Genomic DNA, 144,179 nt, shown 5'->3' with positions numbered 1-144,179 from the left:
AACAAACAATTAAATAAGCTTAACTCGATTTTTGCCGTTTCTTGTAGATAGCAAACCTTGTAAAAGATGAGGCACCTCATACAATTGCATTGGAAAGAATTTCGGCATTTTGTACCGAGAAAAGAACAAATTTAATAGAAATAAAATTTAGAAAAACTCAATTAGTCTTTTCAGATCTAGTCTATTTTATTATCGTCTAAGGATGCCGACAAATTAGTAAAAACTTTAAAGAATCTGCAGAGAGTTTTGTTTTGCAACTCCCGGGATTTAAAATAGTAAAATTATCTCGGCGTTAATTAAAGTCGTAAAGTCAGTTAAGAGCAGAAGAGTTGCTAAGACTCTTCCTTAGTCTTCAATCACTTGTAATTTAAACCATTAGAGAAGCTTGTTCGGTGGTTTGTATAAAAATCCAGCTTGTTTAATTCTGTCAAGCTCATGAGACATGCACGACATTCTGTGTTGTACAAGTCAACGTTTACTCGATCGATGCTTGCGCTTCTTCACTATTCCTTTGGAATGTGAGAATGAAAACACCTGTACACAGATGCGTGAGGTCCTGACTGATCAAATTATGTCATGTTTGTCAGTAAAACTGTTAAATATAGATAACTTGAATTAATGTGCAGTAACCAAGTAACGCTCTATTGTTTTGCTTACTTATTAAGGGCTTTTCTTTTCGCCATTAATAAATATTCATTATGTTTGTTTTCATAAATTTTGCATCACGATTATCGAATTTTGATTTAAAACTCTTCCTAATAAATTTTCCATGCCTTCATTTGTTTTCGTTTCGCTGCACGCTTACATATTGAATATATCGGAAGAGTTGTTCATCATAAATAATAATGAACATGTACAAGTTGCCAACAAGATCACGAAACGAGTGAACATTCCGTATTGACTATGCATAGATTATGCCATATTCAATATATTTATTCCGGTAAAATGTCTTAGCGAAATAGTTTCATGCGGATCGAGCAAATTATCTATCTCCAAGATTATCCGAAAAGTATTTAAAACGGGTAATTTCGTATTCATCACTCGCCTCCGTGAGTAATCAGATAACTTTATATTGATCGATATATATTCGATAGTTTGCCGGAGACTAATAGTTGCATTTGCAGTTATTAATAAATCGAAACTGTATTAGATATCTCCATCATCCACTCGCTTCTTCATTAGAGCTATGAATAAAGGCGGAGAAAAAAGCAGAGATATATATCCGACCATTCATCGTACGGATTGAATTTCTTCTCACCTGGGAATCAGATGATATAGTACACCTTGCACAATTCATCGTTTCTCCGCCATAATCACGCAATTATGATACATCATCATTAAGTTGAAGTTTCATCAAGAGGCAACTAAATTGCACGCGCAATTAACTGCCTCTTTGGCGTGAAGTCAAACAGTTATTAGTTTTTCTTCGTCAATATTTTGATCTAAGCATGTCCAAGACAATGCTTTAATATGACGCCTTGTATGGGATCCCTGCTGACCCCAACGGCATCTCATATTTTTGTCACGCTACCTGAATGAATTTTTCACATGGCGTGCGCCACTCTCTACATTCGAATTTCAATTGTTGGTTAACTTTTGCTTTCTTTCTAGACTGACGTTTCTCTTGTCAAGACAGAATTGTGAAATAAGGTTTGTTTTTATTCTGTTTTCTTTCTCTATTCCTTTTTTCTTCTTTTTTTTCAATTGATTTCGATGATGTTGCTATGCGATTTCTTATGTTTATCTTACTGCAAGAAGTTAAAAGCAAAGTCCGATGTTGCTTTCTATCGGAAGAAAACTTATTTTGTGAGAATTGATTTTTATTATTTTTTATCCTCTCTATCCAATAAGAAAATAGACTTACAGCGCTTTTCTTTGTACGCTTGTAGTTTACTTGAAGTACAACTCGTTTTATGGCAATAACTATGTCTCTAATGAATATTTTTATATAATACTTCTTTATATAATTCGTCTAGCACTTTATAAAGTATTATAGTTTATATAAGGTGATGTTTTATATAGTTTTCGATCTATAGGGTATCGATATCTACAATGTTCAATAATCGAACTTTTCCAGGTTCTTATTCAGTTGCGGGCGAGCTTAGCCTTGTTGTGGCCCTAAGCTATAACATATAAAAGATCCTTTCCCTCCGTCAATAACGATACACGTGAAAATGTGAGGCCCTAAGCTATAGACACAACGCGAGGCCCTAAGCCGCAATTTCTTTAGCTTGTGCGAAAATCCGGACCTAGTTCCACACAGACGAAAACGTACTGTACTGTACATACTTTGGTTTTAATCTACAAAATCATATTAGGCGACGTTTAATTAAAATATTCCATTATAGAACTTAGTCAAAATTCGATTTAATTTACAGAAAAAAATCAATTTTGTCGGGATTAATTTAGATCTTATCATTTATTTCCTTGATTACTTTTTATAATTACTTCGAAAATTTGTCGTCAATTAATCACAATTAAAAGTAATTTCAACAAATTCTATTTTTCTCGACTTCGTACAATAAGAATTGGCAGAAAGGCGTTAAAAATTTTCTTTATTATAAAATTCAGCAAATTATTTTCTAAACTGCTTTTATTAGCAGAATGTCAGATTGTCGAAGGAGATAAGGGAATCAATTCTCATTCTGTGTCAAGAAGAAAGATTATAAAAAAGGAAAACTTTTTCGGTAAAGAAAGCTAAAAAGAATCGAAGAAGAACAAAATGTCGAACGAACAATCTCTTTAGGAAGTTGGTTCTGGACAGAGATAATAGACTTCCTACTCGGTTCTGGCGGAACAAACAGCACATAGATCTGCAGAGCAATGAAAAGAGATTAAGTCCAGTTATGTGACACCTTCTGAATTGCAGCTTATATACAGAGTCTATTGAAGATTCTTCGTCCCCCGATCCCCTTCTGACTGTCTTCATTAGTTTCAGTGAGAATGGAGAAGACAATGATTGGACAACTGATCTTTATTACTCGCCTGACATTACACAAATGATACACTACCCCTTTCTCCACTCGTCGACATTAATAAATAATTAGTACTTTTATTAAAATTAGTATTTCTGTTTATGTTTATATCTGGGAGAAAAAAAATGAAAAACGAAATATCGTGTGACAATTTCGCTAAAATATCATAAATTAAATAAATAATATTCACACTTGCATAAATAAGTCAAGCGTGCGAAAAGAAGAATAGCTTATGAATTGTATCAAAATATATTTTTCTTAATTAACTTAATATTGAGGAGTAAACACAAGGCTTTGTATGAACCGAGAAATAAATTAAATAAGTGAGAACAGATAAAGACCATTCGAAGATAAACAAGTTGTAAAACTAATAGGGTAAACAAATAAGAGAGTAAAATCGAAGGAGGAAAGTTAACCCGTTAAAAAAAGAAAACAGTAAAGACGGAAGTAAAAAAGGAAAAAAAGAGTAAAGCATAACAAGAAGTTGAAAGTTATAAAAATATCTTCACGTAACTTATAACATTTTTGCAAATTGAAGAGATCGGCTAACGTTATACAAGCATTTATTAATTTATGAGGATTTATTCCAAACACAAATCCTTTTTTTCCCCTTTTCCTTCGTTGTTCGGCAAATTTCAGAGGTAAAAATAAAAAAAGGCGATTATAGGAGAATTCTGTTAATGCAATCAGAAGTGGAAACTTTCGGAATAACAATTTCCCAACTACTTTTGATCTCAATCGGCTGCTGGCAGGCCAGAAGAAAATTTTGATAGTATGCAGAAAGCAAAAGCAAGAGAACAGTGATTTAAATTGTATATGAGGAGGACGGTGGCTCAAAACATTCTCAATATCGACCTTTCTCCGCAGTTATCATTGAAGAGAATGCTAATGAAGAGGTTATTGATCAATCCTTAAACACTTGATATGAGTTGCTGTCAAGAAAGCATCGTAAATCGCCGATTTATTCAACGCTACTTGTACTTCTTAATAATCTATCAACCGCACCAGTAATTTGACTCCTTTTAATTATAACTTTCCCACTCAATTCATCTAACCGATTGCAGAACGCTTTTCTAATAATTAATGGAAATATATCGCTTATTGTCGCCTCGTAAACATCGGGGTGGCCGTGTGTCAGCAGGCTCCATCTTGCGGCCGTCGTTGTCTCTAACGAAGAGGACCGAATTGCCAAAAAAACAATAAATAAATAAATAAACCCGACTTCCTTTAAACGTTTCGGATTTATGAATGCCGCACGTGTTTGTAAGTACGTCCGTCTGTTTAACCCACTAAATTAAGAACATAAACTTTTTTCCACGTTTCGTTCGGAAGCAACGGTTCCTAATTCGTGTCCGACCGAAATCAAAGATGGTTCCCGTTAGTTAAGCTCTACCTCGTCAAATCACGATCCGGAATGAAAGGAGAAGTTTAGGCTCTTTAGATAAAAGATGGATTCTTCTCGACTTTTATAAAGTTACTTTATGAATTTGTGAAGAATAGAAATTGCCATTATTTTTTTATTATTATTTTACTTCGAAAGAATAATCCGGTCTTGTTTAAAAGAAATGGTTAAAAAAAGTAGTGGAATGCGCAAAGGCCATTTTACAAGGAAAATGGCAAAATCAATATGACTATCAATCAGTATTTAATTTTCTAAGGCAGACAATAATGAGAAAACAATTGTTTCTTCGGATAAATCACAATCTGCTAAAAAGTTAAGATTTATGGACAGAAGATTTTTAATAAAATATATATTTATTTTTATAGCAATATGTTAGAAAATTACTTATTTAATAAAAGCGATTCTGTTTTATTTCACGTCCATTTATCATTTCTGACTTTTAAAGAGAATATTTACAATTTTATGAATGAACCGATATCGATTTTGTGTTGTAACTTATCAATAAATTCCCTTGCCTCGACCGCCCTGTGAATATCCAAATTTTGCCAGAGTATGTTCATAAGATTCGAAATTTGAAATTATATAAATTATTTGGAAAATTGCCGTTGGAAATTTCTCGAAAATGGTTACAGAATTGAGAGAAAGACGGAAATTATACAAAGCTAGGTCGTGTGATGCTAGAGAAAAGTTAAATTTTCAAGACGTTACGTGTTTGTATAAGTAACTTTCTCTTATTGTTTGGGTGGCAATGATTCATATCTTGGAGAGTGAGTGTCAGAAATATCAATATTTACACGATCTAATAAGATTAAGCAGAGAACTCTTTGTGTAGAAAGTCAAGCAAACCGTTAATAACGAAGTTAAATAGATGGAAACTGGTTAGTTTATAGTTGAGAATGAAATTTAAAGGAGGAAAGAGAAAGATGTGCCTGGCAATAACCATTTAATTCGATAGTCAACATTGAACAGTACATCTTCAACGTTCCATTTATCAAAATTTAACCGAAATTTTTGGATTGTAATCTATAAATGGCCAGTAATTCGGTTTAGAGTTACAAGTGGTCCCGAGCTCTGCTTGCATCCGTCAGGAGTTGTTACGACTCTTTTTGAAGCTGTAGAATGACTTTCTGAGAAACAGGCGGGAGAGAGAAAGAGAAAATAATTCTCAGAATTATCTACCTGCTATAAAATTCCAGACAGATTATAATAGCTTTTTCTCGGAAATACGCGAACAATAAATTACACCTGACAATATTCAGATTCGAATTAGGTGAAGTTTCTTCCACAATAATGTTTCCTTCCCTGCAGCTCTATCTAGTCTCTTTCTTCTTAATTCCGCTTGAAATTAATTGAAAATGGAAACTTGAGATAATTTTTTTTTTACTCGATGCTCTCATAAATCTTTCATTTTTTCCCGAATAATTCTTTCGTTCGATGCAATTAAGTCATATAATTTTCCTTTTCTTCCCCCATTTCCTCCAAAGAAAATGTATTATTTTAAGTAATTTTTTTTTCTTTTTGTTTCGAAATAAGTTAAAATTTTAAAAATTCGGTTTTTACGTGTAAAATAATTGAAGAAAATAAGTTACTTCCTAATAAGACAAAAGGTTTACGTTCGGCAAAGACTAGCTTGTTATGCTTATAACTAGGATTTTTTTCCCCTAGAAAATAGCTAAACTTTCCAAAAAAATAGCACGTTATTACATTACTCACGTGACAGCATGTATCTACATAATTTTTTCATTGGCCCTCGGCCAATATTCAACTGTTTGGGACGTTTAATAGCTACTGAGAGTGCAGATTCTTAGGCAAGCTTCGGGAACAATAGCAATGGATTATCTAGGATTACTCGTTAGATTTAAAATAATTGCTTGTAATATCTTCACATTTAAGGATTTTGAAAGAAAATTTAATACTCGAACTAATAGAATTCCTACGGATTCTATTCAAAACTCGACTTTCGAGTATGCAAAACAGAATTGGCATGACGCGAATAAAAATATGCACATTTCTAGATTTAAATAATAATAAAAAAAAAAACCATACTTTACACGCCAGAAGATAATTTTTTCTGCGATTTTTTTGAAAGATAATTAGCATTAATTTCCATACTGATAAATATTATTAATTGTAAAAATATGAAATAATTCGTGTCATATTTATTATCAAACGAAGCATCTACATAGAAAGCTTTAAAGTAAAATTAATGAACAATTTGTTTCAACAAATTACGTTTTTCTGGATCTTTTTGACATGTTAAGACTTTCTTGCAGGTTCATTTATCATCATTATCTCTCTGCTGTGAAGCATAACATCAATGAGGTGGATGGAACTGCTCCCATATCTACATTAACTTAACAAAATTGAATTTTAAGATCTTTTATTATAGAAGTGCTAAAAGTATTTTTCTATGTAATTGATACAAATCCTTGCCTATATCAAAATTAAATAACGATTATGGCACACGAAATATCGAACCGTTTTTTCCCCTTTTTTTTTTTTTTTAGTTTCGACTTTCTTAAGCGACCGTATCGAGTTTAAATCGAATCAGATGTAAAACATTATTTTTTAGGTGGAATTTCCGGGCTAAATTAAGCCAAAAAAACAGTAGAAAGTTCCGAAATTTTATAGGTCTGTTAGTTTTATATCAAACTAACGAGCTGATTACGGTTGTCGACAGGCATTACACTAACCAAGAAAATAATTATCTGCGGCTTCTTCAATCTTAATATTAGATTTTTCATCCTCGCCATCACTACCTTTTTTGATTGATGAACTCTACTTTCTACCTCAAAAATTCGCTTTGCACCTTAGTAATATTGTTTAATATTTAGAAAAGATTCTCTTTTAGTTGAATTTTTCTAGAAATAAATACAATTTTCGAGTGAAATTTTTTTCCTTGGTAAATTATTAATCAGTTGATAAGAAGCGCTGTATCACAGGCAGACAAGGATAGTAGGATAATCAGGAGGACTAAAGAGGAAGCACGCACATTCAGCCTCAAAATTAGGTATAAACAAAGCTTTCCGGGAAGTAATTGGAAGAGGTATTAAGTGGTATTATGTTGTTATTAAAGTTGAGAATTTTGTGCAAATATCAAATATTCTACTTCGCACATTTGAAAATTAGAAAAAGTCGATCGATGTTAGATCGATTAGCGAGTGTTTGATGCTGTTTGTGGATCCTGTTTCTCTTTGTTTAATATACAGTCGCTGAAATGTTCACTTCTTTGACTTTGTTTAGTAACTTAATCTGTAGGAGGAGATGCCATAATTTAAAAGCAATCTACTTAAAGACAAACAAATTTTAATTTCTTCCGCTACAATTCTTATTTTTGATTCATTTTATTTCGATTTAGTAATTTATAAACAAAAACTTTCTTGATTCATTTATGAGGATTTTAAACTACTTTAAAAAAAATAAGATTTTTGAGATGAATTAAAGCTTAGATAACGTACGAATATTTATTGCCGCTTATGCTGAACGCATGATTCACACTTATATATAAAAAGTAAACTTTCCAACTGGTGTTTGAAGAGTTGTAATAATACTAAAAATTATTACCACAATAAAAAGTGTTTTTTAAAATAAAAAATTAATTTTTAAAGATTTATATTTTTGGTTTTTTTTATTCGTCTTTTAACTTCTCACATTAAATTTCTCTCTTCTACTTTATGTTGATTCACCTTAACATTACAGCTACCAAATTTGACTTGGTCATAAAATGAGTTCGTGACGTCAAGTAAATGAGTTTCTGCTCTCATCTCGGAGCAACTCATCAAAGACAGAGCAGGAGCAGTAATGTGATTATAGTTTCCTCAAATGATTATGATTTGCAAGAGTAGCAGTTAGTTTATCAAATTTTATCTTTGAATATTTACAAGTTAAAGAATGACATCAAAACTCGAAAAATATTTTTAAAAAAAGAAAAAAACAATAAAATTCTCTGCGTTGATTGAAACTATTTTAAACACTCCTTTTTTTTTTCATTTTATAAAGACAAAGATTGAAATTAATTCGCACGCCTAAGAGAAGTTAGACGATATATTTAAATATTCAGCATTTTTATATAAACTTTCGCTATCTTCCGATTCGTTTTGGGAATTAATTACATTAAACATGGCGAGAGAAAGTCGTAAGTTCAAAAGTTCAGAAACTACTTGGTTAATTAAACAGGCTACAGCTTTTCTCCTCGAACTTGTTGGCTGATAATAGAATCAGAAAGTAGCTTAAAGGCAGAGATTTTTAATAGCTAAAGCGATTTTTAACAATGTTAACAAATTCTATGCTCCATTTATCTATAATAAAACTTACTTTTCGGTGACAGGGAAGGTCGAGAAATGAATTAAAATGATTGCTCTCCTGGAATCAATTTTTCAACAAAAACCGTTCCTAGCTATGATTTTGTTTGAAAAATTGACAGAAGCGCTCATCTGACAATGGCTTGTGATATCTTCCAAACTGATATAAGGCCCTACTTGGAAACAGTTTTAGAAAAAAACTCCGGTAAAGTGAATCACAAATTCCTTTTTAGATAAATCAACTTAATATTAACAAAGAGAAGCGACAATTTTCAACTCGAATCAATCATTATCAAGTATCGAATGTTGCACTCTAGTGTCAAATTGGTCAAATAACAAGGGTGTTTATGTGATCCCAGATTTTTCGGATCTAAGTAAGGATTTTCCAGAACATTTCTCTCAGATTTGGCAACTTTACAATTTCTTGACAGAATAACTAACTCCGACCACGTAGTTTTCTCTGATAAGATTTTAAAGATAGTTTATTTTGATTCCATGATCCCTACATCTGCTAGATTGTATCTTTTTAGGATAGAACGGCGATAAAAAATTATATTATATATATATATATTCTCTTTTAGAAAACATTTTATAAGCCTTTTTATGTTGACAATTAGGTAACGCCAACGATCAACTTAAAAAGTTATAACAAGTAAAATTATCCAAACGTCTTTATGTTCCAATGATAATATCTTAGATAAATTTTCTATAGCTCCGTATCCTTACTTACGACTGCGATAAATGAGAATATTCCCAAATCGCAAATAATTCGCAATTTTGATTAGTTTTTACATCATTTTCTAAGAAAAATAAAAGAAAAAATTACAATTTAATGACTCAACTCGTTTTTTCTTCCTCCCTCGGAATGCAAATTTTTACCTACAAGTTTTACTCTAGATTTTTTATTACGACTTAAATTTGTAAGGATCGGAGAAATCTTCAAAGTATAGAAACATAAATATTTTTATAGATTGACATTTTCGAGTTAAACCAAGTCCGAGGGTCAGAATGGAAGAATATAGTTTTTATATAGATGCGAAACACGTTCGACATAAATCTGATTCTTGGCTTATTTTAAGATATCTTTCACATCGTATATATCATTTAAAAGTAGATTTTCATATAAAAAAAAAAGAAGAACTGAATTTTCTCTCCTTTTAGAAGGGTTGCCTGCCGTCCAGAGATATTTATGAAATTTTGGAGAAATTATAAACGATACAGTTGAATGATTAACTTTGATTACTTGCAGTTTAATAATGACGAGAGAGAAGATAAATTTGAAGAATTTTATTGCAGAAATTATAATATTTTAAATAATAATAAATTTAAAAAATGATTTCTCTCTAATCGTTACAGTTCGAACGATTTTAGGTATTATCCGGAGTGAAATTTTGTATTTAAAATGCAAAAAATCTCAGCAAGGAGCAGAATAAATGAAAGTCAAACAATTAAGATTCTAATGTGAAAATCAATAAAAGACAGATGTGACAAGAACATGCATAAAAGACAATTAGCTAAACAACTGATTTTTTTTTTCCTCTGATTTTTTCCTAGTTTCATACAGTGTGCAGTTGTATTTAATCTGTGGAGAGTTGACTCTTAGATAAAAGAATTTATTACTTATGATTTTTTGAGTAAAAAAAATCTCGTTAAGGAGAAAAAGTTTTGAACGCTGATATCAAAGTAAAAATGTTCTTTGATGCTGTGCCGGATCTTTCGAGATGATAGATTTTTAGTAGTAGTTTTGTAAAATTTTAATTGTATTTTCTGAGATATTGGGGTGGTTTCTCTGAAAATGCCTTTCAGAATGTTTTATTTTTATTAGAGAAAACTCTTTATCCTACGCGCACTTTTCTAGAGGAAAATAAATCTCTTTTACAGGACGAAACAAATTATTTTCAGGAAGAAATTTTCCTAGAAAGGCGATTTCTCGAATTTCTTTAAAAATTTGAATTATTTTAGAAATTTTATTTGTTTTTTTAGAAACGTTAAGGCAGACTTTTCCAAAAAGTATATTTTTATTTAAAAAAAATTTTAATGAGTAAAATTATCGAAGGAGTTTTTGGTCTTTAAAATATTCTCTCTCGTTTTTTAAATCATTTATTTCCATTAGAAAGAAGGAAGTTTATATTTAATTAATTAAATTTATGATTTTTATATTTGTTCAATTCAATTGTAAAAATTTTCTATCCGAAAGAATTGGCAAAAATGTTCAAAAAATAGCACTTTTGTCACAACAGCTATGATGGATTTGCAGCACATCCAAGCAGATAAAGTCAAAAAACTTGTGTCTGGAATGTATTTTATCTTCTTATATAGGGTGTCTATCTATAATAATTTGATTTAAAAATTTTCTTTAGAACATCTTTCAAGCAGTCGGATTTTTCTTATTTTTGTCCTCCAGCAAATATTCCGAAGCAAACGTATAATGTCAGACATCCATATTATTAATTTTTTCCATGTTTCGATAGAATAAATTAAATTTTCTTTTCTTCACTGTTTATTATCAGACTGCTTTCCCTATTGATATGATCTTGATAAATCGAAAATTTGCATGAGACTTTGACGTACGTATGTATCTAACTAAATCCTAAACGTATTTCCTGTAAGGAATACAGTATTAAGGTTATTATGGAATACGGCAGTACTCCAAGGATATGGGTTTTTTTTTAAAAAGGCCACTATCAACTATAATTATCAATTACCGAATAATTTCTAGATTAATATAATTTATACTTATGTAATCTGTTCTTTGACCTAACAAACTTGTTTATTTGCAAACTGATATGTGGTAACGTTCACTTTTTTTTGCAGTTATCACCCTACAGTTTTAAGGGGGGTTTTGCTAGTCTGAAGCTGCAATTTCCGAGAAATGGCAATCGATCTGGAGCAGCAGCTGCCTTGGTAAACGCAGCCATTTAATCATACAAACCTTAAACCCATTTTAGTTTAAATCTCACTCTTTTCTCTATCTGTTAACCCATATTACAGCAGGTTTTACGCCATTGAAAACATAAATATTGTTTATTTACAAGTAAATCTCTTTGTGTTGATTGAAGATATCTTGTTATCGAGAAAGAACGTTTTTATTTGTGTTGAAAAGGAAAAGAAAAATGCCCAAAATCGGATGTGCAAAGAAACCTTAAAATGGTTTTGTCGGGAGCGAGATAAACACGATGCCAAATCGAAGGCCTGAATGGACACATTGTTAAGTTAAATATTGGAGTCCGACAAGATCATATATCAACGACAACTGCTGAACTACATCAGAATATTCTAAATATATCCTTCATGAATAAATCAAACTTTATAATGATTTATATACTGTCGTCGGACTTTGGATGAGCAACATCTTAAAGGTGACCGACTCTTGGCACGCTAACACAAAATGGCACGCATTCTATTTATATCGATACGCTAAATATTTTACTTTTGTTTTTTTTCTTCTTTAAACATCAGGCGAATTTAAATAGTCTAATTTTTAATATAAACTATATTTGATGTTTGACATAGTAGCAAGTAATGTCGTATCGGTTTCCGATAAACCAGATAGCACCGATTCCGTGTAAAATGACTAGAATCCTCGATAAACGTTAATTGGAAAGTTACAGAAACTATAATAACTTAAGACCAAGTAACAGATTAAAAATTATCGAGTAAAATATTTAATAGGCTAATTATTCCGTTTTTTTCCAGTTAGGAAGTCTGCACCGTCGTCCTATTTTTTCCAGTTTCATAACTTTTATCGGGAAGATGTGGCAAGCGTAGCAGTGACATGTGGCAAGTTAGAGATAAGGATAGCCACTTCTACGACACATCATTTTACACGCAAGCGCAATAGTTAAAAGCACCATCTTCATTTTCAAAATGGACTCAATTATAAAGTTTTTTTCCCCATGGAGACGTATTAGTCTATAAAGGAAAAATCATGTCTTATCTCACTAATACGAGAACACGGGAAAGTCTATTTTTTTTTAAGGAAAAAAAAAATGTACTTGGCCTCTTAGAGGTATAGGGAATAAGATAAGGAGCAACAGAGATTTTTGAGTTTATTGTACCTTGATTGATTCTTATTTAGAGAATTGGAAAAAAAGAAAGAAGGATAAATGGAAATAAATTTTTCCATCTCGGTTCAATTTGGAATTGTAATGATATTTACCGTATAAATAGGTAGCATTTGAAACTTTTATTATTTTATTTTTTTTTACGAATGCTTTTTCTCAGGAATTTTTCGACTTTGCTGTTCAGGAAGAAAAAAAATAATCGCGGTTTTTTTCTGGATATTTCGAATAATTATATTGCAGATACAGATCTTTTCTAATGAATTCTGCCGGGAATTTTATTTATTTTTTATTTTTTCCTTTGCTTCTTAATTTTTCAAAAAAGAACACAAGAAAAAAAATCGAAATTTCTATAAAATATCCTGGTTGAATATCAAAAAAATTTTTTTTTCCTAGAAATTAAAAATTAAAATAAATTAAATTTTTGAAAAATGTGACTAAAAAAAAAGAAATGAAATATTAAATTTTTGTTTTTCTTAATATTAAATACGCTTAATAATCAGATTTATTTGTTATTTTCCCAAAGAACATTCTTTTAAAATAATAAATTATTCTTTAACTTTTCAAATATAAAACTTGCTAAATTAGTTTCAATGATATTTTAAATAAAACAGATTATGTAGATTTATTTTATTTATAAATAATACAAATACAGTCGAACCTCTGAACAACGGCCACTGACGAGAACTAAAGTAAACAATGTGACCGTCGTACGAAGGTGGTCGTTATTAGGAGGTTATTTTGTATACATTAAAAACGTGTCCGCTGTTTACGGAGGGCCGTTATTAGAGGTTCGACTGTATATTGAAAAATAAAGAAAAAGATTATTTTATTATGACAGTGAACAACTTAAGAACACAAGTTGATTGCTGACAGTTTGTATTGAAGTCGAGTGTTCCTTCAAGATGGATAAAGAGAAGGAAGAAGAAAAAAATAAAAAATAAACAGATAGGAACTGTCAATTGCTTAATTTTTAATTTTGTTAACTTCTTTAATTTTAAATTTGGGGAATAAACAAATATTTATTAATTTAAATTTCGAAGCTTTAACGATTACCGGACAAACAAATGTAAAAAATTAATTTTCAACCAACTCCTTACATTTTCTTAAAATGATAATAACCAGAATATAAAAAAGAGGGTGAGATATAATTTATAAAAATGAAAACTTGTTAAAAATCCAAATTAAAAAGAGAGGAAAAAAAACTTAAATTAAATTTTCCGAAGGCTAAAATAGGATTAATTGATAAGATGAGACCAACTCCGACTGCTTCATCAAATTTTTAATCAGCAACCCAATGCTTTTGCCATAATTTCTTATATGTGTAGAGGGATATTATATATGTTATAACCGAGAGAAACGAAGAAAAACAAGGCGTTTAGACCCTTCGTACAATTTTTTTTCTTGAATATATGCGTGACTAGATACATTGGACTCATCATTCATAAAGACTTTGCAACGATGCTACAGAAAATGCACGTACAAAAATCCACCTGCACAATATTAAACTCTATCGATTTCTCTAATTAATTTTATTCTAGTTATTTATATATTAAACAGAAGAGTTTACTTTAATCTGGTGTTTATTTAATTTTAACTAGGATTTTACAAAATTAATTATTTAAAATAAAAATCTATAGAGGTGTATGATTAATCACATCACTGTTTGATACAATCTCCTTATTAATTTAAAAATTTTTAAATTAAATTTTTAAAAATAGATAACCTATTAATTAATTTATTTTTTTCACTTTTATTATCATCAGTATATTGTATAGGTAAAAATGTTATATTTATATAAATTGTAGCTGAGATTTACACATATATGAGGATCAAATGTCAGAACAGTTGTTGCAGATTGGGCTGATACCAACGGCACTATTTTGATAAATTTGATGGATGTCAAGATTATTGTTAACCTGTTGATATAAAAGGTTAACCTCATTCAAGTATAGAGAAAACATAATTTTCGATAAAATATTCACATTGCCGTAATTGAATCATCTAAAAAGATTTTTTTGCAAGGGTAAAACAGAGCAATAGTTTACATTTTAAATAAATAATATAACATTTTTGAGCCTGCGGCAATTGATTTTTTTTCTTAAAAGAATGCCGGAATTTCAAGAGAACAATAAAATTGGCAATAAAATATTTTAAAGTTTTGTCTGGTTATCAAAATGTACTACTCATAAATCAGCAGATGCCGATCGATTTCCCGACCGGATCTTTAATAAATCCTTTTACTATTTTAACAATGATAAATTGGTAAGTAACAATTATTTAATTTTTTATTGCTAGCGAGAGAACAATATTTTTGAAGATTTGCCAAATGTAAATTTCGCTGTATCGTTTCAGAATATTCTTTTAATTAGAAGACGAAGCCGAGGATGAAGGAAATGGTACGGTTACTACTTAACTTAGTCAATATACGCTATCCTTGATTGCAGTAGAAGCTCGGGATGTAACAATATTTCTGTAATATAAATTTTCGTTTGCAGAGAAATGAATAATTAAAATTTCTGTAATTATTTTTCAGTCTTAATAATCAAGCGACCAATAAAACACGAACAAGCAATTAACTAAGTAAGGCGCTCGAGCATCCCCAGCAATTGCATCCACTGCTGATAACAATGTTATGATATTAAACATTAACTATTATATGTGCAGTTTGGTTTATCTTGTTAAATGAAGCCCACTATCATTAATTACTGGCGCAATTTCCTCCATTGCGAATACTGCACATGTTATGAATGTTCATTTATAAACAGGAATCTATTATGCACCATCTGATCGTTATAGTTTGGCTATCTGTTATTTGTAATTTAATAGAAAGCCGCTAAATTCATTCATACACGAATAACGCAGTTAGATTTCCAGTGAATAATTTGTGCAGTGAAGGATTGCGCTCACTCGAACGGGAATTCACTCATTCCGGAAAGTTTAATGTGCCACGTCATGGATGAAATTCGGAAATATAACAATTGATGAAAAATTCTTTAAAAACGTTTTTACTTTTTTAAAATAAATTTTCCGTTTTCTCCGCAGGAAGAACGTTATAAAAGGGAAAATTTACACGCTAAATCTAAAATATTAATTCTAAAAAAACATACTTAAAGATAGCGTGATGCTGAGCATTCTTCACTTTCTCGACTAGACATTATCCGCTATTAATAAAAAGAGCCGATTGTCTAATTATCATTGTGTCGAAAAGTAGTGGCTCTTCTTTCTGTAAGATGGCCTCTTATCAGTCGGACGGATGCATAGAAGCCGACGGCTGGCAGACAGCACAGCGAACATGAACAGCCATGTAATAGAGTTAGCGAGGAGGAGAAGAGCGTGGGTCATGGCGCGATATTCTACTATTCGGCAGAAGCGGGAAATTGGCTGCTATCAACTGACGCAAAACGGTAACTCGGGCCACTCAACCATCCAAGCGGCCAGCCCTGCAGGAGGCGAATTTCCATAAGCAGCACCGCTGCAACTTTTCTAACAAGTTTTGATATCTTTCAATTCTTGGTAGCTAGGTGGACGCCTTTCGAAAGGGAAATACGGTGTATAAAAAAGAGAATCGTTTACAAAACTGGGCAATTCTTCTACATTTTTGGAATATTTTCGAAAAATACCCATACCGTTGCAAAGGTCAACGCGCTTTCGCTCGTTATACGGTCTATTGTAGACTTTGGACGTCTCCCGTTCGTTTGTTTAGTGCACGTTCTTTATTAATAGAAACTGCGAGTCGAAAATTATAACTGGAAATTCTGGCTCGAGCGCGAGATTACTATTACAGACGACTTTGCACCGGTTTGTTAATTTGTAACTGTTAACACATTCAATTTTCTTATCGATGACACGTGTCGTCGCCGTGACGTCATCAATCTGACCTCCCGGAGAGCATCCAATAGTTGTGTCGGTGTGCATCTCCGCACAGAGTTGCTATAATTCGGTCAAAATGTTATTACTTCGAAATTCGGCGGAGAAACAAACAATGCCAATATGAAAGAGACACAGCATTACGCAATCTGCATTATATAACTCTCAGACTTTGCGTAATTAATTTTAATGCAATTTATCATTCGATTTACTGGAACGAAATTATTTTTCGCTCGGTTTTCTCTTACAAACCGAGCAGAATTCCGCGAATCTTTATACATTCTGTACATGAATACGATTAAAAAAGTGTAAAGATAAATATCCGGGAAGCATTTTAGAAATGTAAATGATATTTTCCGGGCAATAAAGAACTTTTAAATGTTAGCTCGCGGCAAAAGGTGGAGGAGATCCTATTTAGCATTGTGTACTATACATTTTGTTTGTATTTTATTTTTATTCACGTTCGGATCTTCAGTCTTTTACATATGAAAAGCGAAGACTGCAGCTCTCTTCTCTAGAGGCAAGTAATAGGTAGATTAATGAAAAGAATTAAATTGCGTGTATCCTAATGCTTCTAAATTTGTTTTACGACTCGATCTACCGATACTAATTTCATCCGAAAGCTTTTATCTCAAAGTCTCCGACTCGAGAATTCTTACAACTATTTGGAATTCCACCCGTTCGCTCGGCTATAAATTGCCGCCATAAAGAAAACCTATTTTCTATTAACGCCCCTTCTTAAAATTTCTTTTTCCCGTGAAAATTAATGCCAACGGATAAACAAAGCCGAGCCAATGTCACTAATGACGGTTTACAAACGTAAATGGAGCATCTTGGTCGCTACCAATCAACGAAAGGCCCACCATACAATTATGGAAAGATTAGAATGGAAAATTGCCCATTATTCACCATTGTTTGTTATAAAAGTTGCAGATGTAATAATGATGTGACGAGAGAATCGCCAGATAGCGAGTGTAAGGGTACGACTCTATAGCCTACATGTCTAAAATCACGTGTTCTAAAGTCAACCCGGCCACCAAGTATAACGTGTTATCTTGCCCGGCCAAGTTGCACTACGGCAGTCGGACCGAAACGGCAATGGCGACTGCTTTTCTGCAGGAAAGTTTAAGTGTGAGTATAGACATTCCTAGTCACATACCGTGGCAGAGTTTGTCTGCCGATTTGGCCAGTAGACTGAAGCAGAGGTCTCTGAGAATCTCCAGAAGTACCAGGTTAGATTATAAACCCACCCCAATCAGGGAAGAAGGAGAAAAGTTGCCCTTAATCAACGGACGTCATGGAGAGAAAGTCGAAAACGAGGAAGAGGCCCAGCCTATAGGTAATCTTGCTTTTTATAGCATATTGAGATCGGTATTCGCGTGGCCAATTTTTGCCACTTCTATCGTTTCTAAGTGTGAGTGGGTGGATGTAGCGATAAAATCGTTCAAACTGAATATTTTTTTCATTTCAAAGTCTGCAGCAAATTTTATGTAAACTTTAAAGTTAACAGGTAGTTTTATCCTTAGTTGTCTAGAGATATAAACTTTACAGGAGGAATTTGTAGTTTTATTAGAGAATAAACCTCCTGAGGCACCGAAATATCGATCACGGTGATGTATTGTGTCGGCTAATTTACAATTCAGATGTTAGATCTCAATAAAGTTGACGTGTTCTACACTTTATTAAAAGTGTGTATAACACAAGAGAACGGTCAAAAATAACATTTTCTTTTTGATAAAAGTCGGTTCTTTATTGTCCTATATCGAAACAAGAACATCTGCTAGATATCCCACTTTGATTAATGGCCTTATTTTGAGTCTTGGGTGAACATTTGACGTAATATGTCTCATTTTCAATCGACTGCAATTACAAGAAATGGTCTCTTCAGTTGGGAGAGGTTCTTAGCATCTAGGTCAGTTCACCCAAGTCTGGACCAAACTGGTCTTTCCAATTAGATAAAACAAACAGGATGAGATATTTGAGCATCTCTTTCCTCGACGTCATCCCGTCTTAAACTTTAAAAAAAGAAAGTCGAATATTGAAGGTTTAACTCGATAAAATGAGTTTGAAAGGTGATCCGCTCTGACAGATGAGTTGGATGTCGGATGTCGTCGCCACCTCTTCTGAGGACATTTTGGCGCTAGTCTGTCTGCACTCGATTGTTGCAGTTAGTTGGACTTGACCTATGACTAGAGCTTGTTGCTTTCGTTTGATTTTACTTGTTGCCTAGTTTAAAAGTTCAATTTTATTCTACCTTATTTCATTTTCTGCATATTTTATAATAGCAATAAAATATTCCGGTTCGTTTCGAGTTATAAACATTTAAAAAAAAGGTTGCATTAAAGTGGCGCCGTAATTAAATTTGAGTAGATTTTATGCCGATCGATGCACATAATTTAAATACATTATTAATGAAAAATATTTAGTTAGATTTACTCATTCATTAGCAATTCCGCATCCTCTTTTCAATTCTCCGATGGTAAGACCTAATTGATAAAGTCTCGTGCCGACCATTATCATCCAAGATATTCAGATGCGTATCAATTATCTACATCCTCCGTACAGACCCTTGAAAATACCAAGATAATTTCATAACTTCTGAAAAGTCGAGTGGCTAAATTTTTTTAAAGGAAAATTAATTATGTTTTTATTTGTTTAAGAAAAAACGCGGCTGTTAAAGAGAAAGTAATTACTATCTCTCAATAAAATATATTTAAAATGACTTGGGTGACCGGGATGATAATGGCATTTATTCTCTGATCGATTGATTGTTATATGATAAGCCAACAAAAATCCAATTCTGCTTCTTTATTATTATCATTTTTTTTTTTTTTTTCGACTTTTCCGAAAAAGTTTTCCCAGCAGCAATTACATTACCACATCTTACAAGGATTATGAACAACTTTCTTAGATTCGGACGTGCGCTGAATGCATTTACATGAGTAATATCGAATGAATGAAAGTTCTTTTATGTAGGTTAGAATAAAGTAGAACAAAGCCCCGAGGCTAAACTATGTGCTCCTAATTTCTGTATCATTTAACCACCATTGATCATTTTTTAAACGCGATATTAATATTTTTACACTACTTAAACGGATAATTTTTCGTTAAGCCAGCAATTTTCTTCTTGTCTTATATTTTAAAATAATTGAAATATATTTTTAAGGTCTGTCAGTAGAATTACAAATCTACTTTTTTTTCTGTTTTTACTGGATGTTAAAAAGAATTTTTGACTTATTTAAAAGAATAATTCAAAAAAAGAAGGTCATTCAAACGTCTTGCCAAATTGGTCTGGTGTAGATTTATGGCCCACGAAAGAATTAATTTGATCTTTTTTTTTTAATGCGAGTATCGCACCTGTTATTCTACTCGCCGCTAAGTTCTAAAAATATGTTATTTAGAATGAATGAAGTAAAGAAAATAAATAAATTTTACTTTAGATTGATTCTGTAGCTTAGAATAAATTTATCGATGCGAAGAGGACGAACTTTACCATTGTTGTCTGTCCGTGTAGAGTTTGAAGATAAGGATATTTATCTTAAGATAATTGGCAGTTTGTTCTTCGGTTAATCGATACAATAGAAACAAGTGACGAGTTGTAAAACGCAAATATTTAAATAAACCAAATGCATGACATTCTTTGGAAAAATATCGATTTGAACTCACTTAAATGAAAAACTTTGCCGGATTTAATTACGAAGTTTCTTTATTCCAAATAGAAAATTTTCTGCCCCACTTTTTTTTTTTTTTTTATAGGAATTGAAACAAAGAAAAAAGAAATCGTTTCTGCATCCGAACATCGGGTATTAAAATATGTATAATTTTCTGTTTTGTATACTTGTCACGAGCCGCCTATCGCGATAAAGAACGGCGAGGAAAAAATAAATAATAATAATAATAATATTAACATGGGCAATACGGAAAATGACGACCTTCTCCAAGGTTTAGAAATGTCGGAATTTTGGTAAGATGCCAAAAGACGCCCGAAACAATGTGCATATCGAACCGAAAACTTTTATAGTGTGCATACTTCTCATCCAAAATGTATTTTTGTTTTCAGGAGTCCACTGGACCGTCATTTCCTTCCTATTGCTGAACAGTGCCCTGGGTTGTGGTATTCTCAATTTTCCTAACGCCTTCAACAGAGCGGGAGGTGTGTATGTGGCATTCGTTCTACAACTGGTGAGTATTATGTAGGACACACTTATTCATTTATTAAAAATCAGGTTTGCAACACGCATTGACTCGGATTTTCGGCCCCAAAAAACGTTAATCGGAATCAATCGAATAGCGAAACTAATACAAAAATCTGTGTCTAGACAACGCGCTTTCATTCTGTTTTTTCTTTCTTTTGTTGTTGTTTCATCCTCTGCGCCGTTTCTTTTTAATAAACAAAAGTTGTCGTTCATAAATTAAAAATTGTTCTCGCTAGATTTAATTATGTATGGCAAAGGAATTAAACTCGATTAAAAAAGTTTGAACATAATTATTAGTTATTTCTTAAAATGAAAACTGTTTGAGCAGAAAAGTTAAATTCTGTAAATGTTAACGTTAATCTCTTTGTACTCTTATTTTAATCGGATTATTTTCTTAACATTTACTTGATAATTTTCATGCGATTAATTTGGATTCCTTTATCTACGACTTTTAGAAGTTTCTCTAATTTATTACCGATGTCTTAGAAAATTTTCTATAATTTATTGATCTATTTATCTTAAACAAAGTGCCAAACCATCCGAAGCAGAAAGCATCAATATTCTAGTCTCTCACGTGTACTTATTCCACATCCTTTGCCATTAATGGATCCACTAAGATCCAACATTAGCTTCTTTTTAGGGATAATTCTTGCAAAATTTTCTTGTATTGCCACCTTGGTTTCTATAGGGAATTTCTTTCAATTTCACCAACAAAAATTATGACTCTCTCGTGTATAGTTTATATCTGATATCCTATAAGCTTGTATTCTTTCCACAATTTCATTTGTTAAATAGATAAAATGTAGTTTTAAGCCTTTAAAACATCTCCCTTTTATTTTCTAATAGTTAACAAAATGATTTTTTCCTATTGCCTGGATGAGCACTCGATTTGAGGATTTCTTGGACAGTAGTAAAGTAGATCTAACTGCAATTTTCTCAGTAAATAAAGATTCTAACCGATAGCAACTGTAACAATAACCAAAATTAACATCGATTTTAGCATTTACATGCAACTGACACTAGCCTGTTTATCAGCAAATGACTGTAAAATTCAGAAATAAACTGGTGAAATAACAAACTTTTCAGGAATGATAAATGTGCTAATCTCAGTTAATGAATTGTCGCTTTTTCTTTTTGGTAATTAATTTTTACCAGAAAAATTAGTCCCTTGTATCCATCTCGTATCCTCTTGGAATATCCAAAGTATCTTAGAGATATGCATTATTCATCAGCTGAGGTGAAATGATAAACACACAATTTTTCAAGTCGACTTTTTTTTGTTCAGAAGTATGAATTACGACTTTGTCTCCTATAATTTTACCAATGACCAGCATTATCTGGTTTCTCCTGGTACCCAATACGTTTCTTCTCTATGTTTACAATATTTTTCACTTGGAAATAGCAGCAGTTTCGCATTACTCTATGATCATTCAAATATCCTACAAAATATTCCTACCGCGAATCGAGGAATAGAATTCGTACCAAACGGAAGCAGACAGGCGCCAGATGATGACCATTTCTGCCATCTTTTTTCCTAATAACTCAGAGAACTAATCTAAATTAAAGTTACCAAAACTTCGGTGATGATATAATGAGTGGCTTCACCTCTCTATTTGCCTTTTTTACGAGTTCTTAATTAATTATAGTGCGGAACCAGAAAGTGCACTCGGGTAAAAGCGGCACTTGTTTATGAACGTTCTTTTAGAGTCCGATCGATTAATTGGCTACATATCCCATTCCAAATTAACGTAATAAGTGAAAAACAAACGTCGACTCGTTAGGAAAAAAAAAAAAGAAAAAAATCGCTGAATCCGTGACATCTTGTGACCCATTTGCCGTGACAGTATCTGTATACCACGTGCCCTTTCGTATCAAAATACAAGATAAATAACCTTCATCGTTTACGTAAAAAATTGCGAAATTGTGTTTTCTGTTTAAAGCTTACATTTTCTGATGTAAACATTTCCTCGCTTAGAAAAAAAATAAAATAAAATGGTAGAGTTTACAATTGAGAGCGAATCGAATTTATCGTGTTTTTCAGATTATTTCGTGCTATTTTGGATCGGACAAATTTCGTGAATTTCGAATTCTCGAGTGTTTTCGGCCGTGATGCTTCCAACAAAGAAACTTTATCTTTGGAAAAGCGAGTCGCTCGATCGGAAATTAAATTGGAAAGAAAAGACTTTAGTCTGGAAGTGGTAGAATTTCCTTTCTGTAGGGCTCCGCTCAAATTTTACTGACGAGAGGAAGATATACAGTATGTAAATGTCCACCCCCTTTCCTTCTAGACAATCGATTGATTCTACTGCCGAATCTACACAATTACTAACGTTATAAATTTGATGATCACGTAAAGAGAGGAAGGAAGAAAAAAAATAAAACGAACTAGAATTCCAAATTCTCATTAAAATATATTTTAAGTCCTCGAATTAGATTTGTTTTCATTTTCGGCACGAAGTAGATCGGACAGAAATTGAAAAGAGCGTAGTGCAGATAACAAAAATCAATTTCCTACTTACAAATTTCGATTTTATTAGCTTAAAAAAAAGCCTGTAATAAGTGTAATTTAGTACTATTTCTTTTTTTATTTCCCAGATAATGCTATGTTTAATGATTAGCACGATGGTGGTCTTAGCCTATTGCGCCGATATCAAAGGAGATAATACTTACCATGACGTGCTATTATCCATGTGTGGCAGAAGGGCTCAGCAATGTGCGGCCATCTCTATTCTCTGTTCATGTTTTGGAGTCTGTATAGCCTTCCTTGTCATCATAGGAGACCAATATGATAGATGTGAGTACTCTAAATGATTGAATTCTGGAAATTTCAAGGCATCTAATAAATTGCTTAAATCGGAATAAAACAATTGTACTTTTTCTCTTTTTTAATACTTTGTAACTGTAAAATGATTCGGGATTAAGAAGCTTAAATGCATTTGTAACATTTCTTTTTTAACCGGTTGAAAAAAATGCGCCTGGCTATTACGGAGTAACAAATAACATTGTCTTATCTTTAATTAAAATTTCTTTTTCGAGACAATTAACGACGGTGAAAAAGTAATAATTTCATATCCTTCTTCCAAATAAATAATTCTAAAAGTGAATAAAATTGCGTGTTTATCGATTGAAGAGGAAGATAATCGAAAGGTTTCGCTGAATGGAGTTTTTGTTGTCGCTATTGTTACTATAACAGTAGTAATTTTTTTTTTTTTAATATTTATCTTTATCGATTTTCTTTTTCAGTGTTAGCGTCGTTGATGGGGCAGGAATTCTGCGAACATTGGTTTTACGATCGTAAATTTACCATCGCCATAACAACGGCCATATGTATTCTGCCAATGTGCTACTTCCAGAGGCTTGACTTCCTCCGTTACGCTAGGTCAGATTTTTAACACTAGATGGCGGCACGTAACGAAGAGGATGAATTTATTAATTTCCAGTTTACTTGCAGCGCTTTGGGTATCTTCGCTATGCTCTATCCCGTTTTCTTGACAGTTTACGAATATTTTATGCTAGACATTCCAAAACCCGAATTGAAAACTATGTAAGTGGAAAGAGGGAGAGAAAAAGCAGATGATTGTGATCTTTTATGTTATAATATGCCGAGTAGGTATATATTATAATAATTTATGTGTCATATTAATTTGCTATGTCTGCGATAGTCAATCTCGCGTGGTATCGTTTCAGTGTGGACCATTGTATACTGACAGATATATAAGCATCCCATTTAAATCAAGTAAGAGAGCTATTGCGATATCCTTTGCTCACTTATTCGGTGCCTTATGATGATATTTTTGTTCTCTTATCTGTAGATGCGCGTGTAATAAAGAAATATAGGATAATTCGCTTGGTAGCATGATGAGCAGAAGCAGCACTAATGTATATTGTCCGCAACTTATGATATAGAACTAGTGAGAGAGAATTTCGTTTTATACTACTACGCTGTCCATTCCTACTCCGACATTCCCAATGTCTATTCCATAATGAGGTCGAATGGTGGATAAAACAGAATGGGAACCAAAGTCATCATGGAAGGCGAGAGTTCGGAAATAACGAGAATATATAGGATTAAAAGTGAGCATATCCAAGATTGTATATTTGTATTGAAGCTGTTAAGAGTTGGCGCTCCGATCGCCAATCTGTGTATGCATACCATTCTCGGACGTCCAGAGTACTATAAATATATTTTAAATAAGGATTTTAAATAACTCATTATTTTATCTTTATTTCAAATATATCGGAATTAAATTTTAGAGTATTGTCTTTTTTTGGATCAGACAGAGTAATACAATTGCAATTCTGACTGAGTTGGGGCAGTGGTGCTGATTTGTAGATTAGAGAGCCTTTTATACTATTTTTTAAATTCGATATTTTATTTATCCGTGCGAAGTGCCAGCTGTAATAAAGAAATGCTTAAACGCGAGCATGGGGCATTTTTTAATACAGTATATACACCTCGAGACAGGAGCCTCCACTACGGATAGTCGACTCTATATCACGATGAATAGTACTTATACAAGAGCGCCACTTACTCTTAATATTAGAGGGAATGGTATCTCTTGGATACAAATGTGAGCGAATTTGCACTCGGAAGGGTCAATAGTGGTCATTTCATAATACCTGATCTGAAATGTCTCACGTATATAACTAAGCGGTTAAATATGTGCGTATTATCTTCTATACGGTGGAGTTCAAAGGTTAGAGGATACGAGGTTGTTAGCTGCACGTTAGATATTAATTGAGGCACATTTTAAGGGAGCACATCTACTCAATTCGATGATTTGATGATACTTTCGGATGACTTTATTATAAACACGCGTACAGTGAAGTTGCATAAAATGATGCTATAATATAGTGAATTTCATTTCACGACTCAGAAGGTGGTGATACCTGAACTCGTGCTTCGAGATGTAGTATGGAAATATCTAGTGAAAAAATCTTGTAACCCGTTAAAAGATTGCGTTATGAGCTGATGGCCAAATCGGCCTATTATTGAGACATCTTTCCATGTACATATCTCAATACACCGATTGTGAGAGATGGTGAAAAAGTGTAATTCGAAAAATTTATTTCATCTCATATCTTTAATCCTGTGAGCACTATCTCGAAATATTCTACCAAAACGTTCATGGGTCTGCGTACGATGTCCATAGCACCCAGTAGTTGAGCAGAGTTTGCTCTATTAAATTTTGGCTCACTAGACGTATTTCAGATGCTTTAGAGATAAGTCGTACTCTGTATTGTCTAACACTATTATTTAGCATTAACGATCTTATGGCTATATCTGCTATTTGGCAGAGATACCGTTACATATTGTGCTAGCATTAGAATACTTTAAGCGGTGAGCAGAGCAGAGAAGTAAAATATTTCGTAGAGTTACGATATTATTTATATGTCTTGATACTATTACTACTAATAAACAATTCCATTATCGAGTAAATCAATGATGTCGAACGGGGACGACGGGGAGATCAGTTTAAGATTAACTGTATTGTTAGCAATTATAAGGTTAACGATTATACGCAGAGAAAGATGCTTAATTAGTTAATTTAAAGAGTATACAGTACTGGACAGCCAAACACGTTCGTTTTCAGACCCGACAAGTTAATAACACATCTTTTCACACGATCTATCCTGAATGGAATAATACTCAGGTTAACACTAGATGACAAGTACGTTTTTAAGTTTATATCTCTTAAGTTATTACTTAGTTTATATATGAATATATATTTTTTATTTTGTCTCTAATTAACATATAGTCGTACATTATTAAGGATGCTAAACATTTTGTCTTTTCCTTATTTCTTATTTGTATTTTTTGGAGTCGAGAGGAGAAGGTTTAAGGGTGATTCGAATTGATACCCGTGACGTTAGCGGGGGAACATCCGTCACCATTACTGCTTTCCTGTCCGACTGATCTGTGTCATTCTAATTTCTATACACGCTCGACTCTCGTTTAATTCTTAGATTGATTCATATTTTTTGTGTCTTGTATGCACAGTTGTAAGTGGTAAGGTGATACATAAATGGAGAAGTATGTTCTTTCTGTGAAAATTCGTTTTAAGCTGTTAAGGTCTATAAAGAAATTGCCTAGAGCCTGGCCAATACTAAGCAATAACGGAATCTGCAGGAAAGGGATGATGGAGAGGAAACAAAGAAGAAACATATACAGTGTGAAACTAAAGGTTTTATTTAAAGCTCAAGTTTCTGTCATAACATGTCCTGTACCGCCTCGGGATAAGGAGCCGCGTAGTGTATTAATCTCCCTCTGTTATGTGCTTCGTCCTTTATATGCCTTCGCCTGTAATCCAATCACCGAGCCGCCTGATTGAAGTCACTTTCTAAATCTGGTGGGGTATTAAGTCAGTTTTGTTGTATAATATGCAGGTTGTGTAATCAGGTTAGTCTATAAATATATATCTATTTACGTAACTTAATTACGACAGAGATATAAATGAGGAAACTCTATTGGTATTTGCACTCTTTGTCTAATCCCCAAATATTGCTCTCTTTTTCCTGTAGTTTATAGATGAGAATAAAAGGTCAAAAGTCCTACCGAGTTAATTAATATGAGCCTTGGATTTTATTTCATTTCGTGTAACTATATAGTATAAAGGTTTCTCTCCCATAGTGTATATAGATGAGTGTTAAAAACCTAGAGCAATAATACGGAGAGATACTAATTTTTGATTTGATCGGTATAAGCGACAAGATGATGCTAAACTCTCGATTTTGATGGATTGTTCGTATACTGAGGCATCTCTGATAGAAAAAAGACTTAGATATGCTCTAGTGTCTTCTATTTTATAGTTACACGTCCAATGTATATAAACGTAGAGAGTTAGTTTATATGGATATTATAGAAAGACAATCTATGGAAACACAATTTGATCTTTACTATTGGACATCTATCATTGTCTATCTGACGCTAAGATTCGGGGCATCTCTCAGTAGATTTCCACGCCTCTCGGAAAATGCTTTTCTGAGGCGTCTTTGTGAACAATTATGGGGGTATTACCTTCTGGAGACCAGAGATTTATCTTTCCTTCGAGCTCCTGTCTGTGAATTTAGACTTTATAGTACTCTTACTCCTAGCACTAAACTGTGTACGAGTCACATAACAAGTCCAATAAGAAAGTAATTAATGACTATTTTTAGAAATAAGAAAGGCACACAACGACACTATAAGGGTACAAACCTAATCTTCGATAGTTTGGCGTGACTATAAGATTTATCAAGAGAGTGTGTAAGTATTTTTTTTTGTACGTAGCACTCAGAGATGCAGCTTACACTACAGTATCTCACGTATGCGCACCGCACCAGTAGGATATACACAAACCTCGCCACGTTTGTGGATGAATGTTTTTGAGAGCACGTATGATAACATATATTGACACTATAGCATTTCTTCATATATGTCGGAGTGTCGGGCGCCTTCAAAGGTTGTGGAATTCTAATGACTGAGCGCTTATTATAGCACATTCGGACTTGCCTGCCTACATTCTATGGGCTCGTCTTAGTCGGAGATTTGGACATGTACCGTCCAAATGTGTCCAGGTAATGGATTTAGCCTTGCTTCTGTGACACCTACGTGGGAAGGAGGATGAGTAACCTACAACGGTCTATTGTAGTAGCCTACCTTGAGGGATAAGTGATATTGTGTGTATATCGCGCGCAATGATAAGGATTATTAATAATTTTTCTTAGTTATTTCACTCTCCCTCCTGACTTCAAAAAATTTGATCTAGATTGTCCCTAGCGTTATAAGTGATATACATTGGTACGTTGTAAGAGATGAGATGAAAGGTTATATATTATTACATAGCAGAATATAAGCGTTGATATCGATTTTTCCCGAGGATTGTATGACGAGCAGTCATGAGAGGGTTGATTAGTCTTCAACCAGACATAAATAGAAAAACTTAGTTTTATCTCATATTTATCATCATACGTATACGAAACATTGAACAGATTTGGAAGAGAGAGACTCTTCATGTTCGAGTACTAAATATTTTAACTCAAAAGAGTTACCTGTATGAGAACAAGACGACCTAGCGACTGCTATTTATTACTTTGTGATAAATGATATAACAGAATAGAATAGAAAAAATTGAATAACGCAATAATATATGAGCTTTAAGAGAATTTTGTGCACCACTCTAGATTTTATCTACGCCTCTGCATCTTTCTGTTCATGTAAAAGATTACTTGGTAGATGTTTGACTTTTAAGAAATTATATTGATGATGAGAGAGAAGAAGGAGTATTTTAATATTGAATTAAGTATATATATTGTTACAAACGTTAATAAATTAAAAGATGGAAAAAATTCTTTAATTTTTCAACATTCTCCGATCTTCTTATTCTATACGTGAATAAACAAGGCGATAATGATCCCATTTACTCACGGAATTCTATGAGGCCAAAGTATAGGATTGATTAAAATATAATAATGAGTCTTTCCGTCTTCATACATTCAATTAATGCTTGTGCGAAGAGCACATCAACCTATATATGTCGCATATATTTTTCCTACAGACTTTACTCAAGAATAAATTCAAAAAGAAAAGAATATGAAAAGATGTAAAAAAAATTTTACCTAAAATTTTAATCATCAAGATGGCGCCAAACGGAAACGATCGCACAGATATATTATTGCTAGAACTATACCACGTAGGATATTATTCCGCGAGAGTCACCACATATCCTCAGGTTTAGTAAGGAAATATTATCTGAAGGTCTAACATAGAGTTATGGAGTTAAGAATAATAGAAGAGATAATTTTAGATATTTCAGATAGGGCAGGTGAGAAACTATGTTAAGCGTTTTGCTTTTTCTCTCATCATTTCTCTTTTACATCGATAATTATAGATGGACACATCATATTCTCACCTCTGAAAGTTCATAGATATAAGAATTACTTCGCCTTGAGTGTCGGAGTTGTGTCAGTCAGCGAGTGACAGATTCTACTCTTATCGATTTGAATGATAAAAGTGAGGCAAAGTCGACCTAATATATCATTATATGAAACAATTCATAGGTTTAATTATGTGGGCTTAACTCTCGTATTTCACTTACATTTTGAAAATTGATTATACAGATCGTGTTAAAAAGAAGTGAAATTAATAAGAGTGTGAACATCTTTTATCACGAAGTGTTATAGCATGGATATATAGATAGGCAAAAATCCAGTTTTTTCAACATTTAGCACATAAATAAGCATAGTTTTATTTCTTTTGCCTTATTGGCAAGTGCTTACGGACCAAAGGCCCGGTCGTGATGAACAGAAAAGGACGAGACGAAAGTCGTCTAGAAGTGGGATTTGCTGGAGTATACAGTATTGAGGATGAGATTATATATGTCGTAAACTCAGAATACCAGCTGCGAAATTGTTGTCGAGAGTGATTGTCAATAATATACATCTGAATAAGATTGAAATATCGCTAGCTAAATATAATACATTAATGTAACATCGAGAGATGACAGAAGCATAGATTAAAATTTCAGAAATATAAAGATACATAATAAAAGCTATACACCATCCGTCATTTATTTAATGAGTTCCTGAGTAAGAAGGAGTAGCATAAGTTATTACCTGCCTCTCTGCACGTAACAGCTTTATGTTTCTATAAATTATGTATTATCGCTTCATAATTACCTACTATCTATTTCCCGAATCGGAAATGCGGAAAATATCGGATCCGCTGCTGTGTGCACAAATGTAAAGTTAATATATTTAGCTTTACCTAAGAAAAATTATGATTAAATCTATTTTTATAAAGGTTGCTAGAGTAGGCTATTTATTTAAGTACATCATTTATATGGAAAGTATCAAATTAATTACAGTAATTTTTTTTCCTAGGCATTTGCTTGTTGCAAGTGATTTTGAAGCATAATCAGCAGCTGCGGGGATGGAGAAGGAAATGTTTGATGACTTTATCCTGTACAATGTTGTTATTCGGAGCGTACATATTCGGTGTAGTTTTTACTCAAGTGGCGGTCTTCGATATTCCCAGAGGAGGAGGTGGAGGAAAGCACAATTTCTGCTAAGAAATGACTCCGCCCAATACAAAGGAGTTCCTAATATATGTGCGCGTTATTAACCGGTCTGTACATATACTAATGAATTATAGATTTTTTCCTATAACACTGTAAACGTTCCGAGCGGGATATTATAATAAATTTATTTATATAAAAATTTTCTTTATATTTTTTTAAAATTCTTTTTTTTCCGTTTTCAATTTTCGCTAATGGCTTTTGGAAACAAACTAATTTGCGAAATTTTGAGTGAGATTTTCGAGATAAAGAGGTTAGCGCAGTCTTATCTTCTTTGCAATCGATTTGTCCTGTAAAAGTAGAAATCCGAGGCTTGATATATAAAAAAAAGTAAATAAATAAATAAAAAAACGAGATATTTTTGAATGGGAAATTCAACAAATTTATCTAAAAATGCAAAAAAACCGCTTTGCAATTTGCATTTAAATTTCGGAATGACAATACTAAAGATGCAACATATACAACTATAGTCTTTTTTTCTTTACGATAAAGTAAATTACTTTATCAAAATATTGAGATTTTTATTTTATTTTTCTCAAACCAAATTCGTATATTATAAGATACACAGAATATAAAACTCGATATTCGAAATTAAACTAGTTTTTCGAATAATAATAATAACATATTTTGTTATTTTACAGGAAAAAAAAACAGTTTTGTTTCTAAAAATACGATCGTCTTTCATCCAAAAATTAAGGGTAAAAAAAAATAAACAATAAAAACTGGACTCTGAACAAAAGAGATAATTAACTTCAATTATCCGGATAACAAATATGTTTAAAAATAGAATCACAAGTCAAATAAAGATAAAATTTCTTGGAACAGTTAACGTTATTTACAATCAACATGACATAAAATTTTCATATAACAAACACAGATTTAACATCTTTTTCTTCTTAACGTTTTCTGTTAGTGCCGATCCCAATTGTTAATATTGTAATAGCTAAATAATAGTGAAGCTAAACACAATCTTTACCCGATTAAATTAGTAAATAATTAATTTATATACGAATAAGAAAATTCGAAATTATAGAGATAGGGCCTATATAATAATGGCAGTGATATAATTCAAACACTGCAAATACAGACCACATTCCATGTATCCAGTAACACATTATGTGTATACAATAGTAATACATCTATTATTTGATTTTATATTTTTATAACATTATTATTACTATATATACATATACTGTGTATATATATATAGATCATATACTGTATATTATACATAAATAATTTCTAGCGTGCCTACTATTTTTGCATAAGTCGTATAGTTATCTGTCTACACATAATCTTAAATATTGACAGTTTATTTTAAGATATCGAATTGTTATCACCGTTATCGATTCATTGTTTGATAGGCTCTTTCACATGAAAGCTCTTGGAGAAAATATTTCAAACTTTGTATTATAATATATCTAGCAAATATTGGTCCGAATAAATAGGCATAAACTTTGTGCTTTTGTAAATTTTTCTGAAAAATTATATAGCAAATTTAATTTAATTTAAGTTAATTTCCCACCCTCTGTTTAGCTATAAGAGGTGTCTGTCTTGGTAAATACTATATCGGTATTTGTTTGGATTACAAGAATGCAATGCGATAGGTAAACAGATTAAAGCTGTAGGCCTATTCGGATTGTTCGGAAAAAATCACAGCGGCTCAATGAAATTCATTAAGGCAAATTGTATTAGTGTGTCTTATCGTAAGATCCTTCGGCAGCGTATCCATGAACGTATCCTGAATCGCTTTGAACTTCTTCTCTTCCTTCGCGTCCCTTTCCTCGACCAGTTTCGTCAAATCTTTGTTTGTGAGTTCCCGTGAATTTTGTATGGTCGGTCAGTCTTCCCACTGCACCCCCTCTGGCCGAAGTCTGAATATTTAATGATTCTCATCAGTATCTACAAGCCGGGAATATATACATCTACCCTAAACTTACCGTGGTCCTACTGGTTCCGGGAAGGCCGCAGCTGGTCAATTTTTCTTTCATCTCGTCCAAAGACAATTTTTTATTTTTAGCCACCGTCTCCAGAAATTGGTTATATTCGTTCAGATTCAAAGCCTTCTTCGCCCTTCGGTAATAAATCACGCCAGTTAAATAGATTTACAGATAAAAATAGGGAGAATTAACAAATTCTTTTAGATTCATAGAATCGACTCACTTGGAAATCTGCTTGAAGTAAATTCCGGTGTCTGTAGTGGTGATAGTTTTGCCGTCGATAACTTTCGATTGTTTGAACCATTTGTCGCTGTTACTCAGAGTTATTGTCTCGCCGGTACTTTTTGCATCACCGAATTTGGCAAAATTCCGAAACTGCTCTTCGAAATTAACATCTTCGCTTGCCATTTTCAAACCAATTCTTAAAATAAGTAAAGAACATCTGTCATTTTTTAGTTTTCTATATTAAAGTTATAATGTTTAACATTTATAAGATATATCCAGCGGTGGATCAAGACCTTTCGGGATCCTAGGCGGATTTGGGGATCACTCAGGCTGCAACTTTCCAAAAGGGGCAAACGAATATACTGGCACCATTATAATTATTGCTTAAAATTGCACCTGGGTCCTCACGCGGTGGTGGGGTCAGAAGACCCGATCCGGTGGGGGAAAATGACCCGTTCTCTTCCACATAGCACCTCTACAATTTTACATCATAAATTAATAAAGTCTAATTGTAACTATAGGATTATTTATAAAATTATGATATACAATTTCAAATAGTTAAAATTTCTTGCTTTTTCCAATTTCGGAGCCTGAACTTATGTGTCTGGTGTGTCCAGTGGGCAATTCTGCACTGGATATATCCCGTTAAAAATATTTAGCAATTTTTAATGTCGAAGAATAATAGCACATCGGCTTATGTAGAAGCTACAATTGATCAAGTTACGTTGGGAAAGAAAGGAAAAAAAAAAAAAAACATTTTGGAGAGCAAACATTTATATAGAGAGGGATGGGAAACGTCGGATAAAGCCGAGTTATCCATCTCCTCCAATAAACGTTTGCACCGCAGTAACAATAGGAATATATTCCAGTGGCGAACAGCGGGATTCCGTATTTCCGCATTCCGATTCGGGAAATAGGTTAGGGTAATATGGAAGCATAATAGCACTTAATTATAGAAACATAAGCTGTACGTGCAGATAGGCAGTTAAATATCCCGCTAATCAGCAAAGTGTTGTGAATAGAGCAAATTTCAGTTAAATGCTCTCCTCTCCGCTACACAATAGCTAATTATGAGCTATTTGTTATCTGAGATAATTAGATAACCCAACCCATTCGCCATTCGGATGACCTTTGACCCAATCGAACAAAAGCTATAACCTTCTCGCTTTCGTCTTCGCCACTTTCCAGCATCGTGATTAATAAACATACTTTTTTCTATTATTTTATAATTTTAAATTTTACTTACATTTTAATTGTTAAAATTTAAAAATTTAAATAACCGACCACTTTTCATAAATATGTTGTATAATGAAATTATCTGCCTATTTTTTAATAGTATTTTCGCTGACATAACTCGAAGCGGCAAGTTTAATTAGAACTCGGATTGTTTTATTTTTTTACTTTGTAAAAATTAAAAAAAAACAACCTTTCTTATGAAATTAAATTTGTTTCTTTATTAAAATTTTTAATTAAGCGAACGGGACGGAAAATCCCGAGTTAGAAATGCGACGTTTCCGTGGCGCCATCTGAATGATTAAATTTAGTAAAATTTTTTTTACATCTTTTTCATATCTTTACCATCTTTGAATTATTCTCTTTGATAAAGCAGAGAAAAATATTTTATGCGGACATTTAAATATTATGTACTCGACTAAAATTTTATTTAAAGATAATAAATTTAAAATTACTGGAAATTGAGGTCAGAGTAAGATAACCTTATTTCCTAAAAAAGGCTGAATATTTTAAATAAATTTAAAATATTCTGACAGAAAAAAGTCGAATAAATTTAAAAAAAGATGAATTCAGACTGATATCTAGCCGACAATATTTTTAAAAGCATTAGAATCTTCCAATAATTTAAAATTTTGAAGTAAAAGCATCGAGTCTCTTGCCTAAGGCTACCTTATAAATATAGTAATGCAGTTTTTTTGATCAAAGAATTCGACGTGATGTTAGTAAAATGGATAGTTAAGCTGTAAACTTTAACCTTTACGAACAACCCGGAAAAATCGATATCAAACGCAGTTATTTTTATTAAAAGTTATCATAGCAAACAGCTTGAGATAAAAATCTCGGATATAATCAAATTCCGAATGTTTAAAAAAAATAATAATAATATGTTCGGCGTTAAAAATCTCCAAGGAGCATAAGGAGCTGTAGAATCGCGGCAATTTTAGGTGGCACAGAGGGGATCCTTATCGACATGTGACGTTGTTTGTCACACGTCATCTAACAGCGTAGTGCAGGCAAGTATCGCATCGCTGCTACAAGGAAATCGCCTGGATATGTCAGTTATATATAACTGTGATATCAGTCGGTCACATGATCGTCCAAAGTAGAACCGTTGCTTCATACGTCACCCGAAAACTCCCCGTAGCCTGCACATTTTAAATGTCCCTAAGGTTTGGTATGACAATATTTATTGCCGGATAGCTAAAGCTTTTCAAATGTAGCGAAAGAGTAATCTTGTCTCCAGAAGCAACCCGATATATTTTACAATCTCCAGAAACTGCTTCTTTTATAGCGACACAAGATGGATACCAGAATTGTAATAAAAATGGGCTGTTTTCACTTTAAAATACACACGAAAATGGAACTTAAAAGACACAAAAGTGTCTTTTTACAGGACCTTTGATACATCAAACAGTTTCTATTCATCTTTTGTGTATACCGAAATAGTCGGTGATAGGCCTATATAACGGATCAATTTTATTCAGAAAAAAAACCAGCAATAAATTGAAAACTGTCCTTTACTATCTATAAATGTCAGGGCATTTTTAAATATAAAATTTATTCTATTTTTCTAAGATATAAGCTCATTTTCTAGAAGAAAACGAAATCACGATTATGAAATTGACTCACGCGATGATATGCTAATATAACGAAGCATATACACAGAAGAAGACGGCATTTTTCTGCGTACAGTACATGTTTATGACAGAAACTGAGCTAAATAAAACCTTTTCCGTTTATTGCCAAACCGGAATTCCGTTATATGCTAAATGCGTCGATATTATAGACCTTATACAGCTTAAAATTTTAGAAAATCTTCATTTTTTTTACATTAAAACGGAAGGCAAAAAATATCAACTAGACAACAGGAAGAATGTTTGTGTACATCGCAACGAAGGGGAGTGGTCCTGTCACCGCCGCATCGGGAATCAATCGATCATCCCTCTCCTCTTCGACAATAAAAAAAAAAAAAGAAAAGGAAAGTGCTCGTAGCGCTTTTAACTAAATAAAGACATACTTACTATTTAGGATCTACGAATCTTCTGTCCTATTCCTTATATTTGCAGATAGTCGTTTTTTTGAAGTGGCTGACGAACGGGATGTAGTACGGACCGTCGTTTCGAAGACGTACGATAGATGGTGCTCTAATCGAATTCTCCCCGCCCACTCGACATACCGATAACGGAATGTAGAAAAGAAAATAAATCGTGACTTTGCTGAAATTCTCTTCTTCTCCACGCAATTTCTTTAAAGAGATGATTCAAGAGTTTTAAAACCGGTTAATTAATAGTGGGCTAAATACATATAAAGCATCTGAAATACGTCAGCGAAATTAATAGAGCAACTCTCACGCTAACGTCATTAAAAATTTTAATAGAGAAATATTTCATTAAATTTTAAATTGAAATTTCTCTAATAAGTTATTGTGTTTATTAAGTTACAAAAATTTTAACGTCCATTTTATAATTATTCAAATTACTCGAGGAATCTAATTATCCATTCTTTAACGGTAGCGTTATATATTTAGCATTGTAAATGGATTGCTGGTTGCAATATACTGGGACTTCACAATTTGTGGTATCTTAACTAGTAGCAAAGTTTCCCCATGTATTTATATAAATTTGACAAAACTTCGGCTTATTCCAAAATATTCTCAAGAGCAATGAACTAACGTTTAAGTCACACCATTAGCGCGAATTATAGCATTTTCGGGTCACACGAAAAATCGATTAACTCCGCGGCGGCTCTTCCGTACGTGCAATTTTCTTCACCAAAAGCAATCGGTTTTTCCTTTAAATTGGAAGAAGCTTAAGATAAATGATAGAATTTTGTATTCGATCAATTATCACGGTTTGATGGACAAACTAATTTTTTTTTTATTTAATTTTTCCCGACAGTCCATGATGACTCTTGTTTCCCATTCTGTTTATCCACCAATCGATCCTTCATAGTGAATAGAATTGGAATTGTCCGAGCGTAATATTGGTCGAGTTAGTATCTTTCCATCATACGTTTCAATTAATTCTGGCCTATCAAATTCTTAAAAACAGTCACGTAAATAAATTTCGTAAAGAAAATAAAGACGCAATAGCTCTTTTGCATAGTTATATCTTGTTATTACAAATTCTATACATGTCGAGATTACTGTTTCAAAATATTTATTAGCAATTTATATATTTTTTCCATCGTAAAATATTTAAAATATTGTAAACACAGCTTTACGAGGATCGTATTTTTCAAATCTTCATTGGCCAATATACTGCCTTTATCTAATGGACATTTATGTGCCTGGTCTTATGTATGGGATCTATCCTACGTATTAAACTGAAAATAGGAAAACTGAAATAAATCTTTACTGAATTATCTTATATACTGTATATATATATATATATCACTAATTTATCTAGTACAGTACTTTAATTCACTACAGGGACCATTCAAGTATTAGGCTATGTCAGTAGTTTATGGGGAAAGAAGTTTCGTTTGTCTCTGACAATGGGGAAAGTTTGAAGGACGTAAGATTGCACCGTCGTGTTTCTTTACAGTCATCACAAAGTTATCTGAAAATAATTCCTGTGTGTTTGTGAATGGTTTTAACTTCTGGCCTGATTGCATAATTAGGGAAGGAAGTCCTTTGATTTCCGATGACTGGTGACGACTGAGGAAGTCAAAAAAAAGGGCAAATTTTTGCTGATGCAATACTTGAACGGGCCCATAATAGCTGATAAAATAGCTTAATTAATTAGGTCTATACTTTTTTAAAATGTGGTACGTAGGATTTGTAACAGCATATATTTACACTTGCAGAAAACCCATAAATTCTAATTTTATTAAACTTGCTCCTTTGGGAAAGATTATACTGTATTTATAAATTACTACTACAACTATAATACATAGTGTATCACACTGGAAATTTCTGGCTTAGTGGAAGAGTACGCGCGAAATTATAATGTAGGTACACTGTAATTAACATTTTCTATAAATTATGAACGCCGATTAGATAAAGCATTTGAATAAATAAATGTCTTGATATATTGATTTCTCTTTGATCACTTTCTTTACCAAAATTCTATTATGCAATACGAAGCCAAATTTCTTAATACTAGACACCTCACTTTTTTTATTTTTCGTTAAAAATGTGCGTGTATATATATATATATGCTAAAAATAAGTATCCGGTTAACGCCCTATTCAATATTGTAATGGCCACACTCACAAAAAATATATTATAAGATTTATATATCACTTGTTTTATTCTTAGTAATTTAATCAGTTATTATACTAAAGTATGAAGGATTTAGAAAATGAATCTCTAATGTTTCATTGACTATATCTGAACGAAATTACAGTCATTGAATTCAGAAGGATATTGCTTAGAAAGTCTGGCACAAATTTTGATTAAGATTGATAAACTGTTCACCAATATTTCCATTGTATAATATTTTTAAATGTATTATGTTCTTCAAATCAATATGATATAAATATATAATGAAGGAAGTATCATAAACTCTAGCTTTTATAAAATTTAAAATGATCAATCATAGAACATAATTATAAATATAAAGCATAAAAATAATTTAAAATAAATTTATCAGTGTCTTTAATTCAAGTATACCCAGTTTTGAGTGGTGGTATTATAATTTATCAAAATATCAACATTTTTAATTTTACAGAAATCTATTTTTGACAATAATATATTCAAAAATATTTCATTTTTTATAAAATAAAACAGAATAAACTAATGCAAACATATCCTGAATAATAACTAGATTCATCTATTGTGTTCCCATATGAAAGTAGTAAGCTGTCTTTCCACAAATCAAAGTTTCCTAATAAAGATTCATAAAAATATAATGCAAATTCAATTTGTTAATTAATAGCTTATAATTTTGAAGACTTGTAAAATCAGATAAACCAAGTATGAGTTTTTATTAAAGATTTTTTAAAATTGGTACCATTTTCATTCCAATTAGAATAAATTCATTAGATGGAGTAAAGTGAACAGTCATATTTCAAGATATATTTCAAAATATTTTATCGTCTAAGCAATAAATATTACAAAACTTCAATTATTACTTAAGATAAAAGTGTTTCTAAATTTTTTTTCTGGACAAAATACTTCCATTCTAATTACTGAATTCCTCTTTTATTTGATTAAAATTCATAGAGTATGACAGTAGACTTCGACTTATTAATTTATTCCAATTAGTTTTAAATAAATTTCATTTATATTTGACATAAAAATTTAATAAATATTTACAACTTTTTTCCTACAAATTTAAAGTTTTATATTAAAACGTATTAAATACAGAAATAATTTCTCTCTATTCACTTTAAATATAGTAATTTATACTTCAAAATGTACTCATTAAAAAATTCTCATTTTTAAAAATAAAAAAATAACTTTTTAACAAAACATTTATATACCAGATGTACAAAACAAATTTTTATACACTTCGTCCTATAATCTATAATCTATCAACTTATAAAAGTTAAAATATAAAAATTCTTATTTTGGCACAAAACTTGATTGCCAAAGAGTATGTTCTTATATTCAACATATTAATATATCACAATAAAATGGTTTTCTAATGCGGATGCTTGGAATCAAAGACGATGTCGTCGTCGTCGTCATCGTCGTCGTCTTTTGCTAACAACTGCTGCCAAATTTCTGGCTCTTGAGACGATAACTTCTTCTCCTCATCTATTAAAAATATTTAATATCAATTTTTTATCACATTTATTTTATAATTAAAATTTATAATAATTTTTTCTTCATAAAATTTGTAAAGATCTTACTATATATGTTTACAGGTTTAGATTTTCTTTAAACCACAATTGGTTTAAACAAAAAAATAATAATGAAATATTACAGATTAACTAAATGATATCACAAATACAATTAATGAATATCATAGCATCAAAGCTATGTTACTGATAACGTAACAGGCACGAAATGCTTGGCTATAGTAATAAATTGATATCAATTGAAATATAGCAATATTAGAATGCGCACTGAAAAACTTTTAAAAAGCGTTCCAAAACAAATTTATCATTAGTACAAATCTGTCAGTATTCGATTTAGTTTTTTCTTGAAAAAGGTCATTAAAGATGACCGAAAATGTTTGAATAGTAATAAAAACGACTGCAGTTTAAAAAGGTCTTATGAGTAGTTTATATAGCAATATATTTAAACTATATTAAGAGTCAGCAGATTCTTAAATTACACTCAATGTTTATTTATACTGAATAAAATATGAATTAGCCCCTTTTAATATTCCATTCATGTATAACACACTCTTCATAACCTGGCTCTTGATAATACCTCTCAATTATCTGGCATACCCCTAGTGTAATTGTCTATATGCTTATGTTTCCATGAAAGTGTTAGTCATGTCACACATCCTAATTTCCTGTTTACTCAGGTTCTATTTCTGCGCACAGTACTGCCTATCAATGTGTCATATTTTTTCTACCTGCCTTCAAAAAGAATCAGTATCAAAGGGGGACAGGTCATGTCATTTCAATGCCTTTAAGGAAGCTTTAGGCCTATACACTCTCAGTAATCGAGCAGCTCTCTGTGCAAGAAACGGTCAGATTACAAAGTGTCTAGTGTAATTTATACAAGAAATTTTTAAATTTTTTAACAGTTTTGTAATATGTGGAGATGTTTTATTATTATTAAATATATATATATATATATATAAACTGAAAGGTTTTTATTTAAATATTTCAGTTTCTACATTTTGATTTTCATATCATTTATCAAAATGTATTTATCTCCATCTTGTAATAGAACTCTTGCACAATACTTTTAACCATGTCACAGTTTTCAAATAGAACTTTATTGTCTCCCATTTATAATTTTTTTCTCAGTATGCAAGTTTAATTAACATTACAAAAGTTCTAACTTGTGTTTAATAGATAGATCACAATAATAATACAAAATAGAAAGACTGAATATTTATTATTCAACTAAATAAAAACAGGGTTGCACAATCACAATCATCTCACTAAACATATTCACATACATTTCACATTTAGTTTTGAAAACAATTAACCTCCTTTTTTCTTTATTTACTTTAATGCAGACTAATTATTATATATGTACAGTTAATTTCACAATCAACTTTATAATACGTTGGTAAAATTACACTAATGCCAAAACAACAACATGCAATAATCTGATAATGCAAGAAACCTACAAAAATCAATTGATGAAACTTGATCTGATGATATGTAAAGAATAATTTAAAGTTAAATAATAGTGGCAAATTAAAACACAAGTAACTTACATAAATGTAAATACAAATATATTATATGAGTGATACAAATAAATAAACACAAAGTATTATAAAAATAAGGTAAGTATATAGAAATGCAATTTAGATATAAGAATGTAGTATGTCAGAGGATAAACTAAGTTAGATGGTATTTACAACATTTTATTTGTCCTCTAACTCATTTGTTATGCAGTTACATAGAATATCCTTGCTAGAATTTCATGGAGGAGTTTATATTAGAAACAATTTTGTATGCAAACCTTCCAAAAGTCAAACAGGATCTTATACAATGGAATCAAAGACAAAAATAGTGTTAAATTTTGATAATATATATATATATATATATATATTATAATAATAATATTTATATTGTAATTTCTCCTTATATATTTTTTGAATAATTAAGTTTTTTACCATGTAGTTATTTCCTGTACATTTCAAGTAAAAATTTTTGCTGATAAAACAATTCATGTTTATTTCCAAATAATAATTATTGTAAGGATCTAAAACTCATTTTATATTTTAGAGCATTAATTATCTTAAAAATAAATACTTCACATTAAATATCACAAATATAGACAATGTAAATATTCTAAAATAATGAATCAAAAATTTTAAGAGAAAACTCACAAAACATTTTTTTAATTAAAAACTCTCAATATTCAGTTATTTAGCAATCATCTAACAAAAATAATAATAAATTTGCATTGAAAAAAAAATTATCTTAGCTGTGTATAAAAAGATATTTACATATTCAGAATTTGCATGCTATACAGCAAATTACAGAAATGCCATTGTAGTTTTATATTTCTAGTCCTAACAAATATAGAAGTTTAAAACTGAGTATATTAATAGATCAAATTATATTAAATTAGCAAAGTAGTATGCATAGATGCATGCTACTTTAATAATTTAATTTTTGAATACATATATAAACACCTCAAAGTCTGATGCTTACTAATAAGCCATATGATTGCAGTATTTTAATTGAACTACTTTACTGCTATTATTAATAATTAAATTTAATAAGAGATGGCACCTGATGCCTATCTCTAGTGCCATATTACTCAGAATTTAATTATTAATAGTAGTGGCAAAGTAGTCTAATTAAAATATTGCAACCGTTTGGCTTATTGATTTTTGAATTTTAAAGGTCAAACAGCTGTAATTTTAAAATTTCAAATGGTAACACACAACTTGCAGCACACTGTTTCACCAAACTTTTAATGCTGCATCTGATGGTGTAATCAGATTTGAAATTGAACAAAGCATTCAGAAGTTATATCTAAAAAATCTTACTTACTGAGTTCTATTAAAAGTGCAAATAACAAACATGTCTTCACTGAAAATTTTCTTTTCCTTTAATATAATAAGATACTGAATAGAAAACATTAGGAATCATGTTTTCTACAAGTTTTTCTAATGAGACTCATTATATGGCTTTATTAAAGCTATATAAGCAAGCCAATGACAGTCTGTTTCACTTAAAATGGACTGTCGTTGGCCTGGTTATACAGACATATTAAAGCCATTTTATCAGGTAATGTATCCAACAGCTCATATTAAAAACTGTCCAGGTACTGAATTAAAAAATTCCCTGAAACATTGTTTAGATTTAAACTTACATAAACAACTTTAATAAAATAAATCATTCATTTTTTTAATTTTCTAATTTCATTTAATTCCCTAAATCCACTCATTCTCTAATTTCATAACTTATTAAATAATATGACACTTTCTACAAAATTAAGGAAAAAAGAAATCAATAAATAAGTAAATTATATTGTATTAACATTTTTTATATATGGTTAAATCTAAACAATGTTTCAGGAATTTTTGATTCAGTACCTGGATATTTTGAATACAAAGTATTAAACATACTGAATTAGAAAAACTCACAGTAAACATAATTTGTAATATTTTTCTGCAGTATCTTATTATTTTAAATAAAATTTTCAGTAAAAACATTTTTTCTTTATTTGCATTTTCAACACAATGTAGTAGATAATATTTTCCAGGTATAACTTATAAAGAGCTTCACTAGGCTGCAATTTAAAAAAATTGTAGCCCTATAAATTCCCACTGGCACTGTCTGTCTGTACTTCCTTAATCTCAAGAAAGAAGTTAAATAGACAAAAGCTTATATAGAGACAAGATATAAAAAGCATAGGGGCTGGAGGCCCAATTAACTAACCATATACTTCTGGTTTGGCCTGGAAGTCACACTATTTCAATTCAAAAATTTTCTCCTACAGAGTTAGATAGATGACTGGCAAAACTCCATTATTAATAAGAAAAGTATAATATACAGAGGCAAGACACTACTAAAATCAAGAGCATTGCAATGAAAAATTGCAGCATATCATTGAGACAATGTCACATTAAATAATTACTCATTCAATGTCATATCTCACTACATCATTAGATTCAGCATTAAAAATCCTTTATAACAATGTGCTCAAACTGTAGGTTACCATTGGAAATTTTAAAGTTCAAAAGTTAAATCCAAAAAGTCTGGGTAGAATAGTGATGGAATCATAGCATTATCCATACAGAGCTTTCAAGCTAGAGTTGGAAATATAAAATGTTTAATCCTCAATTGCAGGCAGTCTAGTGTGTGCTGAGAGGCTGTTGTGCATTGCATATGTACTCCATCATTTTTGGCTTTTTGAATTTGCAAAGGTGCATAAACCAGAGAAGAACCTGAGGCCTGTTGTAGACAAGTTTAAAAGTTAAATTATTAAAACATCATGCCAAAAATGCAGTTTGTAGAGCTATTAATATTATATAACATGCCACTGGTGCTAGCAAAGATGTAAGCCTAGCACCAGTGGCATGTTATCCTATGGACAAAAAGGGTAATTGTCTGGGATCCCAAACAAATCTTTTATAAAGATAATATTTTTCCCCAAAAATTCCTTCAAAGAAAAATATCTAAAGTCAACACTGTGCATGGGGCCTCCTAATTCAAGTTTGCCTAGGTGCCCATGAAGCTATAACATGTCATTACCTAGTACATCCTTTCTGGGACACATTCAGTGGCCCAGTGTGTTTTTTATGATGGTGAAGATATAGCAAAACAAGAAATAGGAACAGGAAATCACATTCATAAATCAGAGGAAGTTGCAATGGGTCTAGGGTGACTGCTTTCGAAAAAGACAGGGGTCAGAGGATGGTAACTCCCAGAAAAAAGTTAATTCATAAACTGAAACTTTTCAATTTAACACTCATATGCACAAAATAATCAAATTTTTCAAATGTTTGATAAATGGAACGATCTTTGACTTGAACAAGGCCTCTAAATCTGGCCAAAAACATTTGTAATTCAGAATAAACATTGCTGGAATAAGTAAAAAAGATGTTATTCCAAAAAAAAAAAAAAACAAAATGTTTAAATTTATGGATATTTGGTGAACTGTTATTTAAAGGAAAAAGTACTGTATAAAATTATTGAAGAACAATATTTTCAGCATGAATATATATATTATATCTTCCATGTCTTCAATTGTAATATACCACTAAATACACTGTATAATATCTCAAAATTACATTTTTATAAAATACTTTTCTGTTGTTAGATTAGGCAATAAATTATTATATTAGATACATTCAGATATGTACAACTCAGTGGTTAGAAATTTAAAGAGATTATTAGAAATTACAAATAAGGAAAGACGTTTTTTGGGATCATATATGATTGACATCTAAATTTAGAAAACACAAGTAGTAAAAGGTTATATACTGTTATTGAATATTTGGTAAAATAAAGATTTTTATATTTAGAAGAGAATAACTGAAAAATGAAAAATATTCTTTGATTTAGCAATTTACATTTTTTATAACTACAGTAATTGTTGCTACATGTTTCACATCATCACAATTGAAATGATGAGATGCCCTATAAGGTAGAACAGGTGAAAGTTACTTGGCACAATATCCGGGCTAAAAGATACATAATACAATAGCCCCCATTAAAGTGCCTCAAAGGTTTTGAATCTTTTGTGCCATATGCAGAGCATTAGCATAAAAAGAAAGAGCACATTGTTACCAAACACCATATCAATTCTTCCATATGATTTCTCTCAATTTCCTTACGGTAATACAGCAGCTATCAATATCAGATGTGTAACACTGTTCCAAAAATTTAAGCAGTAATATTTAGTGGTAAAGCATCTGAGAGGTTTTTGAGGCTAAGCCTACACTTTCTAAATGTTAAAGTTTATCACAAAATTGAAAATTTCAATTCAGCATATTGAATAGACTAAATAACTCACAAATTACGGTTTTAATATTCATTCAACCAATAGATGGAATACATGTGAAACTTAAGGTTAATCTTTCATATCCACATCTTGCATGCAGATCTAACATGCACAACCAATAGGAAAATTGGCACAATAAACAGCATTTGATAGCAGAGAGGCTCACCTTTTCTGTAAATGAAATTCTATGTTCATATAGCTATGTTCGATTGTAGCAACATTCGAATGATTATAATGTTCCCAATAAAGTAATACAGCATTTATGTGACTAATTATAATGTTGTTTTATTTATTTTTTAGTTTTAATCATTATTTAATTCTAAACATCAATATTTCAGTTACTAATTAGTAATAGTTTCAGTTTGATAAGTTTTTGTTAAGTTTAACTACTATAAGTAGATTAAAAAAGTAAAATTGGTTTTTCCTTTTATTTAATTTAGTCATTACAGGAAATTCTCGTTAGTTCAAAATTCAAGGGATGAAATAATTGCAACTTCAAATCACTGAGTTTTGAATTATCTGAGATTTACATACTTCTGTACGAATGCCAAATGCCATGTAACTGATGTAATTTATTAAGCAAACAGAATACAGCTAAGTATAAAGAATGCTATTTTCATTAATTAATGATATAAATAAACTATAGGTAAACAGAAAGTCTGGCAAGAACCTCACAGATTGCCACATTGGTTTTACAAAAAGTAAAGCAGAATTCCTTGAAGTAGCCCAAAAAGTAGTAAGTTGCCCAGTGTAGTAGCCTACAACCCTAAAAATATCTCAATCTGTTACTTATACCCCAATCTTGCATACCAAAACCCAGCTGTATTTTACAAGATAAGAGAAAAAAGGGTTGTCCATGTGTGAGATGACACCCAAAAGTGTGTTACTGTAAAAGCAAAGCCATATTGACCAGATTAGTTGTTCTTGGTCTTTCATTCTCTTATAGTATGGAAGAACTGCAATTTAAATGAATGATTAAACGTTCACATATCATAGTTGGAAAAGAATTTTCACTTCAAATTTCAAAGCAGCATATTTCAAACTAATCACATTCCTTAACATGAAAATCTCTATATCCCTGGCCAGGACAAATAGTATAGTTACAAACTAATGGGATTTTGAATTATCTGAGTCTGAATTAACAAGGATTTCTTGTACTACTAATTAATTTAGTTATTATTATTTGCTTAATCAAGTACTAGCTCAATACTGGATGTTCTAAAAATTTATACTCAAATATTTAATATTTTTTATTCACTGTAAATTTTTCATTCAAAATCATATCTACACATTTTTGACTTTACCTACATTTTGTACAAATTTCACAACAAAATTTTTTAATAAAGTCAAAATAACCTCCAAATATTTAAAATACTTTATTTCACTGTTTTATTGGAGGACATTAAATGATAAAAGCATTTCACAGAATCTTAAGCACTTTCAAATTTATCAATTCATCAGAAGGAGAATCTTAGAAGAAACAAGAAGGGCATAATGTTTGAAAAAGTTTTCACAAAATTAACATTCTAAAATTTCTCCTGATGGCAAATCAAAAAAGGTTTGCAAGAACTTAGGACTCTGTCAATAAATGTTTATTCTCATCCAATAAAAGAATAAAATAAATTATTTTATTATTCCTAAATTAGTTCCTTAATTCTGAAAAAAAAATTGATTGTGATTTGTGATTTAATTTTGGATTTAATAAATGAAACAGTGTGTTTGAAATACATTATTTACAATAGCAAGTATTCATTCATGTCTACTATACTGTTCAATAAACAATACAATTTCCATTAAAATTCCATCTGTGGGGAATAATCAATTGAATTCATTATATTATTGTCCTTGGAAAAATAAATCTAATGCATTATTTGATGTAGCTGGAAAAAGCACTATATACCATATATAAATAATTTCAATAAAATCAATTTAGAACTTAAGTCATATGGTGTACTTAAATATAATCTTTTATCTAAGTTTTATCTCGCAAGAATGTTAACCAACAACATATTGATTAGCATTTCAGCCCATTTCATAACAATTGGCTTTATCACTGATAATGTCTGATGCATCTCAGAAAACTGACTTACATGACTAGATTATTCAACAGCAAAGGTTAGTGGCACCTATTGCAAACTGTGAATGGTTTTACAATTTTCAATGTATTCATATATCAGGAAAAAGATCACATGATTAATAAATCATATAATCTTTCTTGTGATTAATGGGTCAATCATAAAATTTTATTCTTTTCCTAAGCTTGATTTAAATTAAAGGCATAAATACTGCTTAGTCTTTATTCCCCTGCTCACCCACATAAATAAAATGGCAAAAAAATAAAAATGAAAAGTTGTAATAGAACAAAATAACCTAGTCATTAGTTTTCAACTATAAATATCCAATTAATCACATGATTTCTTTCAAAAAGCAGAAATAATTTCATGCTGTGTTGTTACTTTTTTAATCTGACTTAAAAATATTAATTGTTATGAACAATTTAAAAAACATAAATTTTATACTAAATGAAATCAAAGCAGATACCTGAAAATTTGTGGATGGCAGAAGATTAAAGATAATTATGAAGCATGAAGACAGTCTGTTCCTTATATGTGAGAAAGTCATGCCACTGCCTAGATTGAGAAACAAGGACAGAAATGGAAGAAGCAATTCAATGCAAGTCTATTTATTGAATTAACATGCAAATATCATTCTAAATAATATAATATGACAAAATATTTTTAATACATGCAAAATTCAATTCAATTTTAAATTATTATTTAAAGTTTTACGGAATTAAAACTATAAAACAAATCATGCAAACCTTTCATTTCTGTCCTATTATTTCAAATAGTTAATATTTATAAACTAAGTTTATATTAACTATTTTGATTTAATCATATTAAAAATTCATTACATGAACCTTATTAAATAGGATTAATCTTAATAAATGGGATACTAATTGAAAATATAAAAATAACAAACATATACAGGGTGGTAACAAAAGCCTCTCTCCAGCCAATTATTTCAAAAAATATAGTGCAATTACTGTAAACCTTTTGCCAATAATAATATGTCAGGAAATGTGCTAAATAATGGTGTGAATTTTCACCTCTTTCAGCCCTTCTATTGGAGAGAGCTGTAGTAGTCTTAGCCCCTAATGAAACTAGTGCAAAATTGTCAATTACAAAGTTGCAGCATATGAAAGATACATGCTATTACCTTTCAGAATATTCTGAAATATCAAGTGAAATCTCAGAACAGATTTCAGTGAGGCATTTACCTGTTATCAAATATGACAGGTCAATGCCTCACTGCAAAACATACAAGAAATAGAGATGCACTTCTTAACATGAATGCAATGCAGAGTGGTTGACTGTGGGATTAGTTTTAAGTTAGCGCTGTTTTATTTACTAGCATTTAATATTTTCTATTAAATCAGATCATTTGCATATCCATATCACTTCTAATCAAAACCTAACTGCACAGTCAGCCATGTCCAACACATTATGCATTGATAATGGTCCACAGTGATTGCCCTATTAGTTTTTATAATAATTCCTTGAAAAACTCTTTTGTTACCATCCTGTATACTTGTATATATGCATATAGTTATATTATATTGTTATACAGTGTTCAAAATAATTAAATGCTTTCAAAAATTTATTATTCTGTAATTAAGTTTTGTATAAATATATAGTATGTGTCAAATTGTAAAGAAAATTTCAGTTTTTCTTAATTTTACAATTAGAAAATAAGTGTCTCCTTGTCACATGGCATAGATCAATCTTATAGTCTAATTCATCTTATTTGTTAGAACCTTTGTAGGAGGATATTATTGTTTATGTCTGATACAACATTTCATTTGTATTCCTTCATTTTTGCATGGAAGAGGTGATATCAAACCAAGACCCTTCTCAACACAAGAAAAATATTTTAAAAAATCAGTGTGATATCTAGGGAGCTGAATGACAACTTTCTAGAACTATGATAATGTTTTAAATAGAATGCTAAATCAAGTGCTGTTGCAGATATTAAGATTTTGGATCTCATATGGAAGTGAGGTAGAGTTCAATGTCCTAGAAAACCAAATCATTGAAGACTTCCAATAATTGTGATATTCTACAATGGGTCTGAGATGAATTAGACTACAGGGTTAACTCATGCTGTGTGTCATGTGGGGTGATAAATATATGATAAATGATATACCAAAACAGATGTAAACAAATTATATACTATCACACCTTCAAGTTCCTACATTAATTACTGTAAAATCATTATGACTGTTTTTGTTCTTTAATTTTGAATTTGTAACTTTAGCATTCTGTTTTATACATTTCACATTCATAAATATTTATAATGCTTGAATTTACAATTTATTCATTTTTGTTTGATGTAACATGAAAAAGCCATCTTAATCTGACCAAAAACATTAGTCATAAAAAATAACTTTGGTGAAACTTGAAGGTATGATACTGTACTTTTTCATCATTACATAACTGCTTTTACATTAAGTTCCTCTACATTTTGATAAATACTATATGTTGATATAAAAATTTATTATTTCATAACTAAGTTTTATAAGTATCCAATTCTTTTTGTACTACTCTGTATTACTTATTTTAATTATAACTATTAAAAACACATAAATATTGTTTTATAAGAAAGAATGCATAAAAAATTTAAAGAAATTTAATATACAAAATAAAAAGACAAAACACTACTGCTCATCTAAAACAAGTGAAGCTAAATTTATTAAGAAAATATTTTAAATTTTGCTTTAAGTCATAAGTTATGATCCATGTATAAAGAACAGTATTTATAGAACAGTATTTGAAAATTTGGAATGTCAACATTTAACATACTAAAAATAGAATAAATGTAGATAGAATACATTTATTTTTATTCTACTTTTAGCATATTAAATGTTAAAATTCAAATTTTGAATGTTGTTTTATACACAATATAGGATGATTAAAGCTGATGATGGATAAAGAAAGCTATATGTTGATATAAAACTTAGTTATGAAAAGCTAAAAATGTTTCTTTGATAATAAATTTATTTTCAGCTGCATTAAACAAGAAGTGTTGTGCTACATTCTTATATGATAGTGACAAATTCTGTTTATTTTAATACATGAAATATATTCTGAATTTTAAAGTATATGTTAAATAATATATAGTGAGGTAAAAAAGTAATGAGACAATTCAAATAAAAAAAAAAATATATTTAAAAAACTCTTATTCATCTCTAGAGAGCTGAATACATTTGTTGCAGCATTCATATGTTTTGAAAAGACTTGAAAAATTCATCTTCTAAGATAACATTTACTTCTATTGTCACAGTTTTCTAGAAACTCATAAACAATATCAGTATTCTTTTAATCTCAATTTCATATTGAAAAACAGAAAAATGAAACTAAAGTCAAGGAAATAATGAGAACGATTTGAATATTATTACTATGACTAAACCAGAAATGCTTTACGTTGATTATTGAAGTTGATTATTGTATGAATCATCATGCAATATGAATCAAATTCTTCCAAATCTGACTAAAACATTCATTACAAGAATTAAGCATATACAATATCTGAGATAATAACTACCAGTAATAATCCTTCTTTTAACATGAATTTTTCTGGATTAGCCTCTTGATCAAAGAATGCAATCAGCATGGTTTTGATACACAATTTCAGGATACATTTTTAGTCTTGGCAAGCACAACAATTACCATTCAACATTTTCAAAACTGTTTTGATTTCAGAATCATACTGAAAGCACAATTTGTTTTTAGTAATTTATGCTTTCTAGAAACCAAAACATTATTAGCTATTTGAAAAAACTCGAACATTTAGATATTTTCAAACTCTTTGTAAAAAACTAATTGTCCAAGTTTTTCCTCAGCACTAACAATTTGGAACAAACTCCAAATTTTTTGTTCTTCCAAGAATGCGATAATTATGAAGTTGATCAATTCTTTATATTAAATTCAATTGTTAAATTTCTTAATGTTAAAATCAGCAATCATTTGCCAATAAACTGTGCATTTTCAGTTTTCCATTTCAAAGATCACCTACTATGTCTATCTTTGCCTTCTTTAAAATGCTTAACTATTAAAATGTTTTTACTCAGGATAGATGTTTCATTTTAATAAATTATTTGTAATAATTTGTGTATTTCAGCCAACTTTTTCCCCAGTTTTGATGTTTATTCTTCATTCTCTTTTTTGATATTTGACAATGACATCCATCCATCATACTCAAAATACATTTACACAGAAAAAATAACTTACAGCCAACAGATTTTGATTGTTCATGACTAAATAACCATACTTCAGTTCATTTCTAGTTTCCTCTCTCAAAGCACCATTCATATTAAGTATATTTTAATTTTAATTCTTATCTCCTTATTTTTTCACTACACTGCTTACAATTATTATTCATTATAAAGTATAATCATAATACAGACATTTTTTCCTTAATGTTTAAACAATATTTTAAACTCTTTATGTTTTCATATTATAAACAGATTGTAGTTTATAATATTCTGTTAATAATATTTGAGCAATATAATAGTTTAGAACTGTTTTACATAATTTGGTCTTGGATCATTGATTTGTTTGAACAAAGTGGGCATTAAAAGTCATTTAAAGCAAAAATCAATAACCTAAATTAATTTAATTAAGTAATTTATAAATCAAACTTTCAATCAATATTAAAAATTTCTTGAATAATTACTGCAATTTTAAAGATAGCACTTGCATATCAAAAATTTAATAATAATAGCAATCTAGACAAATATAGAAGTAATATTTCCTGAAAAAAATTTTTGTCTTTAATATAGAATAACCAGAAAAAACACTACTTTGCAAATAGAATTTGGATACTATCAATCCAAAAATGAAAGTAAATAATTAAACATGATATTTTGTAAAATACAGAATAAAACAAATTAATTTTCCTATAATTTAAAATTTAACTTTGAAATTATATGACTGCTTAACTTTTAATACCCTTTTTAAAAATAATAATAAGAGCACTTAACTTGTTCTATGAGAAGGAAAAATTGGAATATAAAAAGTAAATTGTGATTATTACATAAACTACATGAAATTTATGTATTTTGTCTCATATATTGAAATACATGTACAAATCTAAATAAACAGTTTTTCAATAGAGATAATAGTCTACAAGCATATAATCTGATTTCATGATATAATTTATAAAATCAGATTATTTACCAAAAGTCAAAATTAACAACTAATTTTTCTCAAGTTAAAATTAAATTTCAAGCAAAGACAACCAAAAGTGTTTATTAACAGTTTAACTTACAGCAACATTTCATATGAATCCAATAAAGTAACTTCTAATATAGGATTAAACAATTTCATTTTATATTGTATTAATTCCTTTGATGTATATTAATATATCTAAAAGCATATAGCTATGCTTAACTGAAACTTCTTCAGACTAGCTATTAGAATTAAAATACCCAGAAATAGCTCAGTTCAAAGAAGATCATTTCAATAAACTTCACTAAATTTTTCTATAATTTAAGTTGTCAATTTTTAATAGCTCATCAAAAAATATAGAATTTACTCTACACAATTGCTGCATAGTTGCAATAATTCAGTTATATCCTAATTTAAAAGTTTATGGAAAATGGATTTGTTATTAGCAAATAATGTTATCTTTGGATAAAATTAATAAAAGTATCGAGAGTCATTGCAGTGACAACACACTAACTTGTAAGTGAAAAAGTCACTGACTGACTATATATATAGGAATCAAGAGTTGTTGATTTTTGGGGAATGATTTTTTCTGCCCTCAAATGCCTATAGTAGGTCCTGAATAACTTATTTGAAACATACTTGTTTTCTTACATAGTATGCAAAATTTCCAGATTTTCTATAAAAGGAGTTGCTGAAATATAACAATAAAGTGCAAAAATTGCCAAAAAGCTGATTTTCTTTTTCTTCATCCAGCACTGCAGACACTCATAGAGAAAAAATTATTGGGTCTAGGAAGTCAAATTTTAAAAACATAAGCCTTTCTCATTATCAGTGAGGTGCTGGCAAAACTTTCAAGTCAATAGGTCAAAGTTCACTGAGTTCCCCATAGAGCCATTTCACTTTAATGGCTTAATTTTATGCTTGTAAGGATAAATTACATCAGAATGAATGATTTTCATTCAAAATGTTATCCAGAACAATAAAAGCTCAAATTTATGCAAATTAAAACTTTTTATAATGATTTTACTAACAGCATATTGAAAGCATTATGTCAGCAGCTGTCATGTTGCCAGGTGCTGACCAAACTATACAGTATGTCATTGTCTTAGGTCTTGATATCAAGACATAAGACAATGACATACAGTTTGGTCAGTGCTTGATGACTGAATGCTTTCAATATGCTGTTAGAAAAATCATTATAAAAATTTTAATTCAAAAGCTTTTGTTATTCTGGGTAACATTTTGAATGAAAATCATTTGTTTCCATGCAGTTTTATGCTTATAAACATAAAATTAAGCCATAAAAGTAAAACAGATCTATGGGGAACCCCAGTGAACTTTGACCAATTGACTTGAAAGTTTTGCCAGCACCTCACTGACAACGAGAAAGGCTTAGGTTTAAAATTTGAGTTTTATAGACACAGTAGTTTTTCTCTATGAGAATTTGCAGTGCTGGGTATAGAAGAAGAAAAAGAAAACAGCTTTATTTGACAATTTTTGCACTTTTCAATTGTTTATATTTCAACAACCCTTTTATAGAAAATCTGGAAATTTTGCATACTAAGAAAACAAGTATCTTTCAAACAAGATATTCAGACTTACCGTAGGCATTTGGAAGGCAGAGAAACCACCCTGAAAATCAGCAACTCTGCTTCCTGTATATATAAACAGTTAGTGATTATTTTACTTGGCACAGAGTCACTGCCATGACTCTTGATAACTTGGGATTGGTTTTCTATATGACTTTTTAATTAAACTACTAATTTGGTTTAAATTATAAGTTTCCAGATAATGTAATTAAATTAATGTAATTTTATCATTATAAATTAGTCTTACACAACAAATTAAACAAGAATTTTTTATTGTCATGAAAATATGTAAGAATTGTAAAAAAAAGTATGTATAAATCTAAAAGGTAGTGTATATAGTGTTTGGATAATCAACAAAAGTGTTTAACATATAGTAAAAAAATACACTTTTTATGATCAATATTTCATGTAAAGAAAATCACTCATAAGATTTTTATACAAAACAAATATCTCTCAAATTAAGATCTTATAGTATTAATATTTTTCTGTAGTTTTAGATAATTTTATTTAAGTATAAAATACTTAAACAAAATTTCAGGTTTAATTCATTTTTAATGTTTCAAGATTTGTAAAATTTCATATTTTAACATGACAATCAGAAAGATTCATAAAGCTTCTGTAGAAAAAAAATAAAAATTTCATTTCATTTTGGATTTTATCACAAAATATAAGAATTTTTTAAAATCTCATGTAAACTATAATAATGCATAGCTTTATATATTGACTTTTGTATATTACATTAAAAAATTTATATTTTCTTATAATTTATTTATTAAATATATAAATCAAATTAATTAGTGTATTATTAATTAAATATCTAACCTGAAACATGAAGAGTTTTTAAGAATACATGCGTTCCTATACCTAATACACAAATAACCAGACCAATATAATTCATTGTCGTCATGGAATCACCATTATAATGTATTGCTAAATATAATGTAAATATTTCCTAATTAAAGAAAAATTAGAAAATTAGTAAATATAAAAATTAATAAAAATACAACTTAATCATTCTGAAACATTAATTTATACCTTTATTATTCCTGTTATAGACAGAGTTAAACTTGAAGTATACCTTAGCAGTAAATATTCTGTTAATTCCATTAAAAAAGCAAGCATTGATCCTACAAAAACACATGTCAAAGTTCTTGTTATAACTGCTACATCACGGTAACGAAATACTTTTTCTGAAGTTGAAATTGGAATACCTATAATCATTTCATATCATATTACAAAAAGTGATAAGGTAAACAATTTTAATCATAATCTTTATATTAGTTATTAATTCAATTATGTAAACTTGTAATCTTATCACTATATTTACTGAATTGTTTCAAAAACATTAAAATTGAACAATGTTACCATTTGCTAGTGATTTTTCTTTAAATACTATATTTATTCTAATAAACAGCTCAGCTGCAAGATGAAAAAGTTATAGGCAGCACCCTGTAATAGTGAGCTGTCTATTGCAAAAAGATAGAGCTTATTGTAAACTCAAAAATTGCATTCAATTCAGCATTGCTACTGTTACTGTATATTACAGTGAAATATGAGTGTGTTAAGTGTTGTGTCATTGTTCAAATAATAATAATAAACAAAAAATTACCAGATTTATTACATTAATAGTCACTCTCAAATTATTAGTTGCACCAACTTTCCAAAGAATAGAAATAATAGTTGTCCTCTAACAGCAAGTGCACTCTAATAAACAGCACAGTTGTAAGAAGAAAAAAGTTATAGACAGTGTGCTGTAATTGTTTGAAACCTATTCATATTTTAATATACTTTTTTCCTTAGTTATAACTATGCTGTTTTTAATTAAATTATCATTATCAATTTAATCTAAAAGTAATCAGAAAAACTTGTATAAATAATATTCAGAAATTAATTTTAAACTTAATTGATTTTTAATTATTGATATTTATACACAATGATGACATCTTATAGCTTTAGCCATTAAATTAATGTAAAAATTTAATTAAAAAATAGCATAATTATGGCAGAAAAAATCCAGCAGAATTTAGTTTATGTAAATGAAATATAATTCAGATATTGATTTGTACTTTCTTCTTTACACACATTCTGTTATACTTTATCAGCTTTCATCAGATCATACTTTTGAAAATAAATTATAGAGTATGTTTAATAAATTCATACTTCAATTTACATTATATTAATAAGAATATTAATTAATAACACAAACAAAAATTACATTTGTAGAAATCAAAAATTATTGTATGTTTTATGAGATCATCAACAATCATTGATTAATTATACACACAGAATATATAAATATCAAAGAAAGACAAACATATTTCAAACAGTTTTACTAGAAAAAATACAGTTTAAAAGATTTTTTCTCTGTTTTTTAATATTTTAATGTACAGTACTTGTTGAAAGCTTCATGTGTCTCTTGTGCAATTCCATTTGGTATTCAAATACCCAGAAGACATAACTGTACACTGTACAAGTAATTTCCTTCTACAGCATGAATAATTCAATCTTTCAAATCTAATAGAGAAGTGGCTTATAAGCAATATTATTAGTCATAGTAAAGGAAATTCATGGTAATCAAATCTCTGTATTTTGAAAACTATCTTATAAGAAAAACTGTTCAGAAATTGAAATATAATTTTCAATGTAATAATGTTTAGACCTTAGAGACTGCTTTTCTTAATCTATGAAATTGAATAAAAATTCAACATACCACAATAAAATAGACTAATAACAATGTTTGAAAGACTACCTCACCAGAGGGGGGGAGGAAAAGACTAATGTTTGACACATTAATATTCATTTAATATAATACAAGACAACACTTTCATCACACCCAGAACAGCTTTAAATGATCACTTTGAATGGTCTTGCTAAACATTGTTTAAATTGTGGAAAACTATTTCAAAGTGTTTAAAACAGTTCAAAAGTGGCCAGAAAATTGCAAATAAACAATCAAATATGGCTAAATTCAGATTACCAATTGTTTATTCTGAAAGAATATCTATATCATCAGAAATACCAAGCAAGCAGAAATAATTTTTTACATTTTGTAAGCCACTATGATTTTATACACCGTCTATTATCATACATAATAAATGTGCCTTTATACTTCTTCAGAGAAATAGCTGATCTGAATGTTCAAATTTTTGACAAGTAGTCAGTATAAGCAATCATTTTACTTCAACATTTCCCACAGGCATTGAAGAAAAGTTTGTGTTAACTTTTTTATTTTGATAACATTCAGAATTCATTTGACATTAATCTTTCTTATGACTGATTTAGTGCTGAAATTCTCATGTCTTCGCCTGAGATCTTTTTCTTTTACATAATCAACCATCAGAAAAGAATAAGTAAAAGAAAACTCTTCTGTTGGTTGAAGTATATTTTGTAAGCATAGAATTTTAAAGATTTTTGAAAAACATTAAGAATTCATTTTTTTAAAAATATATAATGTTTTTCATAAATCTCTACAATTCTATGCTTACAAAACACACATTGCATAATAATTTTATTGTTTGTTTTACCTTTCAAAGCTTGTTATATAGTTTCATCATCAAATTGTGATATGAGTGATTACCTACTCCCAGTTTTGTTCAAATAGTCAACATAGAAAAATTTCAGTGGCAATAGCAAATCAAATGTTTTCTTATATTATAATTCATAAAAAACACTTAAAATGATAAAGGATTACAAAATGATTTGTATCTGTTACCTTCTATCATTTAACTTCAATGTGAGACATATCATTCATACTAAAATGTAACTATAACAAGCAAAATTATTTATTGTAACATTGTCACAATGCAAAGCTGCAATTTTTCATCACAATGTTCTCAATTTTTTTTAGTAGTGTCTTACCCCTGTACATCATACTTTTCCTGTTAGAAAAGAGTTGTGTCAGTCATCTAGCTAACTCCTTTCAGGGGAAAATTTTTGAATTGAAATAACATGATTTCCAGTTTGCACTGGAAGTTCAAATATAGTTAATCTAGGCCTCTTACTCCTAAGCTTTCTGGTCTAAACTTTCATCTAGCAAACTTTGTTCTCAAGATTAAGGAAGGACTGACAGTAGACACACAGTTGACAGTGGAAATTTATAGGTCTACAATTTTTTCAAATTGCAGCCCACTAATATATATATTTTAATTCTTAAAACTATTGTATGTATTAGCTGTATACATGATGTAAAAATTATGTTCTTAAATATGATTAAATTCACTAAGAAATAAAAAACAAACAATCTTAAAAGTGAAATACCATATAAATCTTTTATATTTGTAATTTTAAATCCAAAATGGCCATTGTCATCTGTTTTATCTGAGTTTTCAGTTATCCAAAGTAGCATTGGTCCACGTTACCTCAGATGATTGGGGTTCTACTGTATATTAAATACTTTATATATAGATGATAAAGTGAAACGTTTACTTGCAAAATGTAAGATGGAAAAACTAAAGACACTGAAAGTTGTGGCACTTGACTGATTCATCATACATCAACTCAAATGAGAGATTACCTATTATTGTTATTTAAATTAAGTGTATAATTGAAATGCTTTATACTAGCAGTTCCCAACCTTTTTTTGACTTGCATACCCCCTTGGCAGCCCATTTTCCTAAATTGTACTCCCTTACATTAGAACAGTGGCATGCCATCCACGGAAGCTGTGGAAGCAACACTTCCCTTGTATATTCTAAAATATAAATACATATCGTGCAATTATTTTCATATTTTAACGACTTTAAATTAATTAAAAAATAAATATTTTATTATAACCGCATTATGTATCTTATTACAAATTTCTATACTACACGTGAAAAAAATGATAAGATTGCTATTGTATATTTGAATATAAATTAGTATATGCATATTCCCAGTGGAAGCACTGTATTGTCGAACACGGGATACTTCCATGGCAAAAATATTTGAATCATGTAAAGCAGCCAAATTATACACATTCACACATGCACTTGAAAGAGCACCAACCTCACATGGTTTAGCTGGTGGACGCTACACACCAAAATATCATATTCACTTCCTTCCAATGATTCTATCCAGTGTCTGCACAGCTTTGCTATCATCAAAATGTAACCACATGCCACTGCATTGAAAAAATATTTGTACTTTATATAGTTGCATTTTAAACTTATCTCAACTGTAAATGAATAGCATTGATGTGGCAAGGAAGGTACACAGGAGCGCTGAATTGATGAAGAGTAAAAGGTTATCTGTATAGATACAAATGTTTTGTGCTCGGTATTCTATGTACTTTTCTATTTATCACACCATTGCTCTTTGAAGTTGGTTAATAAAAAAGAACTAATAATAAATTGTATGTATGTATTTAAAACTCAGAAGATTAATTTATTGAATTCAAGTTATATGACATTGCCAAAGGCGTCAATGCAGAATCTGAATATTCTTATAGTACATCCGCCATTATCAATTTTTCTTTCTCAACCAGGGGTACGCAATCACTGCTTTATATTATAGAAATGAGATTTTTTTCATAGAAAATTACACAAAAAGTTACATAGTGAAATTACCAAAAAATTAAGGTAACAATCTATGCAAAATCATCTGTACTGTACCTATAAAGTTTATGTTTAGAAACTTTTAATAAATGCAGTCCACAAAATCTTTGTAACAAAACAAGTTGTAATAAACAAAATAAAAATATCTGAGGCAAGACATTCAGCTGCAATTAAAAGGAAATTCAATGTCATCTTTAAGCATTTATCTAAAACCAAATAAATTTACACTTCCATTCATACAGGTATGAAAAGAATAAAATTTCATCTCAAAATAAATAACTAAAAACATTTACTATTATAGTGTTTTAAATGTTATCAATAGTAAATATCCTGAATTCAACATTGTGCTATTACCAATAGAAAAAAGATCTCATTTTTATATAGGGTACTGCAAAAATAATGAAAAAATGTACAATCACTGGAAATGCAGACAAAGCAAGAAATTCACAAAAATATGCATGAACAGTAATTTTTACCCTCAAAATTAAGATGTGTCCACATAAGAGGATGTATAGTAACCTACTTCTTGCAAGTCCCATTTTCATTCATTTCATTATCCAGTGTATATACATATATATAATATATACAAGGGCTATTTTATTTGCAGTAGCAATGAGTTACATAATTAGAATTAATGACAAAATATCTACAAATTCAAAAATTAATATGATGATTTGGTTAATAAAAATTATTATTATATCTGCTTTAATTAAGATTATACAATTTACACAGCTAAAATTCAATGTTATAAATTTTAAAAAATTTATTATATATCAGAAAATATCAATTCAATTTATCAAAATAAATTTTAATTTAAAATAAAAATTATATAATTTATGAATGTTGTTAAAAAAGCAAATTACCTTCAAAGGCAATAGAAAGTGGCAACAAACCTAATATCATCCATGGCTGCATATGATACATCATATCAATTGGATTTCCTAAACCTACAATAGAAACATATGGTATTTAATACAATCAATTATTGGATAAAATTAATAAAATACAATAAAATATCATTTTCTGAATAAGTTTTATTACTAAAAATTTATGTATTTAATACAGAGATCTACAACCTTTCATTTGAAGTAAGGTCTATTAGTTCTAGTTGATTTTCAAGTTTATTTGCTTTGAACTATTCAAATATTAATGATAAAACATGTCAGTGAAATAAAACACAGGTCATATAAATATGCTTTGAGCCTAGTTTAGGCCTGGCTTTAATGCATTTAATTATACTAGATTATTTCATGTAACAGTGTAACTAGACAGTAGAAGCTTTGTATTCATGCATTCTTTATTTGCACATTTTGCATACTTGCTGTTTAGTTTTTGCAACCATTTTTCATATTCATGAAGATAAAATTTGCATATTTGCAGTTGTTTTAACAAATACAACAAAACAACAGAATGAGACAATTAAATGATTTTTTTCATTTTAAATACTATCTATTGCAATTCATGTTGTTGACTATTATACCAGGCTAGTGGATACTACCTTAAGTTCCATTAGTATCGTAAATTTCTTGTATTATTACAGCAAGTGCACTTATGTAGTAGTAAATATTGTTTTATATCAATATACATCATAACTGTCAGTATTGTATTTTATAAATGGATTTTGGTTAGTTTTTTTTAATCCTCAACAATCAACAAAGTTATCTAAATAAGAAGACTTCAGTAGCTTAAGAAGACTTTAGTAAATTATAAATCCTATCCAGAAAAACTATAAAATCCATGAATATCTGATCTCTGAAAATTTGAAAAAGTCAAAAAAAGGTGTCAAAGATAAAATTAAAGTGATAGATTGTTTTCAAGGAAGAGAATTAGCACATCATGCTTTTGTTATAGATCAGGGGTGGCAAACCTATGGCACACGTGCCCAAAGTGGCACGTAAGAGAAATCATCTGGCACATAATGTAGCATATGATTTTTATTTTTTTTAAATCATCCTTTCTGTTTATCACCTGATCATCCTTTTTTCAATCAGATTTTTGACATTTATTCGAATTAAAGGGTATTCATTTAATTTCTTTAAATATCATTATTAGGAGTCTAAGACTTTGGCACGCATTAACATCTTTAAAGCTAAGTATGCTTACAATATTGCACACGGACTCAAAAAGGTTCACCATCCCTGTTATAGATGAATTAACATACATACATTGGACATACATACATACATACATACACCATAACATCACCATATCATCATCATACATCACCATAACATCATCACACATACACATCATCATACATCACCATAACATACATTGGATGTCTTTAAATGGCAAAACTTATGATTTATATATATATTCTTATTAACTTTAAGATATATTATATATATTTTTAAAATTATATTATGTAAAATATATTATTTTTAATTTTGAATTAGAACATCTTAACATTGTTTTGTTTTGTTTTTTTTTGCATTCAATATACTATGTAGAAAATGTTTATCTTATTGTTTTCTAACAAACACTGCTTAACTATGTATGTGTGAGTATTTAATTTTTTATTAAAACAAAACTTAGCAAAGAGCCTTCAAGTTTGTGTCGTCAGGGATCCTGAACTCTCATAATCTGCCTTTGTTACTCCCATTCTCCAAACATGTCAACTAATGCAATGGGATTAATAAACATGATGGGAAAAGTAACACAAATTCTTCTCTAAATTTCAATGCTAAACCAAAGTGGAAATTGAATTTTAGACCCAAGACAATAGATAAATATCTTATCATACAGCCATTTTTAAACTTCGATAACACCAGCCTCATTAAAAAGTCATTCAAAACGGACCACATCAGGATCTTGGAGACCCTTGAGATTTACAAGGCAACCAAATCGGGGAAATGTATTAATTTCAAGGACAGTAATGTATTATCGTATGTGCGAGATCGGGGAGGGGGGTCCGAAAAGAATCACAACCCCACTCGATTGTCACCAATATGTGAAACGGGGAGGTAAGAGGATGTCGTATCTCCCATTTCAGGTTTACTTGTCAAGGATGGCTGTTCGTTTCTGATCGTTACGCGTTACGCGAGTGGATAGGAGGAGAGACGGATTGGGTCGACGATAAGGCGAAGCGATATTCGAGACAAAGAGGAGACCATTTAACAATAACAACAAGATTTATTAAGATATAACAATGGACACAACTACAAATATCTAACTAATTTCCCTAATGCGCGTAGGGGTTTAGAGAGAGAGCTTACATTTGCGGTTCATACCTCAATTTCGTCCCTTAGAGAGTTAACACTTGATTTCCACGATGGGGAGATTAGTATCCAATTAGCACAGTTTTATATATGTTCGCGACTGAGCGCGGAGACATTCGGACAATAGGTCCGAGTCGGTGACGACGAGCGACGGTGTTTGTCCGGCAGATGATAGGAGACTCCCCTGAGGGGGGGGAAAGGAGTGTCTTTTATAGCCTTTGGCTGGGAAAATCGGTCACGTGATCGTGGGTGGATGGCGATCGGGGTCATAGGTGATCCCGGGATTAAAAACATGCGACGAGTTCCAACGGTAACTATAAACTAATGTTGCAAGACTATTCAGGTTACAAGCTAAAGACAAAGGATTGTTGATGGTTATTTGGCCGGGACGCATAGTTTCTCGTCCAGGGCCGTTTTTCGACAGGATGTTTATACTAGGGGAAAATTCCTAAGACAAATTATTATAAAAAAAGTGGATCTGATAAAATTCAGATCTCACATATGTGTGGCGCTATACCTCTGAGGTGCATCCACATTGGTAGTTATGTATTATTCCTGAATAGATAGACTGCATCATTATTATGATAGACTCCTGTCTATTAAATTTATTTTATATCTTTGATCGTTACTACACGCTGGAGATATTCAATTTTTTGAATTTCAAAAGCATTCTATATTCACTGCATTCCATTTTGCAAGAGTCAATGAACCTGACGAAGATCTCAGTGGAGAATCGAAAACGTTAGTTCGTTAACTTTCGTCATTGTGTACTGAAAATTTGAAGGTTGAAGAGGCTGTATTGGTTATAATCAACAGTCAAGAACCATTCAAAACAGTAAAATCCACTGCATTTTAGTTGATTATTAGAATAATACCATCAAATATTAAAAATTATCATTATTTTACTTTCCCATTTGATATATATAAGAGGAAAAGCATGGTAATCAATCAAAAAAAGGACCATTTTACATTTTTAGACTTAGGGACATCAAAACTTCAAGACATGCAAAAATAAAAAGTTGGGGGGGTTTTTTGGTGTGTGCGCGCGTGCGTGCATGTGCTATATCCTCAAAACTAAGCTTTTTGTCATTTTATAATAATTAATAATATAATAATTTTTAAAATAAAATCTCGTAACAGATGGCACTACACACAATTTTAACTTTTTTGCCAGAAAACTTGCACCACATTGCTGTTTTTTTTTATTAAGTTATAAATTAATTTGATAGCATTATTTATTAGTTAGAACAAGAAGGTCTCAAAACTGCCACTTGAGACCCACCAAATGCCTGATCTGCCACTGACTAATGTATAATAAAACAAAAATTTTATCAAAACTAAACAAAGTGAATTAAAAACTGATGTAAAAGAAATACTTTTATAAATATTAAAATATATCAGGAAGCAAAACAACAAACATACCACTGACTTATCTTGTGATAATTTTTATTTATTTATAAATCACAGTGAAAGCAAATACTTTATGAAACTGGACAATGAAACAAATAAATAACCACAGTGCTTTTATCTAGCGCAATAGCTTTATTTCTCTATAAAACAAGTTTTTGATCTTCCCCTAAGATCTTCTTCAGGCATTATTTGAAAAATGGAAACAGATGTTTATTTTATAGAAAAATAAAGCTGCTGCACTAGATAAAGATAATGTGCTCATTAATTTGTCACAGTGAAAATTTTGAATTTAAACAATATGTCTATTAAACATAAATTTAAATCTTATTCTTACTAAATTGAATTTTACAATAGTCATAATTTTATTATTATTAAAAACTTGCCTATTTCTTTTTTCTGAATAACAAGTTGTGCTAAAGTCCATCGAAATCCTGCAAGAAATGAAGCACTTAACACAAGAAGAAAACCTTGCAGGTTAAACTGTGTTGATTGATAGGTAAACATAAATAGCCCAACAGCAATGAGTAAAACAACAGCTACTAATGAACACCTCTGAAAAAATAGCAAATATTGAATTATCAGTATTTATAAAGAAAAATATAATTTTATTTTATAGAATTTATTTTTGATTAAAATAATAATCTCTGTTATCCCATCACATCAAATACATTTTTGTATTCACAAAAATATATTTGATGTAATAAGAGAGTTTTTTAATAATGATAAATAAAAACTCTCTGAAACAATCATATCATTATGAAATAATTTAGAAGTAGAAATAACTTCTAATTATTGAATATTTTGGTATAAATTTGGATTATGAGGTAAAATAGAATGTTGTAATTTCTTGTCACTGCTTGGTATATGATTCTGCTATTATACCAAATCATCATCATTTTTTGATAATTTAATTTGGTGATTTGAAAACTAATTCTTACTTTAATTAGAAAAAACAAAACTGTAAAATAAACTCTATAATTCTAAAAAATATTATATTAGTTTTTATCATGAAAGCATTCCAATACAGCTTCAGTGTACAGTGCATGATTGGAGACGAACCTAATCCATTCCAAGACCAAGTTTGCTACCTGAATTGTTCGTTAATCAATTATCAATTTACCATAGATTTTTATGGGAATTTGATTAATTCATTCTGGAGACCCAAAAAATAAATAAAAAAAATTATATACTTTCTTACTATATTTATTTATATGTAACAACAAACTAAAAGCAATCTCTCCATGTTTTCGTGATAGCACATCTTTTTCAGATGCAATTTTCGTTACTCCTTTATATGCTTGTGTCTTTTCGATTATATCCTTCTTAGCTAAGATTGCTTCTAACTATAGACCTGTTGAAGCCATACTGCCTAGCAACATCACACATCTTCTGCCCACTCTCTACCTTGGCTATTATCTCTTGCTTACTTTCTATAGTAAACACAGTTCTTGACACTCCAATCTTTTTAAACCCCATAATAATTGAGATTAAATAAAGATCTAATTATAACTAATAATTCTACATATGATCTATCTAATGATAAATGTTATAGATGTAAAAATGAATGTTCAAAAATACATCTTTTTGGTTTATGTGGAGAAGCTCATGAACTTTGGTACAAATATAATCTCTATGAATTAGAAAATATTAAAGACGAAAAGTGTATGTACACTTTTTTTCATAGATCAGAGATTAAAACTATATATAATTTGTGTAATTATTTTCAAAGATTTATTATTTTAGAGTATTGTAAGATTAAAAGGTATTGTAGGTATTATTGGTATTATTAAAGGTATTGTAGGTATTGTAGGTATTATATAAAGGTATTATTGAAGGTATTGTAAGATTAAAAATATAATTGAAAATAATGAAGATGATGGTTTTTTTGTTTATAATTAAATGAAAATTGTTAACTAATCTATTTAATTAATTTATATATTATTATTTAAGGGTTAATCTGTATTAAACAATATAAGAAAAGTATCGCAATGTTATGTTGGTTATACAAAGTCTAGATACCCCTGATGTAATGGAATTATCCTAATACAATAAAGTTTATTGATAATAATGATTAAAAAAAATTAAATAAATAATAACTATATCAATTTGGAAATAAAAAAAATTCCATTTTTCACATAAAATAATCTTATCTGAAAAATCCCACAAACAGAGAATGCATATTAAATAAATAGCCTCATCTTTGGCAATATTTAATGCCTGCTAAGCATAATAGAGTTACTTTTTCCAGCTTAATTGAAACAAACTTTAATAAATTTAGCACATAATACTGTAATTATACTATATGTACATACAATAATTAAATTCTTGTGTAATGGTTAGAGATTTATTGCATTAAAATATTAACAAGTGATAAAGTTGTGAGAATGTGATGATACTGAATATCATTAATTAATAATTCAATTTGAATAAAAGTTACAAGGACCATGCAATTTAAAAAGTAATAATAATAATAATAATAATAAAGTAAATGTTGCCAAAGTGGGTCCTACTGTAATAAATGTAAACAAATCCATTTTTAAGATTTTGCAGTATCCATCTATTGAAAATATGAAAAAAAAAGTTGAAAAGCAAGAGTTTTTAAATGTTTATTTTGAATAATATTTCTTTATTTTTCCACTTCTATGAAAAACAAATAGCAGTATCCTTTTGGCCAGAAAGTTTAAATTTGTTTACAATATGACTTGTTAGCAGACCAAGTTTCTAAAATAAAACAGAATTTGAAAAGTGTTTACAGAAATTTAGAAGCTTAGTTTTGATCCTACAATCTCTCTCTAAAGTATTATTACAGTTTCATTGTATATCTATTCTAAATACTAAACATTTAATATTTAAATAAATATTTTTATAACAGAAAAATATCTATTAATATATTTTAACAAATATCTATTGATAATTAATACAGTATTAAAACTATTAACTGAAAAACAATTTTTTAAAAATAAAAACTCATGTTTACATTATGTTTAAGTGTATATGTTAACTTAAAAAAATTATAATTGGAAAGTTATTTAAATTACATTATTATTATTAATTAATATCAAATAAAACTTATTAAAAGATCAAAATTCAATTTACCTTTTTTTCTAATCCAAATATTAAAGAAAACATTAGAATAAACACAATACACGTAGATTTTGTCATTGTATATCTAGAACAAAAAAAAACATTAAAATTTGTTTTATATGCTATTATTTATATTTAACTTACTTGTATTATAATATAACCTAATTAGAATTTTCACTATTTATAAATTTAAAAAATAAAAATGATATTAATTTACTTCATTTGACTTCATTCTTACATTTCACAGTTTGGTCAAAACATATTTAGTACAGAAGATACATTATCATTTTGTTTGCATTGCAAAAAATGTCTCTGACAACTAATAAATTGGACCATTTGAAGCAGCATCTAAATTCAGTTTACATAAAGAAATGATGAAAAAAAGAATCATGACAAAGAAATAATGCTTATTAGTCAAAGATATGAAGTCTCTGAAATGCAATGTAAATAATCCTATTTTTATTTGGCTTTAACAACTGCTTTAAAGCTACAGGTATTTGAATGTGAAATAGAAGTGGAACTGATTGATGGAGGAAGAAACATGTCTGGTGCAAACATCGATATGGTTGGGCAAATTAGAAAGCTTGTAAAGGAGGAGCATCAGTACCAATTTTTCTGCACTGTATTATCTATCAACAAGCACTGTGTGTAAACAGAAATAAGCATTTATTACAAACCGGGCCATGTTTCACTATTTATCCCTGCAAACTCGTCTGACCCCTTTTCGTATAAAACACAGCCTTCCATGCCCTAACCAGACAGGCCTTTACTCATCTCACCAACAGGCATGACACCCTGCTAGAGCTTCAACATATAGAAAATATAGCTGTTGAACACAGCTACAAAAGAGGCACGGTTTGTAGTCTGGCTCACGTCTACGCCAACCAATTTCCCCACACAGCATTTCTAACGCCCGGTCTACGTCTAGCAGTGGCCAGTGGCCAGCAGCTCATCACAGGCTATAGGCACACAGTCATCCAGTTCAATCAACATTTGAACTCCTTATACAGGGAGATTGCAAACCAGAATGGCACAGAAATTGCATATAGGAGATCTGACACAATTTACAAGCTGCTACACAACACAAAAGATAAAATAGATCTTAGCTGAGCCCCAGGGGTTTACTCCATTCCCCTCAGGGATGATAGATTCCAAAGGGACTTAATTTATATTAGCTCAACCATACATTCAACTCGAAAAAGGATACGTGAACATTGTTCTGACCTTACAAACAACAGATACACCACCGCCTTGTCTACGTATGCCATTGACCCAGAAGTTGGGGTGGACTTCTGGAACACCAGATTAATTAGACAGTCCTTTCAAATAGATCATATTCGTCACCCGAAGGCCTTGGAGATTTATAAAGCCAACTTAAGAGACAACTGTATTAACTTTAAAGACGGTGAGACTATCATGCATGCGTGGAGATACCTGTTCGAGGAATTTGAACGAGGTCAGGTAGAAGGGTGAAATGTTATATATACAATGTTTAAAATCAAACAGAATCGTTCTAATGGTCCAAGTAGGAAGCCAGTTTAGTTCAGCACCTGAAGCAGGCCTTGGTGAAGGCTGAAAATGTTCAGAAGTTTAGTTTAATTCAATACTGATAAAAAAGGTTTTGTTTGTGACAGTTCATTTCTCACTCCAGTATTTCTGATTAGAAGACTGTTATGTTACATGCTCATTTTCATTGATTAAAAAATTAGTGGTTATTCGATTCTGAAAGTTAAGTGTGGATTATCAGCATAATTGCTAATGAAATGAAGTAATATAAATGTACTGTACACACTCATTTCTGAGCTGCATTTCTCTAAAATTTATTTGAAGACTAAAAAAATTTTTTCTTCTTTAAACAGAAATGATACTAATTTGTGAAAGAACATTTATTATTATTTAAACACACATAATATTCTTTAAATACAATAAATTTTTATTTTAATTCATTTATTCATAATTTTAATTGATTGTGAAAATAAAAAATATAATAATAAAATTTAATTCACAAGTTAAAATGATTATACCAAAGATTTGAAATTTATTAAAGAAATTAATGTTATAAAACTGCTATTCAATTTAAAACATTTAAAATTCAGTATATATTTGTATAATATTAATAGAAATAAGATAATGATTTATGATCATTAATTCTCTTTCTTTAAATACTTAAAAATTTAAGAATGAATGTAATTTATTGTATTTTTTTCACTTACAATGATATCGTTATAAATTCAAAACTCCAGTTTGAGAATCCTATGTCCAAGGCACTTGCAATTCCTATAAAATATTTAATATAATAATTTAAGAATGAATTAACTCATTCATACACCCACACTTTTGTACAGCAATAAAAAGATTTTATAAACTGGTTGTATGTGGATGATTGAGTGATTTACTACTTAAGCAGTTACTTTATGAAATAATTTTATTATTAATAATTATACTCAATATTTAGTTTAATTTTAAGTAAATATATTTTAAGTAAGATTATTTTATAGGCCATATATTTTATAAAATATATGTATTTAATTTTATGTATTCAATCAAATAAAAGTTTGACAATTAAGTTTATAACAATATGAATTTAAAGAAAATGACTACAGGTACTCCTCACTTTATGACCAAATTCCGTTCCGATGACTACGTCATTAAGCGAATTGGTTGATAAGCGAGAAGCTTGCGCTGGGAATATAGGATCGCTGTAAAATTATACAAATTATGCAACAAACTTCAAATTTATTCATAAAAAGACTATTATAGTATGCTATTAGCCTATTATAGTACGCGCAAGCCTATTATAGTATGCTTAGTGCGCATGTCACCATTCGCCACTGACTGACACTCAAGCTGAGAAAGGGGATTCCCCGAATTGCAGGTCAAAACTCGATTGGTCGTAAGTGCGAATGGTCGTTAAGCAGATAGGTTGTAAAGTGAGGAGTACCTGTATTATGAAAAAAGCTTAATACTGTCTAACATAATCTAGCAGACTCATTCAAAGAATTATTAGAAGCACTTCTTAAACTCTTAAATTTACACAACCAATACCTTTGTTATATTATATTTCTCTTTTATATACCCAAACTGTCTTCTTTTCAGTATTGATTTGATGTTAACAGAAAGTCTATTGAAAACAAATCTGAGAAATAAAGGGGATGTTTTAGTTCTGCAGACTTGTGCTTTAACAATGACTTCTTAACCTCATTACCAAATGAAGCCTGTATATGATTACACACTAGAAATTTTTCTTTTTTTCTCTGAGACTTCATTCAATAAACTATTTTAATTAAATAATCCAAAAACTGTAAACCACACTATTTATTCACTACCTGAGTTGAAGAATAAATTCTTTGTGAATGATTCCATTGCTATCAAAGATCAACATCATAATTTTGTTTTTTGATTTTGAAATTGCAACTGTTCTAAATCTCACAGATCATACAAAAACACAAGACTAAAATCATCACTACCATATATTTGTTATATCAATTTATAGGGTCAATCAAACTTTTCTCTATTTTGTAGCAAAATTTAATGTTTATTATTGCATTAACAGTGAATCTCAAATTGTATATTACAGGAAAAAATATTGATCAGTTATCACACACAATAAATCTTGTTTCTAAATATTTTTACATGTTTGCAAAAGATTTAATTGTTGAACCTTATAAACACTATACAGTATAAACTACGAAAATAAAATTATAAATTAAATGTATTCTATGTATATAATACATAGAACAAAATAATTTTAAATCAGTCCAAATGGCTAAATGCATCTTGTACATACAGAAAAATTTATTAACATGTCACTGCTAGTTGACATAATTCTGCACCATGCATGTCTTGACACAAAATCGCATCAACTGGTAGTGAAGAAGTTAAAGAATTGTGGTCTATTCTATCTGTTTAATACAGAGGTGTCCAAACTACGGCCCAGCAGGTGATTTTATCTTGCCCGTGCAGTTTTTGAAAAATACTGATATTTTTGCGCGAACCCATTTGATTTTCAAAAATGTATATTGAAAATTGAAAAAAATGCAAAAATCATATTTGATAAAAAAAAGGATTTTTAATTTTTAAAAATAATAAAAATGAAAAAATATATACATAAAATTTTACTTAAATTTACAGTTGTAAAAATATTGTTTTGGGCTATTGTTTGATAACTACCAAATTGGTACAAAGGCAGGTGAATAGCAATGGTACACTTATACACAGATTCTGTGGGATGTCTTTGTATTAGTGAGTAGAGGGGGGAAAAAGAAAGAATCAAGAGCATTGTATGTGGTATCCCTGTAGTTGACATCGGGATTGCCTTCTGTTCTGTTGTGTATGACTCATTTGTAAATTGGTATGTATAAGTTCGTATTTAATGTATTACAAATTAATTATTTTGAAGTTTATTATTATTTTTAAGGTTTAAACAAGGAAAGAACAAAAAGAAAAGTTGATGAAAAGTGCCGCATTTTTAATGAAGAATGGGGGAGTAAAATACTTCTTTCTGCAATTGCAGTCAAAGTATCACAAAGCTGTATGTGTAATTTGCAATGCCACTGCCTTGCTGTAATGAATGAATACAATTTACATCAACATTATGAAACAAAACATGCTTCAACCTACTCACAATTTAAGGACAAGCAGCATACTGAAAAATTTGAAACAATGCATCATAGTTTGTGTACTCAGCAAAATTTATTTAGAAAGGCAAACTCAGAAAATGAAGCATTGACCATAGTTAGCTTGAAAGTTGCTTATTTGTTGGAGAAAGAAGGAAAACCCTTTATGGATTGAAACATCATTAAAGAGGGTATGATGGAAGCTGTTGGTGAGTTGTGCCCAGAAAAGTTGAAACTTTTTAAAATGATCAGTTTTTAAGCCAATACATCACCAACTGTCCCAAATAATCACCAAATAACCCGATTATTTGGGGCAGTTGGTGATGTATTGGCTTGATGTTATCGGGTTTAGTGAGATGTTTATTTGTATGATCAGTTTTTCCTGTAATACTGTTGCTCGTCAAATTGACAAAACTGGAAACACTATTCTCTACAAGATTACTGGTAAAGCACAGCATTTCACTCAGTATTCTCTCACGATGGATGAATCAACTAATATTAGTGACACCTCACAACTTTTAGTTTTCTTCATGGAGTTGATGACAAACTTAATGTCACACAAGAATTAGCCTCCATTAACAGCATGCACAGCAGTACAGCTGAAGAAGATATCTTCAAAGAAGTACAGAAAATGTTGACAAAGTATAACAGAACTGCACTTAACCTGCACTGGAATCGACTCCAAGGTGTGACAATTGATGGAGGAAGAAACATGTCTGGTGCAAACATCAGTGTGGTTCGGCAAATTAGAAAAGCTTGTAAAGGTGCAGGAGCATCAGTACCAATTTTTTTGCACTGTATTATCCATCAACAAGCACTATGTGTAAAACATGTTGATATAAGCTGCGTTTTGAAACTAGTTGTTTCTATCATAAATTTTATTCGATCACATGCACTCAATCATTGCCAATTTCGATCTTTTCTTGAACAAATTGAATCTGAGTCCATTGACTTGTCGTATTATAATGCAGTTCGATGGCTTAGCTGTGGAAAAGTGCTCTTGCAGTTCTTTAAGCTTAGAAATGAAATTAATTTATTTCTTGTGGAGAAAAATTACCCTGAACCACTTTTATCAGATGCCAAGTGGCTCTGAAAGTTGGCTTTCTTTTGCAGATGTTGTGACACAAGTGAATAACTTTAACTTAAAACTCCAAGATAAAAGCAACTTAATTTGTGATTTATTTGCAAAAATCAAAGCATTCAGGGCAAAGCTTATATTGCTCGAAAGTCAGATGAATGAATGTAATTTTACCCATTTCCCATGCTGTTAAGAATTGATTACAGAAACTGATTAACAATTTCCAACCAGATTTGCAGTAAAAGTCATCACGGATTTAAAACAAGAATTTCAAAAGCGATTTACTAATCTTGACACAAATTCAAAGGAAATTCAGCTGTTTCAAAATCCATTTGACTGCAATGTTGCTGATGTTTCAAGTCAGTTTCAAAATGGAAATTATTGATCTTCAAGGTAACAATCAAATCAACAATAGATACAAGGACGGAAACTCGGTTGAATTTTACAAATTTTTGAGTGCAAAAGAGTTTCCAAATTTAAAGCAATTTGCTTTTAAATTTATTTCTATGTTTGGGACTGACTACCTATATGTGCATACAAACTTTCCAGGATGATGTATCTGAAATCAAAGTATAGGGCAAATTTATCGGATGATCATTTGCAATCATTGCTTATAATCGGTGTTTCAGATTTTAATCCCAACTTTGAAGAAATTCTTCAGCAAAAAACATAGTTCCATCATTCCAATTGAAAGTTGCATAAAATAATTTTTTAATTATGTATAATTTAGCCATGTTTGTTTAGTATTAATGTATCTGTAATTAACTGTAAAAAATAAAATTCAATTCTGTCTTAGTCATAATGAGGTTCTTTAATTCACGTCGCCCATCGCAAATGTATTTAAATCCCAACTTTGCCCTTGCAGCAAAAAGTTTGGACACACCTGGTTTAATATATTAAATTATTACATATATACAACCCTTAGTCAAAAGTATGGAATAATGTTATAAATTCCTGCATCATAACATTTCATAGGCAAGTTTTAAAAATATTTAATGTTTGCTTGTTGATTTCTTATGCAAATTTTGAAGCTACATTTGCATAAATATGTGCATGAAATCAGTTTTATGCATCATGAAAAAAGTATGATTCATTTTACTAATCAAGAGTAGGTAGAAAAATATGGAATACTAGCACAGCAGGGACAAGTTTAGAATATGATGGGCATGTTCCATATTAAAGTTAATTTAGTGACACTTATTGTGTAATATCACACTTTCAGATTGAATCTGCAGAACAATAATTGTGCTTAATGCTTGCATTCTAAAACTATGCCAAAACACCAGAATTAAGTGATGCAAAGAAAGAGATGATAATTTCATATTACAAGCATAGCGAAAAGCAGCAGATAATTGCAAAACATGTACAATGTACACAAAGTGCAGTGTCTAAAATTATAGCTAAATATAAAGCACAAGGAACTGTCTCCAATCAACATAGATGTGGATGCTCTTGCATAACTACAGCACGAGAAGACAGAAATCTCATGAAATTCATTAGGAGGAAGATTTAAGTCATCCAGAGAGTTAAATGCTGAATGGAAAACAGCTGGTACAGATGTATCTGAAAATACAACTCACAGAAGGTTAAATGAACATGGCTACATAACAAGAAAAGCAAAGCAGAAACCATATCTGACTGAGAAGCATAAAAAAACTACATCTGCATTGCAAAAAAGCCAATAAGAACTGGGATTTGATGCATTGAAAACAAGTTATGTTCACCAATGAGTCACATATTTGCATGGGGTACAGAGATAACAATGGTAGCAAAGTTTGGAGAAAACCCAATGAAAAGTTTCTATCAGAATGCCTTGTTTCAAAAACAAAATTTCCAAATGGAGTTACAGTTTGAGCTGCCATGACTGTAGCAAGACCTGGACATTTGGAAATTGTCAACACTACAGTGAATGCAAAGGTTTACTTGGAAATTTTAGACAATTTTGTGTTAAAAACAGCAGAGGAATACTTTGGTGACTGACATTATCCATCAAGATGACAATGCATCTTCCCATGTTGCTAAAACAGTAGGTCAGTGGTTTCTAAACAAAAACATTTAACATTTAGATTGGTCACCAAACAGCCCAAATTTAAATCCAGTAGAGAATTTGTGGAAAGAATTTGTTTTGAAGAAAATAATGTGTCAAAAAAAGGTTTCATTGTCTGAATTGAAGAGTGCTATTTGAACCAGCTGGGCAGAAATACCTGCAGACTTTTGTGAAAAGTTAGTTGCTTCAAAACCAAGATATATTAAAGCAGTAATAAATGCCAAAAGCAGTCCAACGCAGTATTAATTTACTTTATTCTACACTTATGTCTCTGTAATTACTATATTCCATATTTTTGTCTGCTAATACAAAAACAGTACAAATAATATGCACATCATCTAGATGGGTTAGAAACTTCAGGAATTTTCATGAAAATCTGTTCCAGATAAGCCATATTCCATCCCTCACCACCTAGTTACTCCCATTGAGGGCCTAGTCAAACACATGATGAACATGATTTAAAAGGCCTTTTTAGTGTTCTCAAAACAGTCAAAAATAGGGAAAAACTACACACAAATAAATAGAAAAATGAAACATGAAATGAAAGTTTATTCAATTCAATTGGGATGAATTTAATACTGTTTGATGTGGTTGTTGATTTTGTGGATCACAATCTGGATTTGGCTCACTGCAAGCTCAACAACAAAACATGCTGAAATAAATGTTCTATACATGCTGTGTTATGTTTTCCTTTAAGGTTGCTAAGTTAGAGACTCTCATAGTAGATATTGGCCTTGAGATAGTCCTATAACTAAAATTTACATAAAGCAATATCAAATCTTTGCTCTGCTTCCAAAATCATCAAATCTGCATTATATTTTTGCATTTGGTTTATAACTAAGCAGAGACTGCATAATGATAATTCAAACAACTACAAAAATTAAAAGGACGTCTAGATTGTTTCATATTTAACAAAAGATGCAATAAGTAACTAATCTTGAAGTTGGTTATATACAAGGTGTCTGAAAAGTTACTGTGCAGTGAGAAATTCATAATGACATTAAAGTTATATGTATGATATTGCATATGAGACCTGTTAATAATGCCCCCATGTTTCCACTTTGTGCTAGATGGCATTACTGCTTGCTCACAGATTTTCTGATTTTTGGACTACAGTTTTTGGAAAAACTTCTTTGCTGATTGCATAATCTACAGAATCTGGCCTGCTAGGTCTCTGGACCTCACTCCCAAACTTTGAGGCCTCTGAGATACATTTCCAGCATTTGCTGTAGGAGAAACTGAAATATCATACATAAAAACTTCCCTTTTATTAAAACTTTACTTAAATCTTTTCCACTGCAGAGTAACTTTTCAGATACCCTGTGTATATTTGCTATCCATTTTTGCTAATATTTTTGGATTTAATAAAATTTAAAATATATACATATCATTAAAACTATCAATACTGTTAATATTGCTGTTACATGAAATCTAGTGTTCATTACGTTCCTTACATATGATATCAGTATATTTCTTACCTGTAGGAGCAAGTTGTTTCCAATAAACTGGCCAGGATAAAACAACACGCTGTTTTCCACTGTACAGTTCTATTATTGTACGAAGAACAGCAGACAAAAGAAATTTTACAACTAGATGGCAAATAACAACTGTCAAAGGAAAATGGAAATTCTGAAAAAAAAATCAAATGTATTTTGTAATTATTATATAATTGTTATTTGTTCAATTAAGATTTATTCAGGAAAAACTTAATAATCACATCATTCTCAAAATTGAACAATTAATATGTTATTTAACAACTTTAATATTTCAAATCGCTAAACTTAATTCAATCTAGCAAATAAACAAATCAAACTTATTATAACTACAACTGTTAACATACAAATATTATTAGTTTATTTTGTAAATGAACAGTATTTTAGTTTTTAAACAAATATGGATTATATTCAGAGCATTCATAACCAATTATATAAATATTAAATAATAATGTAATGGTTTTATTATTTTAATATGAATTTTCATTAAATTGTAACTTCATTTTCTGACACAAAAAATATACACAAAAAGCCAAAATTAATTCTTTTTATATATAATCTAATCAGTTCAATGAATACAGTTTATAATTAAGCTTGTCAACTAAAACAAAACTGCAACTTAAGAAAATCAAAATCTGTATTTTCATTTCAGAAAAGCATGAATCTACAATCTGATTACTTAGATATTGCTACATTAATCTAATTTTAAATGATTTAATTTTATTTCTCTAACAAAAATCACATTAACACTATACACTAAATTTATTTCTGTGATAATTATTGTTTATCACTATTGTATTGATTGATTTAAAAAAAAACTTTTAAGAAATATTTTGCAAATTTATGATCTAATATACTAAGGAGACTAGCAAATAGCATGGGTTTTATATAGTATCTACAAGATCATAAGGTTGTATCAAGTCGTACTAACCTTGTAATTGCAAAGCTATACAAGGTTAGTATGACGTATCTGTAATTATCGCTCTGTTTGCTAGATGGATTTGATTAGAAAATCATAAATTTAAAAGTGATAAATTAAGGTGTGAAGATTCCAAATGAAAACACATTTGGTAATCAAGAGAACTAGCTATTTCTAGAGCAGTGGCTTACAAATAGTAGGATTGGCAACCTGAAGTGAATTGCCAATTTTTCTCATGGGTCACATAATCTCCTTTTCATAAACATTATTCCCATTTAAAATTTTTTTAAAAGATTTCTAATAAAAAATATAAACCAAATGCAATAAATTGTGTGAAATTGTAATAATAGCACTGACTAACATCAATAACACTAATTATGATAGTAATAGATCTTTACATTTATCAGAAAACTAGTGTAGATACCCAGGAAAGTCGTGATTACTATATTTTCTGGACTACAAACTCAAGATTGAGTTTTAAAGTAAACACTTGGCTTTAATTGTGATCAATCTAAAGCTATTAGGTAATTTTTGACTGCTAAAAAAAAAAAATATATGTTGGATAAAGAATATGTATTGTATGTAAAAGCTGAAGATCAAAATGGACAAATGGAAAGTGGTAGCAGCACTCTGCAGTATCAATCGACTGGAGAGAAAAGATTATCTATAATGGGAGAGAAAAGACCACCACAGTTCTATATGTCAAAATATAAGCAACATTCAATTGAAGAAATTGGTTTAATTAATGCCAAACGATTGCCAAACTGGGCTATATTAATGCTACTAGTTAAATTTAAAAGTAATGAATTAAGGTGTGACAGATTGCCATGCAGACACATTGTAATTTAACTAACAGGAGTTACTTGCAAGTTTGAGTCTCATTTCAGGCCAATTCTTTTCTTCCAGAATCTTCTAAATTAATTATAAAATATTAATTTTATTATATTAAATTTATCAAGACATGGCACCTAACACCTAACTCTATGCCAAATTGTTTGGCATTGATCTAAAAGTCAAATTTGTAAATTGGTTCTAATGAACAAAAAATTAGCAGACATTTTATTGTATATTTATTTGAGTTTTATTAAATTGTTGAGACAAGATAATTTTTATAAAATATAAATTAAAACAAATATTCAGTAACAGAACAATTGAGTTTGATTGAATCATCTGTTTAAGATAAAATTTTCTGCTCATAAAATTCAAGGCAATGCTTGTGGTTTTATAATAATTTTGTTTACAGTGTAATGACATTAGAAATGATAAGATAATATAGACATTACATTATGCTAAGAACTAAAGATACTATATTATATTATTAAAATTAAGATTATATTATTTCTTTAATCAAGTGTTTAATCAAAATAAAAGAACTAGCCTATATTTGGTTTTGGAAGTATGTTTCTAAAAAGGAAAATTTTTTGAAAATTATTCTATATAGTAATAGGAAAGATTTTTAAAAACTAAGTGAATTAAATGCAAGAAACTGATTTATAGGCCAATTACGAACAGAAAATTTTATTATTTAATAAAATTACATTTAATAATTTTATTATTTTTATATATACCAGTACATTAAATCACTTGATTTATTGCATCTGTCAAAACAACACGACTAGGCCTACTTTATATCTCAGAAATCTGGATAGAATTATCTAAAAAAATCTAGACGATGTTAAACGCTGATAAAAAAAAACAAAGCGAGGTAATTTTTTAATCATACTTTTATATTTAGATATTTTTTATCACAGTTATTTAAATTTTTGCAAATAAACACAATAATTTCATTGTTTTTTTTAATATATTTTTTGATAAATTTTGTTTTTTTGAATTTTTTAACTTTTAAACTGATCTAATAATGTTTAGTATATGTTTAGTTATGTTCTTTACTTTTTTTTCTGATGTAAAAATTCAAATACTTTGAATGTTGTTTTGAACAATCAAATTTTTCTAGAATTAAATTATTGAAACCCTAAAACTCAAAAAATTAATAATAAGTACAGAGAATATCTAACTTTCATATGTAATGTGTTCTTCAGAATATGTATGAAAGTCAAATCAAGTCAAAATGAGAATGTGTATGAATGTCCAAATTCAAAAACAAAATTACATTATAAAAGGTGTGCTCTGTTCTGAGAAGGCTAGACAAAATTTTATTAAGGTTGGAAAATTTTTGATATTTTTTAGCAAATATGTTATAATGTATAAAACATTTTTTTTAAAACTTTTAAGTCTTAGAGTAAATAGAAAACAGGCATTTACATTAATTTTCACAAATGATTTTTGTTACCAAACTTAGCAGAAAACACATTGCTCAAAAAGTTTCATTTATAAGTTAAAATATATTAAAATCAAAATTTGGTATATGAAAAGCGATTCAGGGGTATCAAAGCCTTACGTATGAAAGAACAAGTTGTCTAAAAGTCAAAGCCACCTGTGAAAAGTTATCCAACATTTATGGAGTTAAAAACATTCTTTCATATTAAAAAAATCATTTAAATATTATAGAACTGGATTATGAATGATGGAAATGGATAATGAAGATCTGTACAAATATTGTTGCACAAATTAAAGTTTTTTTAACTGTGAAAAATCTTATTCCAATTCCTTACAACCAATAAACTATCATCAAAATAGTTATGTTCTTGATGACAACATTCATAAGGAATTATTTTCTTATGATGGTTGTTCTAAACCATTTTTTTTATCTTCATTTGAAGGAAATATATATTTTTGAAAAGTTCTGTTCTCTGTAAGGTATCACCAGCACTCTGCTAAGATTAAGGCCCATTGCTATACAAGAAAAAAACCAGAAGGAACAATTAGCACTATTCATAAGATAATCTATTCTATGTTGCTTTTCTTCTTTTCTGATTTGGCCAGATACATCCAGGAGAGTACTTATCTAAATATTACACATACCATGTATATTTAATAAACATTTTAATTTTGTTATGGTGTATCATGTAAGATCAAACCTGTACACTAAATATATATAAACAAATAGTCTTGTGTTGGAATACATTTTAATTCACATAAACATTATTAGTTCATTCCATTCAGGTCCAATTTAAATTGTTAAAGAACTGAACACAAATAACATGAAAAATGTTTTTATTTGAAAGCACTTTTCCTATGAACAGAGTAATGTTATGTAAGACATTGGCATATATTGTCATATTCAAACATATATTTTCATGTTTTTTATATAACCAATATATATAATTTCTATAATAATATATATAATTCTATCATAATATGCTGGAATGCTGAGAATCTTTAAGAAAATTTCTTATGTTCCAGTCACTCAAACTGATATCTTTGCATGCTACCTTAATACTATTACATTGTAAGTTATCATGATGGTTATGACTACAATTACTGAGTTCTGCTAAGAACTCAGCAATTGTAGTCATAACCATAAGCATCAATGTTATCCAGGATACCAAATCAAATTCTGTCATTCCTTCACTCAATGTTACAATAACAGTAATCACTTGCATTTCCAAAATCCTAAATTCAATGTTTTGCTTATATCAGGAACACCAAACCAACCAGTTCTTTGAATTACTCTGATCTGTATAGTCTTTGATCATTTTGTTCAGATGTCAAGTCCTAACATATGGCATATATGCATTTCTAAAGATAACATAATTTCTCATACCAATTTAAATTTTCTCACTGTAATGACATGGAGACTTATCGAAACATTGTTTAGGAAATTAGTAATATAGTCATTATATCATCAGCATTTGATTTCAATTAATGGTAAATATCTCTGTGTGCTATTTTACATTCAGTCTGTTCAAAATATAATTCTGTACTACCAAAAAACCTCTAATAAAATCTTAAAATGTATTTCATTCTAATAGAACAAAACTACTGGTCAGTGCTGTTTATGAAAAGTGTAGGGAATACAAGAATTTCTTTAGAAAAAGTAAAGAAGGATATCTGAGAACTGCTGATTTATTGAAAAATTTAAATAATCCAGCTGTTATCCAAATCCTGCATTCCTAAAAATAATTAAAATATCAAAAATGCAGAAATAAACATTTTTGATTACTTACTAAAAAATCCCAACTCATTCCCAGTCCATCAAATAACCACAACTAATTTCTCCAACTAACACTAAATCACTACAAAAACTTATTTATCTATTATTCCATGTTTTTAACAAGTTTTAAACAAACTCAATTACCTTACCTTACTTAAGAAGACCAATAAAAAAATAGATCCATGTGATTAAAGAATGTTTGTAAGTACTAATTCAACAAGTAAGTTTGTACAGTAATCCCTACATAAATTGCATTTTATGTAATATGCAATATACAGCAATAAAAATGTTGTAATGATATTATACTTGCATTAAAATATTACTGTATAAGAACAGAAGAATAGAAGAACAATGAAAACAAACAAATGAGGTAACATACAAAATGAATAAGATTTCAAAAATAAAAGAAAACACACCTTTTTTTAATTTCAGTAATATGTTTTTATTAAAGTAAAAATGTTTTTGACCTCAATTAATAGGTCTTCCTCAGTTATAATACAAATAACTGAATCAAACATATATAACATTCCAAAATAAATAGAATATATATACAATTTCTAAACACAACAGAAACAAATAAGAAAAATAACAAAAATAATGGCATAAAAAAGCATAAAAATAAAGTAAGAAAAATAAAATAAAAGCATATATACAAATTAAAATAATAATATTTAAGTGACATTGTAAAACAACAAGATAACTTTATAAATAGATCACCAAGCAAACAATAAAGTGTCCTTGTCTCTGTATTTGAGTTGATATAATGCTGTTTATTATGGGCTTTACAAATTTCCAATGATTAAGTATCTGAGGTGTTAAATTGTATTTTATCTAACCAAAATAAACTTCAAAAGAAAGGAAAAAAACTGAATATCAATTGTCCTTTACAAATTTTTTTGGATAAAGTTTAATGTTATTTAAGTAAAAGTTTGAATAATAACCACTTTTAAATAGCAACAGTATCTCATCCTTAAAGCTTGAGATAATAACCATTGTTAAATAGTAGCCAAATTATTATATAAAGATTTCTGAAAACTTAAGGAAACAATGTAAAATTAATAAATATTGTAAACTGTGGTAAGTAGGTACCATATTTATTTATCAAACAAACTTTAAAAAATGAAATATGTAATATATACAATATGCAGTATGTGTATTTTTAATTATTTTCTTATTACTGTAACATAAAAAGTAACATTCATTATGAAGAAAGATATAAGTTGCCACATCAAGAATTTGTTTTAAAAATTGAACTTCATAAATAGTTAAATAGTTTATTAATAATGGGCATCATCAAGATATATGCAAAGGAAATAGCAACTGCAGAGAAAATATGCAGTTTAAAATAGTAGCATAACTATTATTCAAATAAAACCAGTATAGGAATAATTTTTCTGAAGTGGACTATTCAATTTATGCATCAACTTTGATTAAGTTTAATTTTAATACATTTAAAAATATAATTATTACTACAATTATTCTTATATATATTTATCTAATTTATTGTTTTACAATTTTGTATCTAAGTTAAAAATTTTAATAAAATCAGCAATTTGCAGCAAGGTCATTAGCACCAGTAATTAGTTGGAAGATACCTTGAAATCAGCAAATTATCTTTCAGGAATTTTTTGAAAATTTTTTGTAAATAGTAATTTACAAATTTATGTTGATTTATTAAAATCAACAAAATCATTTATTGTCTAATAAAAAATTAACATAACTTATATGCATTCATATTCTTTTCGATGAGTACACAAAAGTTAATGTAAATAAAAGTTTATTTAGTTTGATCAGATGGAATATCTGCGGTTACATAAAGACATTTCTTAAACTCTTACCGAAATAGCAGCGACATTATACATTTCCACTCCATTTATTAAAATTAATATTAACACAGCAAACATTCACAAACGGTTAGTTTTTTCCTTTTTAAACTACTGTATTTTTCACTTTATATGACGCAACGCACTATTCGGTGCATCACATTTTTCGCATAGATTCTTTAGGGGGAAAATATAAAGTATACAACACACCAGCTTATAGGACACATCCTAATTTTAGGTACAAAAACAAATGGTCTTATAAAGCAAAAGTACAGTAACCATCATTGTTTTTCATAACCACATTTAATAATAATATGTCATTTTACCATACAGAATTCCTATAGATAAAAAAATTCTTCAACATATTGAATGAAAATAAAACTTACTTTGATAAACCATTTTTGATAAAACGTAATTCCTATTGAAATACTATAACAAAGTATAATCAAGCCAACAGTTCTCAATGTAACAAAAAATGACCACGTATTGATCAACAGTTTCAGATATGATTTTACAGTAAACGACGGACACATGGGACCACAACAACTGAATCTCGGAGTAGAAAATGATTTAGCAAAATCACTTCTATTCCTCATACTCTTCCTATCGTATCATTTGATCAAACATCGCACGTAGTGGTTAACGTGATGTTGGATTTTCCTACGACAGCGTATACTTTAATTACTCGTAAATATATCGATGCACTATCGATAATCAACGTAACATACTCCATTTTCTGGTATCAAATGAGTCGTATCTCAACATATTTTCACTAAAATCTGGCAGAGGAGAATTTACATAAAACTCGAAAATATAACTGGGCATAGTACGAACGATGTAAACTGAGTAACACTTAGCGTACTTTAAAATATTATATTCAATATTTAATTTTTAAGAAGTCCTTCGAATTAACCGGAAAACATCTTTGTTTTTGAATGACTTGTCTTCCGTATGTCTTTCCTGTTGACTGCTTGTCCTCTGACGGTAAAAGTTGGTGTCTTTTTACACGACGGCAATAACAATTATGAATAATGAATGTTATTCGTTGGTTAAAAATTATAATATTAAAATTATATATTTGAAAGATATAGATGATTTAAATTAAAGAATTTCCTATCATTTTTTCATTTTTGTCTCTTTCCGACCCATAGGCGCTAAGAAAGCCTTCTAATCAAGGTTCTGCCAGGCCCATTATGGAAGCGACCGAGTTTTTAAAAATATTTATTTAACTCTTTCCGCCCTGTGGGCACTAAGAGGGCCTATTTAAGCAACCCCATTATGGGTTCGGCCAGGCCCACAATGAGGCAGCCGGGTGGTGAGGGACGGGGCCGACATATCCGAACGGACCACCCCCGAAAAATTTCTGGGGATTTCTTGACCCGTCCGGATTCGATCCCGGGCCCCCAGAGCGGTAGGCTGCCACCTTGACCGCTAGGCCATCCGGCCGTTGTGGGAGGGAACGACCGAGTGGTGACACATAGGGTGCGTTCTTTAATAGCAGTCGCTCTGCTTCTCCGCTACTACGGGAGTGCGCTGCTGTTTGTAGGCATTTAGGAACGACGGTGAAAGAAAGAAAGATGGCGGCGCCCGCACTATCGATAGTATCGTGATGGAGGAATGCATAATTCTAAAATATGAGCTTTTAAAGGCAAAAGAAGAGTCCCAATTGTAAAATTAAACCATAAAATGGATTATTTGTTGAAAGAGCATTCAAAATAGCCACGAAAAAAACTTAGAATGCCGGCTACCATTCGAAAAAAATTCGTAAAGACACTTACATCACCGCGTGCGCTAACTCGTGCTTTCACAATTTCTAAATTTTCATTCATAAAACCACATAATGGACCCGGAATCGAAACTATCTGAGCCATGGAGGATGCCATGTTGCTTTCCACCGTAAACTACTGCTACAAGCGGCCGTTTTTGCCGTTCGACAGCGTACATCCCACCGGAATTTAGGAACGCGTTCCGCAGGAATTTTTAAACGGATGTCGCTCGCGCGGAGTTACGCGGAGGAATAAAAGAACGCACCCATATTGTTCATTAAAAGACCCTTCTACCACATCGACCATCGGGCGGTCAGGCTGTCAAAATGTATTATGATAATACTTAGAACTAATTACACTCAAATGTTATTCACCCAGACCCCTGTACCCAAGGGGGGCAGGAGGGGCAGCTGCCTCCTCTACAAATTTTTAAAAATTATTTAAATGCTAAGTTTTAATTAAGATATTTCTTTTCCAGTACATAGTAAATGATTAAAACGTTATGAATCGTTTTTATTTTACCTATATACAATTCATATCTTCTATCAATTTACATCATCTTTCCCTCCCCCCGGCCCATTGGCTGGCGTCGTCCTTGCCTGTACCCAAAGACAAAAGTCATTGTGACACTGGCATACCCCCGAACATGTCTTTGGTCGTACCAGTTGGATTGATGGCAATGCAACATTTGGCGTCGCTTAAGCCACTCTATGTAGTATTCTAGCTAGTATTCGTTGTTCTAAGCACATGTTGGTCTGCTACTTTAAAAACATTTTTTAAAAATATAAAATGTAAATTTTCAAAATTCAAATGTTTCTGTTGCTATTTTGATGATTATAAGCTTACTAAACAAACAAAAAAAGATTATAAAAGAGAACAAGTTGTGAAGATTCGTGACGAGGTGTAATCGTTTCCGCGAACAGACTGACACAAAATAATAATCAAAACACGTTACTTTTAACAAAGGTACGATTTTATTCTCGCCAGAAAGAACAGAAACAGGTTCTTTATGGATCCCAACTTTACAAAGAAAATTCTTTTACAGTCGTTCAGTCTTTAAGCTTAACGAAAGGGCGCGCTCAAAACGGAACCCGACAAATTATACGCGTGCAGATCTTAAAACTAAAACTTATTCTACTTATAACTAAGGGGAAGAACAAAGGTATACATGTAGAGATAGAAATAGACGAAGATTGAAATACTTTGGTGGGATACCGCTCTTGAGTCCTGTTTGATTTTTATAGGCTTCCCGTGTTCTTGGTGAATCTCTCACTCTCCCGTCGTATCCTTTTCTTTTCTTCTGCTGCTAACTTATACACCCCGGTCGAGATCGCTTCCTTTTCACACCTTCTCTCTCCGCAGTCCAGTCCAAAAGTGATTCACTTTCTCTCGTCGAGACCCTCGGCGTAGTCCCTTCTATTGTTCTATTCGTTGTCTCTTTCTTCGAAACGATAATCCCACCCAAAGGGTAAAAAGGAGTGGTGGGGAAAGTAAAGGAGGATAGATAAGACAAAAGAAACAAAGGAATTGCTAACACTAACTTATATTACATATTAAAAACATATAAAATACGCGAATAATATGGCCGACGGCCACAAAGTCATAAACATTGATGTTATAGATTTAGCTAGGATGTTTATGCTGTATTTTGGGCTACCAATAAATCGCGTTATCTGTCCGCCCTTGAAAGTAAAACTGCTTTGCTTGAAGCATAAGACAGCATATACACGTATATGTGACTAACGCGTAACGCCACATGACTGAACAGCGATTCTAAGTTTTGTTTGCCAAAGTGTATAAAAATTCATTGTATGAATGAATAATATAGATAAACAGATAAATACACAATCATTCTATATTCTAACTAGGGTTTCTGATTTCCCAGGTTTGTCCCGGGATTCCGGGATAAAAGTGAACTGTTTCCCTGGATCCCGGGAAATCCCGGGATAGAATTAATTATTTTTAAGATATACAAAATATCTTGAAATCAAATGATATAATTATTTTTATTTTTTAAAGTAATTTAATACGTTCTGCAACCTCCAAAATCATATTAATAATGCTATGTAAGATATATATTAAAAATTACCTTTGAATTAGGTAGAAATTTTCACAAACAGAAAAAATTTATTAAAGTTTGCTGGAAACCGCATACAACAACAACAACAACAAAATGCTTTGAATTGAGTTGAAAATTTAAAAAAATAAATAAAATAAACTTAGATTAAATTTCTAATTTAAAAAGTAATTTTCGTTTTTTAAATAAAACATAATACAAAATATTTTTGTAAATCTATCTATATAAATAAAAATGTACATGTTTGTTTGTTCCTAATAGCTAATCTCCGAAAGTTCTTCACCGATTGCTTTGATACTTTGACACAACGTTGCATTCGAATACGCGCCTGTCGCCCCTGCGGGGGAGAGGGACAAAATTAAGACTTACCGCGAAGAACTGGGCTTCTATTATAATATTTTAGATCCGGTTCTTTGCGTTTTTGATTGAGTTTTAATAGGGTACGTCAAGAGAATGTACACTAAGAAGGAATTTTTCGAAATCTCCCCGCGGGGGGAGTGTTATACATTTATAATAGATACATTTTGAGCCACAACAACGCGTGGGGGGTACTGCTAGTTTTTATAATAAGATTTTGAAAAGCAAAGATGGTCAATACTCCAATCACTCGATCTGGTTCTTATTTAATTAATGAAAAGCCTGCTACCGAGAATGCCCTTTCCTATTCAATTCATGCGGGTGGAATCGTCTTTTGTGCATTTAAGAGAAGACGGATGTTATGTGTTTTTCACCCGTAGTCTCGAAGATTTCTAGTTCATTTTCGAGATTGTAGTACTTATTTTGCTCTCTAGTATTCTTGATTTGTCTATCTCGGCTTCTTTAATAGAAACATCAAGCTTATAGCCCAATAATTTGGCAGTTCGTTTGTCTTTAATAATCAGGTTTATGAAGAAAAACTTCATACTTGCAGACTTCGTACTCGTTTGTATCCTTGCCCAATTTGCACAACCTGGCGTAACGCAGTTATTGAAGCTACTGGGCATGGTTAAAATTAAGACAACATAAGCACAATTATTCCAAATATTACAGGTTCTGACAAGTAAAGAATTTTCAGAGTCCTGCCACAAATAAGTTACATATTGATTATTGGCCATTTGTAACGTGCCATAACGCGGAAAAATTAAAAAAACTAATAAGTAGGTTTAAAATTAATAAATGACAAATGTATTCTGACAGTTTACGAGTTAATTATACTTTGTATTTGCAAAATTTCCTCAACTTTAACACAAAATAAGAAAAAAGTGAATTTTTAAGAAATTTGCGGGATTTCTGGGATGAAGAAAAATTTCCCGGGATATTTCACGGGTTAAAAAAACAACCGGGATCCCGTTTGAGAAACCCTAATTCAAACTCACTATATCTAGTTGGCAAGACTGCAATGGATTGCTACTTAGAAATTGTGTAAGGTTGCCGACTTTTAGGGGCAATACGTTAATTGCGCGTCAGGAAAACCTAGCGCGAATCGTATGTGAGTGGCGGCGGCAGAAGATAAAGATGACAAGTGTCTTACACAAAACCGTTTATTTTAACAACTAGTTAACTTACATAACACTAGAGAACAAGGATCGTCGGACGTCGGACGAGGTGTGACACTTGTGGGGCCCAGGGGCTTTCTGGGTGAAAGGTCCGCAGAGTCTGAGATGGGATGCTGGAACACGAGCGACGGGTCGACGTTCTGGTGCACACACTTCTCAGCAAACAGAGAATCCGTTGTCTTCGGAGGAGAGGCTTTGACGGGCGTGACGGACTGGTGGACAAAGGTCCTGAGATTTTTCAGCGACACTTGTCCGGAGGAGAACCGCCCTTCGACCTTGAGACTCGGGGGTTTTATAAGATTTTCCCTCGAATCTCATCCTTTTGATTGGTCCTAGTTTCCTCTCCCTTACCCCCGATTGGTCATTCTTTTGTTCCTAGGTGAAAACCGAGACCGATCTGGTTTGGGAAATGTCCGAGAGGTGTTGGCGGAGCCTTTGAAGTTCGCACTCGTATTTTACGCTGTTATGGTCTTTTTCTCTGACGTTTTGACCCCAAATGATCTGCTATATGTTCCTGTGGCCATTTACCCCCTTTTTGTTTCGCAATTCCGACACTTATTCACGAACACCTATACAAAGCTCCATCTCTTTCGGTTGACATCCCCCTTCCGTCGTTTGTCACCCGTCGCGTCTGTCTTAAAACACGTGTTATTTCTTTTTTTGTCTGGTCTATATCGCCGATACGTGTTCCTGACTCGAGTTGACTCCCGAAACTTCCCGACTTGGGAACTTGATAATTATTCGTAATTTTGACGCGCTTTTACTACCCTCACAATTGTCAATTACGTTGTTACTTACAACAAACGTACACTTTTTTCTTGCTTCAAACAAATGAGATTAAATCATGTATTCACCACCGATAAAATGTTTATCACATACCAAATGAGAAGCACATGGAAACGCTATAGAAACGAATTAAAACTCAGACTGATGCTTTAGAACAGGGCCGGATTATCGAATAGGCAAAGTAGACAAATGTCTAGGGCCCGTAATTCGGAGGGGCCCGGCTTCAGTGCAGAAGATTTCTCTGTTTCAAAACGAGTTAAAAATTATTTAAGAAATTCGACAGGACAGAAAAGGCTGTATTTAACAATTCCTACTAGTAGCCATTACCTAAAAAAAAGGTCTACAGCCACCCGTGCGTCAGAAGTGATGTAAGCCACGAGATCTCTCGCACCATCTAGAAATATTCCTAGGGCCGCCTCTCGTGGTAGTACTGATGTATGGATGGGTATGATATATTTTCTAAATCTAAACTTATACGTCGCGACATCGCATATTCGATATAGCGTTCAAGTTGCTCGAGTGCAAAGATATCACAATTCAATAGTGTTTTATAAAAGAGTTAAAAAGGGTGACACTACGGTGTGACTTGGGTTGACACCACGATATCCGCACCGGGTGTCACCCATGCTAGCTACGCTAATGTCACATTATATAAGATTTGTTTAGAAGCAACTTATTTAAATGGGGCCCTTATTTAAATTTTGTCTAGGGCCCGCTAGAGGCTTAATCCGGCTCTGCTTTAGAAATAATACATATTGATGTTACCAATAGAGGCGAAACAAAAAGAGAAGCTAGCATAATTGGTGAGAGAAAATAAATGGAAGAATTACTTTGTATTCATGTTGGAACTCCGGAATCGTATTTTAAACAAGTTTCATAAAATGAGTAAGGCGCTCCAAGAAACACATTATACTTGATAGTTTTGCAAATTTGTTATATTAGAGAGGTTGAGGCCGAAGTTTTAAACGCGAAAACGTGTACGTCGGACGTTCAATGCCGCTTTCCTGTAAGCCTAGAAGTTTGATAATAGCGTTTGAAATGTCGAGCATGATTCCACTGACTTTCCAAACACCATTGTCAAACTTCTAGGCTTACAGGAAAGCGGCGCTGAACGTCCGACGTGTACGTCTGACGTTCAGCGCCGCTTTCCTGTTTAGAACATCGGCCTCAACCTCGCTATTATTGAGCGATTACACCGTGAAACTGAGAAATGCTTTGATGATTTAGAAGTAAAAGCAAAAGATAAACTTCCAAATGTTGTATACACATGCGTATAAAAAAAAAGTGTCTGTGAAGACGTAAGGAGACACGTTCGAGCTCACTGACGATCAGAAGATCTGATCGTTATAAAAGCTACGTTTGACAAACATTTTGTCCCCAAGCAGAATGAATCTTACTCGCAAAAGTGTTTTATAAATTGTAACAAGGAGAACATGAAATATTCGACCAATTTCTTACGAAAGTGCAAACGCTGATAAAGAAATGCGAATATGGTATAATAGAAAGCCGCATACTGTGCGATAAAATTGTTTTTGGTATATACGATGATAACATTCGTGAAAAGTTGTTAGTGGAACCTGTCCTTGACTAAACTAAGACTATACGCATAGAAATTACAAGACCCGGGTGTGCGGAAAATCCATTGTTCGCGATATAACGGATTCTCGGAAAAACGAATAATTTTTGGCGGCCCGAACGATCCGTTAAAAGGAGATTCTTCTGTATATGGGTGCATTAAAAAATATCTATTGTATATATTCAATACAGATGGTAAATCCTATCAACATTCTTTTCATAGCTCTTTTCTCGTGGGCCGAATAAGAGTAAACCGGAATTGCACGATACCGAATATTTTTTCCGGTTGGTAGGTTTCCTTTTTATTCAGGTTGCGTTTTGGACAGGTTTTACCATAAACTGTGTAATTTAAGTAAATATTTTAACTTTAACATAACTGGACGAAACAAATACTTTTTAAATCGGATAATTAATTACTTCACAAATATAGAATCCCACTGCACGGTTTAAAGTTCACATTTTGTATCCGCTTGCACGTTAGAATATGTGCTGACCTTAGGTTCTTTGTGTTTCTTCGTATCTCGTACTTGACAGGTTACGACCCGCGTTGACACACGGCGTTTTGGTTAATCGGAACCGAGTGCGAGATGTCCTCGATTGTTGGGGATTATATCAATCTCCATTCTTTCTTTCGTCCATTTTGATTGGTCGTTCTCCCTCAATTACGTTTCCCGGGTGGTTGGTCCCTCGTTACTAAACGTAACGAGACTCTTACCTGGAGCGCGAGAAAAGTCAAAATCGAAAATGAATTCGATCTTCCACCGATCATAGGACGACTTCCTTCCGCGATTTATGGTTTCTGCCTCGCAGTTTGATATAAACAACGGGTGTCCGACTACAAACGACTTTTTCCTGTTTTTTTAACTAATAAGTTTTTCTCTAAATTAACCGTTTTTTCGCGTCTTTCGTAACGGGTCAGACCTGTCCGGTACATGACATTTCCATAAAAGTTTTAAACAAATACTGGAAATTACAAAAATAAACAATTTATGTATTTTAGTTCTAAAATACAAATAATACATACATAATACAAATTGATATGATACCAACAATGATAGAAAAACTTTTTAAAATTTTTTTATAAACTAACTCTGTTCGGCGATTTTTTTCCGCAAAGTCGTTAATTACTTTATCATAAAAGTCGCTGGTCGTCGACTCCATCAATGTATTTGAAAGCTCTTTTTCTATCGAAAGCAACGCTAACGACGACAATTTTTCCTCCGACCGAGTGTTCCTGGCCGATGTATGAATTTACTTCGTGGTCGAAAAACTGGCTGGACAGACCCACCGGTAGATGGTACCGTAAAAATTAATGATATTAAATCATATAATTCATTTAGTACGTCTTTGTTCGGATCGTCATTAATTATAATACTTTTTATGTCTTAGAGTTACTTGTCAATATAGTCCGGACACGAATATAAATATTGCGATTCACTACGTAATTTAGATAAATCAAAACATTTCCCATAAAATTTACTTAATTTAAAGAATTAAAACACGCTTGGAAAAATTGTTTTTCGTAATATTTAAAATTATTAACATCTAAAAGTGATAAAAATTCTAAAGATTTTATGTCTGAAAATCTGTCAATATAATTACAGTATAATTAAAAGAAAATTATAATTAAATATAACTTTGCAGAGAAACGTACATAAAAATAACATTGAATACTCTTTACTTTTTAAATCTTAAAACAATTCACTTAGTCAGATAGCTCCCTGCCAGTGGCTAAGGGATAGAATCGTTGGAAGCGTTATACGATATTTTGGTGTGTAGCTTCCACCAGCTAAACCGGGTGAGGTTGATGCTCTGTAATGCCTATAATCTGGCTGCTTTTACACCATTCAGTTATTTTCGCCGTGGAAGCTGACCCGGTTTCGACAATACAGCGCTTTTCATTCCGCCACTCATATTCAAATATACAATAGCAATCTTATCGTTTTTTTTCCACATGTAGTATAAGAAATTTGTAATAAGATACATAATGCGGTTATAATAAAATATTAATTTCAATTAATTCAAAGTACGTTAAAATATGATGATAATCGCCCAATATGAATTTATATTTTAGAAAATACAAGGGAAGTGGCATTTCGACAGCTTCCAATGACGGCATGCCACTGAAAACAAGGTTTTTTTTTTTTTTTAATCGAAAGGCATTGGAGGAAGGATACAGATAAATATAATAAAAATAAAATTATATTCTTATTTAAAACTAAGCACCGAGTGCCGTGACGTCGTCAAAGGATCCAAATATTCTTATAGTACTTCGGCTGTTATTATTTTTTCGCGTACCCTTAAACCACAAGCTCACTTATCGTATAGTAAAATATATATCACATGCAGTTGTACAATGCACACTGTGCATGTCTAAGAATGATTAAGATTGAACGGTGATTGAAATTAATAAATAATTGTACTAATAAAAGATTTGTGTTATTGTCTTTATTTTCCATTAATGTCTTTTAGAAAAGCTTATTAACGCTATGATTTATCGGCTTGGCCAAAACAAAACTGACATTTGTGCAGTAGGGGGAAAAACCTAAGAATAAGGCATAATAGTATTAATAATATAAAACTGTGTTTTGTATATAAACATAGATTCTTTATAGCTTAATTATTTTCAAACAACTTTATAAGAATTGATAATTTAAGTAAACCAAATAAAAAAAACTCAAATAAATAAAATATGTGTCTTGGGATATTAATCTATTTAACTTTCTGTTATTTTCTGATCATCCAAAGGTAAATTATTTTTTCTGATTGGTTTACCTATTGAAAATTATGATCGCTAGTCAATAAGTATTGATGAATTTTGTAATATTTTATTAAATGATTAATTAGTACTAATTTTAAAATAATAAATTCGTGTATTGGTTCATTTACATTGTGATCGAGGCAACGTTGGATCGAAGTATAAAATAGAATATTTAAAAAAAAACAAGAACGTTAGATGGCGAGAAAGCGAAAAGATGGAATATAGTTTTGAATGTTCAAAAAGTAACGAAATTTAATTATTCTTTTAAATAAAAACCATTAATTAATAAATTTTACATGAAATGCTTTAGTATCAAGTTTCAAAAAGATTCATTTTTCATATATTTTGCGATCATACCATTCTGTAAGTTTGTATTCAAACTTACCTAACCTGTAAATGCCGGCTTAATAAAGAAACATTCTGCGTATTTCATTTCTTCAAAAGAAAATAATAATAATAAAAATCAAGCAAATGGATAAAGGGGCTCGCTCTAAACCCGGGCCTATACAAGTGCCAGCAGGCCTAGCTTCTAAATATGTTACTAGTCTGTCATGTTTCTCCAAGATCATCACTAAGTTTGGCTTCATGATGTGGTACAATAAAACCAAAACTACTTTTCCCATCTACACAAGGTTGGATACCCACACTATATTTCGCCGGATATTTTAACAGTCTAAAATGTCCTCCCAAACACTTTAACGCTCTACACCGGCATATAAATTGACTTCAAGATTTTCGGCTGAAAATACTGGCTTAAATTTACCAGACAAAAATTGCGAATAGGTGACAAATTATTCTGAAAAGGAGGCATTATCAGTGTGTTTGATTATAGTTGAGTAGAGTTGTATAGTGGGGTGTATGATTAGTGGGAGAACATTTTTTAACGTCAAAATAGGACGTTAAGGCGTTAGCCTATTATTCTGGGAGACCCGGGATCGAATCCGGATGAGCAACCACAGGCTTTTTTACGGGTTGTCTGTCTTGGATATATCGGGACGTGTCCCTCACCATTCACTCCTGTAGATCTGCTGCTGTGTTTTATAGGTTCGCATAACGTTACTACGTGTCTTAAAGAAAAAGCCGACAGGAGAGGGGTGTATGCCCGAACGCGTATCGGTGTGTAAGATATTTCTGAATAAAGAGTGATGTTAAAGATGTCCAGTTGTAAAGTTAAATATAATTAAATAAAAAAAATTAAAAAAAAAACGGTTTCGGAATCCCAAACACTAAAATATATCTTAAAAACAAATAGTTATTTTCTTTTTCATTGTTATTTTGCTATCAGTACAAAATGTATCGTCGATAATTGAATTCTTAAATTTTATATTATAAATGAAAAAAATTTTGTCTATAAAATTCGTTTTAAAATAAGCTACTTATATAATAAATTATAATATTTATTTATGACCTGTGATTCTTAATTATAGAATTTTTTGAAATTTGAGGTATGAAATAAAATCTTTTTGAAAATCTTCAAGATTTTCACGATCATTGCGATATGCGACATTGTTAAATTTAGGCTAACAAGCAATTGTTTCATCAATTGTTAAAAACTCAACAATTCTACTGTAGACTTTTTCTCTAAAAAATCCTCATTTTTTCTGATTTTATTCAAGATTATAATGGTGAGAGCAAGAAAGTTGTTTCTAAAAGTATTCCTGATACAAGTGTCGAAGAGATAAAGTAAGTTTGTAACGATTAAAGGCATATTTTTGCATATTTTTATTTCAAAATATAAAATGTTTGTTTAGAGACAAACTGCAACGATGGGGTATCTTCATAGTCTTCTCTGATCACGTAAATTGGGACGGAACATCCGAAATGGCGGATAACGAACTGGAAAGAGCGATGGAATCCGGAACAAGAATCGTAATCATAGACCCGCATACGTAAGTTTTATAATAGAGAAAAATTAAATATTTATGTATTATGGTAATCAAAACTTATAGAAAGATACACTTTGGGTTTGAAGTCCTCGACCACTTTTTCCTCCGTTAAAATACTCAGTGTTGTACACATTATTGAGCTAAATATTCATAACGAATCTATATATATAATCGAGACGAGTTGATAATAATAATAATGATAATAATAATAATCAGCGCAGAACCCAAACGGTTAAGAGTTGAAAGTTGGAATTTGGTACACAGTTAAGGTATGTCACGAGAACGCACACTAAGAAGAGATTTTTCGAAATTCCTCCCCACGGGGGAGAGGGACAGGATTAAGGCTTAACACTTCCATCAATAATGGAAGTGTTAAGTAACAATGGAAGTGTCAAGTAACAATGGAAGTGTCACTAACAATGGAATTGTTAAGAGAAAGCGACGTGCAAGACGCAAATGCAGTTTTTTTCGTTTTTGTGGGAAATCGAACATATTTTTAGACCCATCTAAAAATTCTCTAATTTGTCTGGAAACAGGGGATCTCAATTCTTGCATTCTGTTAAAACGGGTAAGGTTGACCATAATGTAATAATCTTAATCTTCACTATCATTAATTTTGCCCGAGCAACGCCGGGCCCATCCGCTAGTATTGAATATTATAGTAGTGTTCAGCTTGATTTTGATTTTATTCATATACGGTAACGCGATACTGGGCGATCTGCCAAGGGGGAATGCTTCCCGAGAGATCTTTTATAGGAAATTGTCCCCTATTTAGACGTTACTAACATGAAGAAAACTCGGAAAATTCCATGTGGCCGTTAGTGAGAAATGATCCACTACCAACTACCAGCGTTCAGTAGTTTTATCCACTCGGCCACTGGTGGGTTGCAGTTCAGCACCGTTAAATACTTATTTTAATAAAATATAAATTATACGTATTATATTATCTGGAATACCGTTATTTTAAAGTTTTTATTACTTTCCCGGCTATGTTATATAACAGAGAGAAAGTATGGCGATCGCTCAATGGCCATCCAAGATTTTTACATTTTTGGATTGAAGACACCTTGAAACATCAAGAAATGCAAAATAATTCAGGAGGTTTTTCTGTATGTATGTATGTTAATATGTATATATGTGGGGGGCACGATTTTGTTCACCTTTTTGAAGCTTAATAACTCCTGCGTTTTTGTCGAAATTTTCTGACATGCTATTAAATTTTGGTGGTTGAAAGTCGAGAGGTTGGGGAGATAAATGGGGTCGTGTCATATCTAGAGTAGGATCGGACTTAATGACGACTTTACTTATTATTAGCATTTACAATTTCCTATAAAACACATTCCTAGCCTCAAAATTAAGTTTTTTCGCCATTTTATGATTTTATTGCTATTGCAATTGGGATTTAATAGAGCTTTTAGGACAGACTGAGCAGTGGCGTAGCGAACATAACTGGCGCCCGACACTTTATTGGCGCCCCTTCCCCCTCCAGAAAAACATAGTTTGTCTTGGAGACCATTTGGGCGCCCCTCTGCGAGTGGCGCCCGATGCATGATACACCCCTTGCACCCCCCCTTCGCTACGCCAGTGAGACTGAGAGTCACTGTAAATGTTGATAGACAGAGTTTTGTTTGGTAGTGAAGTGGCCCACTGAACAGCTTGGTAGACAGCATCTTCTTCAGCTTGATATGTGAGGATATCTATACCTTCTAACATATTTTGGGTAAAATATGTCAGTTTGGAGGAAGATACAGATACTCGAGCCGACATGAAGAGGGCTTTTGGATCCATTTGTGTAGATATTAATGTCTGCATGGTTATCCATGGAGGAAGCAGATGACACCAAATGTACCCTGGGGATAACCTTGTTTACAGGGTGATCAGAGATAGTAGGGTAATATGGTAGCATTTGAACAGCCGTAGATAGAAATAGAGACCGTTGTTGAGCCTTAATGTTTGTAGTTCTGATGTAGTATTTCAGAACCTTTTCTACAATACATAGTGGCAAAGGAAGGAGCTCTGCTAGTATCAGAGAGGCATTAGCAAAAACAGTTCTGCAGCACTTTGAAATTCTGATGGCAAACTGTCTTTGAAAAGAGAGAACTTACTTGCTACTGAATATTTACTAGTTACATGATCTCAGCTATAGGCCGCGTAAAGCAGCATTGGTTGTATTGCCCCATTATATAGAGTTTTATAAGCTTTATGATTTAGTTTCCCAGGTTCACCTAGCACATTTTAGCAGCATGTAGTTTATTTTCTTGGCCTTAGCCAAGATGTAACCAATATGGCAACGGAATGTGGTTTCTATTCTCTCTTGTTTTATTTTGTATGACGTTTCTGTTTACACATGCACTAGCTAGTCGATCTGTCAAAGTATTTTGCGTCCTTTTGTGAACATTAAAATTAATATAAAAATGAATATTATGACGTTGATTAATGATGATGATAATAAAAAGATTGTTAATCATTAAAAAATAAAGTTCTTAAAATAAATTGTTCATTCGAATTCATTAAATTTTTATATTTTTAAATTTGTTAATGTAGTCTTTTATAAATAATAGTACATATTAATTAACTAATTAATAATTATATATTTTGAACCTAAGGTTTTTAGGGTTTCATAAAAAAATTTTTTTTTGTTAAAATCTTTCTATAAGATCATGCCTAGATATTACGTAAGACAGGGAAGGGGAGAGGGATCAAAGAAAATATTACGGTTTCTTACACAGGGGTGGATAGGGGTCTAGAATGGCCGAAATCGCCCTTACGTAATTTATGGACGGTCCCTGAGGCGTTTTGAACATGTAATTGGTGCAAATGGATTGCACATTGAACAAATGTTGTGAATAAAAACCTTTTGCGTGTTTTCATTTTGTGTTTCTTGTTCTTCATGCGCCATTGTTTCACCTGGTGGTAAAAATTCGAACTAAATTTTTTTTGCATTTTTCTTTTTCCCATGGTCCATATAACATATATACTAAGTTTCATCAAAATACGTTTACGAGAACAGGCTCTAGATAGGTCTGAGTAGGGCAACTTTAATTATGACCACCCTGTATTTCTAACAAGTAAGGAATTATTTAAACAAATATTGGAACAACTTTAACTAAAACGAGCAATTATTTATTGTGTCATCGTCACAATAGCGGGCTGCAATTTTTAATCATATTTTTAATTTATTTAATTTAAAATATATGCTCTCCGCCTCAAACTAGCACTGTCTTCCCCCTGTACATTATACTTGTCTTTTCGCAATAGAGTCGTGCCGGTCATCTATTAACTGCTTTCAGGAGAAGTTTTGAATTGAAATAACGTGATTTCCAGTTTGTATTAGAAGTTCTGATATAGTTAATCGGGACCTGCTGCCCCTAAGGTTTCAATATCAAATCTCGTCTTTCATTTATCTAACTCTGTTCTCGGGATTAAGGGAGGACTGACGGACAGACGGACGACAGTGGGAATTTACAGGTCTACAATTTTTCCAAATTGCAGCCCAATAAAAGAAAAACAAATTACAAAAATGATAAAATTTATATCCTTTCCTATATATGAGCTAAGTTACAATAATAATAAACATACACTAGACAAAAGTCTAGAGACGTTAAACCTTAATAATAACATATAGCACTACAGAAAGCCACAATATTGAACACGTCACATTGTTAGGAACTTTCTAGATAAGGACATATACACAAATAATGCAGAAGCTTAATGTTACACTTATTTGGGTAGTTGTCTTGACTTTAGTCTTGCATAGCACTTGGCGCCAGTATCAGCTGAGAATGACATTTATAACAATAACATAATAATGATAATTTTAATTAATTCCAAACATGATTTTTTACCAAAAAAAACAAAAAAGCTTTTGTAAATAATTTTTTTTAAATATTCTTAGATATTCGTAAAGATTTAAGTCAATGTTAATGTCTGCAGAAATCTAATCTGTCCTGAAATTATGAAAAATGTGCGTATTTTTACACAATAAAATACTCTAATACAGATTAACATTTTTATTTGCTTTTAACGTTATTAAAATATTCTATTCTTGAATTTGTAAATTTCTTCAATATTGTAAGCATTTTTCGTTTGTAATTTTCCAAATAAATATTTCTATTTAAATTCTATAACCTGATGTATTTTTTGTTGCGTACTAAACATAAAATAGCTTCATCTGGAATGTTAAAAAAATTGGTTAATTGGTTTTTAAAAGAAATTCTCTGAAAATGTTTTACAAATAAGTTTTCATCACCAGTTAACTATTCGTTTTTTTTTTTCTTCACAATGTGCATATAAGACGAATTTATCACTTCTATTGACACATCATTTTACTTACATCATGCGATTTAATTCGTGAAAATTCTGATTCTGTTTACGTCTCGCCATTGGTCGAAAAATGTCTCATTGACCCCAAATGCGTGTTGAAATTGAAAACTCGCGGCCTGCCCGAGTCCACAATTGGCGTTATTGAAATGCCCACTTAGTGCCCATAGAGCACTAGGAGTAAAATAAGAAGTCTTATTTTTATATTAATTATCTTAATGTTAAAGAAATTTACCAAGCTTTAAAAATTATTGCAAAAAATAATTCAAATTTATTGATATTTTCTAAATCAAAATGTAAATACAAGTTTAAGTAATAAATACATTTAACAATGCCAAGTGTTCTTTAATTTTAGAACTCATCAGTGGCAGTATCTTCTATGCTGTATCATCTAGCCAAGAAATGCGAGCGAAACTTGCGTTTCTGCGAAATCTTACTACAACACAGAAGCTGAAGGACAGCCAAATTACGACTTTTTCACTGCGCTTCACAGAGCAACAACTTACGGGTACAAAATTAAATATTATAGAATTTTATTCTATAATATTTAATATAGGCTCTATTTATAGAGGACAATTAAATTCAAAAACTAGAGGCCGGTGGAAAATTCGAAATAAATGTCATCAAAGTATAATTGAGTATTATTTCAGTAGTTTATGGGGTATTTACAAGGTATTGACACATTACACATATATATATGTAATGTGTCAAATAATATATTATAATATATATATATATATTAATATGTTTATAGGAATTACAATGGAGCCAATATAGGTGACGAAAAGGATAAAACAGGTACAACAAAAAACATGGAACAAGATCCGTCTCTTACACCGTGAAAAATGTATAAAACATCTGAAAACATTCTAAACTAGAATTGACCTTAATCAGCTTTGCAAGCTAACCTCATTTAAGTATCTTTCACAGATTTACATAATACAACCAGCAGCAGCGAATATTTATCTAAAACCGGATAGTTTGAACAAGATTTCAACGTACCGAACCGATATCTGGTATTTTAAAGTTTACATTAAAGATCATTCTGTATTTTTAACTTTTAAATTACATAAAACCATTACACTGATGTAATGCAATAACACGACGCAAAGAACTCTAATAATTTGATCGCTGATCTAAAATTAGTTTCAATTAATGATAATACACATTGGTTAATGTCATTAGTTGTAAAAAATATGTACCCTTCGATTAAGAAAGATATCGATATATGATACGTTAAAAAAAATTGAAATTAGATAGACAATTAATAACATTAATTGTCTCTGCCTTTGATAACAAGTACTGTACTTTTGTGCCGGGAAAAATTTCTGTATTATACACGGAAAGAAGACATTGCGATGGATAATTGGCACAAAATTGATGAACTTGTCACGTACCAAATTAATAAATGTATCGCCGATGTACCCAGTATAACATTTTTAAGGTGTTATTTCGAAGACGTCCTGGTATCTGATACATTAACTATTCAACCGACAAACTTTTTAAATGTAGTTAACATTCTTAGTACTGATATTCAGTTTGGGGAAGAAATAGAATCCGATGCAAACTAAATTTCCTAGATGTTACTCTGTATAGAAATCCAGATAAAGTAGACTTTTATAGATATAAATACATTGTAATGTATATAGATTTATTGAATATTGTTAAACACATCTCCATACATTAAAAATAAAGTATTTATTATGGAAATAGAAAAAAAAATGATGAAAAACAGAATAACTCATAATGGAAGTCTAAAAGAGGAAACTGATAAGTTTGTCAATATAATGTTATTAAATAATTATCCCACACACAAAATAATGATGTGGGTGGATTTTATACAGCAAAAAATGGATTTTTATGAATAATCAAAAAGTATACACTACATATAACTTTTTCAATATGTCTTCTACAGAGTTTGAGCGTTTTGTTGACATGTTCCTGATATTAGTATTTAATTTGGAGCAACCGTAATATTATAAAAAACTTAAACCAACACCTTAATGTTTGCTGAGAGATTTTTTAATGTAACGAACGTTTTCGGTCTATTCAATAGACCATCATCAGGTTAGAACATACGAAAATGGAATACATTATAAATGGAACATCGCGTATAAAATTTAAAAATACCAAAAAACCGTTAACAACTGACCTAATTAGAATAAAAATTAAAACGTAAATGGTACATAAGTGTAAAAATAAAATAACATACTACATTGATAAAATAACTGATACATTATAAAAGATACAACAAGTGTACAATAAGAATTCATTACCCGTACACAAGTATTAATGTTGCCTATCCTAACCAGAAATAATTCGATTAAAATATACTAAAGTTCAAGTGCCTTCTATAAGTTTTTAACGGCATATTTCCAAGCCGAAGGGAGACCCTCCGCGTCCCTTGCGTTAATGCATTTTTCTTTTAGTTTGCTTCTGTAAATTTCCATCATTTCAGCTATTCTTGCCAAGGTTGGGGAATGTACCTGTTTTATGATTTTCGCCTCATTCCACTGTACCAAGGATCCTTCAGCTTGCCCCATCTGGGCTAGTACCGTTGTATTGGACCCTTTTCTAATATCATACTTATGTTCCTTCATCCTTATTCCTAGGTTTCTAGTGGTAACCCCCACATACTCTTTGTTGATACCTAACAGCTGGTTCTCGTAGGGAATCTTATAAACACCCGCCTTATCTTCTTTTTTAACTAACCCTTTATCGTTTCCAAGTATTTTATACAAATTCGAAGCCCTTTTTAAGATCATCCTTGCATCCTTCATACTTGCCATTTCTTTCATAATCCCTCCTAGATATTTATTGAACGTAAATTTCGTGTACCTATAAGTCCCTTGTCTAGTGTCTTTATCACTACTGGTCTCAAATTTTCTGATAATTCCCTCAATAACTTTCCTCTTATAACCTAATGTTCCTGCTATCCGTATAATTCTTTCTATCTCCGTAACTCGGTCTATCACATTTTCACAGTATATAAAGGCCCTTCTAATCAAAGCTCTAAATGCCACTAAGGGTCATTATTTAGGGTCATTATATTTATAAGGGTCATTATAGCAAAGATATCAGATACACTAAGGGATGGTTAAAAGAGAATAATTTGATTGCGGCGAGAGCAGATAAAAGCAAACAAATGGTTATAATGAAAAAACAAACATATGATAGAGCCTTAGAAGAATATATCAGAAAAACAGAATGTATCAAGGTCAACAGTAATATAGTTTAAAATATTGATAGAAGGGTTAAAAAACTGGAGGAAACCAAACTAGCGAGGTTATTGCCGTTTGTCCGAAAATGCCGGAACCCTAGACCAGGGCTACCTAGACTCTTTGCCTTCGCTAAAACCCATAAAGAGGGTAAGGAAATAAGGCCTATTGTGGAAAAACGAAAAGCTCCTACATTTATCCTAGAAAAAAGATTGCAAGAATACGTCTCCACACTCATGGAAAGTAATAAGTTTGTGGTAAAGGATCCCGTTATGGTAGTTAAAGATCTACAAAGCATTACTTTGATGGATGAAGAAGTTGGAACTGTGTTAGATTACGAAAGTTTGTACCCGTCTATTAAGGTGGAATCCTGCGTAGAAGCGCTGTTGGAGTTCTTATTTAAAGAAAACCCAACGTTAACACAACACAGAAAGGAGGTTATAGAAATAGCTAACCTAGTATGTTGCGAATCCTTCTTCGTTTACGAAGACCAAACATTTAAGCAAAAAAGAGGAGTACCAATGGGAAGCTCAATTTCGGGGCTCCTTTGCGAACTTGTTGTTAGAAAAGTAGAATTAAAAGTGCTGCGCGGCTTCGAAAGTGATATAGTATACTACAAGAGATATGTAGATGACATTTTCATAATATGGAAGAACAATCGGGTAATTGCTAACTTTGTGGATAGAATTAACGAAAACGAAGAAGGCCTTAACCTGAAGCTAGAGCACAAAAGCTCCAGGATGTTGCATTTCTTAGACATTAATATCGTATTTAGCAAAGGGCATATATCCACTGGAGTATTCATTAAACCAACGCATAACCCACTATATATCCCTGCTAGCTCTAATGACCCTTATAAATATAAGTTAGCGGCATTTAGAGCTTTGATTAGAAGGGCCTTTATATACTGTGAAAATGTGATAGACCGAGTTACGGAGATAGAAAGAATTATACGGATAGCAGGAACATTAGGTTATAAGAGGAAAGTTATTGAGGGAATTATCAGAAAATTTGAGACCAGTAGTGATAAAGACACTAGACAAGGGACTTATAGGTACACGAAATTTACGTTCAATAAATATCTAGGAGGGATTATGAAAGAAATGGCAAGTATGAAGGATGCAAGGATGATCTTAAAAAGGGCTTCGAATTTGTATAAAATACTTGGAAACGATAAAGGGTTAGTTAAAAAAGAAGATAAGGCGGGTGTTTATAAGATTCCCTACGAGAACCAGCTGTTAGGTATCAACAAAGAGTATGTGGGGGTTACCACTAGAAACCTAGGAATAAGGATGAAGGAACATAAGTATGATATTAGAAAAGGGTCCAATACAACGGTACTAGCCCAGATGGGGCAAGCTGAAGGATCCTTGGTACAGTGGAATGAGGCGAAAATCATAAAACAGGTACATTCCCCAACCTTGGCAAGAATAGCTGAAATGATGGAAATTTACAGAAGCAAACTAAAAGAAAAATGCATTAACGCAAGGGACGCGGAGGGTCTCCCTTCGGCTTGGAAATATGCCGTTAAAAACTTATAGAAGGCACTTGAACTTTAGTATATTTTAATCGAATTATTTCTGGTTAGGATAGGCAACATTAATACTTGTGTACGGGTAATGAATTCTTATTGTACACTTGTTGTATCTTTTATAATGTATCAGTTATTTTATCAATGTAGTATGTTATTTTATTTTTACACTTATGTACCATTTACGTTTTAATTTTTATTCTAATTAGGTCAGTTGTTAACGGTTTTTTGGTATTTTTAAATTTTATACGCGATGTTCCATTTATAATGTATTCCATTTTCGTATGTTCTAACCTGATGATGGTCTATTGAATAGACCGAAAACGTTCGTTACATTAAAAAATCTCTCAGCAAACATTAAGGTGTTGGTTTAAGTTTTTTATAATATTACGGTTGCTCCAAATTAAATACTAATATCAGGAACATGTCAACAAAACGCTCAAACTCTGTAGAAGACATATTGAAAAAGTTATATGTAGTGTATACTTTTGAATGTACACGTACAGAACCGGCAAAATAATAAGGGAAACAGGTCAGCAGTTAAAAGCACGCTTTAAAGAATAATACAACAATACGACTGAACTACATTCAATCATCCATTTATTGCTACATAAGAACACTTAATTGTAATATAAGCGACATCTCATTGAGTAGACCTGTACTTGCTATTGAAAATGACACAAGAGACGGATTTTTATAGTTTAAAATTGCAGTTTATGAGAATGCATATGCATTACTGTATACTATATGCTGTACAGTAGTGCACTTTATACGCACTACGACATGCATGTTAAAATGCCTGAATATGCATTATGTATGTTAATTAAAAGTGTGTATGTATGCGAAAAAATAAACTTTCGATCCGGTTTTCGATAAATATTCGCTGCTGCTGGTTGTATTATGTAAATCTGTGAAAGATACTTAAATGAGGTCTATTGCAAAGCTGATTAAGGTCAATTCTAGTTTAGAATGTTTTCAGATGTTTTATACATTTTTCACGATGTAATTATAATTAAATTGTTTAAGTATATAGTAAAATAATATATCATGTTTAATTTATTGTTAAACTTGGTTTAAAAATAAAAATAAATTTTAAATTTTCCTCAATATATTAAACGAGATACACAGCGAAAGTCACTCTAATGGATTACCAAATTATCCATATATTGTATGTAATGATCTCTAAAAGAAATACAGCAAGTTATTTAGAATAATGTCGGAAAGTGAATATTTGTAGTCTTTTAATTGAATTTTTTATTACATTTTTAAGCTGAAGAGAAGTTATTAAGAAAACTCGAAATGCATATATATAAAATACAAGTTGATTAAAGTTCAGGTTGAAGTTTGTGCATCTGTCGCATTTACTTTTTGGAAACTCAAAAATTATTTTATCCATTGCTTATCCTATATATATATATATATACAGTATATTATACTATATAAATTATTTATATCACTACATGCACTAGCTCGTGCTTAGTATATGGGCGCCATCGCCTTACTTACGTTGCTCTTCAGCTTCTGTGCTGTGCTAAAGAACCAAGAAATTGCTAGTGAACCTTATACAAAAGTGTCCCTCTGGCAATATTATAGTTTTGTAGTTATATATTTATAATTATATATTATAGTTATATATTTAAACATACAATATGTATAATGTGCAATAACTTATTAGTTATTTATGTTTTTAAAGTATTTTTTATTGTTATACAGTATTTATTTTTCCCAAACATTTGATTAAAATGACATAAGAATTGATTTTTTTGCTATCGATTTCGGTTTAATAAATTAATCGAATAGCAACGAATATCCAGTTTTATTCCCTGATTGTTATTATGTCAAGCAATCAGGGTCAGTTTTTGGAAACCAAAAAATTACCACAAAATGGATGTCGCCTTGCGAAAATTTTATCGAAGTTTTACAAATAAGATCCTTCACAAACCAAGTACACCTGACAGAAATTTCAATAGTATTTTAAAGTAATTTTTGTCACTGATAACGAGAGACAAGTTTAAAATCTGAGCTTTCTAGATCTAATAGTTCTTTCTCTGGGAGTGTCTGCAGTGCCGAAATAAGAAGAAAATACTGTACAGCTTTTTTGGCAACTATTGCTTATATTTCGGCAACCCCTCTATAGAAAAATCTAAAACTTTACACATTATCTAATAAAACAATTGTTTTTTGAACGAAATATTCAGAATTATTTAAAGCGTTTGGAAGGCGGAGTAATCAACCCCAGATTATCGGTAACGCTGATTCCTGTATATATAATCAGTCAGTGACTTTTTGCTTGGCGCGGAGTCACTGCCGTGGCTCTCAACAAGACAGACACTAGTTAGTACAATTGCTGCAAATATGCTTTCCTTATTTTTATAAACGGTAAGGGTATGAAGTAGTTTATTAAAAAAATATTCCCTAATTATAAAATTCCTGTTCGCAATACTATAAAATTTAAAATAAAATTATACAATAAAAAAAGTAGTATCTATCAAATTTTATTAAACAACGATAGTGTTGCGTTAACGACAAATTGCTGGACATGGCATAAAATGGATATATTTTGGACAGTAAGAGCATATTCTGTCGTTATTGAGTCAGTGTCATATACATTGACAATGGAGTATGAGTTAAAAAAAACATGAAAGTAAATACCTAAGACTAAATTAGAAATAGTAATATATGACGAGTAAAGTTCTTGCTGTGATACACAATAATGCTGCAAATAGTGTTATGACACGTTCATTGCAAGTTGACAATAGTAGGTATTTTTTGCATATAGTTTGCAACTTTTGGTGATAAAGGTTTTACTGAAGAACTTATTAAGGAATTAATTAGTGAAATTTGATCGTCGGGCATTTTAAACATTCCACAATTGCAACAGGTGCACTATTCGCTTACCAGAAAGATCACAGCTTGCTTAAATATAAATTGATTTAATCGTAGAAAATCCATTTGAATTTAATACTTCAATTGGTTGAATGACTTCTGGAGCAAAGAGAAGCGGTCATAAATGTCATGTATGACAAATATATCACTGAAACAAGTTAGAAATAACCGAAAAAACTGGAATCTCTTAGCGAATTTGAAAAAAGTTCTAAAGCCGTTTAAACTTATTACAACAGTAACAAATGTTGAAGAGAATCCTACTAGATCAATGGTGCAACCACATTTCATTTTATTACTTAACATTTTAATAATAGAAAAAACTAAAAGAGCAAGTATTTTTTTTCTAAATACAGTTTCATATCACTTGAATATGAAAATCCGATTTACCGGTAATATAGAAATTGAATGTAGATTGGAGGTTCATAGTGTTAGTTATTTGGATCACCGATATAAAGCAGTCAAACAGGCAAAACAATGTTGTTGGAAGCTGAATAAATGCTGGCAAAAAAGCTTCAAATTGTGGTTGTAAAACCAAAATAGAAAAGTAATATTAAACTGATATTAGAAAATGCGCGAGATACGGTGGATTTAAGAGTGGATTCCGAAGTCCTCCTCTTCTCCTTTATCGTCGTCCGTCAGAAAAGACATCTTAATAAATTGTCCTTTCCGACAGACACGGAACTTTAGAGCTTTGTTTTGTTGTCAAAAGTGTGAATTTGTCGCTCAAAACTAAACAAAAGCCCCAAGACACTTAAATGAACGGAAATAACGTAATAAAAGTAAAAAGTGTTTACTATTTCTTCTCACATCTCGTTCAAAATGTCGTTCAGATTGTCCATAAAATGATAATTGTTGAAAATAATAAATAAGTCAATAATAAATATAACTATTGTGATGAGTTTATCTATAGATTAGAATACCCGGGGCCTGCGCGAGACGAGTTCGGCGTGTTTCTGGGAACCCAACCCCCAAAAGTTCACACCGGCCTGAATATATGCGGTATATGCAAAGATATATAATTAATTTAAACGTCACTATTAGAATTTGTAAAAATTACAATTTACATGAGGATAGAAGATGAACAAAGATTTGAGAAGGCTTGGGAGAGCGGGAAGACGTAACGGAAAGGATGGAGAGAAAATAAAATCCATCTAAATTATGAGTTGTGAACGTGCGCACACTAGGCAGACAGAATGGACGAGTCGCACGAAAGAAAATCCGTCCTGCATACTGAGGATAGGGTTTCTCATTTTCCGGTCTTTTACTTGTCCCGGGATTTCGGGAAAAAAGTGAACTGTTTCCCGGGATATAATTAATTATTTTTAAAATATAAAAAATATCTTGAAATCGAATGATATAATTATTTTTCACTTCTAAAAGTAATTTAATACATTCTGCAACCTCCAAAGTCACAATATTAATAATGCTGTGTAAAATATATATTAAAATTACCTTTGAATTCCGTAAAAATTTTCACAAATAGAAAAAATTTATTAAAGTTTGTTGGAAACTGCTTACCAAAAAAAAAAAAAAAAAAAATTCCTTTGAATTGAGTTGAAATTTTAGAGAAAAAAATGAACTTAGATCAAATTTCTAACTTAAAAGGTAATTTTCATTTTTAAATAAAACATAATACAAAATATTGTTGTAAATTTTTAAGAAGATTTTGAAAACCAACGATGGTCAATACTCCCATCACTCGATCTGGTTATTATTTAGTAATGAAAAGACCCGCTACTGAGAATGCCCTTTCCAGTTCAATGGATGTAGATGGAATCGTCTTTAATGCCTTTAAGAGAAGACGGATGTTATGTGTTTTTCACCCGTAGCCTCGAAGATTTCTAGTTCATTTTCGAGATTGTAGTACTTATTTTGCTCTCTAGTATTCTTGATTTTTCTATTTCGGCTTCTTTAATAGAAACATCAAGCTTATAGCCCAATAATTCGGCAATTCGTTTGTCTTTAATAATCAGGTTAATGAAGAAAAACTTCATACTTGCAGACTTCGTACTCGTTTGTATCCTTGCCCAATTTGCACAACCTGGCGTAACGCAGTTATTGAAGCTACTGGGCATGGTTAAAAATTAAGACAACATAAGCACAATTATTCCAAATATTACAGGTTCTGACAAGTAAAGAATTTTCAGAGTCCTGTAACAAATACATATTGATTATTGACAATCTATGAGATGTCATAACAAGCAAAAATTTAAAAAACTAATAAGCAGGCTTAAAATTAATAAATACAAATGTATTCTGACAGTTTATGTGTTAATTATACTTTCTATTTGCAAAATTTCCTCAACCTTAACACAAAAAAGAAAAAAAAGTGAACTGTTAAGAAATTTGCGAGATTTCCCTGGTTAAAAAAATAGCCGGAATCCTGGATCCCCAGATCCCATTTGAAAAATCCTACTTGAGGAGGCAACATAATATAGCAGGCATGGAAAATGCGACTCTTGCTGAAAGTGTTAATTTCTGTTTTTTATTATTATTTTTACAATTTTATTTTTATAATTTTGTGAAAATATGTTTATTAAAAAAATTCAATATTTGTTTTATATTATATTTATATTATATAATAAAATCGCGCGCCTTACCTTACTATCTGCCACGACAGTACAGAACTGCAGCTCCCATGCATTTTGCAAAACCTACATTTCGGCTCCCACTGAACTCTTGCTTTCCCACCCCTGTAATATAATGTATATTTAAATAAATGAGAAATAGCACGTGCTGGCTTCAGTAAACAATAGTAATGTCTTATTTCGGTCACGATGTTTCAAGTGACTATGTTTCGGCCATTCTGTACTGATGCCTGCAGTTTATGACGGCACACATATTCTCGCTTAGTATTTCCGGTAAATTTTGTTCAAATAAATTGCGGAATAGCGACGATAATATTTATTAAAAGACGTGTTAGTGCAATAGAGAATTTCCTTAATTTTGCTGGAAACATCTACTGATGAAATAATTTTAATCCTTCTGACAAGTATTTTGATTCCCATTGTCATGAAAATATTTTGGCGTAATGCTGTCTTCAAAACTGTTTTTGTTTGTTTGTTCCGCCATGTTTTGAAGAAGTTTTCCTCGGGCTCGGCGACGTCTCACGAAGCCCCTAGTGCTGTACAGTACATAGAGCCAGATTTACATTACGTAAGGCTATTAGGGCCTTACGTTACGAGGGGCCTCGTTCTATTTCCAAATACAAGTTTATACGTATGGCTCATTATTATTTGGTTAAAGAAGAGCCTCTTACATGTTGCAGTGCAGAGCCACAAGTCTAAATCCTAAATCCGGCTTTATGTTGTATCAGAGAATATCTAAAATTCTACGGTACAGTACATACAGCACACATTTATGTTTGGTGTGTGTTTGTGTCTGTATTTGTCTACGTGTTTTCGTGTTTTTAACACATACCAATTCAAAACATACACATTCCGTAATATAAGTTTAAACTTGAGGATTTAAAAAATAAATAAATAAAAATAATGATAAAGAAAATGAAGCATGCATCTCGTCAATGATTTTGTCCGTTTTATGCAGGTGTACTCTGTTTTTTTAACTAGTTCTGATATATTAAACTTACTTTCAGTCAAGGAATGGTAAAGCAGAAATTAGAAGGAAATTAAAAATTTAATTTTATTATATTTTGAACTTACATTCATTTACTTATGAAAGTATCATATAACAAAGTATAAAATTTACTTTCATTAATGTTAAAAACAAAATTAAAAATTGACTTATTACAATAAATTATTTCCACTTTACATTGTTTAATCATATCCAAATAATGAATTAATTTTTTTAATTTAAAATTTTAATTATCTCAAATGGAATATTTCAAAATAATTTGATATACGTATTCGTAACACTATATCTGAATTACATTATCGGCTTACCATTACACGTATTAAACCTATATCCGTTAAACAGGGCAGTCGAGAGGTGAGCTAGGGATTTTTTCCAGGCCTGGGAAATCTGGGGGGGCCGTAGCGGTTCCTACCCCTATAAATTAATGTTATTTTCACCAAATAAAATAAAATAAAATACTTAAGACTGCTATTTATTAATAATATATATATATATATATATATATATATATATATATATATATATATTTTTTAAATATTCTACCTAATTCATTTGTTTAAAAAAAGGGGGACCCGCTCTTCCCCAGACCACATACAGATTCTCGATGGCCCTGCCGTTAAACGCATCTTAAGGCCAACATGTTACTGTTCTCTGCATCTTAATATTATATCTATTCTTAAAGTATAAATGTTTTTATCTCGATTTTTATTAAAGCTATATTAAAATGGATGCTTTAATTGTAGAATTAATCATCGAATATTTAAAAATTTATAAAAGTAATATTAAAAATTCATTAGTGTTTCTGATGTAAAAAAAAGCTTATTTTTCAAATTAATAAATACTGTAATTTAATAAAAGTTTTAAAGTTTTTATATTAATTGTCACAGTCAAAAGTCGATTACCCTTTATACTGTATTTTATAAAATAAATTTACTGTTTTTACGTTATGAATTTGTTTTTATACGCATATATTTAGCACATTTTATATCAATAAACGTTACCAAATACTAAAATACTGTAATTCATATTCAATGACTACCGCATATAAACTATATAAATAAATACATTACAATATTTCTTAATATAGCAACTATTAAATAGGAAACATCTAAACAATATTTTTTTAAATATGCATAAAATTCATTTTAAATAATTTTTTTCGAAATATTTTAATGCTGTATAAAATGAATAAATGTGTAGACATTAAGCTACAAAATATAAATTTCACTGTGATGTCCTGCAGTCTCACTGTGCACAGGAATATGTAGTCTTTTAGAGAGACGAGACCACCCGCAGGAGATTGCCAGAAGGACAACTCCCTTCTTTGGAGGAAATAGAACTATTGTAACTTACTGTAGAAAACTGCTTTATTCATCATTTCTAGGAAGTAGACTCTGATAAATATATTCACTTACTGTATTCATTTTTAAAACAAGGGTAAACAGTGAGTTAGGGAATACTTAGTACTGGATTTATTTAGAGTAAACTTTGTTCTGACAGTTTTCAACAAGCTGTTTTTACAGTTTAATAACTTTAATAAAAAATTACACAATTTCATTATGAGATTTAAAGTAGTTGAAACTGAAACCAATTTAATGTATCCAATATCATTTTGTTTGTTTATTTTGATGCTTTCAGTTTGTTTCATTTTTTTCTAATGAAAAAATATGTTTATATTTAAACAGGAAAGGTCTATTTATATTCAATGAAAATTTCGAAATGCTCCGAACTAATGAAGTTAATGAGAAAAAACAGGAAATGCAATAGTATCAACATGTTTATTATTTTAAAAATTTTTCATACAAATACCATAAAGGTAGTAATATAATATAATTTTTTAATTTTATTTATAGATTTTTTATGTTATTCTATATAGATGTAGGCCTCAATTCTTTGAGTTTAAAGATTATTTATAAAGGTTTAAAATATGTTTATGCATGTTCTTATTTTAATGATCCGCAAAACAAGCAAAGGGTAAAGAACATTTAGAGAACTTCGTGACTCACAATTCTGATTAATTCTTAATTACAAAACTAAATAAACGTTTGAAATACAATAATTATTTGATATTTAAGTAGCATATTTTCTTTTAGTAAATTATAAAGGAGAAATTGTGTAAGCAAAAAGTTGTATAGGTGTAAGAAAATGCAACTATAAAAAACTTGTATTGTTCCATTGTTTATATATATAAAAAATAATAACAAAAATGTTGATTCTCAATATTGAATCGAAAATGAAAACATTGGAATAATATTTTTCGTAAAATATTAATTTCTTTATATATAAAATCTTAGAAAACATTTGTCATTTAAGTCAAAAATCGTACATTAAGCAATTTTACTGGAAGAAATGAATCGTACTGAAGGATTTCTAGTTTTGTAAGCTAGTGAAGGTCATAACTCTCGACATTATTTTTTAGTCAAGATAAGAATCGACATTAAAATGTTGATTCTTGCAGCCCACTCAAAACTTTACAATACACGTATTCTTTTATTTACGTATAGATGTATATATGTACAGTACATACATATAAAGATATTAAAGACTTATCAAATCTATTTAATATAAAAATATTTGGCACAGAATCGATTATAAAAGGAATACTAAAATGTCAAATTTAATTTGGAATGTTCAGATTTAATCCAAGAACGCAAACGCGTGTTGACCATAATAGATCCGCCATTTTCTTACGAAATTTATCGTCGATAGTATAGACACGATGATGTTTCTTACATAATTTTTCTTTATCTTTCTGCAAACAACTAAAAAATGCCTGGAAAAATAGTTTATTTATTACATAAAAAATATATTTTATATATATATATATATATTTATTTAATAAATTATTATTGAAACTTACAGATCTTAAAGTACATCTAGGTTGAAAGGATTGGTTTTCTGGGAGAAAATCCAGAAGTCGGAAAACTTTAATAAAGATACTTCCGCATCGATGAAGAGCTATTCTATGACATTCAACTAACGTAAATATATTTAAAATATTAATTTTTGGATAATATATATATCCTATATATAATGATAGCTGCAAAGCTCTTTTTTAGTATGGTTAGAAAATCAATAACGTCGCTATGACATACTTTTCATATTACAAAATCTAATTTTTTATTTAATACTGTATATAAGCCCCAAGTATTCTCCGGGACCGGGGAAAAATCCCAGTTCCTTCTCTCAACGGCCCTAAATTTATGCAAGATTCTGAAACCGGTTATTACAAAATGATTATTTATAACTACCGTAAAATTTAAATTATAATTAATTAATTATGATATAGATGATAAAAGAAGATTATTGTAAATAAATATTTATTAAAATTTTTTTTTTAAAAAATGATTTTTTAAAATCACCTTCAGATATTTCTTCTTTCGAATTTTTGTGGTCAAGAACCTCTGATAAATTTTCTTCTTTTTCAAAATTTTCCCTACAATGTGAAATGAATATTTAATGTTCAGGAAAGAGATAGTCGTATAAAAGATAAATTAATTGGCAATTTACATGTCATGAACAAAGTTTAATGATAATAATTGTTTGTAATTTTCGCCGTCATCTTGATCGTCTTCCTCATAATCACTGCTCACGGCAACTCTCAAGAGAAGAAGAAAGACGATATTTTTCCAAAAACACATTTCCTACAGAAAAAAAACAAAGGATTTCTTATTAAAAAAACATCGTTCTGATTTAAATTACCGATATTTTTCTTGAATATTTTTTTCTAGAAAGGAATTTTTCGCATTATTTAGCGTTTTCTAATGTTTAAAAAATCTTCAGACAGACAAATTATGTCTAGGCTCAAAGGTTGAAGTTTGAACTTAATTTACTGTTCATTCACTAGATGGCGAAGTATATAATTTACCTTCTTGTTTAGAATAAGATTGTTTAATACTAAATATTTATCCCGTGCCATAAACAGCGATGGATATTCTTAAAATAAGATATATTTCGACTCTAGAAACCCAAAACAAACCAAATAAATTTCGTTCCGAAAACAAACGTTTTACTCCTAACTGGACACAGCAGGACGCAGTCAAAGGCCAAACCTTGTCGCTATTAATCATTGTTAAGATCGGCCAACACAATCGAATTTCTACATTGATCTTTTTCTTTGGCAATTTCTTTAGATTTAGGTTAAATTTCTCACAAATACATGCACGTATAATTTATCGGAATAATACGTTATAATGCGCCAATAAAAATCAAACCTATTCGTTAAGTGCGGAATTACAATTTTTCAAACTTTTTTTTTTTAATTTTCAAATTTTAAAAACAGCCAATCGAATCAATTTCTGAGTTATTACGACACAATAATAAACGAAAGATGCCGTGACGCAATCACGTGTTGCAACTAAAAACAAACGTGACAAAACGGATGCTTCGCTCTTTTTAAAATGAAATTTTATTCCTTATCAATGTATTTATTTCCGCTTTTCAAAATGGAATATTATTTTGTGAACAATGCCAGAATAAAAACCTGTTCTGAATCAATGACATCATTATACAATCAAAATTATACGTCACGCAATTTTTTCCAAAAAAAAATGTGAAAAAAAACGAGTGTATAAAGAAATTTATTAATTATTGAAATTAATTTAATTATTATTTTTTTTAATCTTATTTTATAAATAAACGAAATTATTGTATACTTACCGATTTTAAGAACACCTTCCGCATCGGTTACTCCGCTTCTGAATGAAGACTAACGCCGAACGGTTGTGACGTCACAAACAGGTTATGTGTAACCTTACACAATGCGCAGATTGGCCGATTACAATATAAAGTTTGGCAAACAGAAACTAACTTCCCGACTGATAAGGCTAATGTAAAATTAATTTCTACTTTTTTTATTTTTTTTTTTATTTTATTTGCTTTCTTATCTCCTCATTTAAGCTAAATTTTAAACAATAAGTTTACTGTTTAGTGTGTCTATCCGTGACGTCATTGCTGCTTATAGAGAACTTGAGAACGATTCATTACCATTAATAATGCAACAGTTTATTTTTCGTATAAATAAAACCGTGTTCGATGTTTATTCTACTTCGAAATGAGTTTAAGTTTCAATTAAATAATTAAAAATTCGTTTATTTTGAGAATTTCGTACTATATAATTATTATTGTTATTATTATTTTAATATTTATTATTATAAACGGAATTAAAGAAATTGCCGAGACGTTTATAGTTTTAAATGGATTGTTCAGTGCTACCATCTTTTGGTCGAACTATGAACTAAAGTCCCTAAAAAAATTTTTGTTCTTTTTAATACTGGGTATATAGAAATATTGAAAATAAAGTAATTGCTTTATAAAATTTAAAAATTAATTTACTTAAATTATAAAATACTCAAAATTTTATTATATTAATTTTACTTCTTCTAAAATAGAAAAAAAAAAAAAAAAATCGAATAATACAATTTAAATACAAAAGTTAATTCGTTTCGTTACATTTTTAGTTAAATAAATCTCTTTTATTACAAAAATATTTAAAAATTTCAATTTTTTTTACAAGAATTCTTAAATGTATAATAATTTAATTGTATTTTCAGTTGTTTTATATATCAAATTTCATTATTATTTTTATTATTAATTATATTATTAATTTGATCTATATATGTAATTTCTATTTAAATCTGCATGAAAATAAGAACAAAATTTTTTTGATTCTGATAAATTATGTTTAAAATGAGATAAAATATTTCAAAATATTATTTACAATTTACTAATAATAAAAATAAACACATTGGTTGTTATTTTATATTTTTTTAAATTTAAAGATATTAACTTCTTCGATTTATAACAGATGGCGCCACGATTACTAATTTTATCCGAGGATGAAACATTTTTATGGAATTTAATGTAATTTGTTTTTATTTTATTTTTTCTTTCGTTTTAATTGTAAACTTAAAGCGATATAATAAGCAGAGTTTATGGTCGTTTGAGAATTAGTAGAGTAAACATTTCGTTGAAATTTTCTTTATATTTGTAAATTGTTTGTTTTTTTTAATGATTGTTAATCGTTTAAGAACATTAAGAAACCAATTAGTTTTGCCCCAATTTTTGTCTACATTATAAATCGCAAGTTTCGGGCAATAAAAAAAGGTTAATAGCTTAAGAAAAACAAGCGCATTTTCCTGTTTTGACTGCGTTTTGAACATTAAACTTAGCTTTTTTTTAAAAAAGATTTTTCCGGAATTTTTTTCTATAGTTTCGACAACGTTTTATGTACTTTATAGAGATGTATAGTAAACATGTGTTACTATACAGGATCAGCTTATAATATATATATACAAGATTGTTTTTAATGCGAAACGACAGGAGACTGTTGCATGCGAGACGTGTACCGAGGGCTTAACGGGGCTTAACATGGCACGCCACATTGATCAGATGTGGACAAATCACGACTGCTTCGAGAAAAGTCGGCCACATGCCAAGACAAGGATTTTGAGCTTGAATGACGCTGATCTGACAGCTCGAAGTTGCCTTTGATAATCGTCTACTGGTCGGCATCCGATTTCCGCCATCTTGTGTCACGTGGTTAGGCAATTCTTTGACGCGATTTATTGGTTACTTTCTTATCAGACGGTTCGAAAATATAGAAAAAAAAAGTCCAGTCGTTCCGATGCCAATTAGAAATAGCGCCGTATCGAAAGTGAGATTTTGTATCGATAACTTTTGAAGAATTTCTGAATATCAATAAGATTATATTGAGTCCATTCGATCCAATGTAGCAATATATAATGATGATATCTCTTTCTTCTATACATAGAGTAGTATCCAATGGAGTAGAAGAGTTTCGGAAGATTTCCGCTCCATTTCTTACTTCTGATATCGAACGGAAGTATTGGTCATAAAGAGGCTATCTCTTAACATTGATTTCTGTACAAATTATCTCCAGGTTCAATGTGCTGTGAAAATGCCCTATATTACTCACTTAATAGTCTCTGTTTAGAATTTTTAATGTTTTAAATAAAAATGTGTCTTGTTATAAACTATTTTTTACCAATACCACGAAATTACTATTAGATCAATTATCATCTTTTAATGGAAAATTATATATTTGCTATTTAATAAAACGTTTATTATGAAAAGAATGGAATTTTAAAATATTATTAATAATTTTTAATAATCAAACAAATTACCGGATTCTTACCGGGCTATATTAAGGCTAATTAATTAATTATATAATAAGCAATTTGGCTACAGGTAGGCGGTTAAGACGCCATCCCGTGTTGAATTTAATAATTAGAGTATTATGAAAGAAAGTACTGTAATTGTTAATGTCTAAAATAAGAAATAAAGTATAATTTGTTGCTAACGGTGCGAATATTAGTCATTCGATGAAAATAATTCTTTAAGATCGCATTAAATGACCATTAATGAAAGATTAATGAACTGGATATAATATGTAACTATAAATAAAGTTATTGTTGGCATTATGATTATTAATACAAGTTTCATATTCTCACGCGCGATATTAAATGGAGCGTGAACACGTTTTTTGCTAGATCGGCGAGGAAAAAATCGTGTATTTACTTCTAGTTTAAGTTATGAGGAATTTGGATAATTTTTTGATAAATTTCTAAAAAAATAAATAGAAAAATAGAAAAAATGAACTTCTTTTTAGAGGTGAGAACTGGAGTTTCATCTTTCCTTCTAATGACTTTCGAACCTTAAAAATCGAGATGTGATTAAACTTTTGATATTGTATTAAGTAAATGCTGCGTTGATGCAATGAAGTTGACCAAGTAGAGCATAAGTTTTAATTGTTTTTTGAAGCGGTGACATTATTTTTCTATGATTTTTGAAGTGTGAGAAAATAAAACTGTTGACAAAATAAAAAGAGAGAGAGAGTCAAAATAAATTACTTTTGAGCTAAAAACTTTTAATGATTTCAATATAAATAAAAGATTTTCTTGACTTTGGACTTTATTTCTACTGGGAAAAGTCAAGCGACTTTATCGCATTTTAAACACTTATTTTTTGATTTTCTTTAAATCGTGTTAAGAATTTAAAATTGTTTAAATATATTTTTGTGAATGTAGAAATGAAGAAAATTTTAGGCAAAGTTTGGTGGAAAGTAAAATATGCTTTAAAAAGGAAAGAAAGACGACAATCTCCTTGAAGAGTGCTTTATTAATGGACAATGTTTTCGTATGACAAAATAGAAAGCTAGCTTGTAGAATACATCCCTCCCTACATATAAACCGAAAGAAATTTTACAGATGGAAAAAGATAAGAACAGAAATTAGACAGAAAATATTCCGAAGACAATCACTCACCAAAGACAAAAATGGATCAAATCCGTGAACAAAAGAAAATACTCAAAGGTTTTTTACATCTCGGCGCCATCAAAATAGCTACAATTGTTACAAAAATAGCAATCTCCTGGGATTTGATGGCGCCATGATGTATCTGAAATAAAATCACGTGTGTAGAGATGCGCTAGCTTTCTGCTTGTACGTCACAAATACAGCAAAAAATGAAAATGATTCCATTTATTCGATACACAGCTACCGGTTTGTGGATCCCGCCGGGAATGATGTGGTCACTGTTAATTAAAATTAGATTAAACGAGGAAAGTATATCACAGTTATCGCTTTCCGCACCTTTTACTCTCTTACTTGCGATAGTATAGTGTGAATCTTCCTTATCACAACCGCATCCTAATCCTTCCAGCCGAAAACGTACACAAAATAAAACACACCAATGAAAGACAACTGGTTGGGATAGATACCGGAAGCTGTGTATCGGAATCGTTTAGAACTTCTATACTAGAAAATAGAGTCTTTTCCAGATGAATCTGCTCCTGTTAATGAGATCCAGACAGCTCTTCTGGATGAGTAAGACTCTAACATTAATGAGATGAGGATTTGGAAAGGGAACACTACAAAATAAAAACACGAACGGTGAAGACAAGGAGACACAGGAGGGACTTACGCCTGGACCACTCTGTACATTGATATGACATGTCCCAGCATCGTCCGGAAAAGTCGGGAAATCTTTGGTCGAAATGGTTGATAGAAGAGGAGCCTTCATACTGGCTAGGAACTGTTGTTGTTTCGCGACTTCGTTCTGTACACATCCTGCTGTACAACATTCCTACACTCCATAGTGAGAATTCTAGCTTAGAGAACCTATCTGTCGAGAAAAAGTAAAGATTAACACAGGACTAGAATTGAGGATAAAAGATCATTACTGACTTTGTCCGCACAGTTCTTTGGTAATTGTTGAATCTTCCACGTAATGATGAGTTTTTAGATGAGACTCTAATTCCAAAGATGATGAACAGATCTTGCTGCACACATTGCACGCGATTTTCCATCCCCATGTAGCTGGTCTCTCGGTGGTGATTGGAGGAGTGGGAGAAAGAGCAGGGTAAGTTGGAGAACTTTCATTAGTGCGTGCTGGGGATTTCCTGTTATCGGCTTCATCTTCAACTTTATTACTTTCTTGTTGTCCGGGCCTGATGTTGATCAAATTAGCTACGTTTCCGTTGCTAAGCCCGGCCGTCTGGATGACCGAAATCTCGTTCATCTTGGGAGCATTCATCCCATTGAGGTATCCGGGTGGAAAGTAAGGAAAAAACACATCCGGGCGAGAAGTAGGGAATTCTCCGGGTCTACCGGGAGACAGTGGAAGCTCCAGAGACATTCTTCGACCTCGTCGGGATGTAGGATTGTTCCACATATGTGTGCCCATATGAACTTTTAAATTGCCTTTGGTTGTGAAAGCTCTTCCGCAAACTGTGCATTTGAACGGTTTATCTCCTGTATGGGTTCGCATATGAATTTGTAAAGCGCTTCCGCTCGAAAACGGCTTGTTGCACATGTTGCAAAAATGTTTAGGAACACTCGGAGATCGTTTAGATGAAGGAGAACTTTCTGTAGGAGGATGTTTTTGAGATCCTTCAGCTGTAGATCTTTGTATTTCCGAAGGCGATAGTTCAATTGGTTTATTTGTAGTTTCTGTTGTAGTAGTAGAAGTAGTAGTCGTCGTGGTAGTAGTGAGTACAGGTAATGGAGGCGTTGGAAGTGTGGTGGAAGGAGTAGAATCGGAACTCGATGTAGAGAAAAGTTGAGATGGTAAATCGCGAATCCTGTGAGTTAACATGTGTTGCTTCATATTGCCCTTAGTGGAAAATCCACGATCGCATAGATTGCACTTGAAAGGTCTTTCTTTGGTGTGGCTACGGTAGTGAATTTCCAGAGCACTGTGACATGCGAATGTCTTGAAGCATATTTTGCATGTTGTATTCAAACGACCTGGAGTGGCAGCAAAGGGAAGACCGACCAAAGGAGGCGGTAAAAGTTTAGACATCATATCTGATACAGGAGGAGTCGTAGAACATGTAGTTTTTGGAGTTAAATCCAATGCTATTTCTCCTTCTTGTCTTATTGACGTGATTACCGATGATGAATTAGAAGGAGCTAAAATGGATGGTGATTCCGATTTAACGGCAGATCCGGGTGTTGATCGCTCATCAGAAGTCTCAGACGCAGGCCTGCTATTCACAGACGTGGGAGAATAAACCGATGAGGGGGATTTGTCCGAGCGTCCGTGAAACGATGATTCGGGTCTCATAAGTCCAACCGAAAGTCCCATTCCAAAAGATGAAAACGGTATAGGGTGTGGAATGTTGGTAGTAATGGCTTTTACCTGATTCTCAAGAGCTGCTAACGATGCCGTATATGATGATACTGCCAATTGGGAAGTAGGGCTGCTTGTACTTGGCGCCATTACCGTTATGAGTTTATCATCTCGACCAACAGGAAGATTGATTTGAGTATTTCCAGCCGTTGTCGAGGATTGTAAACTGTTTTCTGGCATAGACGTTGCTGCTCTGATAACTGTATCTGAAATTATACTTGAAACTGGTTGATCAATGGGTTTATTGGAAGATGATGTAGTAAAAGGTTGGGGAAGACGAGGAAACGAAGGAGGAAGAAGAGATAAAGATTTGATATCTTGTATAGATGCATCAGTCTTTTCTCCAGTATGCATTCGAATATGCTGTTGCAGAATAAGTGAATTCGAAAATTGTTTATGACATATCGGACACTGGTGAAGGACCCTCACAGGTGGTTTGACCCTGTGGACTCCCATGTGGGTTTTCAGATTACCCTTCGTAGTAAATGCTCTTCCACAGATCTTACACTTAAAGGGTCTTTCACCCGTGTGGGTCCGGTAATGCATTTGAAGAGCGCTTTTGCAACTCAGGACGCGATGACATATAACACATTGATTCGGATCTGTTAGTTTGTGTTCGATATTGTCTACCAATCGCTGTAGTTTTGTCGTTTCGGATGGGTTAGTAATCTCCATTAAACTTTCCCAAGAGCTGTCGTTCGTTCCAGGTTTAGGCAAAAGATTCTGATAAAATGCAGGATCCAATTCCAGAGTAGAATCTGCAGAGGCTTTATTTCCAGATCCCGAAACTGGAGCAAAGCAGAGAGGAGGAGCAACGGTGGGAGCGTAGGACACTGCATGAAAGAAAGAGCTGAAAGAAGGAGATGATGTAGTTGTTAGGGATGTTATTAATGATCCTGAAGTAGGATGTTCTCCTTCTGCATCGAGTTCTTTATCGGACATTTCACTTTGTTGATCGGAAGGAGTGTGCCGCCTCTCATCTGGATCTTCGGGATCGGTTTTCATTTCGCCTTCTCTCTCCATATCTTCTGGCGGAATCGAATCTTCACCAGAAACTTCTGTAGCGTCGGAGGAATTGGAAATATTTGGTGGCGAGATAGTCTCGATTCTTCCCGATTCCTGCTGGTATTCCCCTTGTTCCACGGGAAAATTTTCTGATTGTTGTGCAAAAGTTGTAGTTGCGGCATTTTGAGAATCACTCGGTGGTTCTAAGGGAGGATGAAGATTATCAAGATATTCAGGTATTGGATTTGAATTCATGATTATATGGGGATATTTCGATTTATGACGTTGAAAATGAACTTTAAGATTCCCTTTTGTAGTGAACCTATTTCCACAAACATTACATTTAAAAGGTCTTTCACCAGTATGTGATCGAATATGAATTTGCAATGAACTATCACTACCAAACACTTTTCCACAAAACCTACATTTATGACGAGTGGAAGGGTCATCCGATCTGACACTTCCTGATTTATTCTTGCGAAATTTTAATATTTCCGAACTATTGCCATTTATGCCATTTAAGAGAAAAGAACTGCCAGCCATAGTGTTTTGAAGCGCTTGCTCTGTGTGTCTCTGCAGCAATTCCAGTGTATTCGGCTCATTTATTGGCAGTAAGGGGGTATTGGAAGGAGAATGACCAAGTTTATCAGAACTGGAAGTTACTGGCAAGTTGGCAGTGTTTGTTAAAGTTCGAGATGGTGTGGGAGCTGATGCAGAGGTAGTTGGTGCCTGAGCTCCGGGATTAGCATCGCTGCTTTGAGGCGGTGTAAGAGCAGCTGTGCCGATCAGAGGAAGAAAAGAAGAGACAGAAACTGAAGCATCCGACGTCCCCATCAATTGAGACTGTAACTCTTGAATAACCTGTAACTGAACCATTTGTTGCTGCTGCAATGTGGAAAGTGCCGTTTGGAGAGCGACAAGCTGAGGAGCTCGAGACTTATCGTTATCTTTTATGACAAAAGTACCAAGTTGCTGATGAATGAAATTTTGAGGTAGATGGGAAGGTTGCAATGGTTCTTCTCTGGCAGCCTCAGAGGAGATATCAGGAATGTCGCCGTTTGCATCTCCGTACTTTTTCGGTAACAAAGTAAGCAAATCACCATTTGTATAGAAAGTGATGAATTTAGCTCCATCTTCGTCAGTCGTTTCCGCCAAAGGATGGGCCGATGGTTCGTCGCTGGAAAGAAGAACCGGTCTCTTGCTGGTACAACGTTGTTTGTGCTGGAGAAAAGTCACCAGTTCTGTGAATTCGGCCCTACATTTGCCACACACATGTTCATCTTCGTCAGTATCACTACTAGAATTGATTCCTACAAGAAAGAAAATAATCAAAATGAAAAAGTAGATTCATTACATTTGCGGTAAATCGAAAATTTACAGTTGAAATGATTTATAATAATTAATAACTTTAAGTAGACGGATAATGCGCATTTAATGGCATTTAACGAAGTGTTTGTTTGTGAGCTTAAAGTCATTTAAAAATGAACATTCCGAGTAAAATAATGTTTGGATATTTATTCGTAGTCCATTGAGTAGATGCCAAATAAAAGAGCAACACGCATTAAACCAATATTTGATCGAAATGATATCGGCATTATTACCAAAAAGTAAACAGAAGAGCGTTTGCCACAGACAAGTCAATTGGTTATTGACATAAAGTTGTTCCCCTTTTCTCAGAACTGCACGTGTCATCTATCAGGTAGCCTTCTATCCATGGTTCATCCTTCTACTAGGATAACAGCCATTATTTTAAAAAGTATGGGTAACTTTATTTTAAACAGAGATATTAAATCGAAATTTTTCAATTAAATTTTCAATTTTTCAAACTGAGTTTTAAGGCAAAACTCAGTTTTCATACCTTCAAATCGGCATATGAGATTATTCTTTATCGTTCAGAATTAGTCAAGCAGCACCCTCGAGATTTTATCGAAAGTTGATATTCGACTTAACGTTGAATAATTCATATCTGTATAACTTTACATGATGTCATAAATCGATAAATATCGTAAATCAATGGAAAGTAACAGAAGTAGGGAAGAGACAGGTTATATATTTGCTGTCAGTTGACAGCTTAACTGTTTGTCCCAAATGCGAAATCCCTGTCACTAACTTCCCAACCGGATTGCACTATCAATCGAAATTTTACCTGTCAGTTCTGGCCAATGGAAAGACTGGACAGGTCACTGCTACAACCACCAAACCATTTGAGAGAGAGACCTAACCTGTCTTCATTTAATGAATTAAAATCATAAGAAAATAGAAGTTTAAAAGTTCCGTTCTATTATGATGTAGAAGGAAAACACCCGCTAACATTTATCGTTTTTTGTAGATCGTAAAATTTTGATAAAAGCCCATCCGTTTTATCTGCGTTTTCGGAATTTTACAGGCCCGTCAAAAATTTCAAAACTTCGGAAACAAGATAAAAAATGCTTTATCTTAAAAACCTAAAAATTATTAATAATAAAATATTCTCAGTATTATGAGGATAATATAAAATTGTCCATCTTTCAAATCGAAAATGTATTTAAAATCTACAGCAGAGTTGAGTACAATTAAGGAAAGGTAGGGCAGACTTGATTTAAATGTGTATCTCTTCCAGGAAATCGGAAAATTTAGCTTAATAAATCGCTATTCATCCATTATCAACGCTTTTCCCAGAGTAGCAAAGCGCAGTCTGTTATTGTTATTGCTGCGGTCATTGTAGTAAATGCAAGATTACTTCCCTGTGAGCTGCATACAATCAGTTACGGAAATTATAATCGATATGGTGTAATGAATGACAACTATGAGGTCTAAATGACATTTTTGTCGCACGCCCCGAATTCGCTTTCCTGTAGAATTACAGCTCTGACAGGAATAAACGATCTGGCTAACTGTCTATTCATCTCGGAGGGTCAGTAACCGTAGAGGCGGTACTTTTGCCATTTGTTCACCTGGTTCGTCCCACTGGGCGGTGCTCCTATACCTGGCCAATGTAGATAACATTAATGATATTAGTCTAAATCCTTCCTCTAATTATCACGCCCGAAATATTGCCTTCTCTGATCTGAATCTCTAAAGAATATTCATCTTGCAATTGTTTTGTGCCTGTTAATCAAGGCCTTCGAAATAATTATTTAGAATAAACGTAATAATATATTAAAAACATGTTAAACTAAATGATTTATCAACTTTCAAATATTAATTTTAGATATTGATAAGTTTATTCCCGAGTTACATGTCCATTATTTTTAAAAGAAGTGTTTTCATCACTCACTTTTCATGAGAATTATTATTATTATTATTAACAAATAAACTGCCTTTAAACTTATTTTATAATAACCTCAATCTCGACTACAATAAAATCTTGAATATTTAATAACCAGAAAGTAAAGAGTTCTTCAATGGATTACGGAGATGAGCTTATTGTAGGAGCTACACGAAGAGTCGAATATTCTTGTTGAAAATATATATAAAAAATTTAAAATATAATATTGAGTAAGTTGCGGATAAATGTTTCTCGAGTTTTCTTCTTCTACAATTAACACTATTAATAAATAAAGCAGCTAGCTACAGGACAACATTTTATGTATTAAATCGCTATTATTAATTTATTGAGACTCTTCTGCTTTATAAATATCGAATGAAATAATTTGAATAGTTGAGATTATAAACTAAATAGACAAATGATTGTAGTTTTCAGTTGAGAAACTTTATCTTCTTATTTTCGAATAGCAAAGTTTTGTATCCTCGAATAAAGCTTACCTGGCCGAAGACCAAATCGATTTTACTTCACGTCTTTAAGTTTTATTTCACAAGAATTATTGTATTTGTACAACAGAGTAAATCCCTTTTAAATACCTTTGATAGTAATTCTACTCGAAAGGAGTTAGAAATTTGGCAAATCCTCTAACTTTACGGCTGGGATATAAAGATTTTTCCTCTCTTCTCCACTCCCTTTTCGCATATCAATAAAGGGAGAAACCCGAACTCTTCCAATTAAGTACAATTAAGATTCTCGACCGAAGTCGATTTTGCACTTTTGTTAAGAGAGGTAAAAAGCCTTATTGAATGTATAACCGCTTAAGGCATATAGTAATATATAAAGAACTGAAGTGTTTTATAGATTGGCAAAATACATTCCTCATTTAACTGCCACCAATTCATAGATAAACAGCGAATTTCATCTGCTTTATTGCTCACTTTATGATGTGTTTAATCGTAAAGACACGGAAACGTGTCTCCTGTATTACATAGCCAAGTGGGCCTTCCAATGAACACATCTCCTACCGATTAGAATGAGAATGGAAATTTTGATTTTACACTACTCGGTTCCCATCTTTCAAACTATTGTAGGAAATTACTACGGTTCGCATAGTTATTTTTTCATCTGCAATAAAATTTCTAGAAATATTTCGTTCTTTGGATAACTAATTTAAAGATAAAGTCATACAATCTCGACGAATCATCCTTCTTAAGCTTGTGCATATTAATTCGTTTATTGAAGCGACCGGTTCCTTATGTTTAAACTTGTATTTAATTTAGAGCAGCAAGCTTTCGTAAAAACTTAAAATTCCCTTCTAAAGATTCATTCGTCTGTTATTTCTGTAAAAATTTCCTATTAACATCATTAACTTTTATTATAACATAAAAATACAACGTTAGATAACTGCAAAAGTAAATCTGACTACAGACTTACAATCCAGTCTTTTATGATTCAATTTTATAAATGCAACTACAGGACCACTTTTTAGTGATTAATTTTTGCCTACTTATTTCCAACAGATTGAACTGACTACTTAAGTCAAAATCTATGATCGGTATAAGAGGCTATTCTCGCGAAATTTATATTGAGTGAATCTTCAATTCAATGTTTTCTGGTCATTTGGGCCAATAAGGTAAGTGTTGACTTGATGTATGGCCCGGTCTTTCTGTCGGATTCCGAGGGGGCACCATTTATAACTTCATTTTCCAAATGGCTGAACTTGAAAAATTGTTATGGAACCTCCATCTTTGTGAGGGAAACGAATGTCGAAATTACCTTCGACTCTCTTTCAGGAGGCAGCTCTCTATACACAGAAGTGGTGAAGTGAAGGAGTCTTTGTTGGCGAAAGCCATTACTTCGATGCAGGAGAATTGGCATGCACCACTTCTACTCTAAACATTGATTTTATCAATTCCGCATTATCCTAATATGTCACTCGAATTATTAAAAGACCAAAGACCGTTTATAACGAGAAAACTTATTGGATATAGGTTAACAATCTTCGTGTAAATAAAACTAACTCACGCTTATAACTAATGGGCTCCGAGATAATTACCGCATCGTATTATCTTTGATTTTATTTTATAAATCAGCCGGGGTCAGGTAAAATTTCATTAACCTAGTTTAATGTTATTTAACAAAATTGCAATTTAATTCAGAAGAAAATAGTTTCTTTTTATGAAATATATAGTAATTAGGATAGAAACTCTGCTATCAAATAGATTATCCTGTTGATTTTTTTATCGAAATAGACGGTGATTAAAACTACATTTGAGAAATTTCTGTTTGTTTTTAATCTACATTCATATCAAGTTCTGGAAGAAAAATTTAATCAAAGATCACACGACAGAAGAAAAATAATTAAGTTCTTTAATCTACTGAATTAAATTATATATTAAATCATTTTTAATACACTATTTACTATTCCAGAAGGTTTAAAATCTTATCGGAAATATTTATTGCAACGATAAATATTGACCTGGAGGTTAGAAGACAAATTGCACACGGTGTAGATATTCATCTCACCTCTGTAAAAGTGAAGCGACGGATGAATAAATGGTTCCATTACTGATAAAACTAATCTTAAATTTAGATAGAAAACACAGTGACAACCTCTGTGGCTAATAAACAACTTGATACTGCATACGAAACAACGTGCAGCATCAAGTTGCATCTATTACGATCAATAATCAAAAGGTCCCTGTTAATTTCGATCTCAAACATAAATTTTATAATATAAATATTAAAGCAACAATATTATTGATAACAGTAAAGTTATGGGTGGAGTATATTTATAATTTTGGATATTTCCGAATTGAAATTCCTGCGCACTTGTAATCCGTTCAAGTTGGTAAATAGCTATTAAATTGCTTGTAATCTGTAAACATGGTGTTTTTATTTCCCATTTGTACTGTATCGAATGGGAAAATGGGCGAGTTATTAGCTTAAGAAATGGTATAAATGTCAAATTTAATCGTATTTTAATTGGTTACGCAGAAGAGGAAAACCTTTGGACTTTTGGTTTCAATCTGCGGATTCAAAGCTATTAGATGTAATAGGACGAATTTTTCGTTTCTGGTTGTTTCGAGCGCATCTGGAAGTCAATAACTGTTGGTCTAGTTGCTGCGATTGTTTTAAACTTCGTCAATCTTCGACGTCACTTGCCGGACTCGAACCAATCACTTTTACTTTTTCTCCGAGTCCAGTTGGAAGATGTAATGAACAGAAAGCTATCTCCAGGTGACAGTTAGATTGAAAGCGAAGACATTCCAGCTAGTTCAAGTAAAATCGTGTATTACAGATAGGCAGACGTTAATGGGGGAGCCGGACGTACACTTTTATTGTGCTTGGACGTCACATCCCTGCAGCAATAACGCTGTAATGGCCATTCTTTCATTGGAGATCGCGTCCGTGTGACAGGTGAGGTCCCACCAAGTGGACAAGGCTCCCCCGGGATTGCAGTCGCAAAAACTCTTCCTCTGCAATGCGACTATTTACAGGCTATTTTTCGTAGTTTAGTATGGAAGTTTCCCTAATAGTCGCTCCTATAAATCTGTGTTGGTTGCGGTTGATGCCTAATGGAAGTCGGATTTGCAGACATTTCATTTATCCGGGGTAATGTTGTTTACCCCTAATGATTATCGGACGTCCAGAAAGGGAGATGATGCTAAATGCATTAAGAACTGATGAATACGCTCCTCTTAACTTACTGCCCATTTTTTATCCTATTATAGCATATCTAGCTCAACATATATCTATCTGAAATGTGTTTTCCAAATTAAATATAAATTCTCGCTTAATGCTCCACGTCTCAGCTTTAATCACGACTCGTGTTGGCCTATTAACGTTGTTCGTACTTTTAACTATTAATAATTTGTAAAATGAAGAAATCGGAGAGCTCTAAAAGCAAAATAGACTAGAATTTTGTATTTTTCGGTAAGCTACAGTAAATTTAAATTAATGGATGTTTTGCGACAAAGAATAAATGTAAAATTTATAAAAATTAGGCCATTTTCCAAATGGTCTCACAGAAAAATTGTTAATTTGTTGTACAGGCAAGCAATTTAAGTTATTTTTTTCTATGTTGAAATGTTACGGTGCTTATTTAAAGTCCTGAATTTAAAGAAAAGGTAAATAAATATATTATTATCGAGAAATTATTCAAACATTTTCGTATGGTTACTGTAATTAAATATGAAAAGCGATGCTCAAAAGGTATTTAAATACGATGATTGAAGTTCAAATAACATTATTATTTAATTTATTAAAGTTGTATATAATCGCCTTTTATTACATAATGATTTAAATTATTCGATTTATCTATCTGAACCACTTTCTAAATTTTTAGAATTAATTAAATCTAATTATTGCAAATTTAAAAAAAAATAACCGAGCAGTAGAAGAGTCTTTAATAAAAATGTTCAATCTTGAAAAGAATTTAAATCTGTCAATCAAAAATTATAGAGTATAACAAAACTTTGGTTTTCAACTTAACAATAGTTAAATGAGCCTAATTTGAATTTAAAACAAAAGTAATTTTGTACTGTTGAATTATGATCAATCCGCGTGAAAGTTTTATTTGTTAGATTTAAGTTAGTATAATAATTTATCGATTATAATTAATGATACTTTTCGCATGCTTGGTTAGATTTTTAAAAGTTTCGGTTAAATTTCAATAGCTGTTCTAGTGTTATAATATTGCACGGGGAGAAGATAGGGCCTGCGACAATGCCAGATGTTAGCCCTGAGGGCAGATGACAGTCGGAAAGCTCCATCCATTCTTGCGTAAAAACGATCCCTTACAGTTTCGATATTTGCCTTTAACATGATTGTAAGCAATCCATGGGTATAAGCATTGCTCTCTTTTTTACAAACTAAACTTTAGCACATTTAGAATTTTTTAACCAAAAAGTATTATAATAATAAAGGTGAGTATAGAGACAAAACTTAAGTAAGACTTGTTTCCATTCGTTTCTTAATAACAGCTTGTTTATCAACAATTTTTAAAGGCTTAATATTATTTGTAACATCTCCCAATTCATCACAATCACTCTTTAGAACAATACGTTCCTAATTAGGACTGTTCTGAAAATGCATACCACTTATATAAGGTCTATCTTAAGGAGAAGTGTAACATCGACTGAATTCCAGACCCTAATTTAAGGACAAGCGTGAAGAATGTTTAGAATGCGAGTAAATTGACTGTTGCGTTATATTGGGCAGCGAATGATTAATTCTGGTATCTAGGCCCATGGATAGTGCATAACAGACGATGTAAATGCGAACTCCAACCGTTGTAACAATCGTTTACATCACGAAAGTGGGGGGGGGAATTGCAAAAAAAACAGAAAGAAAAAAAATGTTAATCTCTGAGTTTTAAAATTTTTTTTCCTCCTTTAAAGAAAATAAAAATTATTTTTGCTTCTGAAAGCGGGGAATTTTGAGATGTTATAATTAAGAATGGAAGCAATCGATTGAAAGCTTAGTTAAAAGCGAATAACTTCTTCAAAAATCGAGAACCTTCCTCAAACCAGGATAAAAATAGACAATGAAGATCAGAGTTGCCATTAAAAATTCAAGAGCGGAGCTCCCCGCGGACCACCCTTCAGGAAACGTGGCATCTATAAAACGGAGGGTAGCGGACGGACCCGAGTATCGAATAGAGGTCTTGCTGACCTCTGTCTGGCTCAACGGCACTGCTGTTTGATTTTATTAACTAGAATTATAGAAGGTACAAGCCATGAAATCAAATTTTCAACGAAGACCAGCTGGAGAAGCTGCGCTTTTGATGATTGTGTCATTCAAAACTTCACCAAATCCGCTGCTCCGTAAATGCTCAAAATTAATAACGTTTCCTGTAATTCGATAAAGTTTATTTCGGTAGGTACAACGAGATCCCTTCTTAATTTTATTCATTTCTCTAACATCTCCCGTAATTCTCCTTCCGAATCAATATGCCTTCTAAGTGACTCAACTCCTCACGTAATATATAAAGTATCATTTACTTCGGATTCACCTTCCGGTAACAATGCAGAAAAGATAGGAAAATCGTCTCTTTTATTCTAGTAAACCGACCCCTGATCTTCTCTATCCCCAATAATAGGGAGCTAAGTGTGCAGTGGGTAAACAGAAGGATTAACCCCATCCAAGCTGGAGAAATATTACGTGTTGTAGCAAATGTCACAAGCAGATGGTGTTTTTCTACCAGTTTCCCTTACTTGCCGAAAGATTGAGTACAAGTTGTTCTTTTATAAAAAGCTGTTTTGATTTTTTTTCTTCCTTCAAAAAGTCAAATCATAAATGAAATACTGAAACTGTATTTAATCTAACGCGATTAAAATCGATTAATCATATAAATTAGCTTAATAGATGAGCCTAATATTTGAAAAGATCCGTCGATTCATTATATTGTTAACATATCTGTTCTTAATGTTTAATATAAAAAAAAAGAATATTTTAGGAGAAGAATTGTAAGGCGGCCCTCCCCTTCTGTGTTTTCTTAAAGTAAAGCAAAGCAATAGGTAGTAGTATTCGAAACTTTTCGATTTACAGCCGGATCCAAAAGTGAAAAGTCCAAAATACATCTAAGTACTTTGTGTCGTACAACCAAAAAGTTTTTCCGGGATAGTAAGCATTCGTGTAGTCAGTCGATGCTTGACTTTTAATATGGCACCCGTGGGACTTGGAACCAAGTGATTTGTGGGCCAACCGCTCGCTTCTTCTTTGGGAGCCAAAAAGCGTTTTATTCGAAAACAAAAACTCACCTACATCTTCGGTACTAAACTAGACTTTGTCTTAAAGAAATCTACCTTTTGTTTTTTTTTATCTAGTTAAAAAGAGTATGATAGAACAAGGTGAAATTCTAATCAAATATTTATTTATTCTCTTTCGTTTTCAGAAATTGTTCGTTATTAGTGCTAAATAAGACGATGATAAATTGCCTGAAATAAATTCGGAAATTCGTATTTTTACAAATGTATCGGAAAGAATCGAGTGATTTCACTTGATATGAGAAGAAGATTTACGGAAATTTCTGAATAGGCCACTAAATTTTGCAAAGGGAAGGTTGTGGAAGGAGATTGATGACGTTTAGCCACGCGCGTTTAGTTTGGGCGGATCCGATACCTATTAAGAGAATGTTGCAAAACATACTCGTGAAGTTTTTATTCGAGAATTGAAGCAGGTGTCAAAAGGACGTCAAACCACCATTTATCTGTGTGTCTAATGGTGCCATTCGACCTTGGATCGCCTTTCATTGACGGGGATTAAAAGCCCGATAAAGCAATATCTCAAATGAAAGAAAAGAACATTTCTTGTAACCTAATCATGTCGTAATTCGATTGAATTCTGTTTCAAAGATAAAGTATTTTTATGAACCCGAAACATTTTCAAAATTTGTCTCTTTTTCAGACAATAAAAGCTTCTTTTTGGAAAGCTTCTTCTATTGTTTTGACGACATTCTTGCTTTTCTTTTTGGACAGAAAGACAAAAACAAAGAATTTGTTTTGTTTGGATAATTTTGGATATCTACTTCGCTACTATTCTGGGAGATTCATAAAAAAAATGTAGATACTTAGAAAATGATTTACGTTCTGCTTATTGCCCATCCATCGCCTTTATCTTTTCAATAAATTTTTTTGACTGTTACGTAATTATAAATTAAGGTTTATAACAAAATTAAATCAATTATAAATTGAATTTTGACGCCGCTTTAAAATTTGTGTTTATAAGTTAGTCCTACGTTGTTTATACTTTTATAAAAATGCTCTAGTATAATGCGGTTTTTATATAATTGTAAAAGGTTGCTTAATGTATAGATGCTATAAATATTAAAGAATAATTAGCACTCGTGTAAGACGAACAGTTTTATATGCAGCAGTAGTAGTATCATCGATAATTTTCCTGAACGGAAATTAAGTATTTCTCTGCATCTAGAATAAAAAGAGAAGACAAGTATTACAAGTGGCTAATTAAAAAGATGAATTGTCAGACATACCAAATTAGATATTCGGTGACACGAAGTTACTATTATCCTTGCATTTTCGGTATTCGTTGTCACTTTAATTCGCTAAAAGATGGAAAATTTATCTTTCTGTTCAACACCTCCATAAAATTCGTTCGGCACTATTTTCGTGGGAAAAAAAATCATTGTGGATTCTGTGAAATGGAGATTTTCATTCCTTAAATGTTTTATCCTAAACCTAATTTTCACGGTTTTCAAATGGCCATTAAAAAACACTTTTACTATTAATAATCTGTTATAATTTAACCTTCGTAGACTTATTCTAGAATACTTGGTACATTTGGCTTCAAAATCAGTTCTTAGTCGAGGATTTTTGTGCGTGCCTGAAAAAAGCAATAAATAACTCGACTTTCAGATAACAACGTATAGTTCTGAATCAAGTTAACTCAAGAATAAAATAAATAATTTTGTATTAGGATATTGATAAGCCATTAAGGAAGACTATTGCCGTTTATAAAATATTGAAGCAGATGGTTGAGAAATTTGCAGCTGCTTATTATTCGCCAAATAAATCAAATTTTGTAGGTCAAATTTCCGGATATTTTAATTAAATTTATGATTTTTTTTATAATGAACACGATTTTAAATAATACAAAAGAGCCTTATCATAACATTTCTATCTTTTTTTTCTTTACTTTAGAACTTTATTAAATAATCAACTTGAATAATTTCGAGCCCTTTAAAATAAAATATAAAACTTCACAATTCGGTTAATTTAGTTTTACATCGTTTAAAATTTTTTGATTGATTAGAAAATGGAATAAAGCAGACTAAACAGATCAAGTAGAGATTTACGATCAAATTAGTCACGCAGAATAAATTTCAGCTTCCGAGAAGTTTTCTTTCATTCGTCTTCAGGATAATTTGTATGTTAGAAGTGTTAATATAAATTTGCAATAGAGTGATGGAAACAAAATGGCGAAGGAACCACCCACAGTAGAGAGGGTCTATTTCCAGCTGGCGACCCCAGCTGGGCCACGAAAGCTTTACGACTGAGATGGGGAAAGTTGTACAAACACATCCTATAGGGTGGGTTTTCTTAGAATTAGATGTAGGGAAGATACTAATTTCTGTCAGTATGTCATCTCTTAATTTTAAAATTTCTGTTACGCTGAATTTTCTGCAATTTAGAAATCTCAGAAGAGCATCGAGAAGAGTTAGTCTTTACAAGTCCTCGTTCGCAATTTGGGGATGCCAAAAAGAAAATGACGTAGCTCGAATCGGAGGAATCTGATATTGAAGAAAATGTATGATTAATTAAGAGAATCCTCTAGTTAATCTTTTTCGTTTTATTGCTGCGTTAAAAGAATCAGTGTTTCTCTGTGAGGTGGGACAAAACGCTTGGGGTAATAAGGAAAGTATTTACAGCTTTACCTGTTGAACTGTAAATGGTACTATGCTTCTCTTAAGCGTAAAGCCATCTTTACGAGACGAAAACCGGTTACAGAAATGTTTCCAGACGAAGAATAAAATGTCCTTGTCGGACATAATGAGAAAATGTTTAAAATTTGATTTACATGGTCGAAATTGCTACGCACTTAATGTTTGCCTATGGCAAAGCTACGGACCTAGGCCTTGTAGTCATCTTTCATTTTCACTTTTCCTCTTCCTCTATCGACGTGTTATTACTACTAAGGGAAAAAAAAACGATAGGAATTATATTTACGTTACAGATTTGCCCCCATATACTTTTCCAGTTACAAGAGATATAATTAGCTAATTGTAGGTTTAAATGAAAATTAAATTTCCTCTATAAAATTAATTAAAATTATAGCCTACAACATAAAAATTTGATTACTGCTCGGCATGATCGGTTAGGTTTTTTGGTCTTTGTATATTCTATTTATAGTTGAGTAGTCAATACGGATTTATTTTTCAAAATGATGAAGATGGAGAAAGAATGCTACGAATTCGTCTCGATTAGCGTGGAGCTTTATGACAGTCTATTAGAGTTGCGATTTCAGCTATGCATCTATTTTTAGAAACAGTTATCTTCCCGAAAGTCAACACCATCTGGAAGTGGAAGATACAGCGACGTTGTCCGCAGAAATGTCGTTATAAAAACATTTGGGGAAGGCCATTAGGAGCATTGTTTGTCTGAAGAATAAGCTAAACATGTCTGCCCAGATGGCAACTAATTGTTTCCTCCTGACTTGTTCTGCTGTAGTTTCACTACATCGGGATTAATTGGCTTCTAAAGTGTTATTATAGCTAGAGAGATTGATTAATTACTACTCCTTTAAACTAGGACGAAAGAATTCAAAAATAGTAAGCAGAACTATTCGAGAACAATAAAGGATGGGTGTGCTTTATGACGAATAGACGAAATCTCTATCCGTTATGTGTCCTGCATTTCGCTTTAGTAGGCTATTGTTATTTATTCTAATATAATTTACTCATTGAAAATTTTCAAAGTTTGAACTGCAAAATGCTCAAATTGAAAATATATTTAACAGCAGAAACAGAATTTTTAAAATATTTTAACTGTTGTTTAATCTTAAATTATATTAAGTAATTTTTTTTAGTATTCAACACGCAATAAGTTCATTTTGTATCTAATTAACAAACATGAATAATAATAATAATTTTTGTACAAGCGAATTTTGATTGTGTCTGAATTTTATTAACTGAAATTGTTGTTACCATATCTTTTCATTTTTCAATTTAAGTAAGGCATAAAAAAAGTGGTTGGTGTTACGTAAAAAAGTTCGAAGGAGCAAATTAAACGGGAGAGGCCTCGCCGACAAAATTGCACTTACCACTTAAGAACAGGTGACGCTATCATTATCATAACAACAGTAATTTTGCCATAATGATTCAGTTAAGACATTTCCGGGAGAACTAACCCACCTGTTCAATTCACCCTTTGACCCACAACAAGAGAATCAGTCAGATGGACTTCCCCGGGCCTTTTTTTTTTACCTAGTCGCTTACTCCGATAAGTTGTGCCCACAGGACTCGGTAGGCACACTCTTCTACTTTACTTTCTCCTTCTACAACCTATGCAGTCCTGCTCTCATTCGGTGAAAGGCGAAGAAGAAATAGTAAAAAAATGCCCACTTACAGTGTTCACTGACTGGAAAACGGATGTAATCTTAGTATTCCCCCCTGGGGCGACTATACTTAACACCCAGTAGAGGTGGGTCCAAGTACAGTAGAAGCAGAGGTGCATAGGCTGTCTGCCTCGGCAGATCTGCAAAGTCTATCTTTAATTCTCTTCCTGTCTTTTCTACAAATCTGGGCTCCGTGGAGATCATTCCCGCTGGTTGGGCCCCCCGCGAGGACCGGGCTGCCTAAAATGTCTCCGGCTCTGCTCCTGCACCGAAGTATTTATTAGCTACGCCAACTGACCCGATGGCTCCTTTTTTTGAAGGTTTTAGCCAATTTCGATTCGACCTTATAAACAAATCCTTCCGAAGAAGATTCCATGAAACTTTCCCAAGTGGTCCCGCAGTTTTGATGTCTAAAGCCGGAAGCTTTAGATGGCTACTGGGGTCGTCTTCTCCACAGGCCTTCATTCGATTTATAAATATCATTTCTTCTTTTATTTTTGATTTTAAGCATCCTCGCATTCTGCGTGTTCGTTAAATTACTGCTAATTGAATAATATCCTCCACTTTTACCCATATTTAGAAAGATGTAGATCAAGTAACACTTTTTTTTCCGATAGAGTTTTAAGAATAAGTCAATTGGTTAATTTTTTACATTCTACACTAAACGACGAATCAAATGCTCTGTAATAGATAACAAACTTAGACGTTCTCGTTTTCTTTTATTGCTGCGCTTTTCTTTTTCCATTAAGAAAAGCGTAATTGGACAATCGAATTATTCGATTTAATTAGAAGATACCGATCATCTCAAAATTTAACGTAAAATTCGATTATTGTCTTTACTAAATTTTCCTAAAATATCCGGAAGGCTTCGGAATTCTTGTTAGGAGTCGACGAAAGAATGAATGGAAAAAAGAAGGAGCTTGCAGTATTTATTTTACGTGATAAAACAGATGATTGATATTATTATTATCGAAATTTTAATTGTACACGAAAAGAATGCAGAAATGCGCCTCTATGAAGATAAACAGCGCTGTAATTATTTTAACAACATATTGATTCTCTTCCGAATGCAACTGCGTTGACAACGAACAACGCGACCCTCGGTCACGTGACTAGGGATTACTGTCACGTGGAGTTGACAGATTGTCATCGTAAACGCGACTGGTGCGCAAAATGCGTCACGGTACGCATTAGCGGCTTTTTGCTATTCCTCCCAATAATTTTGGCCACCCAAAATAACTTTTTATTATAAACCGTTTTCCCACTTCAAACTGTTTACTAGAAAGCGATCAAAGTAGAAGAGGCCCCCTAACAGGGCTCGTAGCACCTGCCCTGAAGTGAAAGACAGGGATCCTGCCTGGACCATAAACCAGAATGTGTAATCTCGTGGCCAGCATGTTTTCCCTGAAGGGTCACGGCTAGGGTCAGGGACTGGACTCACGGACGGGAAAATATTAGAGTGCCGCTCGCTAACGATTTTTATCCTCGACTCTCTAAATTATAGCTTTGTGGATCCTTCATTAGTTGTTTATTTTTCAATTGCCTTTCTGCTCTGGTTGCTTAAGTTCGAGTGCATTCGAGTCAAATTTTTAAGAAAAAAAAAGATGTTTTACTTATTTTTTCTGTTTTGCTAAATGAATTTACATCGCGGACTTAAAAATCTCGGATTAAATTTGGTCACAGGAACCCCGGATATTCCCGCCGAATTTTAAATTAAAGTTTCCCGTTTACCGCAATACGGGGCTACAGTAGGAGGAAATTGGCGTCACAAAACTTCTACCTCAACCGAAATGACAGACTCGGGAGGCGGGAAATGCACGTGCCAGCTTTATGAGGCTAACACGTGACTCAGTTGGACCCCTGACCTCTGTGTACACAGGCGGGGCAAGAGAGCAAAACCTCCACTGCCTGACCTCCACTACTCTCTAACAAATAATTATCCTTCCACTCAACCTTCTTAATCCTAGATAATTGTCTATCGGTTGTCGTTGTGCAGGTAGAAGTTGTCTACTTTTGTCTTACTTTCGCTTTATAGTGTTTGCTGTTGATACCAAGCACGGCTCTTTTGTCAATCAAGATAGCAGAAAATCCTCCCATCTTAATCCCGAACTTTTCTCACTATTGGCCCTGATCTCGGAAAGGTCTAGCCTCGGTGCGGGTAATATTTTGTAACAATAATATGAATCGCTTTTTGTAAAACACGTCTAACATTAGCAACAAATTTATTTACAGAAAATTTTAGTTTTTGGCATTGATACAACACATGACAATTGCCAAGGTTTGCAGCAGCTACGATAATTCTCTTTAACTCTGGCAAATCTCGTTTGCCAGTTTTATTTCGTCAAACAAACGCTTATTCATTGTCGAATATCGCAATTCTTTTCTGACAACCGAGAATAATAGAAATATCTGCCAGCAAATCTGGGAAGAGGACCTTCTATTGTGGAACCTAACTTGTGGCGCCTTCTTTCTGTAACTAGTTGTCTCTTCGCCGAGAGACAAATCACCAACACCAAAGTGACAAAATAAGGACATACCCCAGGTACGGCATGAATATCTTAGCCTCGGGTCCTGGGATCCATCACTCCGCCACTGACAGTCAGAACACTGGGGTTAGAGGTCGCGGGTTTGACCCCCTGTCTAATGTCATGTTAGTGGACCAGCTTCCGGTACTCACGTGACCAATAGGGTTTTACTTTCAAGGATGAAGGGAGGAGGGCCGGATAATGTCTTTCCGCTATGTGTATTATTGTTATAGGCCCGATATCTGCAACAAAAATCCACGGCGCCGCGAGGAATTCGTTCCCGACTGGGATGACTATTATCGACACGCTTAATTCCACCCTGTTTATGCATTGACACCTCGACAAATCACTGAGCATATTTGAATTGGTTGTTTACTTTATATCTCGATCATAATGATTTAACGCGGGTTCAATCGATACCAAGCGATAAAATTAGCCATTTAATATCTCTTGTTATCAATTCATGACAAAAAAAGAGACACTATTTAAAGTTTTAAACACGAAACATTTTCTGAAAATAATAAGTCTTTTTAAAGTTAGGCGTTCTCTCTGAAAATAATTGAAATAAAGAACCGATCGAAGAAGCACTCTTAATTGTGTGTCTATTCATTTTTCAAAATGACGGATGTCTATAAATTTCTCTTAAGTGGCATTCAAACAGAACCGCTCTTCTTTGTCTTAGATATCATTTAAGAGATTATCAAGCTCTTTAAAAAGCCAAGAGCGATCTGCATCCTGGCAATCGATAACCTTATTTTTACCGTGAAGAATTCCTAATTTATCGCCTATCGACCCGAAAACTCATTAGCACCAATTTTCTTTTTAATCCAGAAGAATTAAATGAGGTAAAACTGGTCATCACTCCACCCGCTATTTACGGACTAGAATATGAATTCAAACATCTTGGCCACTACTCGAACCTTGGAGTTAGTGAAACTCGAAGGTCTATTAAGAACTGTTAATGAAAATCAGCAGATGTCAACTGTTCTCCTCACTTAGAGGGACGGGGTCCCCCTCCTGGGTACATTTCACCATCCCGTTACCATGGATACAGATCTCTTTATCATCTGTTTCTTCCGAAGCCAATGACTAATCGCTTCGGTTATTCGCAATGAGCTCAAAACTTCAACTTTAGTACACGCTCGCTGCGTAAAGTTTGGCCTAAAAAACGCTCAAGAAATTCCATTAAGAACATTTAAAGTACTTTCTCTAATATTTAATCCTCCGACGGCAAGAGAATAGATTACTTGAATGCGGCTATTGTTGTTTTTACATAATTGCATTGCTTTCTCGAACACTTTAATATGAGGGAAAACGGCAATATTTTAAATATTAAAACTAAATAATATAAAAGGCAAAAGGAAGAAGTAGATTCCTTTCCTTAATACTATGGAAGAAGTGGATTAGTCTACTTCTTGCCTACTGTATCTGAGGATGTGTTTTAAAAACCAGAAAGAAAAGAGCGTAGTCTAATAAGAAGTTTATATGGGTTACAGATAAATAGCGAATGATTAGAAAAAGAGTGGAAGTTGCGGGCCTTAATGAAGGTCGATCCGCCCCGAAGTGCTTTTTTGTGCGAAACTGTTAAAAGAAATGGAGAGACAGTCAAAGTTATTCTGACTTAATGCAATTCAAGCAACTCGAAAGAAACTATCTCATGTTAAATAGCGAATTTCATTAAAAGGCTTTTCTTTGCTACGTTAAACAGCCTCATCCATCACAGGACAATTATGCCTGATTGTTTCCGATTGCAAATGCTCTTCCCACAATTCATCTGGTTACCAAATGACTCTGATTCCAACGACTAACCTTCGAGTTTCGTTAAGAACTTGCGCCAAAAGTGAGGCTGCTAACAAGAACGTTTTTTGCTTCCGCTCTTCTTTATAACCCTTTTAATTGTCATCAGAATTTTTTTTCTAGGGGTAGTTGGGGTGACGACTGGTAATTCTGTTACCTGTTTGAATTGTTGCCAAGATAGCGGCGTCAACGCGAATGGAAAGCTGTCAGCTGTGGAGTGAGCAAAGTTTACTCGGCGACTTTTTGCCGTGTGTCTGTAGATGGCCCGAATATTTATTAGTAAGTACAGATAGGTCTCGATTGATAAATATGTAATTAACGAGAAGAAGAGGACTTACCGTTTTCTAGCAGAGATGCCAACTCCTGGACGTTGTCTATGTGTTGAGGTTTGGCCTGTTTTCGCCTTGACATCATTACATCGTCGCCAGCTCTGCAAATGACAAGTGCGACAAAACCACACATTTGATAGTCGTCAAGGAACTGCGCATGTCACAACTTATGATTATCAATAATGCAGCGGTGATTATCATAATCAAATTGCTCGAAAGGTTGCTATTGGAGGTAACAGTCTATTATGTTCCTCGTCAATTAAGAGGCCAGCGAGAACGTAGGATATACCTCCGACCACGGGGGTATCGACTCGAATTCTTACGTAATTTTAGATTGTGTACCAGACAACAATTTAATTTAAGTGAAGAAAAAGAAGCATCTTTGCACGTAGTCGATCAATTTTGAGTCGATCCAAACCGATAACGTGCTCGTCTGGCAACCAACTAGAAACCAATCGGTAATAAATGTGAAGAGAGTACTCACTTGTTCCAACGACATGAGTCCTCCTTTGCGCAACCATACGTGTCCTGGCAGTATCTAGCCACCATAGGTAGACTGAGGAGGGCTTGTGCTTCGTCGATGCACCACTGTCCCTGCTTCTCCGCCATTGGTCCGTTGCCGGTGTCGACTTGTTGCGCGCTCGTGACGTCAGCTCATAACGGTTACATATCTCCGGCTCGGTACGTCACATTGGACCGGCGCTTAATAGTTTCTTCACACTTTGATTTCTTCATAAAAGAAAGTGCGCAGACGTCTGGCAAGAGGTATGGTCCCCCGGAGAGTGACAAATAGCCGGGTCACGTGAAAATAAAGCTGCCTTCCCGTTCGCCGTCCAAGTATAGCCCAGAACGAAACTCTATTTCTAAGCGCGTGCCAAGACAAATATAGGGGCTCGTATCTGTTTGTAGTCAGCATATTCGCGTACAGCTACCTCTTATGATGTAGAGATGCAGTTCCACGCAATGCGACTGATTTCGGGAGCTGCCGGATGGTCTGTCTGCCAGACGAAGGCAAGTTTTATAGCCTGGGGTGGTAGGTCGCGGCAGAAGAGGCTATCGATTGTCAGTGCGTGTGGTGACACAGGTGGACTTTATGTACATTCTTGGGATTGCCTCGGCGCTGACCACTAGCAGAGGTACTTGGGACAATCTTCCGTAGGACCGCGCTAATTATAATAGAAGGTAGTGGTCTCTTGCTAAGATATTTTGGCACAAGGCCAGAACGACGAGTTACATTGTTTTGTCGGATCGAATTTCTTTTACTTCCGTAAATAAAGGGTTTAATAAATGGAGTTGTGTTCTTCATACAATTTGTTTCTATTCGTTATTAAGTTAGTACACACTCCAGAAAATTGAAAAAAGATACCGAATACATTGCACGAAACGTAAAATTCTTGTTTTTTATACATCAAAAAACAGCAGATAAAAAATTCCCGAGTTTGAATTTATAAACGTTGCGAGCTAGTAAATAAAATGGCGAAATGTAGCGAAATAATATTCCCTCCGTAAAGTACAGTTTAGAAAATAGTCTATTCTCCGAAAATGCCTCGTTTACGACCGCATATTGAGGTATAAGAGCAGATCAATCCTCTATTCGGAATGTTATTCACTTTTATGAAGGATCCGAATTTAAATTTGATAGGCGTACAGTTTATTACCGATAGATTATCTAGATCCAGTCACCTTCTAAACAAACGAATTTTTTAAAATAAACGTATCTA

General features: G+C 31.6%; 6 protein-coding genes across 7 annotated transcripts; 2 read left to right on the top strand and 4 right to left on the bottom strand.

Annotated features, from left to right (window-relative positions):
- Window positions 1-17,175: 17,175 nt before the first annotated feature.
- On the top strand, window positions 17,176-24,374 carry LOC136988174 (sodium-coupled neutral amino acid transporter 7-like). The gene is made up of 5 exons (XM_067286004.1): window positions 17,176-17,948; window positions 20,670-20,791; window positions 23,401-23,599; window positions 24,049-24,184; window positions 24,257-24,374. Exons 1-5 carry the CDS (start codon window positions 17,609-17,611, stop codon window positions 24,351-24,353), a joined length of 894 nt encoding a protein of 297 aa, XP_067142105.1. The 5' UTR covers window positions 17,176-17,608; the 3' UTR covers window positions 24,354-24,374.
- A 6,996-nt stretch (window positions 24,375-31,370) lies between these two features.
- LOC136988166 (tubulin polymerization-promoting protein homolog) lies at window positions 31,371-36,511 on the bottom strand. Its single transcript, XM_067285995.1, has 4 exons — window positions 36,280-36,511; window positions 33,024-33,221; window positions 32,801-32,933; window positions 31,371-32,734 (listed from the first exon to the last, which is right to left on the bottom strand). Exons 2-4 carry the CDS (start codon window positions 33,206-33,208, stop codon window positions 32,552-32,554), a joined length of 501 nt encoding a protein of 166 aa, XP_067142096.1. The 5' UTR covers window positions 33,209-33,221; window positions 36,280-36,511; the 3' UTR covers window positions 31,371-32,551.
- Window positions 36,512-39,435: 2,924 nt separating this feature from the next.
- On the bottom strand, window positions 39,436-84,866 carry LOC136988216 (solute carrier family 35 member C2-like). 2 transcript variants are annotated; one of them, XM_067286061.1, is made up of 10 exons: window positions 84,281-84,866; window positions 77,084-77,234; window positions 70,078-70,141; window positions 67,877-67,949; window positions 65,164-65,332; window positions 61,016-61,099; window positions 55,657-55,832; window positions 55,444-55,573; window positions 48,345-48,433; window positions 39,436-39,962 (listed from the first exon to the last, which is right to left on the bottom strand). In XM_067286061.1, the coding sequence occupies exons 1-10, from the start codon at window positions 84,488-84,490 to the stop codon at window positions 39,909-39,911; spliced, it is 1,200 nt and encodes a 399-aa protein (XP_067142162.1). In that variant the 5' UTR covers window positions 84,491-84,866; the 3' UTR covers window positions 39,436-39,908. The 2 variants fall into 2 exon arrangements, with proteins under 2 accessions (XP_067142162.1, XP_067142163.1); XM_067286062.1 differs by lacking the exon at window positions 48,345-48,433.
- A 19,188-nt stretch (window positions 84,867-104,054) lies between these two features.
- Window positions 104,055-105,359, top strand: LOC136988231 (uncharacterized). The gene has a single exon (XM_067286086.1). It carries the CDS (start codon window positions 104,055-104,057, stop codon window positions 105,357-105,359), a length of 1,305 nt encoding a protein of 434 aa, XP_067142187.1.
- Window positions 105,360-114,418: 9,059 nt separating this feature from the next.
- Window positions 114,419-116,653, bottom strand: LOC136988268 (uncharacterized). The gene is made up of 5 exons (XM_067286127.1): window positions 116,489-116,653; window positions 115,340-115,473; window positions 115,192-115,265; window positions 114,690-114,805; window positions 114,419-114,602 (listed from the first exon to the last, which is right to left on the bottom strand). The coding sequence occupies exons 1-5, from the start codon at window positions 116,510-116,512 to the stop codon at window positions 114,447-114,449; spliced, it is 504 nt and encodes a 167-aa protein (XP_067142228.1). The 5' UTR covers window positions 116,513-116,653; the 3' UTR covers window positions 114,419-114,446.
- Window positions 116,654-119,950: 3,297 nt separating this feature from the next.
- LOC136988262 (sal-like protein 1) lies at window positions 119,951-143,350 on the bottom strand. The gene is made up of 3 exons (XM_067286120.1): window positions 142,943-143,350; window positions 142,468-142,559; window positions 119,951-124,797 (listed from the first exon to the last, which is right to left on the bottom strand). Exons 1-3 carry the CDS (start codon window positions 143,065-143,067, stop codon window positions 121,028-121,030), a joined length of 3,987 nt encoding a protein of 1,328 aa, XP_067142221.1. The 5' UTR covers window positions 143,068-143,350; the 3' UTR covers window positions 119,951-121,027.
- Window positions 143,351-144,179: the final 829 nt, after the last annotated feature.

Source organism: Centruroides vittatus, unplaced genomic scaffold (assembly GCF_030686945.1).
Source record: "Centruroides vittatus isolate TY-2023 unplaced genomic scaffold, ASM3068694v2 scaffold_324, whole genome shotgun sequence".
Lineage (NCBI taxonomy): Eukaryota > Metazoa > Arthropoda > Arachnida > Scorpiones > Buthidae > Centruroides > Centruroides vittatus.
The sequence above is the reverse complement of the archived record's forward strand: the minus strand, read 5'-3'. Positions and strand labels throughout refer to the sequence as shown.

What these genes read in the sequence shown, in the direction of transcription:
- LOC136988166 (XM_067285995.1), bottom strand. Translation starts at nt 33,208, where the DNA reads ATGGCAAGCGAAGATGTTAATTTCGAAGAGCAGTTTCGGAATTTTGCC. An exon ending in TACTTCAAGCAGATTTCCAA is followed by an intron (nt 32,934 to 33,023) that starts GTGAGTCGATTC and finishes TTATTACCGAAG; the next exon opens with GGCGAAGAAGGCTTTGAATC. An exon ending in CCGGAACCAGTAGGACCACG is followed by an intron (nt 32,735 to 32,800) that starts GTAAGTTTAGGG and finishes TTAAATATTCAG; the next exon opens with ACTTCGGCCAGAGGGGGTGC.
- LOC136988216 (XM_067286061.1), bottom strand. Translation starts at nt 84,490, where the DNA reads ATGAGGAATAGAAGTGATTTTGCTAAATCATTTTCTACTCCGAGATTC. An exon ending in ATCAAAAATGGTTTATCAAA is followed by an intron (nt 77,235 to 84,280) that starts GTAAGTTTTATT and finishes TTTTTTTTTCAG; the next exon opens with AATTTCCATTTTCCTTTGAC. An exon ending in TGCCATCCACAAATTTTCAG is followed by an intron (nt 39,963 to 48,344) that starts GTATCTGCTTTG and finishes TATTTTTAATAG; the next exon opens with ATGAGGAGAAGAAGTTATCG.
- LOC136988262 (XM_067286120.1), bottom strand. Translation starts at nt 143,067, where the DNA reads ATGGCGGAGAAGCAGGGACAGTGGTGCATCGACGAAGCACAAGCCCTC. An exon ending in GACTCATGTCGTTGGAACAA is followed by an intron (nt 142,560 to 142,942) that starts GTGAGTACTCTC and finishes TGTCATTTGCAG; the next exon opens with AGCTGGCGACGATGTAATGA. An exon ending in GGCATCTCTGCTAGAAAACG is followed by an intron (nt 124,798 to 142,467) that starts GTAAGTCCTCTT and finishes TCTTTCTTGTAG; the next exon opens with GAATCAATTCTAGTAGTGAT.
- LOC136988174 (XM_067286004.1), top strand. Translation starts at nt 17,609, where the DNA reads ATGTCTAAAATCACGTGTTCTAAAGTCAACCCGGCCACCAAGTATAAC. An exon ending in TGGCATTCGTTCTACAACTG is followed by an intron (nt 20,792 to 23,400) that starts GTGAGTATTATG and finishes TTTATTTCCCAG; the next exon opens with ATAATGCTATGTTTAATGAT. An exon ending in GACTTCCTCCGTTACGCTAG is followed by an intron (nt 24,185 to 24,256) that starts GTCAGATTTTTA and finishes GTTTACTTGCAG; the next exon opens with CGCTTTGGGTATCTTCGCTA.
- LOC136988268 (XM_067286127.1), bottom strand. Translation starts at nt 116,512, where the DNA reads ATGCGGAAGGTGTTCTTAAAATCG. An exon ending in TTAAACTTTGTTCATGACAT is followed by an intron (nt 115,266 to 115,339) that starts GTAAATTGCCAA and finishes TTCACATTGTAG; the next exon opens with GGAAAATTTTGAAAAAGAAG. An exon ending in GAAAGAAGAAATATCTGAAG is followed by an intron (nt 114,806 to 115,191) that starts GTGATTTTAAAA and finishes TATTTACGTTAG; the next exon opens with TTGAATGTCATAGAATAGCT.
- LOC136988231 (XM_067286086.1), top strand. Translation starts at nt 104,055, where the DNA reads ATGGAAAGTAATAAGTTTGTGGTAAAGGATCCCGTTATGGTAGTTAAA.